This window comes from Lethenteron reissneri, chromosome 23 (assembly GCF_015708825.2).
Source record: "Lethenteron reissneri isolate LAM-NWPU_2019-01 chromosome 23, ASM1570882v1, whole genome shotgun sequence".
In the NCBI taxonomy this organism is placed as follows: Eukaryota; Metazoa; Chordata; class Hyperoartia; order Petromyzontiformes; family Petromyzontidae; genus Lethenteron; species Lethenteron reissneri.
Genome location: NC_083801.1, coordinates 20,938,398 through 21,082,576, shown reverse-complemented (window position 1 = coordinate 21,082,576; position 144,179 = coordinate 20,938,398). Strand labels below are relative to the sequence as shown.

Genomic DNA, 144,179 nt, shown 5'->3' with positions numbered 1-144,179 from the left:
TTCCAGAAATGCCAGAAAGATGAAATGCGGCACAAGTGCAGTTGCGTGCATGCATGTGGACGCACGGACCTTTTGTCAATGCACTTGGTGACAGGCCGAGTGGTGTTTGTTACCAGAAACATAAATACATCCACATCTTAGATTTTGTGGTCACAAAAGTTGTGGGGCAAAAGTTTAGAACTTCGCTTTTTTGTTTGTTTAAACATTGGACGACAAACGGTTTTACCTGAATCCAGTGGCGGCTCCTGCAAAATCTCTCAGGGGGGGCAAATGTCTGGATGATTGATAAGGATAAGGTCCACCCATGCAATGGATAAATTAACAGCTTAAGCATGTAAAGGCAACTTCACTTCTTTAATATTAATGAAAAATAAAGTGACTCTTACAATACATCTTGTTTGTTTCTATACTCACTATTAAAACAAACCACTCAAGTTTATTTTATTAAAGATTCCACTAGGTGGCGATAAATTATATTGTTGGATGAAACGTGCTTACGTATGATGACGTTAGCACGTATGATGACGTAAGCACGTTAGTGCATGCCCTCCTGGAAGCCATAGAGAATGCATTGGAGCGCCCCCCGGTCGAAAAAAAACATCTTTGAATGTAAGTCTATGGGGGCCACTCGGGGCGATTCTCAGCCGGAGTGAAATCGCCCAAAAAGAGGCGGTACTCCACAGAACGTGACATGACGCTGATTGGACTATATCCAGATGCACAATGACGGCTAGCGTGACTCTGTGGTTCAATGACATTGGTGGTGCGTCGCCCAATCGCCCTAATGAAGAAACCGCCCCTGCCTGAATCTTTAGAAGCGTGTTGCATTTAAAATTGAGAATCAGGTTTTAATCAAGAAATCGGAAATATTTTAAAGATACTAGATTTGAAGCTTTCGTGACTGCAGGAATCCATAGTCTTTGGTTCTATCGGTAAAGTCACGTAGGTATTAAAATAAAATAAATCACGACGTTTCGATTGCAACACAAGCAATCATCATCAGCTGGGAAAACCACAGCAAGAAAAACATTGCTGATGATGATTGCTTGTGTTGCAATCGAAACGTCGTGACTTATTTTATTTTTAATACCTACTTGACTTTACCGAAAGAACCAAAGATTATTTTAAAGATACGTTCGATTTTATGGGGGCACCACGGAATTGCAAGCCCATCGTGTAGTGCCTATTTGTTCGTCATCCTACGAAATTCTGCATCTGGAGGTGTTCAAAAAAGCGGCCGATGAATCCCAACACGACATCATTCATAGGTTCAACAATTAACATTCCTCGTTTTTACATGTTTTTTGCGAAGCAGAGTGATGATGAAACTGAGAGGAGGTGGGCGAAGCTATCGACAAAGACTTGACGTTAAATACAAAAAAAAATGTCCCTATCGCCACGTGCGGCCGCTAATTAGCGCGGCGAAGGCGCTCTCACACCGCGGATTCTCTGCTCGTCACACGCGGCGCCAGCCTCTGGCACATTGTCCTTTGGGCCCCTACGGCCCAGACACTTTTGGCTGCCGTCCGAAGCGTCCCGGTCCCAATTAAGCCCTCTTAATACGTTCGGCGGTCGCGAATGATTTTCCAATTAACATTTTGCCGCCGAGCGCCGGCGACAAGCGATCGAGAGAGTCCGGCGCCTAGCGCGTGGAGGTGGGGGTGGGGGTAGTGGTGGGGGGTGGGGGTAGTGGTGGGGGTGGGGGTAGTGGTGGGGGTGGGGGTAGTGGTGGGGGTAGTGGTGGGGGTAGTGGTGGGGGTTGGGGTAGTGGTGGGGGTGGGGGTAGTGGTGGGGGTAGTGGTGGGGGTGGGGGTAGTGGTGGGGGTGGGGGTAGTGGTGGGGGTGGGGGTTAGTGGTGGGGTAGTGGTGGGGTGGGGGTAGTGGTGGGGTGGGGTAGTGGTGGGGGTGGGGTGGGGTAGTGGTGGGGTAGTGGTGGGGGTGGGGTGGGGGTAGTGGTGGGGGTAGTGGTGGGGGGGTGGGGTGGGGGTAGTGGTGGGGTGGGGGAGGGGTGGGGGTGGGGGGTAGTGGTGGGGGTGGGGGTAGTGGTGGAGGTGGGGTGGGGTAGTGGTGGGGGTGGGGGTAGTGGTGGAGGTGGGGTGGGGTGGGGTGGGTGGGGGTGGGGGTCGTGGGTGGGGGTTGGGTGGGGGTAGTGGTGGGGGTGGGGGGTAGTGGTGGGGTGGGGGTAGGGGTGGGGGTGGGGGTAGTGGTGGGGGTAGTGGTGGAGGTGGGGTGGGGGTAGTGGTGGGGTGGGGGTAGTGGTGGAGGTGGGGTGGGGGTGGGGTGGGGGTGGGGTGGGGGTGGGGGTGGGGGTAGTGGTGGGGGTGGGGTGGGGGTAGTGGTGGGGGTAGTGGTGGGGGTGGGGTGGGGGTAGTGGTGGGGTGGGGGTAGTGGTGGGGGTGGGGGTAGTGGTGGGGGGTAGTGGTGGAGGTGGGGTAGGGGTGGGGTGGGGGTGGGGGTGGGGTAGTGGTGGGGGTGGGGGTGGAGTGGGGATGGGGGTAGTGGTGGGGGTGGGGTGGGGTGGGGTGGGGTGGGGTGGGGGTGGGGGTAGTGGTGGGGGTGGGGGTGGAGTGGGGATGGGGTAGTGGTGGGGGTGGAGGTGGGGGGGGTGGGGTGGGTAGTGGTGGGGGTAGTGGTGTGGGTGGGGGTAGTGGTGGGGTTAGTGGCGGGGGTGGGGGTGGGGGCAGTGGTGGGGGTAGTGGTGGGGGTAGGGGTAGTGGTGGGGTGGAGGTGGAGATGGGGGTAGTGGTGGGGGTGGGGGTGGGGTAGTGGTGGAGGTGGGGGTGTGGCTCGGTGGCCGCGCTCCTTTGTCCGCGTGGCTCCTCCCGCACGTGACGAGTCGTCGTCGTCGACGTCGCGAGGTTGTCGGGTTCGTAAGTTCGGTTCCTGTAATTTGTGTCCAAAGTAGCGCGCGGCACGCCAACTTTTATTTTGAAATCCAAAGCCACCACAGCTTGACATCAAACCAAAACGACATCCTGAGCCGCAGAGCTGGAGCGTCTACCTGCTTGGGGTGTCTCCATTCACCTCCCCTCACCCACCACCCATCCCCGCACGCAAAATGTTCATTCCCCGAGATGGCAGTCATTAAGAAGTGACGTCTCCTCCGAGCGAGTGGTGGTGGTGGCGAGTCCGACTCACGCGAAGCAGTTTTAGCGCCTGGACACCGATCAGATGAACCCCACGCAACCCTCTATCGTGGCATGCCGAGTGTGGGGGGGGGGGGGTAGGAGGAGACCTGGCAGAGTGGGGGTCGCACGCGATGGGAAGTCGGTGCCCGACGAGACAGCTGCTCCCTCCATCAGTGGCACGTGGCCGCTCCTCAACCCCTACCACGCATTGACCGTAACAGTGATCGATGTCCTTTATTTAACCTGCTGGGCCGGGTCGATTGAGACTTGTTATAGTTTTTATTTTTTTATTTTGCGAGGCGGAATGCAACCATTATTATGCACAAATAAACAGTACATCGTCGAGTGCTTTTTGTTGTTTTTTTGTAAATTTAAGGACAGTCTTAATTGCCGTGTGGCAAAGTCAGCGCGCTACGAACTCGGCGGTTGATTCCCGGCCACGGCTAACGTCAGCGGTGAGTTGGCGATCTCTGAATTGGTCCTGGGCCTCCCCGAGTTTGACCCAACCACAAATGAGCTCCCGGTGCAGCGTACAAACATCAGCACGGAGGAGACAAAGGCGGCCGGGCGTGGCACTGGCAGCAGCTTGCGACGTGTCGTCTCCAACGGGCGCTCACTACTACGATCAGAATCTTTTTCACGATCAGAATCTTTATCACGATCAGAATCTTTATCTAGACTGCAGGAGGAATCCGATAAGCTATGCAGCTCTTTTTCGCAGACCTCCACAGATGACGCCCACTTGCCCCCCCCCCTCTCCCCCGATCAGTCTGTCTTGGGAGCCGCGTGTGTGCGAACGTGTGCGCTTGTGTGGAGCTGTCGTGGTGTGATTTGTTATTAAAGTACGTAAAAATCCCACTCCCCTGCGTTCAAATCCCAGCCACGCAACGTCCACGTCAGCCTGCGTGTACGTCCCCGAGTGTCTCACCGTCCTGGGTACTCGCATGAGGTTGTGTGTTTTATTGTATGTACGTGGGTGCGTGTGTTGGAGCCCCTTCCATTCTTAAAATCAATGGTAAGTAATACGTTCTACAGATTTCCCTCGCTTTATGCGGGTTCACTTCATGCGATTTCGCGTATATGCGGCTAACCGATTTCTACCCAGGGGGGAGTCAACCATGTTCACAATGGGGGTCACGGGCCCTCTCATTTCCCGACCTAGAACCACCGCCTATGATGACGATATTTCCTTTATTTACTTTCAGAAACGGACGTGGGCCCCGTGATATTGTGCTGGCGTGGCCGCTTCTACCCATCATCACATTCGGTCACTCGCTTGGCGATGTTTGACGAGGCCACTCCTCGCTGATGACGCTCAGCACCGTGATGAACGCTCCAACGACGCCTCGTTTCATTCAACAAATCCAAACCGTGAAGGCCCAGAGGCCGATTGAAATGCTACCCAGTGGCCTTTTGCAACTGTTCACTAGGGTATAATAACGGCCAAGTAGGTTTAATACGATGAAATGAAATTTATGTCAAAATATGAACATCAAAATGAAGATGTATTGGTTGAAGTTAATAAGCGTGCGTTCACGTGTAGCGTAATATAATGCTTAATTAGGGAGAGGCACTGACTCAGGTGTGATGCGTGTGTGTGCATTTGTCCGCGTGCACCTGTACGTGTGTGTGTGTGTGTGGGGAGCAGGTAGTGTAGCGGTTAGGGCGCTGCGCTACTAACCCAGCGTCCCGAGTTCGATCCCCGCTCACGGACAACACCGATGACGATTATATGAACCGGTCCTGAGCCTCCCCTAGGTCGACTCAGGCCTGAAATGAGTACCTGGTGAGGTGTGTAGTAAACATAGCCACTGGGGAGACAAAGGCTGTGGGGCGTGGTGCTGGCCACCCACCCCCTCGTGTGCCGTACCGGTCTTCATAGGCGCTGCTCGCTAACGGCACTTGCCCCAACAGTCTGTTAAGGCTATATGTGGGATCTTTGTCTTTGTGTATATGTGGGGAGCGGTGGTGTAGCGGTTACGGCTGCGCTACTAACCCGGCGAGCCGAGTTCGATTCCCGCAAATATCTGAGCCTGTCCAGGGCCTCCCCTAGATAGACTCAGCCTTAAATCTATACATGGTGTGGTGTGTGAACAATCCAACTGAGGAAACAAAATCTACCAGGCGTAAGATTGGCCACCAACCCTCTCGTGTACGAAGAGCACTTACGTCAAAAGTATGTTGAAGGCTATACGGGGATCTTTGTCTTTGTGTGTTTGTGAGAGGGTACACGATAGAGAGAGAGAGAGACACACACCAGCCCCTTGGGATTGAACCCAGGTTGTCAACGGTGCTGGGCTCCGTTCCTCTTATGCGACCATTATGGGCTCATTAAACCACCCACGACTCCTTTAAATAGGGCAACATTTCATCCCCATAGCGCATTGACGATGATGACATTTCTCATGTCCTGGGTATCAAACCAAGGGTCTCCTTATTAGTAGAGCACGGTGCAGGTGTCAAGTAGAAACGTGAGAATTGGTAACGACAAAAATGGGGAAGATGTGTGTTCGCTATTTATCCATGAGATGACGGGACTAATACACCGGGCTTGTTGACAAGAAGTCAAGAGTCGCATTGCGTTACCAACGTTTTGTGGTATAAAAGCGTTGTCTGTGACTGCGCAGAAGAAAAGCCAGGGCATACGAGCGCATGCGAAGCATTTAGGATGCTGGCAGGCGCCTCGGTGGCGAGATGTTAACGACCTCGCTTGGTCTACAGGAGGTCGTGGGTTCGATCCTGCTGTGTCTCTCTCTCCGTGTTCGCGTGGATTTGTCTCCGGGTCCTCCGGGCTTTCCCGCCACACTGAGAATCAACATCACGCGTTTAGAGTATTTGGCTGCTATAAATGTCCACACGATAAGCCACTTTGTTGAGCTATCATGTGTGGCCAAGTCGCTTTTGAAATAGAGCTATACAGCTCAGTGGACCCTACCTGGTAAAAAAACACATTCCTGCGGAGGGAGCTGGTAGGAACGTTGGGTTGCTCGGTCAATGGCCAGGGTCAACGGCGGCGTGGTGTATTCCGCAAATATGCCCGACTGTGAGGGTGGGCACAAGCCGGCGTGAGTAGGTTAAACGTTGAGTTTTATAAGGGCATCACGGGGTGACCAGCCCCTCCCCACCCAGCCCCACCCCTCCCACCCCCCACCCAGCCCCACCCAACCCCTCCCCACCCAGCCCCTCCCCACCCTCCCCTCCCCACCCAGCCCCTCCCCTCCCCACCCTCCCTTCCCCACCAGCCCCTCCCTCCCCACCAAGCCCCTCCCCACCCTCCCCTCTCCACCCAGCCCCACCCCTCCCACTTTTGGATGCACGATGGACGGACGGACACAATAATACCCTGTGGGCTGGTGGAACCAGGAAGTTCCTAACCAGTATAAATAAAACATTGTCATGGAAGCACGGCGAGGGTTAAGCAACTTGCAGAGTCTGGATACAGAACGCATGAGCCAAGCGTTGTGGATGTGCTGTGGAGGTTGCGGCGAGTGGCTCGGACGCCGTGGAGGATGGCAGGTTGCCAAGACAAGCGTTGACGTGGCACTCGGAGGTCAGAGATCAACGAGAAGACCTAAAGCCATGGTTTAAAGCGATGATAGTGATGATGATGATGCTGGCAATGGCGGTGATGGTAATTATGATATTGCCGATACAGTGACTATGCATGTAAGGTTGGACCTTGGGGGCCAGGCGTTACATTTGACGAGCAGAAAATCCATGGATGTACAGAGCGACTCACCGCCTCAATTAGTGGCTGCGCGTGGCGATGGGGAGACTTGATTTTGGTTGTTTCCGCTAAATCTCCTGGAAGGGATTTGCCCGCATCACTTTTGGTTTCCAGAGAGCATCCGGGGACGTTGACGGTTGAAAATAAAACGTCGCGTTTTATTTTCAAACATTTTAAAGCCTCCAGACGTAGACTTGCCAGGGGCGTCACTGCGAGATCCGACACAAAGGGGGAGGAGGAGGTGGCCAGGTTTGGTGGCCCAAACCGCTTTGCAGTCACCGGTGACCTTGACTCGTTGCCAGCATGACATCGTACGCTGAGGTTTTCCAGCGCTTGGTTTAACGTCTCTCTCTTTCTGGCTCTCTCTCTCTCCGCGTCTCTCTCTCTACGACTCTCTCTCTCTCTCGCTCTCATGGAAGAATTATTCTGCCTGCTCCCTGCGTGCGTCGTATTGTCACGGAGTCGCGCCGGGCGCGCCGAGCCGCGCTCCTAGCGCGCGCGCGCCTGGAACACATCGATCGTGACCTTTCGAGTCACTCTGCTCTTTGATTTCAAAGACAGCGGCTGAGCTGGCGACCAAAGTGTCCCGCAGCACATCTCACGTCGCGACAACAGCGGTTGGAGGCTGCAGCCGCCGCGCTAACACCTCGCCCAGTGCGGCAGGAGAAGTGACTTCTCATTTCTGGGAGCTCATTTGTGGGTTTTCACCTAATTATAGAATTTCATATTTCATATCTATGTTCGTTTTCTTTCCCCCGCCTCGCCCTACCCCCACAACCCCCACCCACCCGCACACCCCCCTTCACTCCTCCTCCACCTCCCCTGTTTAAAAAATAAAAAAAATCTACGTCGGCATGTTCTGAATTGTTATTCCTTCCGAAATGAAATATATTCCAGGCTGCCTGTCACGGGTTTGTACGCGATGTTTCTAAAAGGACTTTTTTTCTCCGTGGGTTATCAAAGAGTGTTTTGACAGATGCGTCGAACAAGCAAGAACATAGATGGGAAATGTGTCTTCCCCTGATGTTCCACCAGCCGTTGCCGTGTTTGTGTCAAGATATAAATAGACATTTTGTACACGCCGAATATAAAATGCCGAGCAAGTTATTTAAAAAATTCTCAACTTCCGTAAGTCGAAACGCTGGGGCTTCGTGACCTCGAGTTTACTAATTGCACCCAGTGCTGCACGGAGGGTGTGTGAGACGTGAGGTGTGAAGTTCTTGGCCGGGGAGTTAAGTGGACGTCTCTACCAAATGCAAGGGACGATAGCATTAATATTACACTTCAGGAACATCATCACTAAAATATGAACCAACGTGTTGTGCGTGGCCGCAGTGGATTGCGATTTGCTGAATAACGCAACGCTTGCTCTATATCGGAAACGGATGGAGCAGTAGTAGAAACACCGAATCCTGGAGTCTGTGGCCACTACACCCGATCCTCCTGCTGCTGTAGCTTTGGATTTCGCGGCGTCTCTTTTCCCCGTGGTCGCGTGGATTTTTCTCCGGTTCCTCCGGTTTTCCCCCTCCACATTTAGAATCAACAACGTGCGTTTAGAGCATTTGACTGCCATACGTTTCCGCATGATGAGCCACTTTGTCGGGCTATCATTTTCGATCGCCAAGTCGCTTCTGAATAAGCGCTATCCAGCTCAGCTGGGCCTTACCTGCTAACATTAAATAATACAAGTTTTTGGGTTAAATCGCGCTATTTATAAATGTGGGTTACGACACATTTATAAATAAACCATCTAACCCAAAAACGTTTATTATGTATAATATTGTTCGCTAAAGCCTACGTGTTAAACTTAAAAAATGTAATAGTTTAAATAGTTTACATCCAGGTGATCGTTTCCTCCGCGCGGTGTAAATCGCCGCGTGTGCCTGCCTCTACGAGCCCCCGAACTCCATGCGTTGCCAGTGGGCGAGGAGAGTGAAAGATCGTCTCCTGACATTCCGACTGCCTCTTGGTGCTGCGGATTTGAGAGCGGTCAGCAGAGCGTGACCGCCGCAGACTCTGCAGCGATCAAACCAGCCCGGACCCTCTCCTGCGTCTCATCCTCCACATCTCTCACCACTTCCTCACCCCCCTCGTCGTCCTTTTCCATCTCGTGTTATCTCCTTCCTATCTTTCCTCCTTTCATTCATAGCCCCCCCCCACCTCCGAGTTACTCGTATCATTCGTATTCCTCCTCCACTTAAATCGTTTCCTCCTCCATCGCTCCTCTCTCCATCCCTGAGATGCATTGTTTAATGGCGCCTTGTGAATCTAACTTATTATATTAAGTATCATATCGTCTCGACTCCTTGTCCTTGTCTCTCCTCTTTGTCCCCCACCCCCCGTCATCCAACCTTGGCTCCTCTCCCCTCCACTCCCCACCTAACTCCCGTTCTCCACGGTTTGTCTCGGCTCCATACTCTTTGGTTCTTTCGGTAAAGTCACGTAGGTGAAAAATAAAAAATAAAATAAAAATAAACTCACGACGTTTCCTCACCTCTCCATCCAGTCCCTTCTCTTTCAATCCCCTCCTGCTATCGTCTCCTCCTCTCCTCTGCTCCTCTTTCCCTCTCCTGCCCCGTCTCCCCGTCCCTTCCCGCTCTCCCTTCTTGGCAATTAGCGCTCGCCTCGCTAAACGCAGACTCGTGCAAGGCGCCTGCCCAACCACCCGCCCGCCCGCTCGCTCGCTCGACGCACGAGCATATGTCTTAATTTTGCACGTCAGCTCTCATATTTATCATCGACATAATAACTTCAATTATTCCGAAAGTAATTTACTCCGCGTCAAATTACATGAAGCCAAACGGAAGCTGTTCTCACTTATTTTGCAATAATTCCGCACGTGTTTTGTAGTGCGCTCCGAAAACACATTTAGATTCCTGGCAGCGGAAATTTAATGAAGTGCGTGGGGGGGGGGGGGAGCTAGGGGGAGGGGGTGGGGGGCGAGGGGTCAAGGGTGGATATTGATAATTGATATCGTCTCTCACTCCAATCCTCGAGGTCTCCCCCGCAGTGTGTCCCTCTGTGTCACCCTGTCCACGTGACCCCCTGTGTCACCCTGTCCACGTGACCCCCTGTGTCACCCTGCCACGTGACCTTCATGTGTCACCCTGTCCACGTGACCTCCTGTGTCACCCTGTCCACGTGACCTCCTGTGTCATCCTGTCCAGTGACCTCCTGTGTCACCCTGTCCACGTGACCTCCTGTGTCATCCTGTCCCAGTGACCTCCTGTGTCACCCTGTCCACGTGACCTCCTGTGTCATCCTGTCCCAGTGACCTCCTGTATCACCCTGCCCACGTGACCTCCTGTGTCATCTTGTCCACGTGACCTCCTGTGTCACCCTGCCACATGACCTCCTGTATCACCCTGTCCACGTGACCTCCTGTGTCATCCTGTCCACGTGACCTCCTGTGTCATCCTGTCCACGTGACCTCCTGTGTCACCTGTCCACGTGACCTCCTGTGTCACCCTGTCCACGTGACCTCCTGTGTCATCCTGTCCCAGTGACCTCCTGTGTCACCCTGTCCACGTGACCTCCTGTGTCATCCTGTCCCAGTGACCTCCTGTATCACCCTGCCCACGTGACCTCCTGTGTCATCTTGTCCACGTGACCTCCTGTGTCACCCTGCCACATGACCTCCTGTGTCACCCTGTCCACGTGACCTCCTGTGTCATCCTGTCCACGTGACCTCCTGTGTCATCCTGTCCACGTGACCTCCTGTGTCACCTGTCCACGTGACCTCCTGTGTCACCCTGTCCACGTGACCTCCTGTGTCATCCTGTCCCAGTGACCTCCTGTATCACCCTGCCTACGTGACCTCCTATGTCACCTGTCCACGTGACCCCCGGTGTCACCATGTCCACGTGACCCCGTGTAACCCTGTCCACGTGACCTCCTGTGTCACCCTGTCCACGTGACCTCCTGTGTCACCCTGTCCACGTGACCTCCTGTGTCACCCTGTCCACGTGACCTCCTGTGTCACCCTGCCACGTGACCTCCTGTGTCACCCTGTCCACGTGACCTCCTGTGTCACCCTGTCCGCGTGACCTCCTGTGTCACCCTGTCCACGTGACTTCCTGTGTCACCCTGTCCACGTGACCTCCTGTGTCACCCTGTCCACCTGACCTCCTGTGTCACCTGTCCACGTGACCTTCTGTGTCACCTGTTCACGTGACCTTCTGTGTCACCCTGTCCACGTGACGTCCTATGTCACACTGTCCACGTGACCTCTTGTGTCACCTGTCCACGTGACCTCCTGTGTCACCCTGTCCACGTGACCTCCTGTGTCACCCTGTCCACGTGACCCCCTGTGTCACCTGTCCACGTGACCCCCTGTGTCACCTGTCCACGTGACCTCCTGCGTCACCCTGTCCACGTGACCTCCTGTGTCACCCTGTCCACGTGACCCCCGGTGTCACCCTGTCCACGTGACCTCCTGTGTCACCCTGTCCACGTGACCTCCTGTGTCACCTGTCCACGTGAACCCCTGTGTAACTGATGCTATGTCGCCAGCAATGTTTCTCCCACGAACAACAACACAACTAATCTCCGTTGTTATTTAGAAGAAGCTGGGAACATCCCCGAGCGAGAGAGCAAAGTTTTATTTTCGTGTGTGTGTCTTCTCCCCATCCTCTCTCTCTCTCTCTCTGTGCAACACGCAGGAGAAGTTGATTAAGGCCACGGCCCGCGCTTGTTTAAAACGCAGCGAGCATCAGCTGTAGTGGCAGCATCGATCGCGAGACGCGGGCGATCCATCACTCTGCATTTGCTCCCCACGCGTGTCGCTCCTCTTCCTCCGTGCGCGCGGCGTCTCTCTCGCCGCTCCCTTCCACCGTCAACCACACCACGTGTCACTGTCAGACCGTACAAACGCGGGGTCTTTATGTGCACCTGTACACGTGGCGCTTGCGCTGTTTATTCTTTTGACTCGGGTGTTTCAACATTTTACGACCGTCAAATGCCTCGGTTGTTAGTTGCGCGCGGTATTCCACAAGAACCCCGTCGTGACGTTTGTATTGCTGTTACTGGATCTCTCCCCTTGTGGATTATCAGGGGAAACGGGCTCAACGGGAATCATCGGCGTAACACACGAAGCACATTTAAACACGTGGGGTGCGTGTGCAAAGACGACAACAAAAAGACACACCTATCCCATATAGCCGAAACAGACTGTTGGGGCAAGTGCTGTTATGGTGAGGTTCAGATACAACTTTGTCACTCACGATTAGTCGGTACCGGTAACCGAATTCCGGTCGCTCTTCTTCTCCTTATCACACAAGTGACACGCGCGCGCACACGTGACTTACACACACCGCACGTAACACACACTCAGCACACACGTGTACACACTACGTACACGTCACACACACACCGCACGTAACACACTCAGCTCACACGTGTACACACTACGTACACGTGACACACACACACCGCACGTAACAGACACTCAGCACACACGCGCGTACACGCGCACATCACACGCAGTTCACGTTTAATCATGAACCGCTTTTACGTGCTACTATGAAGAAAGGCCATTGCCCGAAACGTCGCCCGTGATACATTTGCATTTGGAAGTCACCCTATGATTAAACGAATGTGTAGATGGAAAAAAAAGTGCATATACATTTGGCCTTGGGGTTAATTCTGTTTGCGAGCACCTATTAAGGCCGGTAAGGAAAACGGTGGGGGGTTTGCGGGGTGCCTATTGAATTAAAATCAACAGGCTCCCGACCATTGCACCATTGCCTCCCCAAGTGTTGCTGCTCACTGCATCACTCCATCTCCCCACGCTGGGCTGGGCAAGGGGGGGGGGGGGTGATTGGGAGTGGGGGGGGGGCTCCAACATCAATCGCCTCTGGCGGCGCGCACTCAACACGCTCGCCACTCTCCGTGACACTCCGAGTGACTGCCAATACTCTCTCTCGCTCTCGCTTGAAGTATTGGCGGATTCAGCGTTCGATGTCGCGGGTTGCAATGCCTCGTTCCCCCGTTGAAGGGGGGCAAGACCCGCGACTCGTGACGTCACTGTCAGCGGTCAACAAAGATCGATCCGCTCGGCGCCGCGATGTTGCCTTTCCTCTTCGTGCCGCGCGCTGCCCGCCATTGCGTCCGACGTTTCGCTTCCACGTGCTGGCGAAGTTGGTTGAGGACACAGGCCGCCCGCGCTTTGTGCGGCGTCGGTCAACATTCGGTTGTTGAAGGAGCTTCCCGAGTTGACACGTGGGTGCGATAACACGTGGGGTACAATCAAACCTACAGAGGAGGATCCAGATGATACACATCATTTGGCGATGCTGCTGCTGCATTGGCTTCAGTATACAAATAACAACAACAACAAACAAAACTCAACACAGTCGTCAAGAACACTGTGGCCTTCAAAATAAAAAATAAATAGGAGACGTTCCGGGCAATGGTCCTTCTTCACTGCACATGCGTGATCCAGAGCTTGCTTGTATTGAACCAATGCTGCTGAACCTACGAAGGCCGTGGTGCCGATGGTTTGTGTAAAACAAACTACATTGATATTGTACGTGGAGAGACGGGTTTGCTAAAGAGGCGTTGCCTTCTTGTCTAGTTTGCTGCGGGATGATGGCTCGCTCACGAGGTCTGATTTCTCACACCCCTATTGTCCTGTTGCTTTGCCTGTTACGGCGTTCTTCAGGGACTTGCACTCCTCGAGCGTGCCACCGCAATGCTCTTGTTTGCAAGACGCCCAAATAAATTGTGCCCGGTGCCAATAAAGTTAGACAAATGTACAACAAAAAGACCAACCGTCATTCGCCACTAAGTTGCGGTCACGTCACCACGGCGCTTGTGCCAGTCTACGTGCACTTTAAGGGCCACTTGAAGTGTCCAACTCCCGCTGGCAGGAGATCACGGGACAGACCCAGGTGCCATGGGTTGACTGACTGAGTTGACTGGCCCATGCACCACCTGTGCCCCATATTGTGCCAACTTGCCGTGTTTTAACCACCCGGCGCTCCGCTCGTTGTTGTAAGCGTCGCTCCTCCGTCCTCCGTTGTTGTTGAAGAGCGACTGCCTCCAACTGCCCAGCAGCATCCTTCAAGAGCCTCCTACACAAAATGGTGTCTCACGCACATACCGGATTACGCGACTGAACCCCAATTGGTGATATTTTGCGGTGTAAGGATGGGTTCATTACAGCCCGATGTGTCCTGGAACATGTTTATGCACCCGGCACGCCACATCAAGTATACCTTTCGCTACCTTCTCCCCTCTACGAGCAACTTGAAACATGTTCATTGATAATCAAAGCCCCGGGGGGTGCGAGCATTCGTCATTGTTGGGACCCACCTTCAGGCGATTAGCATGAATGATGTCACGGTTGGGCTAAATTTACGACAAATATCTAAACAACGTCTAAAGTCCAATTATATTCCACCTATACAGCAGGGCACGCGACAAGGTGGTCGTACCATCTTGTGTAGAAAAGAGGCGATTGGAAGGAAACGCTCAGCATTGGTTCTGCGGTGTCATTTTCCGCGTGCTGTTCTCTAATACGTGATGCGGTCACGTGGATTTTTCGTTGTTGCACGGATTGTTAGAATAGAAATTCCTCTGTATCGTGACATCGTGACATCGCCAATGGCACAATTTGAATAGCACTGAGTGCCCTGCTAATTGGACTCGCGGTGAGGAGTGTTGTGCCGTTGTTACGCACGTGGCTGTAGAGTGCGCGACACTCATTAAAGCTAAGCCGTGCAGCTTTATTGTATCGCTGCTGACAACGCCCACTCGTAGAATCCGCCACCAATAGCGTGACGATATCGACTAATAATACGTCGCTGTTCGAGTCAAGAATCGTCGGGGTTTGTGTGTGTGTGTGTGCAACGTCGCGGCCTGCAGCGGCTGTAAGAAATCCACGTAAAAGACACGTGACACGCAACACATGCCACGTGAGTGGGAAACCATCGATTTAAACGCTTTGTGAACAAAGCTTCAAGCAATGCTGCTGGAAAGCATTGGTTCTTGGGGCCCATAGCTGATGGCTCCAATTGTACGCTCCTCGTGGTGCACCAATGCCTTTCCTGCTTTGCTGGTTTTTTTAATGTTACACTTGTGCTGTGCATCTCTCCGATGTCTCTTCCTTCGGGTTGTGCCGCGCGTTGCTCGGCACCGATGTCCGACGTTTCGCTCCACGTGCTGCGAGCGCGTCTCAGCTCAGTAACCTGAAGCAGGGAGATTGGTGCTGGATACAAACCACATTTGCCAATGTGGTTTGTAACTCACCCCACGTATCCATAGTTAAATTTTAATGTGGCATTTTAACGAGGGACTACTGTGCGTTGTCTTGGTGTGGTCTGGGATTGTGTTTGTTGTTGTTTTGCTGCCTTGACCATGCTTGCATTGTGTTGGAATATCGGCAGGAATCTATGTACTTATGCGATTTGAATTTATTTTAAAAAAAAACGTTTTCGTAACTTGCTTACCATCTCTCTATTTTGCACTCGTATCGTGTTTCTTTTGTATTGTTTGCCGTCGCCACTTGCTCGTCCCGTCCCTACTGGACACCTGTGGACAAAAAGAGCTTCATGGCTAATCGGATTCTTCCTCTAGTCTAAATAACGATTCTGATTCCGAGTTCCCTGAATGAAGCTCCCCGGTACTTGGGGCGAAACGTTGGACGTGGAACAGGAGAATGCGCGGTGCAACGCCCAAAACCCCCATCGGAGAGGCAGACTCTTGCCTGTTTAAGTCATTATTTTAATATCTCAGGCAAATGTCGTCCGTAAGGTCTTCACCAATAGAAAAAAAGGTCGCGAAGATGAATTCCGTGTCTCGTGGCCTAATGGGGCTTTGTGGTCAGCCTTGTTCCCGGGCAGCTCTTCCGATTAATAATAATAAAAAAACAACGCCTGAATAACAAAGTCAGGAATTTCTATGAGCCAATTAGGCGAGAATATCGCCCACATTCCAAACGGCGGCGTGCCTCCGAAAAACGTAGCACGCGGTTTTGGTGATCCTGGGATTACACTCATTTATATTGCGGGGCGAGCGAATCCCGCTTGCGAGACAGCTGACGAGCGCTCGAAGAGTAGACCAACCACCCTGCAGAGGGCTCGCTCTTTCTCTAGAGCAGTGGTTCTTATAACCTTCACCGCAGCCTTGCACCCCTTTGCTTCTCAGTTGTTCAGAACAAAATGTATAATGTTAGTAAATACACAGGGTGCGATTAAACAAAGTAGTAGTACTTACGTGCCCGTACTTCATTTGCGTTTCGATCGTTTACCTTCAAAAAATAAATCTGGCAGTGTCTCACACCCCCCAAAAAAGGGCATCTCGCAACCCATGGGGTGCGTGCACCCCAAGTTAAGAGAGGTCACGTAGGTAGAAAAATAATAGATCACGACGTTTCGATCGCAACACAAGCAATCGTCATCAGGTGGGACAACCACAGCAAGAAAAAAACTGCTGAAGAGTATGGATTCCTGCAGTCACGAAAGCTTCAAATCACCACTGCTAGAGAGCTCCTGGTCGTGGAGGCCGGACCCCAAGCCGTGGCTTACCGCACCTCGACATACGGTGGATCGAAGTTCAACATACAGAGGTACAAGTGAATGCAGGTCTGCACCTTTATCTTCTTCAGTAAATTAAATAACCCCCCTCCCCTCGACCTTTGTGCACCCAGCAGTATGACACGCGGGGTACGCCCGTTTAGTAGATCGGCAAGTCGTGCGTGGTGGGGTAAAGTGTGGGGTGTTCTCCGCCCTTTCCAAGACGTCTCGCCGGCGTGGAAGAGTGGAGTTCAAATGCCATCGTCGGTGGCTTCCCCAGAGTCGCCCTCGACTGGATAGACCTTCCGTCAGCAAGTGCAGTGAGCGAGGCAAATTCAAGGGCTGCACCGTTACATTGTCTTGGTCAACCGTCCCACGAAGAGTCCGTGGACTGATTGAGGCTTTCCCAGCGTAAATATTGCGGATTGATTAATTAGCTTTGCTATTATACGGGCCGCGTAATTACGGCGCCGGGTTGTGTAGATGTGTGTGCTTCCCCTGCGCGTGCGTGAGCTGTGCGTGTGCGCGTCCCTCGCTCCCGCTGTCTCTCGCCCTCGCTCGCCTGAAATGAAATTAATTACCAATCGCCGGATTCGCTCGCGGCCTCGAGATGGATTGCGTGCGCTCGGGCCTTCAGGGGAATTCCAGCTGCCAGGGGCTGCTAATTGCAGAATAAATGGCAAATCTTCTGATCCATCACCATAAGCTCTGCTCTTGGGCAGGCTTAACGAGTCATCAATCTTAACCCCTCGACCGCGTGAAACAAAACAAAAAACCTCGGATCGGGCAGGAGCAACAAGGGGGGGGGGCCCAGATGGAAGTGGGGTCGCGGGGTGGGTGTTGGGGAGGGGGCCGGCGGTGTGAGGTTGAGTCGTGTGGCCGATTGCTGTGCTTCTCTTCACGTGCGGTGTGGGCGCGTGGTCACGGCGCATCGAGTCGTGGATACCGACGGACACCCATTTACGCTCACGATCAAGTGACAAAAGTCACGGGACGTTGTTCAACTCTCGATCGGATTCGCTGCTGCACGAAGCCCTCTGCAGCACCTTGCGCTCGCGGAGATTGTTTGACCACGCTGCATGGCGGTGGCCAGTGACGTTTGGCGAGGTCGGTGCGCACGACCGGTGCAAGATATCACGCGCCACTGACGTTAGCCGCGCCCAGACATCGAACTCGGGTGGCTGGGTTCACAGCGACAAGCGCTGCAACGACGGTACAGGGAAGTCGCTGTGCTGAGTGATGGGAGGGGTGCAGGGAGGCGGTGTGCAGGGTGATGGGAGGGGGGCAGGGAGGCGGCGTGCAGGGTGATGGGAGGGGGGTCCAGGGAGGCTGAAGACCACACGAGGCTGAATGTCGCTCGCTCGGGTGAGAGCGCGTGCGGTGAGATTGTCCGCGGCTTGACGCGGATGGGATGGGACAGGCGCCGATGTCTGGAGCTGGAACGAACGAGCCCGCGGCGCTCCAGCCACCTTGTTCATGCGAACGCGGTGGGGGGTTGGGGATGCCGGCTGGTGAGGGTTGGGGGGAGAGTGGGGGGCAGGGGGGAGTCTTGCCGCACGGCCCCCGAAGCGACGGGGGAATGTGCGTGGGGTGATCTACGTGGGGGGCAGGGGGTGACATGTGACCCCCGACACCCCCCTCGTCACCCCAACCCCTCCCGAATGCTAACTCCCCTCGGGGGGCTGATTCTGGGACCTGCGGCTTAAGCAGGCGTGTGTGTGTGTGGTGTGTGTGAGTCAGGGTGTATGACAGTGTGTCAATGCGTGTGCGTCAGAATATGATGCGTCACTGAGCGTGCGTGCATCGAGTGTTGCGCATCAGCGTGTGCAAGTCGTTGCGTACGTCAGCTTTGTATATTTTGAGCATTTGTAAAGCTCACGTGTCTCTGCGTGTGGCGCTGCGCTACGAACCCGGCGATCCGGGTTCGATTCAAGCACGTGCGTGGTGTTGGCTCATGGCCAACACCAGTGACGATTATCTGAACGGGTCCTGGGACCTCCCCGAGGTGGACTCATCCTCAAATGAGTACCTGGTACGGTAAAAAAAATCGCCACTGGGGAGAGAAAGGCGGTCGGGCGTGGTGCTGGCCACCCACCCCCTCGTGTGCCGTTCCGGCCTTCTTAGGTGATTGCTCACAGCACTTTCCCCTACAGTCTGTTAAGGTTATAGGGAGATCTTTGTTTTTGTATATGTGTGTTGGGAGTGGTAGTGTAGTGGTTAGCACGCTGCACTACAAACGTGGCCACTCGAGTTCGATACCTGCTCACGGCCAACATCAGTGACGATTACTTGAACCGGTCCTGGGGCTCCCCTAGGTCGACTCAGCCTCGAGTGAGTATCTGGTGCGGTGTGTAAACATCGCCACTGGGGAGACAAAGGCGGCCGGGCGTGGTACTGCACCCCCACACCCTCGTGTGCCGTGGCGGCCTTCATAGGTGATTACTCACAGCACTTGCCCCAACAGTCTGTTACAGGCTATGGAGGGGAATCAATTGTCTTTTGCGTTGCGTTTAGGGGCCGGGTGTGGTGCTGTCCTCTCGCCAGCCCTGCTGATAGGTTCTCGCTAACAGCGCTTGCCACTCGGCAGCGTGTTGTAGAAGACTATACTATAACAGCGCTTGCCACTCGGCAGCGTGCTGTAGAAGACTCTACGGGGGTGGGTTTGGGGGCGATCTTTGTATGGGTGTGCACGTGCAGTGTCCCGCACTCAAAGGCCCCGCGCATACATCGCCTTGTTCGCTGCCGGCTGTGCGGGGCATGCGTGCGCATTTATATGTCGTTGTTTGCGGGCTGTGTGGGTGGTTGCGGGCTGTGTGTTTGTTACATAAAGGGGCTCCAGAGACCTCATCACTGGGGCCCGGTGTTAAACAAGGCAACGTGGTGCGCCTGGGGTTTGGTTTCTCCCAGGCGGGAGACGCACGCGACTTGTCCATCACGTTGTGACCTCAATTAGGGATCTGCCCGTCAGAGGAAAGTGGAATGGGAGAGACCCATACACAAATTAGACCGCCCTTCCTAAACACTCGCTTTGTTTGAACGAACGCTATGAGTTGTTTTTTCTTTAGAGGGGAAAAACCCCCCACTATATATCTATTTTTTAAGCAGTGCAGATTGTCGACTATGACAAATGTATCGGAGACACGGGCATTAATGCGCGCGCACACACACACGATGGAACAAAAGCTGAAGAGTTCGCAAAGAAGCATGCGTGCTCGTCATTGCACCGAGAAACACGAAGAGGGAAGTCGTGGTTCTAGAGGGCGTACGCAACTTAGACAATTTGCAGTAATGCCACGACTTTACAGATTATCGCACGCACGATTGGGTGCGCGTACCAAATAGCAAACCCGAGTGGTCTATGCGTCGTCGATAATTGCCGAGCTGAATCGCAACAACGAGTCGAATGTCCGTCGACAGCGGGCTACGTGAATAGTGTGCGGTAGTTTAATAGGTGCTCGCTAACAGACCCATATTCCCCACAATCTCCACAGCTATGCAGCGGAGATCTCAGTGTGTGCCACGTCTGTGTCAGGGCACGTGTATGTGTGTTGGTCTTTATCTTGGTGCAATACACTCTCATTGAATTTTCCCCTTCTTCCAGACTTTCTGACTATACCGGTCACACACACACACGCACGCGCGCAGGTGTGCACACGTAAGAATGTTGGGGGAGTGGGTGGTGAGCCTCACGCCCGACCACCTTTGTCTCCCCAGTGCTGATGTTCACACCCAGCACCAAGTATCGTACTCGTTCGAGGCCGAGTCGACCTGGGTGGAGGGAGGCCCTAGAACCTGATCACATATTCGGCCACTGCTCTTTGGTTCCGCGAGCGGGAATCGAACTCGGGGTTTGTCCGCCGCCTTAGGAGCTGCGCAGCGCGCTAACCGCTGCGCCACCGCTCGCCCGCACGCGCGCGCGCACGCGCCCGGCCGATTTCTTCCGCAGCTCACGCCAGGCGCGCGTTCACGTCGCGGCGATGATTTATTATGGGCCAAGCCGCGCTGGCATTTTCCTTTGGCGTGCCGCCTTTGCTTAAGGTGTCACAAGACGGCCGCCCCCCCACCCCCACTTGCCCAGCCCGGTTCAGAAATTGAGATCTCGCCTCGCCGCAGATTTGTTCCATTTATCATCGCCCTGGCAGCCACCGCGGCACCTGAAAGGCACGGGGGCAGGCACCGCCATAGCCAGGGGTTAGAGGATCATACAAAGAGGGGGTGCTGCCGCTGTGGGGCGCGGTGGGGGGTGAGTAAGTCGAGGCGCGCGTTGTGCGTTTGTATCTACTTGCCTCGCGATGACCGGCGAGATGGAGCCATCAGCTGCGATGATTGCGCGGAAGAGTTGGTGGCGATGGTGCAACTGCCCAGATGGCGTGTCGCGCCCGTGTCCGCGTTGTCACTCATTCGGCGCTGGCGGGGGGGGGTACGGGAGAGACTGGGTGACGGTTGCGCGTCGTCGCTTTAAGATGTTCTCTGTTTATTTTTCGATTTAAAGCTTTCGTGACTGCAGGGATTCATCTTCTTGTTTCTTTCGGTAAAGTCACGTAGAAGGGAAGTAATAAAATAATAAAAATAAAACATAATAAAACAATTCTCACGACGTTTCGGCTACAACGCAAGCAGCCGTCTTCAGGTGAAGAATGAGACACTACCAAACTAGGAGCTTATATATAAGCTGCATTGGGGGTTGAAGAGCGCCTTAACAAAAAGAATGTGCATGTGAAGAGGGATTTAGCATATTCATGGAAAATGCGTAGGCGTTGGGCGGGGGGGTGTCAAAGTCATATTATGCCCATGCATTATGCAGGATCAGCAGCAACCAAGGGGGGTGCAGGGATTAGCAGTAACAAAGGAAAGGAATGTTAATGATATGTAGCTGCAGTTACTCAACAACCACGTAGAAAACTAAAGTATAAACTACATAAAAAACTAAAGTATAAACTGCATCGCACCATCAGTATACTTACTATACTCTATAATAAGCTGAGTTACTAACAGCAAGTAATACATTACAATTTTACCTCGTAAAAATTCTATAATATGCTTCCATCTAAACCTTATTCTCTTACATCACACGAGCATATACCGTGCTATATACTGCCATAGATAAACCCAACATTAAATTATATACTGTATTGCTGTAAACCAACCTATATCTTATACATTTAATATCACACTATGTATTATTCTACACACCCTAATGTGTATCGAAATGGTTTATTACGTCCTTCCAATGATTGCTGAGCCAGAATCCATCTTCTCGGTTAAAGTTGTCTCTGTGTTTGTATATGTGGTTCGCCTCATGAACGAATCTCTCATGATAGCCAGATGGCTTGCAGAGAACCTCTGTCTTGGAGAAGTCAATATCATGTGAGCCCACTGAGTTGTAACAGTGATCTGCCACGGCTGAGGTGTTAGTCCTACCGTGTTTCAGGTCAGCTTTATGTTCACGGATGCGGTCCGAGACATGTCGTTTGGTTTCCCCAATGTAACTGCTACCACAGAGGCAACTTAGTTTGTAGACGCCAGGGTACTGTATGTCTGGAACCACATCTTTTACAGACGGTACCAGATCACGGATTTTATGTACTGTGTTGAATCGGACCTGGATCTTGTGTTTAATCAGGATTTTGGAGATCTTTTTTGTGACCCCAGCAATGTAGGGTAAGGTGATGGTCTTGAAAGGCTCCTCAACAGGATCCTTCTTGATGGTTGGAGTGATGGCTTTGCGGATTGTATAGTCGGAGTAACCATTTGCCTTAAGAGCTTGGCGTACGTGTTTGAGTTCACTGGAAATGTGTTCATGGTCGGAGATGCATTGGGCTCTATGATATAGAGTCTTGATGAGGGAATTCTTCTGAGATGGATGGTGGTGGGAATCCGGTTTTAGATAAGCATCCGTGTGGGTGGCTTTCCTGTAGACAGAGTGGCTCATTGAACCATCAGGTCTCCTTTTGATTAGGACATCCAAAAAGGGTAGCTTGCCATCATTTTCGACTTCCATGGTGAATCTGATGGCTGGGTGTATGGAATTGATGTGGTCGAGAAATTGGTCTAGAGCAGGCCGGCCATGTGGCCAGATGACAAAAGTGTCGTCTACGTACCTCTTCCATAAGGTCGGGCGTAGAGTGGCAGTCTGGATGGCGTCCGTCTCAAATTTCTCCATGAAGATGTTGGCTACAACCGGAGATAGGGGGGAGCCCATTGGGGTGCCCTCAATTTGCTTGTAGAAGGTTCCATTCCAGGTGAAGTATGTATTGGTTAAGCAGTGTCTCACCAGGGGGGGTACCCCAGCATTCAGTCCTTGATGAACCAAGTCTTCAATGATTGCGATGGTGTCAGGCACAGGTACCTTGGTGTCAGTTTTGATGTGGGTTTTGATGTGGTTTCCTTGTTCACCAAGGTACCTGTGCCTGACACCATCGCAATCATTGAAGACTTGGTTCATCAAGGACTGAATGCTGGAGTACCCCCCCTGGTGAGACACTGCTTAACCAATACATACTTCACCTGGAATGGAACCTTCTACAAGCAAATTGAGGGCACCCCAATGGGCTCCCCCCTATCTCCGGTTGTAGCCAACATCTTCATGGAGAAATTTGAGACGGACGCCATCCAGACTGCCACTCTACGCCCGACCTTATGGAAGAGGTACGTAGACGACACTTTTGTCATCTGGCCACATGGCCGGCCTGCTCTAGACCAATTTCTCGACCACATCAATTCCATACACCCAGCCATCAGATTCACCATGGAAGTCGAAAATGATGGCAAGCTACCCTTTTTGGATGTCCTAATCAAAAGGAGACCTGATGGTTCAATGAGCCACTCTGTCTACAGGAAAGCCACCCACACGGATGCTTATCTAAAACCGGATTCCCACCACCATCCATCTCAGAAGAATTCCCTCATCAAGACTCTATATCATAGAGCCCAATGCATCTCCGACCATGAACACATTTCCAGTGAACTCAAACACGTACGCCAAGCTCTTAAGGCAAATGGTTACTCCGACTATACAATCCGCAAAGCCATCACTCCAACCATCAAGAAGGATCCTGTTGAGGAGCCTTTCAAGACCATCACCTTACCCTACATTGCTGGGGTCACAAAAAAGATCTCCAAAATCCTGATTAAACACAAGATCCAGGTCCGATTCAACACAGTACATAAAATCCGTGATCTGGTACCGTCTGTAAAAGATGTGGTTCCAGACATACAGTACCCTGGCGTCTACAAACTAAGTTGCCTCTGTGGTAGCAGTTACATTGGGGAAACCAAACGACATGTCTCGGACCGCATCCGTGAACATAAAGCTGACCTGAAACACGGTAGGACTAACACCTCAGCCGTGGCAGATCACTGTTACAACTCAGTGGGCTCACATGATATTGACTTCTCCAAGACAGAGGTTCTCTGCAAGCCATCTGGCTATCATGAGAGATTCGTTCATGAGGCGATCCACATATACAAACACAGAGACAACTTTAACCGAGAAGATGGATTCTGGCTCAGCAATCATTGGAAGGACGTAATAAACCATTTCGATACACATTAGGGTGTGTAGAATAATACATAGTGTGATATTAAATGTATAAGATATAGGTTGGTTTACAGCAATACAGTATATAATTTAATGTTGGGTTTATCTATGGCAGTATATAGCACGGTATATGCTCGTGTGATGTAAGAGAATAAGGTTTAGATGGAAGCATATTATAGAATTTTTACGAGGTAAAATTGTAATGTATTACTTGCTGTTAGTAACTCAGCTTATTATAGAGTATAGTAAGTATACTGATGGTGCGATGCAGTTTATACTTTAGTTTTTTATGTAGTTTATACTTTAGTTTTCTACGTGGTTGTTGAGTAACTGCAGCTACATATCATTAACATTCCTTTCCTTTGTTACTGCTAATCCCTGCACCCCCCTTGGTTGCTGCTGATCCTGCATAATGCATGGGCATAATATGACTTTGACACCCCCCCGCCCAACGCCTACGCATTTTCCATGAATATGCTAAATCCCTCTTCACATGCACATTCTTTTTGTTAAGGCGCTCTTCAACCCCCAATGCAGCTTATATATAAGCTCCTAGTTTGGTAGTGTCTCATTCTTCACCTGAAGACGGCTGCTTGCGTTGTAGCCGAAACGTCGTGAGAATTGTTTTATTATGTTTTATTTTTATTATTTTATTACTTCCCTTCTCTGTTTATATTTTGTTTGTTGCGGTGGCACCCAACTTAAGAGCCGCATGGCTCACAGGGCTATACCTAATAAATGAAACTAGAAACTTGCCGAGGTAGCTGGGTGGTTGGATGTGTGTGTGTGTGTGCGCAAGAGGCTGGGTTGTGCGGTGGGTCAGTGGCTGGCTGAGGAGGCAGCTAGCTGGTGGGTAGTTGGTCTGCCCGGTGGCTGGATTGGTTGGTGGCTGAGGGGTTCAGTAAATGAGTGGTGGGGTGCATGAATTGATTGGTGCCTGGGTAGATGGATGCTGGGGGGTGGGGGCTGAGTAGGTGGGAGGCAGAGTGGCTTGACAGGTGATTAACGGATCAGTTACTGGATATGTGGCTGGGTAACTGGGTAGATGATTGGTTTGTTGTGTGGCGGAGTAGCTGGCCGGGTGGGTGGGTGACTGGCTGGATTGCTGAGTTGGTGGTCGGATTGCTATGTCAGTGGATGAGTGGCTGGGTGGGAGCGTGTCTGAATTGGCTGAGTGGTTGAGTGAGTGGCTGCATGGCTGAAGGATATTGAGATTTCTTTAGCACCGCCGTGACAAATATGAATATCCGGACCATTCCAGCCCATCCCCTGCGATCATCATTCAAGCTCCTATGAAAAGCAGCCTCGGCACCGTCACCTTGTATGCCATAAAGTTTTACTGTGATTGAACGGCGTTGTTGTAAACACGTGTTTTCACCATTGTGTTTGATGTCTTTGTATGTGTGCTCGAATGCGCGTGTGTTGGGAGTGGTGGCGTAGTGGTTAGTGCATCGTGCTGCCAACCCGGTGAGCAGCGTTTGATTCCCAACGGCGGACATCAATGTCGAGTTACGATCTGAACCAGTTATGGGCTTCCCTTAGGTCGACTCAGCCTTAAATGAGTAACTGATATCGGAGACAAAGGCGACCGGGTATGCTTATTGACCACCCTCCTCTCTCTGCCGCCATACCGGCTTTAATAGGATATCGCTAACAGCACTTGCCGCAACAATCCATGTAGGCTACACGGGGTATATTTGTCTTTGTGAGGCTTGGTAGGCTGATTGTCAGATTTTATAACCACCCAGTTAGATTTCCGCTCCATGTTCAGTAAACAAAATTTTATTTTTTTCCCAGATAAGGCCCACTCAGCTGTATATCACAAATGATCGCTCAACGAAGTGGCTTATCATGTAGAAATCGATAGCAGCAAAATTCTCTAAACGCATGTTTCTAAATGTGCAGGGGGAAAAAAACTGGAGGACCCGGAGAAAAATCCACGTGACCATGGGGAGAGAGAGACAAAATATTGAACAGATACCAGGGTCGGGATCGAACCCACGACCTCCTGCATACCAGGCGAGGGAGTTCACATCTCAGAAAGTTGAATAGCCAGGCCAATCGTTTGTCACCCGCACGGCGCATGCATCGCAGGCGCAGAGCGACGAAGTCGGCGTGGCGGAGTGGTTTGCGTCACGGTTGCTCCGATTCGCGATGACGGGGGCCTTCATCCAAAAGTGGATTGACAAATGCCTGAAAAAAATGTATGGACAGTACCATCTTATAAATATATTCTACAAAAAAACCTCGGAAATCACTTATACACCACGTGTTTAGTTTGATATGCTGTGAGCACACAGTGTATGTGTGAGAAGAGTATGATTGTTAAATGTGGGGTCATTTTCATCTCCGTACAATTGCAAACCCGCTTGCATGTGTGTCCAGTCGTGCAGTGGGGGGCGGTAGTGTGGTGGTTCGCGCGCTGCGTTACGAACCCGGCGACCCGAGTTTGATTACCGCTCACGACACAAAATCAGTGAAGATTATCTGACCCGGTTTCTGGGCCTCCCCTAGATCGACTCAGCCGTAAATTAGTACCTAGTGCGGTGTGTAAAAACATTGCAACTGGGGAGACAAAGGCGGCCGGGCGTGGTGCTGGCCACCCACCCCATAGTGTGCCGTTCTGGCCTTCATAGGTGCTCGCTAACAGCACTTGCCACGGCAATCTATTAAGTTTAGGGGCCGTCCATAAATGACGTTACGCGATTTTGGACGATTTTGACCCCCCCCCCCGTCGTCACACGGCGTCAAAAAAAGTCAGACCCCCCTCAAATATGACGTCACAAAGCTCTGCCCCCCCAAAAAAAATAAAACATGCTTCAAATCGCTTTAAACTATTGTCATTGTAGTGCGTATTTAATGTGGCGCTGCACTCTGATATTGTAGTAGAACACATTTATCAAAACGTCTATTTAATTAAGCAGAACGTGTTGTCTATATTTATTTAAAGTTGCGCATTTTTACGTGACGTCACGTTTCTCAACCCCCCCCCCCCTCGTCACACATCGTCACAAATGTCTAACCCCCCCTCCCCCCTAGGTGCGTGACGTCATTTATGGACGGCCCCTTACGGCATTGTGCCGTTGTCCATGTCACGGTGCCCCTTGCCAATTGTTGGTGGGAGTGGGGGGAGGGGGCAGCACTCGCCATTCCATCTGTATATTGTTCAGTCTCTCTGCGTGTCTGTGTCAGTGCCCGTGCTCTTAGCGAGCGCCTATTAAGGCGATGGGGTGTCAGGAGACACGTTCGAGGGGTATTCGGACGAGATCGAATCGAGACGAGCAAATGGGAAATGTGACGATTGCAAGAGATGTGACGGAGAAGAGCGTGCTGATGGAGGCGCTAACGACGAGAAACATTCACGCACGAGCGGCGATTACTTCACAGACTGTCGGGGCAAGGGCTTGTAGCGAGTAGCAGCACCTATGGAGGCCGGCACTGTGACACGGAGGGGGGTGGGTGACCAATACCACGCCCTGGCCGCGTTTGTCTCCCTCGTGGCAACGCTTACACATCGCACCAGGTACTCATTCGAGGCTGAGTTGACCTAGGGGAGGCAGGCCCCGGGACCGGGTCAGATAATCGTCACTGGTGTTGGTCCCTGAGCGGGAATCGAACTCGGGTCGCCGGGTTCGTAAGTGCAGTGCACTGACCACTGAACAGCCGCTTCTTCACACACACACACTGACGCACACACACACTGACACACACTGACACACACACACACACTGACGCACACGAGCACACTGACACACACTGACACACACACACACACTGACACACACTGATGCACACACTGACGCACACACTGACGCACACTAGCACACTGACACACACACACTGACGCACACTAGCACACTGACACACACACTGACACACACTGACACACATACTGACACACACTGACGCACAATAGCACACTGACACACACACACACTGACACACACACTGACACACACATACACACATTGACACACACACTGACACACACTGACAAGAAAAAGATCCCCCATATAGCCTTAGCAGACTGTAGGGGCAAGTGCTGTTAGCGAGCACCTATGAAGGCCGGAACGGCACACGAGGGGGTGGGTGGCCAACACCACGCCCGGCCGCCTTTGTCTCCCTAGCGACGATATTTACACATCACACCAGGTACTCATTTGAGGCCGAGTCGACCTAGGGGAGGCCCAGGACTGGTTCAGATAATCGTCACCGGTGTTGGCCGTGAGCGGGAATCGAACACGGGTCGCCAGTTTCATAGCGCAGCGCGCTAACCGCTACACTGATACACACACAACAACAACCGCCATTTGCCACTAAGTGGCGGTGACGCCACCACAACGCTTGTGCCAGGCCATGTGCACCTTGAAGCCACGTGAAGTGAACTACGATGCAAAGAAAAGCCGACACACACACTGACACACACACACCTTCTGCGATCTCCATCCCCCCACACCCCCCATGAAACATGTAGCAAACATGCTGACGACGACGGCCAACTTTGTGAATTCATTGCAAATTTGTTGAAGGAAATGCGTCGGTTTTTTTTGTTATTTCCTAAAACTTTTATACAGACCGCCGCAGGGCGGATTAAATTAGCTCCCTGGCCGGGTGGGCCCGCGGGCTGGGAGATCGACCGTGGCTCCAGGAACGCATCGCTGCAGCTCTTGTTAAAGGCTGTCTCGGTCTGAGTGGTGGTTGCACGCTGTTGTATTATTACTCCACCTGGGGGGGGGGGGGGGGGGGGAGGTCTCTGTCTCTCTTTGCCCGTGGCTGAGTGAAGAGCAGCGTACTCGTCGACCGCCCTTATTTGCGGGATTGTGAGATGTAAACTCTCAGTAGTGATCAGCCGCGCCGGCTTACATGCCGGGAGATATGGAGGTCGCAGAGCCACAGAGGTGTTGCGAAATACATAACAGAGATGCTTCGTATAATAGGTTACGATTGGGGAGATTGTTTATTACATAATTGTTGCTCAATTATTCACTTCGCAGCAGGCCTCGTGGCCAATGGGTTGTGTAATACGTGTATGTAGAGAGGGGACGTGTCTGTTCTTCTATGTTGGTATTTTCAGATTGGTTAGGCAGGTAAATGGATTCAGTTGATGTGCGTTCAACTGCTCCATTGCCTCCTTTGAATGTCTCGAGTCCACAGTGGTTAGCCACGTGCTCTAAGGTCTGGCCGATGTTGGCGGGGAGGGGCGGAGAGGGATGGGGGGGGGCTCGGTGGGGATGGAAGAGGATGGGGATTCGAGGGTCTGGGAACTGCGCAGAGGTCAGAGACGAAACGACACCGCCATTGGCGGCTCATCACTCGAGGCCGGTGAGGTTGAACGACATTCTCCCCTGACCCCCCCCCCTCCCCCCAATTCCTTCACTACGTCCCCGTCCGGTCTCCCGCGGGCTTCCGTGCCCCTCCACCATGATCGTTACCCACTGGCCGCCACTGGGCACTGCTGAGTGGGAATCTCCCGAGTATCATCCCAGATTCAGTGTTTGGGGCTAAGCCTCTGTGCGAGCAACCATCGGTTCCGTGCATGCAGTGACTGCTCACGGAGTGCCCTGCTGAGAAACGGAGAGACAGGGCTATAAACACTCAGTGTCTGGGAAAGTCTCAACAGATTATGTTACGAATCCTCAGATTTGGAGCCGATCAAATCGTGGGATATTTCTTCTTCCCAAACCGAAGTTCTCTCGCTGAGTCATCCGATCTAATGCGACAAAGGGAACGATGAGAGCAGAGGACAGAGTCCAGTGGATGGAGGAGATGACTGGAGGGCAAAACACGTGATCTAGTTTCGTCTTGCGGGCATTGGTCAGTGCAAGAGTTAATGAATGGTCGGGGTGAGTGCTGGCATCTGGGTAAGGATTGTGGTTTGTGCAAGGGTTATTGGGCTAGCACAGGTATTCAGTTGATGCGTATGTTAGAATGTTAGTTAACCCAAGCTACTTGGCGAAGACATCGGTTTGATCACGAGTTAGGACTTGCCCGAGACTCGGGTAAGTTATAGGCCAGGTCTATGGTCAGGGGTTCACATAAGTAGGACAACATTTGGGTGAGATTCATGGCTCGAGTTGGGAGTTAACCCCAGAGAACAACACGGCTCTCTTTTTTTTGCGCGGTGCGACTTTTCCACAGTTTTATATATATATAAAAAACACACACACACAAATACACACACAGGAATGCGTTGTTTTCATTCCCCTCCGTAGATCCGCTCGCAACGCTTTAATCTCCGCAGCAGGCACAGACCTGGGGGCCAGGAGACCAACGCGGGCAAGGGACTGGAGCAAGAAAGAATCGATCTCGACGACCCCAGAGAGGTGTCCAGGCTGTTACGCACGTGCCTGGCCCTGTCTTCCTGCAGCGCGCCCCGGGGATCAGGAGGAGAGATGTGGACGCCGCCGATAACGAGCAGAGAGGGCACTGCGCGAATTATGTTTCCGCGGGAGGCGATGTCTGTCGGTCTGTCTCTGAGCTAGAGGGGATGCTCCTCCACCCATTAAATTATTAGAAGCAAGGAGCAGGCTTCCTGCCCCCCCCCCAACCACCAATTCTACCCACGACCCCTTTCACCCCCTGAATTTACATCCGGTTGTTGGGATTGGGCTTTAGTGGCGGATGGGTTAGTGCGCTGTGTTATGATTATAGGGATCTGAGTTTGATTAATTCCTGGCCATATGGCCTAAACATCCGATTCGCACGATTCGCTACGTGCGAAAAAAGTTAAACATACGTATATATCCAAACTGGTTTTGGAAAATCCAGCCCCCCCACCGCCTCCCCCTTCTCTAAATGACACTGAGCAGGTGAAATATGGTTAAACAACCCCCATTATCAACACGGATTGGGGAAGCCTTCATCCAGCATTTAATTGACTACAAAGCGTGTATTGTTTGCAATTGTGTTGATATATGTTGCTATATTTAGGCCAATAAAGCGAATGAAACTATACAAACGAGACTGCAAGCAAAAAATAGAAATCTTACAAAAAGAGAGAGTAACATTTAAATGTCTTCTGTGTTTTTTAATCGAATCCGTAACATTCGGATCTTGACAAGTCATCAAATCGCTCTACTAATATCTGGAGTCGAATCAAAAGGACAACGCCCACAATTCCTTCACAACACAAATTATAGACCGTATGGTAAACCACTTTAGTGTGCGCTCCATAAATGTATAGGGGCGAAGATAAGCAACTCAATGCGAACTGCAAACACTCTTTCTCTCTCCTGAAGCAGCACACATGGACATTGGCATCTCGCTCCTGAACCACGCTGCTGCCATCACGCGCAAAAATAAAATCGCAATGGTCTGGCAGGGGTGATGAGCCCTTATATGGCACGAGGCAGTGTTGTTGACAAGTGAATTGAGGTTTTGTTGTTGTTGTAAACTAACCTAATAGGGGGGCATAGAGACAGGTCAGAAAACACACGCGTTACGCCACATTCTCCGCACGTCTCTCTCCCACCAACCTCGACAAACGAATGCCATCTCTTGACAACTCTCCCGAGAGACTCTGTGTTAACAGCCTGCCGTGAGATTTGCTGTACAAGTGTAGTGTGATCTACGGAGGCACACGCTGGAAGTCGGAGGCACCACGTTTATTTAACGACCCTAACAGGGTAACTCCCTAATATAGAACGGAGCTAACTAGACTCCGACAGGGCCACTACATAACGCACACTTTTTCCATTTAACGGGGTAACTAGATGTTGCACACTCGAAATGAAGGACGTGGGCAGGTGCTCCAAATCGGCGGCAAGCACATTTATTGTGGTTAATAGCAATCTTGTGAAGAACAGCACCGTCACTCTGTAAAATGCAACAGCACGTGTTACAACAGCATTTCTTCCGAGTCGCCATTAACCATGTGGCTGGTTTACAAGTGCGGTTATTCATTAACCCTGCCAGCCACTTACAGGCCCAACTCAGTCATCGCATGCTGCTGTACACACATGCATTGATGCACTGCACAGCACATCAGGACTTTCACAGAACCACACTTTACTCCCTTGCTGCACAAGGACATAATTAAAAGAGTGACCCATTCCTAATGTGCCACATAGATAACCGGGTCAGGCCAGCGACGCCTGCCTGACCCACAACGCCGAGCGTGACGACCACCGAAGAGCGACGAGCGGGGGCTGTGGAGTTGATTCCACAAGACAGCCGCGATTGCTCTCCAGCCAGCCCCTTACCCTTCTGGGCGTGGCCTCGCTCCGCCTCTGGCCACGCCCCTGGCCACGCCCCCCTCGGGAACTTTCTCGAAGGATCTGGGGCCAGTGTCACGTGTCCTTCAAGCCCCGTTTTGGGCCCTATTTGATATCCTGTGCCGGTCACGTGCCCTCTCGGGGTCACCCCACGGTCACGTCCTCAGGTGTCCTCTCTCCACCCGTCAACGGCCCGCTTCCCTGCCCTACCTACGCCGGTGCCAGAGACAGTGACACCCAATTCCGGCTTGTGACCCTAGATGGCGCACACGCAATAGTGCCCCTATGACCGTCTCTGCACAAGCATTACATGCCGCCGGCTAAGCGGAGGGTCATTGGAGAGCAGTGTGGTGTGGCTCACACGTTGATCACCCTGTACTTAGTTGTAGTCAGTCTCTAGACTCATATCAGCTGAGCGCGTTTGTGACATGCCGCACCTACCGGACAATCTGTGAGAAAGAGCTTCACAGCTCATCGGATTCCTCGAGGACAAATCGAGATTCTGATTCTGCGCGATGGACATGCGCTCTGGGAAGTTTTAAATGTAAATTTGATGATGATGATGATGATGCCGATAACGATGCCGATTCGATCATATTATTGCGTGTGATGCGCAAATATGTTCAGGAGCTAATTGCCACCAATGTGAAGGTCTGCTCGTCACGACGAAAGGGCTTCAGGAGAGAGTTCATGTAGTTTTGCTAGCAATGGAACGCAGTCTGCTGATGATGTTGCAATTCGAATGTGTGGGGCACGCGTCTGTTTGATGCGTACAATCTGTGCGTGTGCATCTTGCGTGTATGTGTGCGTATGTGTCCGTGCGTACGCGCTGCGCTACGAACCCGGCGACCCAAGTTCGATTCCTGCTGACGGCCACCAACACCAGTGACGATTATCTGAACCGGTCCTGGCCCTCTCCTAGGTCGGCTCAGCCTCAAATGAGTACCTGTTGCGGTGTGGAGTCGACATCGCCACTGGGGAGAGAGGCGGCCGGGTGTGGCACAGGCCACCCACCCCCTCGTGTGCCGTGCCGGCTGTCGTAGGTGCTACTCGCTTGCAGCACTTGCACCCACAAGTCTGTTATGTCTATATGTGGGATCTTTGGTCTCGTTGTGCCAGCGGAGATGTTAATGTAAGCCCCGTTGGAGCCGCAGCGACACGCGGAGAGGTCCCCGGGTGGGTGGAGGATGTGGCGGGGGAGGGAGACTGGAGCCGCTCCCCTAAGCGATCCGTCTAGGACCCGGCTCGCATCCTTCCGCTTGCATTTGTTGATCCGGACCGAGAGGTCGCCTTTGCCATGTGCCGTATCCTCGTCACCATTGCACACAGAGACACAGATTCCTCCACGTGTGTTGCACTCGGCAGTCTGTCGAGGGCAGGTTGTTGTTGGCGAGCTCCTATTGAGGCTGGCACGGCGCACGAGGGCGTGGGTGGGTCCAGAACCACGCCCGGCCGTCTTTGTCTCCCCAGTGTTGAGGCACAGGAACCGGTTCTAATATTTGCCACTGACGGTTAAGCCGTTCAAAGCAGAGTGCGCTAACCACTGCGCCACCACTCCACCGAATTCATGAAGAAAACATTTAATTCGTGAAGAAACAAACTTTTTCGTAGAAAAATCATGCCCAGAGGGGAACCAATATACAGTCCATTAAGCGACGTATTGGGCATTGATCCTTCTTTACAGCACACGCCCAGTATATAATTGACATTACATGAAGGTGCATTGATGAACGCGTCACCTCTCATTCATTTCTCTTCTTTGAAGGCAGAGTGTTATTGACGCGTGTGTTGAGTACTTTACTGGAATTTGGGTTGCGTGTGTGCGTGAGTGCGCGTGTGTTGAGTACTTTACTGGCATTTGGGTTGCGTGTGTGCGTGAGTGCGCGTGTGTTGAGTACTTTACTGGCATTTGGGTTGCGTGTGTGCGTGAGTGCGCGTGTGTTGAGTACTTTACTGGCATTTGGGTTGCGTGTGTGCGTGAGTGCGCGTGTGTTGAGTACTTTACTGGCATTTGGGTTGCGTGTGTGCGTGAGTGCGCGTGTGTTGAGTACTTTACTGGCATTTGGGTTGCGTGTGTGCGTGAGTGCGCGTGTGTTGAGTACTTTACTGGCATTTGGGTTGCGTGTGTGCGTGAGTGCGCGTGTGTTGAGTATTTTACTGGCATTTGGGTTGCGTGTGTGCGTGAGTGCGCGTGTGTTGAGTATTTTACTGGCATTTGGGTTGCGTGTGTGCGTGAGTGCGCGTGTGTTGAGTATTTTACTGGCATTTGGGTTGCGTTTGTGCGTGAGTGCGCGTGTGTGAGTGCGAGTATGAGTGAGTGGATTATGAGTGAGTGGATCATGAGTGAGTGCATTATGAGCGAGTGTTTGAACATGAGTGTGCACGCATCTTCGTGTGCATGCACGTGCACCCGTGCCTGAGCGTGTATGCGTTCATTGCCTTTCCGTGTGGTGCGCCTTTGTCTGTGTGTAGCAGTTCGCGTTAACGTCCTCCGAACCCGGCGACCCGAGTTCAATTCCCGCTCACAACACACCATCGGTCCATCGGTGACGATTGTCTCAACTGGTCCTGGGCACCCCCTCTAGGTCGGCTCAGCCTTAAACGAAACATGAGCACTGGGGAAGAGATGGAGGTGACCGGACGCCACCCACCCACCTTCTCGTGTGCCGTGGCCGGCCCTTCAGAGGGTGCTCGCTTGACAGCACTCGCCCCGACCGCTCCCCCACAGCCCGTGACTCAGCAGCAGCAGCAGCAGACCACGGCTTCCCCCATGAGGCTGTGTTATGGGAGGGTGACACACAACGCCCTACCCCCCCCGTGTTTCTCTCCCGTCTCCTTAAATATAATGCGAATGTTCTGGACGTAGAGATTGTGGGATATTCACGCTCAATCTCGACTCGTGGCCGTGGTTTGTGTCTCTTGTCTCTCTCTCTCCCCTCTCTTTCTCTCTCTCTCAAGTTCGTTGCGAGAGCTGGGAGAAGCGATCCCATTCATTAATTCGTTGAAGATTGATCATCTTTCCAAGTGGGCGCGGGCACATGCGAACATATGTATGAATCTTGATTTAAAGCTTCCGTGACTGCAAAAATTCATATTCTTTGGGTCTTTTGGTAAAGTCACGTAGATAGATTCAAAGAAAATCATTCTGTTTTGTTATTTTTTTTAACCTATCTACGTGACTTTACCGAAGAACATGTGTATAGCTAAAGGGATAATTTTTTTTTGTTTTTGCTTCTCTCTTTCGTACAAGATGTTTCTGCCTTGCGATGATTTTAACAAAACCGGAGAGGAGGAATACGATGTCTCTCTCGAACGCTGCAGCTGTTGCACGTGCAATGCGGATACACGTCTCAATGTCAAAGCAAGATTTAACTTCATGAGCGAAAAAAGTTGCGAGTTATTTTTTTGATGGTCTGCTCGGTTACCCCCCCCCCCCCCCCACACACGTTTTAGACATCGTGATAAAGAATTATAATTACGCACATTGTAGATGTTGCGTTCAATTATAAATACTTTTATTTAAAATCATCAACGTTTTGTGTTTGATCCCATGGCACAGATGAAGAATGCACTGCACTAATAATCCACACACTCCCAGAGTAAGCTCCCAGCGCTCGGCTATCATCTTCAATGGGTTAGCCCCCCCCCACAATATTTGCAAGAAATTATCCACGTCAAAATGTCAAAATTCCAACGAACTCCCTCAAGTATTCGGATCGCCTTCTTCTAAGCACTGTCTTGCACCCTCCGAGGTCAAGGCGATGTTCCTCTGGTGACCGGGCTTTTGCCAGTGCGGCACCCAGACTCTTGAACGTCTAAAGCTTTCGTGACTGCACTTTTTTCAAACATTTTCTTGCTGTGGTTTTCACACCTGATGACGATTGCTTGTGTTGCAATCGAAACGTCGTGAGAATTGTATTGTTTTATCTAGAACGTCTGATAACACGTTTGCTCGCAAGACAGAGTCGTAGCGAGCTATTTAAGTCCGTGTGTTTCGAACACTCGCCTCTATAAATTGGTCGTTTTACCCCACGCCCGAGGTCTGCCCAATTTACCCTGCTCTTAGCCAATCAAACGCCACCTCTCCGCGATTCGACTGTAACTATTCGATTTTCACTATTTGAGTTTCACGATTCCATTGCCGCTATTCGATCATCACAATTCTACTATCTCTTTGGTTCTTTCGGTAAAGTCACGCTGGTTCAGCAGTTCCACTGCTGGATTATATTTTTTTCCGCCTGAGGACGACCGCTTGTGTTGCGATCGAAACGTCGTGATATATATATTTTTATTTTTTAAACCTACGTCATTTTACTAAAAGAACCAAAGGGTATGGATTCCTGCAGTCACGAAAGCTGCAAATCAAGATTGATTCTACAATCACTGTTCGATTGTCACTATTCGATTACCACGATTCTTTTATCACGATTCAGCTTAACGATTAACAAAAACTCATTTAATATTAATAATAATTCCTCGTGCATGCCCCACCCCCACGTGTAATTTAACAGCCGCCCCCCAATCAATCAATCAATCAGCCCCCGGTCAACTTCAAAATCCGTCATTAGCTGCCTTCAATTCCTCCGTGGGCTCCCCCTCTGCCTACCTCTCTCTCGTCTATCATCTCTCATCTCAACTGTGTTACTGACCCTGCAGGGGCAAAATGCATTTCTGTTGTTAAAGCAGCCAGTCAGCTTTCGCTCAGTGGCAGATCACTCTTTCTCCATGAATGCCTCGTTAGTCTGGAACCTCTCTTCCCCCAGCCGCCCGTGCTATATATTGCTATATAATCACTGCCCCCGTTCAAATCCAGGCTCACAACCTTCCTCGTTTCGTCTGCCTGTACCTATCTCTTCGTCTTACCGTAAGTAAATCAATAAACGCGCCTCCTTTCTCCAAGGCTTCCCATATCCCACTGTTTCCGAACAGCGTCCTGACCATGCGGTGGCATTTCGCCTGTGGACAAATCCACAATGTGTGCTGCTGATGACAAACACAGAAGGTGCTTGTAGGGTGACGACGACGACGACGGGTGCTGAGGAAGTGACAATTCCCTGCGCCCTAAGCCGGATCGATGACGCATCCATCAGTCGCGTTGCATTGGCGAGTCTCGACATGTCTCCTGGAGCCAAACCAAAGCTCTTCTCGTCATCCTCGGCATTCAAAGGGCAACATCGTTTTAAGCATCCGAGGCTTAGAAGTCTACCACCAGAGCCATCCTTTGGATTACGTGGAATCCGGGATCCTGTGAATTTTGCACGAGGCTCAGAACTCCTCAACGATCATCACTTCATCACATGTAGGGGAGCGAGGAGGAGAGGGGGGGAGCTGGTGAGCGACTTAGAGCCCAACAATGTCCACGTGTGGGGTTGATCACCGCCGGCTGCGCGTGCTTACCGAGGGAAGGAAGGGGCACACGCGCACACACACACGCACACACACGCACACACACAAGCACACGCACACACGCACACACATACACACACACATACACACACACACACACACGCACACACACACGCACATACACACGCACACGCACACACACACGCACACACACAAGCACACGCACACACGCCCACACGCACGCACACACACACGCGCACACACACGCACACACGCACACGCGCACACAAACACACGCACACACGCACATACACGCACACACACACAAGGACACGCACGCGCACACGCACACACGCACACATACACACGCACACATGCACACATACACACACACACGCACACACACGCACGCACACACAGTTCGGTGGACCGACGGTCCGTGCCGTGTGGCAGCCGCGTTGAAGAGCACGTGGGCAGGAGGGAGCCACTGGCGATGGCCACGAGAGCCCAGCTTGAGACGGGCAGAATCTGCAGACCCGTTTATCATCTGCAAATACGTCGTTTACATTTCTGGAGACACACGGGCGCGTTTCTTTTTTTTTGACAATACCTTTTTTTTAACGTCTCATATTTCCATAGCGCACCGCTCGCCTTCCTTCTAAGGCACCGCGTAAGGAGAGAGACATCGCCAAGACAGCCGTGACAAATCGCAACATTTTCGCTCGCAATCTCCAAATTGCGCCGTCGCCTTTCTTCCCGCACCCCCCTCACCGACACCTTCCACGCCCACTCGGTCCCCATCTCCCCGTTGCGTTGTTGGATAAAGTTTTCCCATTTGGAGAGAACCCGCATCAGCGTCATGAGTGGCGGGCGTGAAACGATGGGAGGACGGGGGCATTCGTCGCAGCCACTCACACAGCGGACACTTGCGGACTTGAAAAACAACATCACTCCCGGCCTGAGCTGATGGCTTCAACGACACAAATTGGATTAACGGAGACAAGCCCATTTTGAAGCAAACATCTATTTTAATATTTTCTTAATAAATTCCTCCCCTTGTTTATTTCCCAATCGTATTCCAATAGTGCTAACAGCATCGTGACAAAGCCGGGGCATAAGAGACTTACATATATATATGAAGAGGACGTATCGTCTGTGTCTATATGTTGTTCAAACGCCATTTCCTCCCACGGGATGATGGACCCTTCCCGACCATGGGAAATGTGGAATTTCCACGCCAGCCTCAGGACCACCGATGCAGATGAGTTTCCGACACATTCGTCGTTTTTTGACGGTGGCCGATTCACACGTTTTGCCAGCCAACTTTCATTGTCGTCCAATGTTTGGCAGAACCCCACCGATGTCTACCATCGCCAGCGGCGGAGACATCGGCGAAGGCGATGCACGGATGCGCTGCAGCCGTTTCATCCACACGTGACTAACCCGTGCTGCGTTTTCAATTGCAATGAGTTTTTCCATCTCCCGAGTTTAGTAATACAGAGAAAATAGACGGAGCTGCCTCGTCAAGGTTTTGGGCTCAATTATTATCGCCGCTCAGTTCTCAGACCCCGAAGGGACATCATGGTTAAGTGAAAGCCGATTGGAATTTGATACCAAAGCAAGCGCTCGCCATTACGAACCCCGGCCGCTGTTTAGCAGCTAAGCTCGCCGGCCTGTCTTGTGCAATAACGGGCAAAGTGGAAGTCTATAATCCCCGCGAGCGGCAGCACCCAAGGTTTTCCGGGAACAGATCAGAGGAAGCGGCTCCCGTGCATTCTTCACGGAAATTGACCAACCTGTAAATTCACACTCGATACCGAGGAGCGATGCGCACGCGCGCGCGTCCGTCAGTGCGTGCGTGCGATAGAATTGACAAAGGCGAGTGTCAATTTAGTGAGACAAATTCCATCACGGTGGCGGTGACTCAACGGAGCATGGGAGACGGGGGTGGGGGGAGTAGGGGGGGGGGCCTTCACGGCGACTGCCTGTGGAGTGAAAAGCTTATCCGAATTTCCTTTCAAATTCATCAAGTTTTGCCGCTGAAGTCTCCGTATCGATGGGGTGGGTGGGGGGGGGGTCCTTTTGCCGCGACAAAGAGTGTGGGGAGACAGTCACTGACTGGCTGGTGGATCACGCCGGATTTTGTGCACGTGGGCAGATGTGGGAGCGAGTGTCGGGGTGATGGCACGGATGCTGCTGACAGCGATGACGATTTTCCAATTTGGTCGTTGGCGTGTGTCCGTGGTCAAACCCAATCTCCGACAGGAATTCGCGCGAACAACGTGATGACCCCTCGCTGTTCGTCTCAGGCACCAGCACGGCCACACGTGACGAGCGCGCTCAATATTAGCCCCGTTTGTAACGGGACAAAAGTTCGATTCCTGGCGCTGGCGCTGAGAGATGTGGAGAGCTGTGATGTCTCATTCCATAAAAGAGTTTGGTGAAAGGGTGGGTGTCTGTTGACGTGCATTCGTTTGTTAATTGCTTTGCGTTAATGTGTTTGTGTGCACGTGTTCGTCTGTTCACGTGTCCCGGCGTGGTGGCTGGTTTACCCATCACCCAGTGTGCCGTGTCTACCTTCCTTGGTGCCACTCGCTAACAGCACTTGCCCCTACAAAGCATGTTAAAGGCTACACGGGGGATCTTTGTCTTTATCTGCTCATGCATATGGGGAGCGTATGTGTAGTATTGGTTCGCGCGCGCACACGACAAGTCCGGCGTCTCGGGTTTGACTCCATGCTCAAGGCCAACATCGGTGACTAATATCTGAACAAGTCCAGGGCCTCTCCTACTTCGACTCGGCTTCAAATCAGTATCGGTTGCGGTGTGTAAACATCAGCACCGGGGAGACAAAGGCGGCCGGGCGTGGTGTTGACAAGCCACGCCGCCATGCGCCGTGTTGGCCTTTACCGGCGCTCGCAAAGTTGCGCTTGTGCCAACAGCGAGTGCGTTAAAACTAACCGCGTGCTGGTGTAATGGTGTGTGTACGTATTTGATGGCTAATGCTTTGGTCCCTGTCTTAGTGACAGCGTCGGATCTCGCTCGGTGAAGATTCCGTTTCTCAGTGCGTCGCCGGAACCCCACGTCTCTGCAGTTGAGAGCGGACAATGTCGATACCGACCAATGCGTGTACACCACTCCACTTTTAGTCGCACACGGTGTTGCAATTAACGAAGCGATTACTGCATCAAGGTCAATAGGTCATCACGACCGGAGTGCCGTTGATGCCACCACACCCACCCCATCGCTTCCTTCACTTTGTTTCTTCCCAGATCCCCGGAGCTCTCCGCGAAGTGAACGCCCGCCCAATCTGCAAGGACCGCTCATGGAGTCTTCCTGTTGTCGTAGACACCACTCTCTGGCTGCCGCTTCGCTCACTGCAAATATGGCATTTAAAAAATGTAAGATTAGAAATACGAAGAAGGGAATTTTTTTTAAAACAATTAAATTCGTCATATGCTGAAGATGCCAAAGAGACTGCGGATGGGTGCTCGTGAAGAGAAATTACACTGCTTGAAACGCACCCTCTGCTCGCAACGAACTAACTTCTCACTGAATATTTTATAGATATTTTATGTCTATATAACCTCGTTTCACGGCAGCTCTCTCGCCTGCTTGAGCAGTTTTCTTGCTGTGGTTGTCTCACCTGATGACGATTGCTCGTGTTGCGATCGAAACGCCGTGATCTATTATTTTTTCTACCTACGTGACTTTACCGAAAGAACCAAAGAGTATGGATTCCTGCAGTCACGAAAGCTTAAAATCAAGATTTTATAGAGGTGTCAGATAGACTGGAGTAGGTACGTGACTTGCAGCCACAGTCGAAGCGAGGGGTATACTGGATGTGGTATGCTGGGTGCCAAAAAATGCCTTCCGCCTGCTGCACGTGGAGAAAGAGCTGTGCAGATGGGGGAAGAGTCTCGAGGCAGACACAGGAAGAGATAGCGACACGACACAGAGAGAGACAGAGGGAGATAGAGAGAGAGAGAGAGACGGACACACAGGGAACGAGACAACGTGACAGATGAAGAGGGACACACAACGATCGAGAAAAATCGTCGCAATGAAAAAATAATTAAGCGACAAGCAAAGAGACACGGCGAGACGTTGAGGGATACAGAGGTAACATATACAGAGATACGGTGAAACACGGAGAGATAGAGAGGGCAATGGAGAGAGAGCATTGCGGAGAGCGAAACGGAATAGATTCAGGCACGGGAGGACACAGGGAGAGACAGACGCAGAGAACAACATACCCAGCGCCACAGGAGATCAGTCGGAGCACACAGACACACACACAGACAAAGATCTCACGTATAGCCTTAGACTTTGGGGGCAAGTGCTGTTAGCGAGCACCTATGAAGGCTGCACGGCACTAAGCCTGGCCGCCAGATACACACACACAAAGTGAAAGGTACACAAACACACAGACACACAAACACACGGACACACAAACACACAGACACACAAACACACAGACACACAAACACACAGACACACAACACACAGACACAACACACGGACACACAAACACACAGACACACAAACACACAGACACACAAACACACAGACACACAAACACACGGACACATCAATATATGCCAATAAAATTAGGTGGGCATGAACAAAATAATGGAGGCAAACACACACGCATATTAATTGAAGGGCCCTTAAAACAATCTGGTCTTGGACGTGCACTCAAACGCACACGCCGAGAGACGAGGCGCTACTCACACACACCCAGACACCCACGCTCTCTCACACCCCATCACACGATCTGACACACGCTCTCATACCCACCCACTCACCCACTCACCCCTTGTCATACCCACTCACACTCACCCACTCACCCGCTCACCCACTCACACTCACCCACTCACCCGTTGTCATACCCACTCACACTCACCCGCTCACCCGGTCACCCACTCACACTCACCCGCTCTCATACTCACCCACTCACCTGCTCTCTTACTCACTCGTACTCACTCTCTTACACACTCACCCTCGCCTGGTATACAGGAGGATCGTGGGTTAGATCACGACCCTGACGCCTGTTGTATATTTGGAGTTTGCTGTGTCTCTTTCCCCGTGTATTTTTCTCCGGGTCCTCCGGTTTTCCCTTCCACATTTAGAAATTTGCGTTTAGAGTATTTGGCTGCTATAAATGTCCACGTGATAAGCCACTTCGTAGAGCTATCATTTGTGGCCAAATCGCACCTGAAGAAAGGAGCTATATATCCCATACCTGGTTAAAATAAAACTAGTAGTTCCTAGTTGTATACTCATACATCTATTTGACTCTCGTTATTGCACGGTGTGGAAATCGTCAAGTGAAATCTGCCAGCGGCGTCATCAATCGCAGCATCGGGTTATCGGGCTTCGGTGCGCTGAGGGACGAGCATGGAGTGCGCAGCAGTGCCTATATTTGGCCGAGGGGAACAGACACGGAGAGCGAGAGAGCGAGAGAGGAGATTGCACGGCAGTCATCGTGAGCCATCCCGTCGATGCGGGCACGGCCGCCGCGGGTTAGCGAGACGTCGCGGACACTTTTTTAATTGCGTTGTAATTTCACATCGCCGGGTTACGCGTCAGGATAAGGCAGTGCGAACAACCTGTCCACGTGTGCCAATCCTTTGCAGAGATTTCTCTCTCTCGCTCCCTCCCTCCCTCCCTCCGCCGCGACACGTTAAAGTGGGGTTCTGATTCTCCCTGTAAACATGGCCATCCCTCCCTCCCTCCCTCCATCCGAGCAGCACGCGAAGCAGCAGGAGGCCTCCCCTCATGCACACCCCTCCACACCTCCCACACACGCGAACAAAGACCCAAACCCATGTAGCGTTTTGCCAGCTGTTGCGCCGAGTAATGTTAGCGAGCAGCCTATCATTATTAAAGGCCGTGACGGGGCGCACCAGGGATGGCGAGTGTAGTGACGGATGAAGCTAGGGCGGGCCCTGTAGAAAAAATGATATAAAGGGGCCCGAAATGAAAAAAACCCACAAATATTAAAACAGCATTTTTGTACTTGCACAGTAAAGTAATTGTATTTTTCCATTTGCTATACAGCCAGATAATACGACAAATCGCTAACCTTGAACACCCAGTCGTTCATAAAAGTTGAAGGCGGTATAGTACTATAGTAATAGAGCAAATGCGAAATCACTGAACCGGAATTGACAGCTTGAACGCATTTAGCGCGGGGCCCTTGAAAGTGCGGGGCCCCTAGCATATGTAGCTACTTTTTCTACGAGGATTATCCGTCACAGGTCGAGTGGCCAGCCACCACGCCCAGTCGCTCTTGTTTCCCACGTGGCGATGTTTACACAGAGCGCATGGTGCTCATTTGAGGCTGAGTCGACGAAGGGGAGGCCCAGGACCGGTTGAGATATTCGCGAGCGGCGTTGGCTGCGAGCGGGGGATCAAACCGGATCGCCGATTTCAAAGCGCAGCGCCGCTGACCGCTACGCTGCCGCTCCCCCCTTACGCACACGTGCACACACAGAGAAACATGAGCTTCGCGAATGCTCATCTGCACACCTGCCATATACGCCATGCGTCGGGTTAGATTAGACAGTGAATGGGAGGGCAATTATTTATGGCTGGTTGGATGGGGTTCGGAGTAGGGCTGGTACTGGTCGATATGGCCAGCACCACGCCCGGCCGCCTTTGTCTTCCCAGTCGCTGATGTGTACGCAGCGCATCAGGTACTACTCATTTAAGGCTGAGTCGACGTATCGAAGGCTCGTGCACGGTTTAGATAATCCACCGCCGATGGTAGCCGTGAGTGGAAATTGAATGCGTGTCGCCGGCTTCGTAGCACAAAGACAAAGACCACCCTATAGCCTTAACAGTGTTGGGGCAAGTGCTGTTAGCGATCACATGAAGGCTGGCACGGCACACGAGGGGGTGGGTGGCCAGCACCACGCCCGGCCGCCTTTGTCTCCCCAGTGGCGATGTTTACACACTCCTCACCAGGTATTCATTTGAGGCTGAGTCGACCTAGGCAAGGCCCAGGACCCGGTCAGATAATCGTCACCGGTGTTGGACGTGAGCGGAAAGCGAACTCGGGTCGCCGGGGTTCGTAGCGCAGCGCGCTGACCGCTACACTCCCGCTCCCCACGAGACACACTCACACTCACTCACACACACTCACTAACACTCACTCACACACTCACTCACACTCACACACACTTACTCACACACACACACTCACTCACACTCACACACACAGTCACTCACATACTCACACACACACTCACACACACACTCACTCACACACTCACACACACACACACTCACTCACACTCACTCACACACACAGTCACTCACACACTCACACACACACTCACACATACACTCACACACACACTCACTCACACACTCACACACACACTCACTCACACACTCACACACAGACACACTCACACACTCACTCACACACTCACACACACACTCACACACACTCACACACACTCACACACACACTCACACACAGACTCACTCACACACTCACACACACACGCAATCACACACTCACACACAGACTCACTCACACACACTCACACACTCACACACACAGACTCACTCACACACTCACACACACTCACACACACAGACTCACTCACACACTCACACACACTCACACACACACTCACTCACACACTCACACACACTCACACACACTCACACACGTTACTCTTTACGCACGCGCGTGCACACTCGACTCGGCCGTCCACGCTCCTCGTTACAGCTTTGCCCGGCGTCGCTTCTTCTTCACGCGCAATCTGTCTCGCCGGGGCTGGCGGCTGAGACAGCTGCCTGCTCCCTTTCCGAACTATCTCCGCGAAATCGTAAACCGTCACCCTCATCGGCGCATGCGGCGCCACTGACGGCTGCTCTGGGTTTCGCGCGTCCGGTTATTGCGGCGGGTTACGCACGGTGGCGAAAGAGGTTCGTGTACGCAGCGCGTGCGAGTTTCGAACGGCGCGCAGGCACGCGCACGGAAAATATTAAAAAAACAAGCCGTCCTCGCGCGCGTTATGCAACAACAACAATAAAAGCAAAAACACCGCCAGCGGTTCCCGAAGAACTGCCTTGTCTGAGGTCATCACCAAACTCAATTTGAACAAATGTGATCGACTGACAAGGAGGCAGCAATGAGACTGCGCGCGCGAGAGAGAGAGAGAGCCGTAGACCGGTGTCGCCATTATTAATTAGCACTAATCTTTATACGGTGAGCGGTGGCGCAGTGGTTTGTGAACTCCGCTATGATCCTCGGCGTGCCCCTAGGTTCTCGCCATTGAGAAAGTCGGTCACAAGTGGTGCCCGGACCCTGTGGTGGGCTCCCCCCTAGGCCGACTCAGCTTTTAAACTGCCGCGGGGTAACACCAGACACAACGGTGGCAAGAGCTGCACCGTGCCTAGCCTCGTGTCAAGATGCAGCTAACGAGGACCAGATAAAAAGCGTTCATTAACACCCCCCTGTTGGATAAAAAAGAGACACGTGCGGCAGTGAGACGTGTGATCAGGGTTGCTGGATTAACGTTGGTTCGGTGAGCTTTCTCAATAAGAGACCAGATGGGCAAGTGCTTGGTTCATTTGCTCGGGGGCTTGTCGGCCAAGGGATTAGATAAGTGACCGGGTGCCAGGTATATGTCTGGCTGAGGAGGTGTCTGGATGAGAGGTCGGCTGTTATCTGGCTGGATGCCTGGATACATTGATACAGGAGTTAAATTGAGTGGGTTTTTTTTTATTTGACTTGCTGGCTATCTGGTGCCTGCATAAGAGCTCGAATCACTGGCAGGCTCGGTGCCTGATTGGGTGGCTGGGCGAGGGATTGGTTGACTGTCTTGGTTGCTGGCTGACTAAATGGCTGACTAAATGGATAACTGTTCTTGAGCAAACGGCGGGTTTGCTGCATGCCTTGCCCGAGTGACTGTGTGTACATCTTCCTGCTTGTCAGATTAGTCGGGCGATCATCTCAGCATCGAATGGGTGGCTGGCTGCAAGGAAGAGACACTAAGTTAGTCGGCTGGTTTGATGGATTTCCGCGTGTATGGCTGGGTGTGTAAATAGCCAGAGACAAGTGCTGTTAGCGAGCGCCTATTACGGCCAGCCGATATGGCACACGAGAGGATGGTGTGACGACCACCACCGCCGCGTCTTGGGCCATCCGAGTTGAGGAGGCCCAAGAAAGGTCCAGACACAGGACTCGTTACCACGAGCGGCGAATCGCACTCGGCTCGCCGAGTTCACAGCGCAGCACTGCTCACCGCTGCACCACCGCTCCCCATACGCACACAGACACACGAGCCTCACAGATGCTCATCTGCGAACCTGACCAATCCAATGTATCGGTTTTGGTTAAGGTTTAGACGGTCAATGCGAGGGTAAGTATTGATGGTGGTTGGATAAGGGTTAGGGGTATAACGGGCTGGTACCAGTGGCTGTGGTGGTCTAGTTGGTTATGGTAAATGGTAGGGCTGGTACCAGTTGGTTCAAGACAATGCCACGCGCCCTTCGGTCTGCAATATTTCGCTGTTTTTTCTTGGATTTTCTGTTTGCACATCGTCACATAGTCACTTGCAGATGTTTTCTTGTTCATGTGTTTTGTTTCATGTTTGTTGCGGTTGCACCCGATTCAAGAGCCGAATGGCTCACAGGGCTATACCAAATAAATGAAACTGAAAAACTGAAACAGGTGAATGGTGAGGTCAGCGAGCCTTCCGCCTGCTTTTTGTCGCCGGTCTCCAAGGCGGTGTTCAGAGCTCCTCATGCCCTCTCGTGGCTCCAGGTGGATACAGCCGGGACGGAATTGGCGATTGCCACCGTCGAAGTTCAATTCCCGGGCCACTGCTTACATCGGTGACGAGGGATTTGAGAACCCGTTCCCGGAGACTCCCCCACTCCCTTCAACAAACCTGGGAAGTATTCTTCTTGGTTCTTTCGGTAAAGTCACGTAGAAGGAAAATAATAAAATAATAAAAATAAAACACAATAAAACAATTCTCACCAAGTTTCGGCCACAACGCAAGCAGCCGTCTTCAGGTGGAGAACAGGTCTGTCGAGAAGACAAGACCTGGGAAGGTTTTTCGTCCAGCAGTGGGTTGACAAAGTGCCGTAATTGACGCGTTACCACGAGTTAACAATGCGTGGAATGTGAGCCAGTTATGCAAGCGCCAATGTGATCATGCAATGCGCGCTGTCATGTCGGCCGCCCATCACCGACAATGATGACGCAAAAATATCCGTCTTCATGTAATTTACAGGGCAGAGAAAAGTTGCTGCTTTATATTGCCAGAGCGTCAAACTGTTACGGATCGTTAATTCGGCAAAGCGAATGATTGGGGCCGTGTTCATCGTGTGACGCATGCTCATTTCTCGTCCGTGATTTTGCGTTGTTGTTGTTGGTGGAGGTGACAATGTGGCGATGCCATCATCACGTCACTGTGAAGGCCCCTCACCAAGGCGAGGAGTCCTCCACCCCTGTTTGTTCACCAGGTGAATCTGGTGCCGACAGTACGCGTTTAGAGTATTTGGCTGCTATAAATTCCCACAATGAGAAGCCACTTCATACTCTTTGGTTCTTTCGGTAAAGTCACGTAGTTAGAAATAAAATAAAATAAAACAAATCACGACGCTTCGATTTTATTTTATGTCTAACTACGTGACTTTACCGAAAGAACCAAAGAGTATGGGATTGCTGCAGTCACGAAAGCTTCAAATCAAGATAGAAGCCACTTCGTTGAGCTATGATTTGTGATAACCAGGTCGTTTCTGAAGAAGAGCTGTACAGCTCAGTGGGCCTTACCTGGTAAAATAAAATAGAGTTTTGTTTATGTGACGTGTGCGTATTCACGCTGCATTGGTGCTCGCCAAACATCGCCGTCAGACCTCTTGGGCGGCAATCATCACGGGGAATCTATGAACTCATCACCCTCCCTTTTTTTGAGGGGGTTGACAACAATGAGTAGCGCTCTTGAGGGACTTTAGTGGCGACTGATGAGGTGGTTGGCTCGCTCAGAAGTCGAATAGCGCTGAGCTGACAAGGCTGGGTTCCAGTCCGGGTTCCAGCCGCCCGTGAAAACATCGGATGCTGAAGTGAGTTGATGGCCTGTCAAATAATCCCTGTCACCAATCACTACACATAGACACACTAATCCCACCCCCACCCCCCATTGTTTTAAATTGGTTTCTCATTTAATTTCGTAAAATTTCAGCTTTGGGAAGAAAACAATAACGGTTTGACTGGAATTTAACAAACTCATAGAAGAGTGTGGAACTGCAACGGTACTGTGTGAGGATAGAGCATAAACCGGTAATTTGGAGGATTTTTCAGGAGAAAATCGCGTGAAATGTCTATTTCACGGCTGACCTGATACACTGAGGCACATTGTTCCGCGAGATTTTCCCAATGGATTCCTTGTCCCTTGGAATGAAAGCAGATACAGTAATAGCAAAAATTGTAATACATTTGTAGAAAATGACAATTAAACGTAGCAAAGTATATTATTAAGAGTCTGGACCCGTCCACGGGAATATGTAATTTCCACTATTGGCGAAGGACGGCACGGCGGTTATGAGCACAACCCAATTTTCCTTTGAGTGATATTTTTTGTTATATTTTATATTCAAATTAACGTTTGAGAAGTCAGCAACCACCATAATGGGCATTTACCTTTATTAGCGCATAACATTACCAATTTTCGTACCAACGTGCACAGTCAAAGTAGCATTTACGAGATTATAATTTCATATCCTTTTGGCCGTATCGGTGTGGCATGGTGTAATTTGGGTGTCGCTTTGGCACACACGCTTCTGAAGCGTGTGACATTCCCACCCTAAGTGAGCATGCACAGCGTGAAACACAAGAGCACAATTAAGGGAACGGAGGCGTTTCGGTTTAACCTCCGACGTGAGATAAAAAAAAAACATCGGTCTCTTACGCGCCCCGCTGTGACAGAATAGCAAGTGGAAGGTGCCAGCGCGTCGTGGGCACGCACGCACAGACACGCAGCGTCAAGATTGTTTTGCGCGCAATCAGTCACAATACGAGACTCGCAATAGCTGCTGCTGCTGATGTGTTGAAGGAAAAGTCCGCAATTATGCCCGCATCATACAAACGCCACCGAGTGCTGAAGTGGTAACTAATCGGCAGGTTTTGTTCATGTGACGATCCCCTACCAATTGGCTGTGTCGGGTGGCGGTGGGTTAACGACACATAAAAACAATACGCTTTTATGAGTCAAGCGGTGAGTTGCAGCCGCGTCTCGAGCTGTACTCAAAGGTGGAGGCGTCGGAATGTAAACTAATTTTAAATCACTATTTGTTGTTGTTGTTGTGTGTGTTGTTGTTGTGTGTGTTGTTGTGTGTGTGTGTGATAGTGCAGCGGTTAGCGCCCTGCGCTATGAACCCGGCGACACGAGTTCGATTCCCGCTCACGGCCAACACCAGTGACGATTATCTATACCGGTCCCGGGCCTCCCCTAGGTCGACTCAGCCTCAAATGAGTACCTGGTGCGGTGTGTAAACATTGCCACTAGGGAGACAAAGGCGGTCGGGCGTGATACTGGCCACCCACCCCCTCGTGTACCGTTCCGGCCTTCATAGGTGCTCGGTAACAGCACTTGCCCCAGCAGTCTGTTAAAGGCTATACGGGGGTTCTTTGCTTTGTGTGTCGCGCAGGCCACCTCTGGCCTGGGTGATGGGCAGTTAGAGGAGATGCAAAGAGCCGGTCTCGCTGATGTCTTCCTACAAATTGTAATCATGCCTCATCGCCGCTCATCTCTGTGCGTGGAGGGATAGGGGGGGGGGGCGGTAGCGATCGTAGTTGGGGTGCGGGGACCGCCGCTGCCATCTGTCGCAGCTGCTCGCGCGAGCGGGTCAACGCGACTACGATGATCGCGCTCGTTCCCTCCTCTCTCGACGCGACTCCGACGGTCGCGCTCGTTCCCTCCTCTCTCGACGCGACTTTCTCTCTGGCTCCACGTGGCGCGAGCCCAATCGCATTATCCCTTCGGCTAGCGAGAGACGTGGCAAGCAAAGTTTTTCGTTGAATGAGGAATGAAAGTGGGGTTTTTGGGGATGGCCCACCGGCATAGTGCTGGTCAACTGTTGCGAACAATGTCACAAGTATGAATGTAATTGCGTTTCAGAATTCATCATCTTAAAATGTAGATTGAGTTTTGTATAGTACTAGCTGTACTACCCGGCTTCGCCCGGGACTTGTATCTACCACGGCCGGCCGCCTTTGTCTCCCCAGTGGCGATGTTAATACGCTACAGCAGTTACTCGTTTGAGGCAGAGTCGACCTAGGGGAGGTTCAAATAATCGTCACCGGTGGTGGCCGTGAGCGGGAATCGAACTCGGTTCGCCGGGTTGGTAGCGCAGCGTAGCGTTAAGCACTACACCCACCGCTCCTCACACACCACACACGCACAGACACACACACAGACACACACACAGACACACGCAGACACACACAGACAGAGACACACAGACACACAGACAGCACGCTAACCACTACACTACCGCTCCCCACACACCACACACGCACACACACAGACACACACACAGACACACACACAGACACACACACACACACAGACACACACACACAGACACAGGCAGCACGCTAAGCACTACGCTACCGTTCCCCCTACACAACACACGCGCGCGTCCATAGGTACACATACACGCGCTTGCTGCAGACACACACGACTTTCAGGGTGCGTACGGCAGTAAACGACTGAAATAATAAAGCGGCAATGCTGTGTAAGGAACGCCTTAGACCCGCATTACACATTTGTGTAATGCGAGCGTAAACACACAAACACACACAAACACATACACAATACACACACACATACATGCAGACACACAGACAGACACATAACACACATACATACACACACATACAAACACAGAAACACATACACACACATACATAGACACACACATACATACACACAAACACATCCACAGACGTACATACACACATACATACAGGCACGCAGACATACACATAAACACATACAAAAAAACCCACATACATACACACACACATACATACACACACATACATACACACATGCATACAGACACACAGACATACACATAAACACATACACACATACACATGACCCGGCTTCGCCCGGGACTTGGATCCACCACGCCCGGCCGCCTTTGTCTCCCCAGTGCCGATGTTAATACGCAACACCAGTTGCTCGTTTGAGGCTGAGTGGACCTAGGGGAGGTTCAAATAATCGTCACCGGTGGTGGCCGTGAGCGGGAATCGAACTCGGTTCGCCGGGTTGGTAGCGCAGCGTAGCGTTAAGCACTACACCCACCGCTCCTCACACACCACACACGCACAGACACACACACAGACACACACACAGACACACGCAGACACACACAGACAGACACAGACAGACACACACACACACAGACACACAGACAGCACGCTAAGCACTACACTATCGCTCCCCACACACCACACACGCACACACACAGACACACACACAGACACACACACACAGACACAGACAGCACGCTAAGCACTACACTACCGTTCCCCCTACACAACACACACGCGCGCGTCCATAGGAACACATACACGCGCTTGCTGCAGACACACACGACTTTCAGGGTGCGCACGGCAGTAAACGACTGCAATAATAAAGCGGCAATGCTGTGCGAGGAACGCCTTAGACCTGCAACACATTTGTGTAATGCGAGCGTAAACACACAAACACATACAAACACATACATACACACACATACACACAAACACATACACACACATACACACACACAGACATACACATACACACAAACACACACATACATGCACACAAACACATACACAATACACACACACATACATGCAGACACACAGACAGACACATAACACACATACATACACACACATACATACACAGAAACACATACACACACATACATACACACACACATACATACACACAAACACATGCACACACGTACATACACACATACATAGAGACACGCAGACATACACATAAAGACATACAAAAAAACCCACATACATACACAAAGACAAAGATCCCCCGTATAGCCTGGAACAGACTGTTGGGGCAAGTGCTGTTAGCGAGCACCTATGAAGGCCGGAACGGCACACGAGGGGGTGGGTGGCCAGCACCACGCCCGACCGCCTTTGTCTCCCTAGTGGCAATGTTTACACACCGCACCAGGTACTCATTTGAGGCTGAGTCGACCTAGGGGAGGCCCGGGACCGGTTCAGATAATCGTCACTGGTGTTGGCCGTGAGCGGGAATCGAACTCGTGTCGCCGGGTTCATAGCGCAGCGCGCTAACCGCTACACTATCGCTCCCCACACATACACACACACATACACACAAACACATACATACACATACATACACACATACATAGAGACACACAGACATACACATAAACACACATACACAAGACCCGGCTTCGCCCGGGACTTGGATCCACGATGCCCGGCCGCCTTTGTCTCCCCAGTGACGATGTTCACACACGACAGCAGTTACGCGTTTGAGGCTGAGTGGACCTAGGGGAGGGCCAGGTCCGTTTCAAATAATCGTCAGCGGTGGTGGGCGTGTTGGAATCGAACTGGGGTCGCTCAAGCAGCTTAATGACTGTTTGTACAAAGAACATATAAAGAATCGATTATAATAACCAGGCAAGAGTCCACATTATAGACTGCCAGTACACGCACTCAGCTTCATAAGCAGGCTAGAGTGTACATAATAGAGTGGCAGTACGCTCACCCAGCTTAATGAGTATTTGTACAGTGAACATTAAAGTAATCGATTGTTGGCGCGTTGGGTTTAAAAGTAATATTAATAGCACACATTGTGGTGGGGGTGTAGTGAAGAGTAGGAAAAACTTTGATGAATTTACCTCAGAGTGGCGTGGTGGGTGTTGAGGCCTAGTAGCGTGCAAAGCCTGCGGCCTCGCCTAAAATTGTCGGCTTGGAAGAGGCAGGGTACGGGTGGCGTGCCTTCCCCCCCCCCCCCTCAGCGCTCCAACAATACTGTGTAATGGCTATTATTTAATTAAATACGGAGCTTATGAAAGTGGCGAAGGCGTGGCTAGCCTGTTGGCAGGGGCAACCGCCGTCCAATGAAACTGCAGCCCTTGGCGAAGGCGTCGCTAGCCGTTGCCAGGTCCAATGAAAGCGGCGAAGGCGTGGCTAGCCGTTGCCAGGGGCAACCGTCGTCCAATGAAAGTGCGTATGGGCCGAAATCCACACACACACACACAGACAGACAGACATGAACGATTTTATATATATAGTCGGGTTGATTAATTTATATTCACTTAGAGTTGTTTGCATTCAAGCAGCATGTTACTGTGCCATTAGATGCATTATTTTGTTAGTTTGCACCCAGACCTGCCTTGAAAGGGAAACATCTGGTCTTGACTCACTCTTACCTTGTTTCAATATAGGCCACGAATCAATCAATCAATCAAAGAGTCGTATCCGTGCTCAGGACAGCAGATTGCACAGCTGTTTAATGTTTATTAATTGTATGCATGTGCACGCGTGCTGAACTTCTTTCGCGCCGTACGTAGCCAACCGTGCAAATCGTCGAGTGATCCATGATGGCCGGTGAAGGGATTCGAACTGCGTGGTCCGTGCGCTCAGCGGCTCAGCGGCTCAGCGGCTGCCGCACTGCGCGCTGGGATAGCGGTGTGTGCGAGCGTCGGGGGGCTTGCAGACAGAGATTGTGGACTCACAGGCCACAGAGTTTGTACAAAAAAAAAAGGAGGGGGGAGGTAGGGATGAGGAATTGTTTTAAAATTCAACACAATCACGATTCTCTTGCGGATTTAATATTTACAGAAAGTATTACACCCTCCTAAAGCTTGCGCCACGTGCAGGGTGGCACGGCTGGGCGTGCCGTGCCCTTGGGAGGAGGTGGCTGCACGTATCGGCACGCACGAACGTGTGCGTGTGTGTGTCGGTGTGTATAGTAGAGGTGGTAAGGTCGGTCTGGGCAGTGGTGATTGCGATGATGATGGTAGTGATCAGAATGGCGTCAGTGGTCTAGTTGAAGATCGTAGTGATGATGGTGGTGCTGGTGATGTTGGTGATGGTGGCGGGGTGGGTTGATGATCGTGATGATGATGGTGGCGGTCGGTGGTTATGATGGTGGTGGTGACGGACGGCGCAAGGGGTGGTGATCGCCGTCGTTGTCATCTCAGGAGCTGGTCCACGTGAGCCGGAACCCTGCCGGCACGGAGGAGCCCTCCGCCTGGAAGCGGACGAAGAGCTGGTAGCCGGACGACGTGAAGTCCGCGATGTTGTCGTTCTGTGGGGACGCCAACGACGGCACGCACCGGTCAAAACACGGTGGCAGACGCGCGCGATGATCGCGTTCACACAGCTCCAAACGAAAAGACGGGCAGACGAGGGCTGTTGTGATGACACGAGATCTCTCTCCCTCTCTCTCTCTCTGTAGGACTCTTTTGAGAGTGACTTTGGAAAGCAAGGCGATGAAATGTGTGAATGCGTGTACGTTTTTTTTTTTGAAACCAACAATGAGACGCTGCGTGCCGGCGCTGGCATTAATGTACACATTTTTCACCGCACGGCGTTTTAATTCGAAAATAGTTTTTCCGAGCTAGTAAGTTTTATATGCAAAAATATTGGCCATTAATGATTGATACTAATTTAGCAATTTATATCCCTGTGATGGGTATTTTTGTCTAATTAACTGAGCAAAGACTATAGAAAAAACAGTCATGTAACAACTGGTTTTTTTCACATCCCCTATAAAAAATATACATTATTTGTTTTATTTCTTTCAGCTACCACCTGCTTAACTAAACGTCAGCGAGACAGTGCCTAAATACGTGGATGAATGAGTGAGCGATTGAGCATTTGACCAGCTGATGAATTAGCTGGCTGATTCATTTACTAGTTTCCGGATAGCCGGTTGGTATATTGACAGTTTGTCTGGTTCTGTGATGCGTCACAGTGATTGGCCGACTTGCAGGTGGGATTGGCTTCTTGGTTAGATGATTGACTCACTGACTTTTTTTTCTCTGGATGGCTGGCTGACCTGTCTGACTGGATAACTGATGCACTGGGCAGTTGGCGAGGTGGCCATTAGTTTGACTCACTGGTTGGGCAACTGGCTGGTGAGTCGGTTGAATAGCTGGCTGGCCAATTAGTTCATTGGTTGACTGTCTGGCTGTCTGACTCATTGGTTGCCTAGTTGGTTCGCTGGTTAGTTGATTGTATTGATGTTGTACTTGTTTTGCACCGTATGTAGCCAAACGTGCTATTGAGTGACCATCCCATCTGGCTGGTTAGTCAGTTGACTAGCTGGCTGTCCAATTAACTAATCGGTTGACCGGCTGGTTGACTCAGTTGACTGGCTGGATGACTTCACCATCTTTGACTTGGCTAACTGCCGCGGTTCGGCTGAGTGGTTCGACCCATCTGGTCGAACCACTCGGCCAGTTTCGTCGGCGTGAACCCGCGGGAAGCGAGAGCTCACCTGACCGCAGAAGGTGCCCACGGGAGGCGAGCTCATGTTGGGCCCGTCGTGCACCATCACGTAGTTGCGCTCGCAGTCGCCCGGGTCGTCGACATGGAACACGGGGAAGCGGAGCGTGGCGCGCCGGTGCACGGCCACCTCCAGGAGCCACTCGCACGTTGAGTTGTTGGGGTAGGTGCCCGGGAAGTCGGGGCTCGTGAACGAGCCGTGGTCTCCGTGCAGGATGCCCCCACAGCCTGCGCGTCAACGGGGCACCTCCGATTAGCACGGTCGGCTATGTGCGGTGCGAAAGAAGTTCAACGTACGCACATGCGACGGGTTTAACCGTTTGTCGCGACAAAAAAACGGCGTCTTTTACGGAGCGTACGAAAGTCACGGCATCGCAGGACGCTGCGCGCGTGGCGTGAGGCAGGCGTGGTGCGTGTGTGCGTGCGTGTGATATTCTAAAACTATGAAACTATAAACTATTTTTATTTTACCAGGCAAGGCCCACTGAGCTTTGTAGCTCTTTTTCAGAAGCGACCTGGCTATCACAAACGGCATCTCAACAAAGTGGCTTATCGTCATGTGGAAATTTATAGCAGGCAAATACTCTCGTTTTTAGAGACGAGGCAGTCTGCCATAGGAGACGAGGGGACGAGGAAGGCCTTGGTGTATGGGACTGGAAGAGGGGCAGGAGGTCGACAGCACGTACGGCTGGAGGGGGTGGAGTTTAAGGCACGGAAGAGCAGCAGCGACCTCAACCGCGTGGCAGCCGCACAATCTGTACAGCGCGTCGGTCGCTGTGGCGGGCTTCAGCGCCATGCGTGGGTGAGTTGTGGTGGTGATAAAGTGTGTCATGGCGGTGTTGCAAGATACCACCCATGTGGCGATACGATGAATTGTCGCATAGCAGTAGGGTTACGATTCAAATCAAGAATCAATTGTTTTACGTTGCATTGAATGGTAGTGTTCACAATGGCTACAGTGGTGACATGAACCCGTTATCAAAATAGATATTTTTTATGCGTGTAATATGATATCATGATTTTTTGATTTAAAGCTTTCGTGACTGCAGGGATTCATCTTCTTGGTTCTTTATTATGTTTTATTTTTATTATTTTATTATTTCCCTTCTACGTGACTTTACCGAAAGAACCAAGAAGATTATATCATGAGTTTGAGAATCAATATTAATGGAGCGATACATCCGTTTTTACTCTCCTAGGAAATAATAAATACGTTATTGGGACGTTCGGCCAATTCAATCAATCAGCATTTGGCTCCCATGTGAGAGGAAACCAGATGTTAGCAGATACCACAGACAGACTCAATCCAGCGAGCCGACCAAATCTACGTTATGAACCTCTCCCATTGCTGTAATACAATAATTATTAATATTAATGATTAACAATATTAATTATTCGTATTATTTACTTATCCAGGTGAGCCATGCTGAGGCCTAGGAGAGTCCAGCGTTGGGTTTCCCCCCCCCCCCCCCATCTCATCCCGTGGCACCTAAGAGCTGTCACGGCAATAGACCTACAGCACACGTACGTACGTACGTTGAACATCTTCCGCACCGTACGTATGCTGACCGCGTTTATCGCGTAACGGCACCTGTTACACGATAGCGGTCACCCATTCCAAGCGCCGAGCAGGTGTATCATGAGATCGTCCGCGTTAAGAGCGAGCGATCCTCGCGCGTCTGGCCTCGCCCACGTGACACGTTCACCTGCGGGCGACGACGTCCAGGTGATCTCGTAGCCGTTGAGCGCCAGCGAAAAGTCGCTGACGAAGTGCAGGAAGAGCACGTCGGCGCGCGGGAACACGGGGTCGGGCAGCCCCGCGCCGCACAGCTTCGCCAGCGAGGGCGCCGTCGCGTCGCTGCCGTTGTGGACCTACGGCGGCCGGTAGCACGACGGTTTAAAAATGTCACAACAATAATAATGGGGGTGAAGAAAAATCATGGATTTGCATGGATTCTGTACCGATCGCGTTGCGACTACGTGGGGTTTGTCCCTGGAAACTATTTTGTTCGCTAGAATAACTTTAGCTTCCGACGAGATGAGAGGTCATGAGTAACAACGTCGTGGTGAGCGGATGTGAGCGCGTGACGTGTGATGTCGGGCAAGGTGAATCCTTTCAGCGCTGTTCTTTTTTTGGTTTTAGGAAGTGCCTTTGATCAGTTTGCCCGACATTCCATTGAGGAATGCGTCTGTGGTTTTCCATTGGGGACTAAGTCGGTTAATAGCAACGCAACTTTAGACTCAAATGTCATTTAAATTGGATCATCTTTTACACTATGAGACCTCCTTTACCAGTGGCAAAATATAGTAGTAGTAGGTTTTTACCCTTTTGGCGTCATTTGGTCCAACACCAATGGAGACTAGGCTCTAAGAAAAGCTGTCTCGGGTGTAGACCAATCAACTTCAAGGACAGTGCATATCATTATCAGAGTTGTTTTCTTTTTGTTTGCATTTTGACTGCTTGTGTTGTGGTTATTGCAAACATGATGCCTTGTATAAAGGTGTCAGTTTTTGTACCAGTTAAAAGGGTAAAAACCTACTACTTGGATCATCTTCACAAGAGTTACAGACAGATGGACAGACAGACATGAAAGCTAGCGGCATTACCATGTTCAATTAACATTTTTTTAAACATTAAAACACTTCACATACCGATCCTTAATTTTAGCCCCCCCTGCCCCCAAAATAATAATAATCAACACGTATCGTTAATAACGGCATCGGGGGGCGCCGTCACCTCGAGGTAGTCGAACTGGCAGTTGGGGTGCGTCTCGAGCGTGAACGCGCTGAAGAAGAGCGAGATGAGGCTGCCCGCCGCCGCCCGCAGCACCGTCGTGCAGTCCATGTTGTGGGGGTAGACGTCCGGCCAGCCGGGGCTCGCCAGGTAGCCGTACGACGCGTTGTACTCGCGGCTGCAGCCTGGCGGGCGCGGCACGTGCAGGGTCACGTGGCACGGAGCGGGAGGTGTCAGGCGCGGGGTAAAGGGGTGCGGGGTACGGAGTGTGGGTTAGGGGCCGTCCATAAATGGCGTCACGCGATTTTGGACGATTTTTGACCCCCCCCTCCCTCGTCACACGGCGTCACAAAAAGTCAGCCCCCCCCTCAAATGTGACGTCGCAAAACTCTGCCCCCACCCCCCAAATCGCTTTAAACTATTGTAATTGTAGTGCGTGTTTAATGTGGCGCTGCACTCTGATGTTGTAGGAGAAAACATTGATAAAAAAAGTATATTTAATTAAGTAGAACGTGTTGTCTATATTTATTTAAAGTTGCGCATTTTGATGTGACGTCACATTTCTCAAACCCTCCCCCCCCTCTCGTCACACATCATCACAAATGTCTGACCCCCCCCCCCCCCTAGGTGCGTGACGTCATTTATAGACGGCCCCTTATGCGCTATGGGGTGGGAGGAACCAGGTACGGGGTACGGAGTATGGGGCACGGGATATGGGCGACGTGGTACAGGGTGAGGGTTGCTGGGAAAGGGGAAAGAGACACACGTTGTGTGATTCGCAAAAATGTTTTGCCATCTTTACCTCGGTCAGATTTAGACTTGCCCATTTAAAAGCGGGTAACGTTGATGGACTCTGTGCAGAGTACCACTGATGACGATTCTACGATAAGGGAGCGATCGGGTGTGTGAGCGCGCGTACGTGTGCGTGAGAATACCTGCGGTCTGGAATGAGAGGCTGAAGCCATTGCCCGGCTCGTAGGTGTCGACTTTAAAGTCGAGGTGCACCGTGCGCCCGATGGAGTAGAATTCAGGGATGCGCATGTCGGTGCCGCAGTAACGGCGGACCTGTCCATAGTCTCCCTGCACGGGGCACGGGGGGCACGGGATAGAGGGAGTGGTAGACACGTGGCATGGTTACACTTGCTGAGCCGCCCACGCTGGACATCTGTGGAAAGGAGCTTCATATTCTTGGTTCTTTCGGAAAAGTCACGTAGAAGGGAAATAATAAAATAATAAAAATAAAACATAATAAAATGTAATAATAAAATAATAAAATAATATTTTAATATAAAATAATATTATAATATAATAAAATAATATATAACTTATTTTATTACTTTATTATTTCCCTTCTACGTGACTTTACCGAAAGAACCATGAAGATGAATCCCTGCAGTCACGAAAGCTTTAAATCGAAATTTAAAGGAGCTTCAAAGCTTATCGGATTCCTCCTGCTCCAATCTAAATAAGGGTTCTGATTCTGACACGAAGCCGTTCCCGCGCGGCGGCACGCTCGCTCGCTCTCACCATGGGCTGGTCGCGGATCTCGAGGTAGTCGTTGGAGCAGGTCTGGTGCGCCGGCAGGCTGAACGCCGTCACGGTGACGCGCACGCTCTCCTGCGCCGGCGCGTCCAGCGTCCAGCGGCACCGCGACTCCGTGGGGTACGCGTCGGGGAAGCCGGGCGAGGTCACGGTCTGCGCCTGCGCCGTCGCGTTGATCACGCCGCCGCACACGCCTGAGAGTTTGAGCCGGTGGCAGGGGGGGTGGTGGTGAAAGAGGTTGGTTAGGGGCGGAGAGACTGCGGGTGAGATCTCTTTCTTTCGTGCGGCCAATGTAGACGCAGAGCAACAATAACTACAACGTCACACCGAGGTGGCCAAGCAAGACAACGGCGGAGGGTCTCGTCGCCGTGATGTCTCCTTCGTATGTTTGGCTCGGGCATCGCGTCGTTCTACGTTGTACGTTCTGTTCTGGATGACCACGGTCGCACACTGCTGAAGAGTTTTAAATGTTACATTTGTGCAGTTGATGCGATTTAGGGTGGACCATGAGCTAAACCGCATCCGCACAAGCCATGGCAGATGCGGATACCTCGTGCGGGCGAGATTGAGACTGCGTAATCGCGTACGTGAGAGTTTGTTGTGAGTGCGTGCGTGCGCGTGCATGTGCGCGTGTGCAAGCGTGCGCACGTGTGGGTGGGCGTGTGGGTGCGCGATGCCGCCGGGGGCTCACTGGCGCTCGTCTGGTAGGTGGCGTGGAAGCCGGCGCGCTGCACCGAGCTGTCGGTGTGGAAGTGGATGTGCAGGAAGTTGCTGAAGGAGGTGATGGGCAGCGGCACGATTGCACCGCAGTAACGGCCGACCATGGGGGACAGCGCGCTCTCTCCGTCGAACACCTGGTGGGGGGTGGTGGGGGGGGAGGACGGAGTGGTCTGGGTGTCTCTCGCACGCCTGTCTCGTCTGCATGTGTTGATCCGTGTTTGTGGTCGTTGGTTTGTTCACCGGTGTGTGTCCCTCTTCGACGTGCATACTCTCTGCTACAGGCCACAAACACCTCCCCGTCCACCGTCATCGTTAACTCTGTCTTATGAAACATTCAGTTGGCACACACGCACACAGATAGGCCGAGGCTTTGGGAGATTACCCTTCTCCCTTCTTCACAGCGCCTGATGCAGAGAGCAATAATCCGGTAGCCATGTCCATCCTATGGATGGGGCGAATCTATTTCGAATCATAAATCATCGACAACACCGCGTTGCATGGGTAACCTGATGCTTGGTTAGGCTTTGATCTCCACCACCAATTGCGGCCAGACTTTTGTTGACCAAGGCCAAAGATAAAAGGGTCATGCACAGCTCATGATCAGTGCCATGGGTACCTGGATGCTATGGTAGCGAATAATGCAACTCCACGCGCCACGTGACAGTGCTGTGGAGCCGGCCGTACACACGTCCGACTTGCTTTGAAACGTTTGCGTTTTTTGACAAGCAGGTAGTTGCCGGTCACATGACCATCTCTTGCGCTGAGCCCGCCCTTGGGTAGGCGCTCGCTATCAGCACTCTCCTCGGTCCGTACGGCTACACTGAGCGTCTTTTGCCTCTGTCGTGTTTACCAGCGGTGCTCGCGCCCCGATCCTCTGCACGCTCGCGCGTGCGTGTTTGTGCGTGGGTCGTGACGTACGGAGACGTAGTCGTAGTGGCAGGTGTCCTGGATAGCCGACTCGAGCTCGAAGGCGCTGAAGGTGAGCGTGATGAGATTGTTCGGCTGCACGGACACGGTCCAGCGGCAGTCCAGGTCATTTTCATAGCGCCCGTCGCCGTTAATGTCCGGTGAGGTGAGCTCTCCGGTGTCGCCCGTGAGCATCCCTCCGCAGCCCTGCGCTGGACCTGCGCATCGCGGGACGGGGGTGTGAAGCATATTGCAGTGTGTAGTGCGCGTGAGTGTGCATGCGGGTGTTGCACGGTGTGGCGTTGTGCATTGAGTTGTGTGTTCAATATGTCGTATTGTGTTTTTGCGGGAAGGCAAGATCGTGCGCGGCAACACATTTGTCTGTTCGCAACGGCAAATAGCGATGGAAGATTGATTTTAAAACAGGTGTGTGTGAGCGCGCGTGCGCGCGCGTGCCTGCGTGTGTGCGCGTGAGCAGCGCCTGCGTGCGCGTGAACGCGCGTGCGTGCGTGCGCCCACCGAGCGTGGTGCGGTACGCCGCCTGCCAGCCGCCGGCGGTGACGGAGGCGTCCGTCACGAAGAGCAGGAACATGTCCCGGGCGGAGCTGTGCAGCTGCAGCGGAACCTGGGTGCCGCAGAAGGTGCCGAGCAGCGGCGCGGAGGTGTCGGCGCCGTCGTACACGGCCACGTAGTCGTAGTGGCACTGCGAGTGCGCCTCCAGGTGCATGTAGTTGAACCTACGTGTTGCGGAGATGAGCAACGATTATGATGAGCAACCGATTTTTGGACGTATGGACGTTGAGCTTCTTTCTCATCGCGCGTGGCCAACCGCGGCAATTGGAGGTGACAAAAGCGGAGGTGTCACGTGGCTACGGGTCGCCGCCGTCGCCATCGTTGGCGGTCGCGGTAGTGCCGTGTGTAGCTCTCCGACGTTCGTTGGTGTCGTGCCGCATGATGTTCCAATGGCACGCAAACACATCGCGCAGCCATCGCCAATACCAAGTTAGACGTTCACCCTCCAACGCCTGTGACTCGATGGATTGTCACAATTCGTGCCCCCCACGTAGATCCGCCGCCTATTATGCTGGTCATGCATCACGTTGGTCGCCAATGCAGGCACTATCCAGGCTGATACCTGCTGAGCTTCTGAGCTCTGACAATCGGGTGCATTCCTGATGATAGGAATGTAAAATGTCTCACGTGTCGTCTTCTGGGCTAGACTGCTTGATACGGACAAAGCTCATGACCTGGTCCCACACTTGGATTACAAATTATTTGATGCTGCTGCTGCTGCTGCAGCTTTGGCAGTGGTGCACTTCTACAAGTAACAAAACACGCTCGGTCAATTCATTGACGAATTTGTTGAGTTCGTTATACACATACACCGTCATACCTCGATGTGCGTATATTCAATAAACAAAGTTTTGGTCGAACAAACGTTGTATTTTTTACCATTATGTTTACCATTATTAACAGTTAAATAATTATTAAGTACACTTATACGAACAAATAAAGAATAAACGGTATTATATAAATCAGAAAAAAGCACGTTACTTCACTTTTTTGTTATTTATGTCAGTTTAAAATTTTAATCCTACTCAATATATGATATTATTTTAAATATCATTTATCGTTGTTTACAATATGAATGCTAAGTTATGACGTGTTTATATGATGAAATGGTATGTTACGAAGGCTGGGAATGCATCCTCATATCACTAATGTTATAAGTTATACAACATACAACGTTTCAAGAAAGGTCCCATATTGTAGCAGATCACTCCGAGCTATAAATGCCCTGATAGAGTACTGTCTCTGTGCTGTTTGCCTTTTGACGTCCTCTGGCCTAACACTGTTTGAGACTCGGCTCTAAAGAAAGCTGTCTCTGGTGTGGACCAATCAGTTTCAAAGACAATGCACATACTTTCAGAGTATGTTTTTGTTTGCATGTTCACCACAGGTACGTGTGGTTAATGCAGACAAGATTCCTTGAAAAAGGATTCTGTTGGGCGTGTTAACATCTTAACACAACTGTTTTATTGGCAGAAAGGGTAAAACCTGTTCTCATACAACGTTTCAATATACGAGCGGAGCTCCAGGAACGCATCCACTCCGTATCTCGAGGTGTTACTTGACTTGGAAATCTCCATTCTAAAAAGTCTCGCTACTCACTGAGAGTTTCCTCCCCCTCCCCGCCCACGTGTAGCTCACTTGAGGTTAACGATGCGATTCTCCTCCACCTGGATGTGGTACGAGCAGTTCATGTTGTTGTGGTAGTTGACCTGCCCGAACGTCGGGCTGCTGATGAATCCCGACGGGTTCGTGAATGACCCTCCACAAGCTGGCGCCCCGGAACGCCGGCAGAGAGAGATAGAGAGAGGGATGGAGCAGACGAGGGGAAGGGGTTGCAGCATAAATTTTTGGTTCGTGAAATTAGCGAGCAAAATGTTCGTCGACGGAGCGGATAAAAAAAGAAAATCAACGATGATTCTGAGTGGACGAAAATCGTCCATCGCTACGATGACCGTGACTGCTTCCCAGCATAAATCTACGGTCAAAGCGGTGAAATGAACTAACCTGGGTGTAGACGCAGACTAAGATAATTTTTGTAACCAAGGAAAGCCACACTTTGTAGTGGTGCGTGCGTGGCTGTGCGCGCGTACGTATGGCCTGGTAGGCGGCGAGGAAGCCGTTGTCCTCGACGAAGGGGTCGGAGTGGAAGTGCAGGAACATGGGACCGTGCGCCGACACCACGCCAGGAATCGTGGAGCCGCACAGCGTGGCGAGCAGCTGCCCGCTCTCCGACGTGCCGCCGTACACCTTCAGGAAGTCGTAGGCGCACGTCGAGTGACCTGCGCCACCGCACGGCCGGACGAGCGGGGACGCACCGGGCGGACAGACGGACGGATTGGATGGATGGAGACGGAGGGACGATGGATGGACAATCAGACGAGACGAGCGGACAGATGGATGAATAGATGGATGGACAAACGGACAGACAGACAGATGGACAGAAGAAAATACAGATGGACAGATGGACGGACGGGACGGTGGGGATTTGGGGAGGTACTGAGCAGAGCATTATCGCACAACACGTCTAATCCCTGCAGCTAGGGATAGAGGCCTATACTGGATGTGGTGTACTGGGCGTGGACATATTTTAGCCAATCGCTGATCCGGACAGATCTAGCGGAAATCAAGTTTTGCTGCTAGCCCAGCTCTTGGGAGGCAAGGCTGGTTGAGTCGTGCGGAGATCGTGATGAAAGTGTTGTGAAGCTCCCAACCTGTGCGGCTTGAAACTCAAAGTGGCATTCAGAAGGACGTACTGTAGAGAGCGGGTGCACAGCTGACTCATCTGTGTGCATGTTTTACGATTGTCCCCTTGGATGTGGGTTTTTTTTCTCACAAACATGCCAATTAAAAATGCAGTTTAGTTTACAGACTTGTTGCCGGCCTATTGCTGGACGAGGGACTCCCCAGGCCATGCGGGTAATTTGGGTTACATTCCATACTTCAGCATGCTGCGTTGCCCTCTGCAGCCAAACGAGTCCCTCCATAGCAGCCTATAACCACCTGGCATGCATCGCAGTCTCTGACGCAAGCATTGTCCAGACTCAACAATGCCTAGCTTCTGACATCGGGGTGCAATCTGGGTGATGTGACTTCGAATAAACTTTGACAGGCCTTGAATCGGCTCACTGGAATAATTAAACACACGACGTTAAAATGGAATAATAGTGATTATGATAATAAAAGTTTATAGGGGTGGAGGGAGGGTTCAGTGAGGGGGAGGGGGGGGGGGGGGTACGGAGGTGGGAGGGGCAGGCGGAGTCCCCGTACCTTCGACCTGGAAAGTCTGGAAAGAGAGGATGATGGTGAAGTCGTTGCCGGGGTTGATGAGGTAGTGGCAGTCGAGGTTGTCGCCGTAGTGCGCCGGGTAGCTCGGCGACAGGATCTGACCCTGTGGCTCGTCGTGGGTCACTCCGCAGCCTGGCGAGGGAGGGGTAGGGGGATGGGGCAGGGTCAGGGTTCGAGCCGTGGTCACGGGCGCGAGTTGGGGACGTGTAGGCAGGCCGGTCGTGGGAGTGCTAGCTATTGCGCTAAACGAAACTACTTTTATTTTACCAGGTAAGGCCCACTGAGCTACATTGCCATTTTTTAAAAGCGAACTGTCCGTAAATGATAGCCCAACGAAGTGGACATTTATAGGGGGCAATACTCTAAACGCATGTTGATTCAAAATGTGGAGGAAAAAACCAGAGGACCAGGAGGAAAATCCACGCGACCACGGGGAGAACACTGAAAACTCCAAATATACAGCCATTAGAGTCAGGATTGAACCTACGACCTTCTGTATACCAGGCGAGGTAGTTAACATCTCGCCACCACGGCACCGCACTGTGAGGCTATCACGTTCACGTTCGGCATCCGGCACGTTCGCGTTTAGCAGATCATCATCATCATCAGCCGTGGCCAATCCACTGCTGGATGAAAGCCTCCCAAAGCGAATGGAACAATCCATCCAGCACCTGCACCCACGCTGGTTTCACCGATCCATCTCCTCGGTCGACGTCCTTGCTATCCATTCCCCGGCCGCCACTCCATCATTAATCTTTATGAAACGGTCGTCATCGCTGTTTGCAAACAGTTTTTTGTTTTTGTTTTAATCCAAGCCCACTTTCGTTTATTAACAGTTTAAATTATAGCCATTAAACTGCACATGTTCGCGGATTCACGCATCCTTGCGAGCTGCCTCTCAGTGTTACTTACCCCAAGCATCTTCTCCGTACTTTTTTGCACACTTTAAAATTTTCGTTCCAACGTTGTTGTTGTTGACTTATTGCTTTCGTGACTGCAGGAATTTATACTCTTTGGGTCTTTCAGTAAAGTCGCGTAGATAGAAAAATATGAAAAAATCACGACGTTTCGATTGCAACATTATTTTTTTTCACCTGAGGACGATTGCTTGTGTTGCGATCGAAACGTCGTGATTTAGAATTATTTTTCTATCTACGTGACTTTACCGAAAGACCCAAAGAGTATAGTTGTTGTTAATCTGGCCGTGTTTCTCGACCGTACGCGATAGCGGGGAGTACGTACAGTGGTTAGCACTACGCTATGAACCCGGCGACCCGAGTTTAATTCCCACTCATGGCCACTAACGCCAGTGACGATGATCTAAACAGGTCCTAGGACTTCCCCCTACGTCGACTCAGCCTCAAATGAGTACCTGGTGCGGTGTGTAAACATCGCCACTGGGGGGGACAAAGGTGGCCAGGCGTGGTGTTGGCCACCCCTCCCCACGTGTGCCGTGCCGGCCTTCATAGGTGCTGCTCGCTAACAGCACTTGCCCCAAAAGTCTGTTCAGGCTGTACAGGGGATCTTTGTCTTTGAAGGCGTGAGCACAATGGGGAGACATCTCCTGCAGCGGACGTCTAGGGAGTATATTTAAAAGCGTGATGTTCATTTAAATCGAATCATGATACGTCTTGAAACAATCTCTCTAACACAGCAGAAATGTACAAGTTTCAAATGTTCTTGTGATACTTTTTTTTTAAATTCATCACTTTATAAATGTCTCCTCGTTCTTGTTTTACATGATTCACACACTTAGAATGTGTGCACCTGACTTCCCGCTGCACTCTCTTCATCTTATCTTACATTTATTTAGCACCTCTGATCGAGGCCCAGATGTCGCTCACACACAAAGGGACTTAAAAAAAAATGATTGCGTTAAATTGGAAAAACGCCAACGAGAACTGGCGCTGGGAATGATTTCCGGATGAGTCCGAGCGTGGCGGTGGTCGGAGCGAGCCACGCAGCCTCTCGGTCCGAAGGTCGTTAGGTCAAAGTCGAGGTCAGCGGCGGTCGCGACTGAGCCAGGCCGGCGCCTGCGCGAGGCTGCCATCCAGCGCCGTGCGAGCGGTGAAGCGTTGATGGACCGCAGACATCGGGCCGAGAGGTCACGTCTCCCGGCTTTGCCGGAGTACGATGGCGGTACAGCGAGCGGGACTGACGGGGATTGAGTCCTGCCCTTCCCTCGCACGTGTGGGCTTTCTCTGGGCACTTTGGTTTCCTCTCACATGCATACAAAAATAATTGCTGGAGTTGACCCAACATAGGACCAGAGAGTTTGGCCAATTGTTGATGCCAGTCGTGGCTGCCTTCCCAAGCGCTTGTCGGTGCAGTGCATTACAAGTCTGTGTATTTACATGAATATAATAATAAAATAATAAAAATTAAACATAATAAAATACAATTCTCACGGCGTCTGAATGTCTTTCCGACAGACCTGTTCTTCACCTGAGGACGGCCGCTTGCGTTGTGGCCGAAACGTCGTGAGAATTGTATTTTATTATGTTTTATTTTTATTATTTTATTATTTACCTTCTACGTGACTTTACTGAAAGAACCAAGAAGATGAATCCCTGCAGTCACGAAAGCTTTAAATCGAAATAAATATAATAATTACATTAATGGAATAAGGAACTTTCACAGCTGTTTTCCTACTCAAATGAGCGTGGGTTGGCACGACTGACGGAAGAGAAAAGATTAAGGTTTGATGATGATGATGACAATAATCATGAGAATGATGATGACAATGATGCTTTATTGATCATGATGTATTCCGTTTTTTCTTTTATCTTTTACCAGGTGAAGCCCACTGTGCTATGATCTCTTGTGCGAAGACGACCTGGCCACACGTGACTGCTCAACGAAGTGGCTTCATCATCGCACGTGGATACGCACAGCAGCAGCCAAACAATATGAACCCACGTTGATTCTGACCGAGGAGACGGACAAAACCGGAGGAACCCGGAGAAAAATCTACACGATCACTGCAGGGAGTGTACATATGAATGTTGAGCTTCTTTGTTATCGTACGTAGCCGACCGTGCTAAATCGGAGAGCAAACGCGCACTCCAAATATACAACAACCGGCATCGCCGGGGGTCTCGGATCGAACCCACGGCCTCCCACCGAAGCAGGCGAGGGAGACGACATCCCTCTGACTTCAATGGCGGAAGATGCCACGACTTGGTGGCGGGGCTCAGACTCACTGCTGGAGAAGGAGGCGGAAAATCCGGCGGCGGTGGTGGCGCCCGTGGCCTGGAAGCGCACCGTGACGCGGTTCGCCAGCGCCACGACGGGGCTGGGCGCCGTCGTGCCACACGCCAGCAGCAGGCGCGACTCGTCCGTCTCACGCCGCCCGTTCCACACCTGTAGGGGGACAACGGGGCGGGAGGGTGACTCGGCCAGGGAAGGATGGCAAAGGAATCCATTCCAGCATCGACCATAAGGAAGCATTGAAACGTACGGCTCATGCAGGTGAAATCCAATATCGATGGCGATGTTTTACGGTTCGTCACGTCAACGAATGGACGCCTCGACCGGTACCGATCGACCGGATCGCCCGCCTCCGCCTCTCGCTACCGCCCACTCCCTGCCCTCGACGCACCTGCACGTGGCTGGAGCTGCATGAGGAGTCGGAGGTGGGGATGTTGAAATTGGGGTCGAAGGTGAGCGTCAGGTGCTGGCTCTCGTGGGACACGAGCGTCCACGTGCACTCCGAGTCGGCAGGGAAGGGGTTCGGCCAGCCCGGGGACTTGATGCTGCCGTCCTCCGCGTGGATGATCCCTCCGCACCCTGGTGAGCGGGCGGGTGGATGGGTTGGTGAAGGGTGAGCGAGTGAGTGAGTGGGTGAGTGTGGGTGAGTGAAGGGTGAGCGAGTGTGTGAGTGTGTGTGAGCGGCTGGGCAGCGTTCTTTTCGACAGATGCTCGTTATTGACATATCTCACTAATTGAGGTTCTAATTTCTCTTCGTTTTGTTTAGGAATAATTTTCAGTAGGATTGGTTCTGCGAGAGATGCCGTCTCATTTTCAGAAAAACATCTTCATCTGAAAATTCATCACCAAGAAATGTGTTAATTGTATTGATTATGGAAATCATAACAATAACAACGCAAAATGGCAAAGTGTTGTGAATGAGATGATGAGATTTGGTTATTGTCAGCTTCACAGTGAGATCGAACGCTTGGGTAAAATTTCTGCAAATATTACAAGGTGGTTGTACACGTACGTGAACGTCATCAAAACAAACTGGAATAAAAAATCAGTACCGCGGCTCCCACAAGGCCATGCGGGAGGGCGTGTGGCACAGTTTGGCACCAAATTACGACGAGCCACTAGCGAGATTCAGTGGTGAAGGGGACACCCACCCTGGCAATTTTCAGTCGTCTCAGCACGGTCGGATATGTACGGTGCGAAAGAAGTTCTACATACATACATGCATTGCCCTCGCGCATCACTGCCACAGCAGCAAGAGCAGCAGCATCACCGCTAAATAATTCGTTTCACCTTCAGATCGGATTGCATTTAGGGCCGACGACGGCAGGGGTGCGTGCGCAGCGCATGCTGGCGGATTACCGGCCGAGTCGGCCTCCCACACGGCGTGGAAGCCCGCGGCCACCACGCTGCTGTCGGAGCTGAAGAGGATGGCGAGCTTGTTGGAGCCGGAGCGGATCGTGCCGGGCCCGGCCATGCCGCAGTAGTGGCCGATGACAGGCGAGCTGGGCGCGCCGCCGTTGAAGATGGAGACGGCGTCCCACAAGCAGGTGGTGTGCGACTCCAGGTGGAACGTCGTGAAGGTGAGCTGTGGTGGGGGCGGCGGCGGCGTGGGGTTGGGGAGGGGGTGTCGGTGGGAGAGAGGTCACGGGGGAAGGGGTCGCTCGCACAAGGAAACTATGAACTACTATGCTTTTCTATTTCACCAGGTAAGTCCCACTGAGCTACGTAGCTATTTTTCAGAAGCGACCTGGCCATCACAAATGATAGCAGCTCAACGAAGTGGCTTATCACGTGGCAACGTATCGCACCCAAATACTCTAAACGCGTGATGTTCATTCTAAAAGCGGAGGGAAGGGGAAGGTCCTGGAGAAAAATCCACGCGACCACGAGGAGACACATACAAACTCCAAATATACAGGCGTCAGGGTTGGGATCAAACCCATGACCTGCGTATCAGATGAGGGATTTAACATCTCTGAACCACTGCGGCGCCCTAAACGATGGATGGAGGAACCCTGGAATGGCGCTTAGCTCGAAGCACACGGCTCACGGTGATGGTGTGGCCCAGCGGAGCCTCCAAGATCCAGGCGCAGCGGTTCTTGTTCCCGTACGGAGCGGGGAAGTTGGGGCTGGAGATCTCGCCACTCTCGGCGATCTGCAGACCTCCGCAGTCTGTACGTGCACGCACACACGCATGGACGCATGTACGAAAAAGTCGTCTAATTAGACAAGGAGTACATATATATGCAGCTGCCGTGCAGTGAAGACCCACACACGCATGCACGTTGTACACAACGCAGGTATGCGCACTCCCCACGAAGCCCAAAGCGTCGGAGCAAAGCACGCCTCGGCTCTCGTGGGAAGACGCTAATCATCTCCGCACGTCTCAAAGGGCAATAATGACGTCCGCGATATTCTCCGCTCCCCCCGTCTGGAGAAGCGCCATCGGTCGGGAATTTTTAGCTTCTAACAAATTTTCAAAGCGGCGCTTGTGAGGATGATGATGATGGTGGTGTCGGAATGCAGCACTCGGCCGCATTGTTAAACGCCGGAAATGCTGGATGATTTAATGGAGGTTGCTGGCCTGCAGACCTTGTCAGTAGGGTCAAGGCCATTAGGCGCAGTTGAGGGGGGAAGGGTCAGCAAATTTGTGTTGGGGCAAATGTGCGAATTGTCAACGGCGAGGAGCGCGTGGCCGCGTTAACGCCAGCGGTTCTCAGCGCAGCAGACAAGAGACGAATGGGGTTCACGAGCCCAGAATGAACTACGTCGTCTAATTTTTGTCCAGGAAAGCCTTGCTGAGACTTACAGACACCTTTTTTGGGTTTGGGTTTGCATTGCATCCCATTCATTTGCATGATTGATTTGTATCGGACCCTATTGATATGTATTAGCTTTGCATTGGGTCCTATTGATTTGTATAGGGTCTCATTGTTTTGTATTGTATGTATGTTGAACTTGTTTCGCACCGTACGTAGCCAACCGTGCTAATTGGAGGCGCGGGAGAAGGACAACAAACTAGACACAAAAAGCAGTTGTAAAGAAATGAGTTTTCAATATAGATTTCAAAATGCATAGCTCCAGTGGCTTCCTAATATTAGAAGAGCATTCCAGACGGCCGCAGAAGCGCATCTGAAAGAGCGCGATGCCGTGATCATCTGCAGTAAGGAAGAGAACGAAGCACAGCACAGGGAGAAGATTTCATGCAGTTGGGGGGTTAGGAGAGAGAAGCCTCCTTGAGCGTGGACTGGCACGGGGGAATGAGACCGGCCGCCCGTGCCCATCCGCCCGCCCGCCCTGGCGCTACCCACCCGTGAAGACGTATCGCGCCGCGAAGCCCCTGTCCTCCACGAAGGGGTCGGACAGGAAGTGGACCCACAGCTGGGGGGCCGCCATGACGAACGGCACGGCGGGCGCCGACTGCCCGCAGAGGCGCGTGAGCAGCTCCCCATTCCCGCTGTCTGCGAGGGCGGCAGAGACAAAACGACCGACCGACTTACTGACCGACTCACTGATAGGCATATTAGCTGAACACCTGACTGGCGTAATCAACAAACAACTGACTTACGGACCGACTGAATGATTGACCGATTGGCTGATGGACCAACTGAATTACCGACCGAATCGTCGACTGACTAACTGACTAACCGACCAAGCGACTGACTGACTGACTGACCGCTGAATAACCGACTGAGCAATCAACTGAACAATTAACTCACTGACGGAGCGACTGACTAACTGAGCAACTGACTGGCTGGCTAGCCGGCCCGTTGACAGACCGGCCAGCGATGCGGGTGGACGGAACAGCTGCTCGTACCGACGCGGAACTCGATGTAGTCCCACTCGCACGTCTGGTGGTGCTCCAGCTTGAAGTCGAAGAACTCGATGTAGATGGAGGAGTTGGCGTGCCGCGGGTTCTCGATCGTCCACTCGCAGTTCAGGTTGGCGACGTAGTTGGTCTGCCCGTCGTAGCCGGGCGACGTGAAGTTCCCGCCGGCGGGGTTGGAGAGGATGCCCCCGCACACTGTCCCGCGGGGGGGGGGGGGGGGGTTGGGGAGAGAACGCCGCCGTCAGACATCGTCGTGAGGGAAGACGGAAAGACTTCAACAGCCTCCAGAGTATGTTTTGGGCCAAGGGCAATCTTGTCGTAGTGAAGGCAGCGCATTTCAAAGAGCTGTCAGACTGACGGATCGAATAATCTGATGGGGTTTTCTCGAAAACAGACTTACAGAGCGGACCCTGGTGGAGTCTGTCGACGATATACTGGCAGACCGGACTCTGATGTGGCCTCTAGGCAACAAACTAACAGATCAACCTCCCCTCAAGAGCAACAACTTAGACCACAAAACCCAGGCATGGCAGACACTCGGCGGCCACCCCCGTGCTCCGCACCCCACCCCCCACCCCATCGCCGTACCGGCCTCCTCGTCCGAGTGGTAGGTGGCGCGGAAGCCGGTGCTGGAGCTGTGGGCGTTGGTGCGGAAGCGCACGCGCATCGTGTTCCCGGATGACTGCACGCGCGTGCCGGAGGCCACGTCCCCGCACAGCTGCGCCACCTTCGGCGAGTTGCTGCGCAGCCCATTGTACACCTGTTGTCTCACACGGGGAGCAGGCAGGTAAGGTGAAGGTGGACACGAAGGCACAGCCCGTCGTACACCTGTTGTCACACACGGGAAGCAGGCAGGTAAGGTGAAGGTAGAGACGAAGGCACAGCCCGTCGTACACCTGTTGTCACACACGTTTGGTTCAACCTCGCGAACAATAGCCTCACGTTGTCCCTTCCACGTTTTGACGGTGGGTTCGTGTGGGTTCCTATGGTGGAGTGGAGCGAATATCCGGCAGGGGGTGTCACGATCTTCTGTGACTAAAGGTCGGACTTACATGTTTGATTAGCGATTTATTCATAATTAGTCACTTGCTCACCTTTTAAATCTCTATTTAGCACTCCTATCGTTTTGCGTATCGTTTGCAGCTGTGGCTTTGCTGACCCCGCCCAAACCGGACACCTGCGAAAAAGAGCTTCACAGCTCATCGGATTCCTGCCTGCAGTCCAAATCCAGATTCCTGGTTTTGATTCTGAGCGCGTCGGCACCTACCGCCAGGTAGTCGATGGCGCAGTTGGGATGGTCCTGGGTGAGGAAGTCGTGGATGGTGAGGGTGACGCGACGACCCAGCGGCACCGTGATGCGCCACTCGCACACGCGGCTGTGCGGGTACAGGTTCGGGTAGTTGGGCGACGTGATGGTGCCCGTCGGGGTCGCCAGGTCTCCTCCGCACTCTGATTGTGGTGGTCGAGGGGGGGGGGGGGCAGTGGAGGGGAGAGGGTTTTGCGGAGAGAGCGGCGAGCAACGGAGGACGTCAAAGACATTTCTGCGACGAGACAGGAAGGGGAGTAGCTCCGCACTTGCGGTGGCATTGACAGACCCGGTGGGCGGCACGCGACTCTTTGAATTTCACGATGGTGGGCCAGAAGCGACGTCGAATTCATCGGATTATTCTCAGCGTTTTCTAGAAATGCGCAAGCAATTGGCAGAAATTCATCGCCTTCGGATTCATGTGTGGATAACAGTCACCCAGAAGTGCGGCTGTACGTCTGTGTGCATGGAGAGCAGTGACATAGCGGTCAGCGCTACGCTGCGCTTCGAACCCGGTGACCCGAGTTCAATTTCCACTCACGGCCACCAACATCAGTGATGATTATGTGAACCAGTCCTGGGCCTCCCCTAGGTCGACTCAGCCGCAAATGTGTAGCTGGTGGGGTTTGTGAACATCGTCACCGGGGAGACAAAGGCAGCCGGTTGTGGTGCTGGCCACTCACCCCATTGTGTGCCGTGCCGGCCTTCATAGGTGCTGCTTGCTAACAGCACCTGCCCAAACAGTCTGTTCAGACTATACGGGGGGGGGGGGGGGGGGGATGGTGGTGGTGGAGGATCTTTATACTTGTCGTGCGTGCGCCCTCCTCACCGTCCACGCTCGACCGGAAGTTAAGGACGAAGCCGTCGCCGCCACCGGCGCCGTCCGTCACGAAGCGGACGTGCGCGAAGCTGTCGGACGTCTCCATCACGACGGTGGGGAGGTCCTGCCCGCAGAAGCGGCCCAGCAGCAGGCCTGGGCGGCACGGCCAGCGCGACAACATCGTCGTCGTCGTCATCGTCGTCACCGCCACTCCTCTGTACGCATCGTCACTGCGTATGTATGTACTGTGTGTTGAACTTCTTTCGCACCGTATGTAGCCAAACGTGCTAATCGGAGGTCCGTCATTCCATGCCACACCTGGACATTCGGTCACGTCACGATGCAGCTGCTCACTCCTTCACAGCTCGACAATCCACCCACACCGCACGTCGTCATCGCACCGCGCTCCACACATCGCACATCGCTCCACACATCGCACATCGCTCCACACATCGCACATCGCTCCACACATCGCACATCGCTCCACACATCGCACCGCGCTCCACACATCGCACATCGCTCCACACATCGCACATCGCTCCACACATCGCACATCGCTCCACACATCGCACCGCGCTCCACACATCGCACATCGCTCCACACATCGCACATCGCTCCACACATCGCACCGCGCCCCACACATCGCACATCGCTCCACACATCGCACCGCGCCCCACACATCGCACATCGCTCCACACATCGCACCGCGCCCCACACATCGCACATCGCTCCACACATCGCACCGCGCCCCACACATCGCACCGCGCCCCACACATCGCACATCGCTCCACACATCGCACCGCGCTCCACACCGTCACCGTGTCATTCCACGCCGTACCTACACGTCGTCCGTCCAGAACATTTTGCCAATCCTTGTCACCCACTCCAAACGTCATCATCCGTTACGGGGTTTGATTTTGTACGGGAAAGGAGTGCTGTGTTCTGGCATGGCATGCAGTGGAGTGGCATAGAGTGGTGTGACATGGGGTGGAGTGGCATGCAGTGGAGTGGAGTGGCATGGAGTGGAGTGGCATGCAGTGGAGTGGAGTGGCATGGAGTGGAGTGGCATGCAGTGGTGTGAAATGACATAGAGCAGAGAGTAACGTAACATTGAGTGAAGATACATGGGTATTGTGTGGTGGCATGGCGCGTAATGCTGCTTATATTGTTGTGGGGTGTGTGTCGTGGCACGGCGTGGTGTGGCTTAGATTGATGTGGTGTGGCACGGCGTGGTGGGGTGGCATGCAGCAAGCCGTCATCACCGGTGGAGTTGTACTCGCGGATCTCCACGTAGTCCTGCGAGCAGCTGGCAGAGCTCTGCAGGGCCATGTGGGTGAAGGTGAGGATGAGGTAGTGGCCCGTGAGCGCCTCCACGTGCCACTCGCAGTTCAGGTTGTTGGGGTACTCGCCCACCGAGTAGTTGGGGCTGGTGACGTGGCCATTCTGGCCCACGACCGTGCCGCCGCACGCCGCTGCACCACCACAAACGGCGGCAACACCGCGTCAGCACGGCGCCGCCCGCGAAACCACGGCGAACATGGTGATGATGACGAGGTTATGATGACGATGATGATAATGATGTTGATGATAACGATAACAAAGAGGTCGGCGACATCATCACCATGGCAATGATAACCACAATGATGGCTATAATTGTGCAGGTGATGATGTTGATATTGAAGATGGTGATGATACTGATGCTGAAGATGATAATGCTGATGGCAACGACGACGCTGATTATCGACAGTTCTGATTATGACAAAGATGACGATAGTGACGATGCTGAGACACGACGATGACAAGGTTAACAAGTGTACTCATGATGATGAAGTTGCCAACGACGACAACAACGACGGGCGGCAAGTACCGAGGGAGTAGCGGACATTGAAGCCGGGGTGGGTGACACTGGAGTCCGTGCGGAAGCGAAGCCGCATGACGTTGCCGGTCGACTTCTGCGTCGAGGGCTTCTGGGAGCCACAGAGGCGGGTGATGAGCGGCGCGTCGTTGCTGCCGCCATCCCTCACCTCCAGGTAGTCGTACACGCAGCTGTGGCATGGAAGGACAAAGGGGGGGAGGGTCACGAGGTCATGGATTCTCACACGTGTGCAAAGACAAAGGTCGCCCCGTGTTGCCTGTGACCCTTTCCCGTTCCGATGATGCACGTGGACGTCTCGGTCACGTAAACTAACACAAAGTGACTTCATCGGTACCGAGGCTCCCGCCAGGCCAGGTGGGAGGGCGTGTGGCACGGTTTGGCTATCGGGGAGTGCGGTCGTGTCGCCACAGTTCTCTGCGGTGAGTACAATGTCTGGAAAAACAACGGCGCTATGCCTCAGTAAATAAAATTAACGCCAAACCGCTTGCTGTGTTCCGAAATTTAGCAGTGAACGGGAAACCCACCAACTTGCAGTTGTCTTGGAACAGGAAAAGGTTAACAGACAAATGCCGTTAGCGAGCACCTATGAAGGCCGGCACTGTGGCACACGAGGGGGGTGGGTGGCCAGCACCACGTACACGGCCGCCTTCGGCTTCCCCAGTGGCGATGTTGACTACTACACACCGCGCCAGGTACCGATTTGAGACTGAGTCGACCTAGGGGAGGCCCAGGACCGTTTCAGATAATCGTCACTGGCGTTGGCCCGTGAACAGGAATCGAACTCGGGTCGTGTCGCCGGGGCCGTCGCTCGCACTTGGGGTGGGGCTCGATGTAGAAGGGCTCCACGAAGTCCAGCTGGATGGCCTCGTCGGACGGCGCCGTGATGATCCAGACGCAGTCCACGTTCTGGGGGTAGTTGTTGGGGTGGTTGGGCGACGTCACCGTGCTGCTCGGGCTCTGGTGCGTGAGGCCGAGGACGCCACCGCAGCCTGCACGACACGGAGGGGAGGGGAGTGGGGGGCGGTGGGGGAGGGGAGTGGGGGGGCGGTGGGGGAGGGGAGTGGGGGGGGGCGCGGGTTTCAATATCCGTTTCGCGTCTTTCGTCCCTCGTTCAGATTGTCTTGCGGTCGAGCTATCGGTGTCGCGTTGTAACGAGATGAAGACGTTTGAACTCTGGAACTGGCTCATGAGCAGTGGAATGGAGACAATTCCTCAAGTAAATGGGGCTGAGATGTAAATATTTGTTTTCTTAATCTAATGATGAATTTATATAGTGTCGTGCATGCACATTGCATCTCGCAATTTCTGATGAATCGCAGACGAGCTGGAACAATACGGGGCAGTTGGTCGCTCGAGACATGTTGGGGGTTTTGTTTCTTAATGGCTTCATGGCTATGAGTCCCACCCATCTGGTTACAGGAGATGTCATTGAGATCCTGATTACAGCAAAGTCCTAAACGAGGTCTCAATCTCTGACCAGAGTGTGCCCCTTTAATCCAGCGTATTAATTTCGCCACGCTAACATTGCACTTTGGCCAAATGACGCCCTGCAGAACAAGGTCATGAATACTATTTGATATTTATTTTACGAGGTAAAGTCCACTGAGCTATATTGATCTTTTTCATAAGCGACCTGGCCACAAATGAGAGCACAACGAAGTGGCTTATCACGTGGAAGTGTATTTAGCAGCCAAATACTCCGAACAATTCAATTGGGGTTCCCGGCTACGCATCTACGTACGTGTGTTGAACTTATTTCGCACTGCATGTTGCCAACCGCGCTAATCGAAGGTGCGGGGAGCAAGGACAGAAAACTAAACACAGAAAGCAGCCGTAAAGAAACGAGTTTTCAATCCGAAGGTTCCCGAACGAGGCTCGCAATCATCGTCCCGTGCACCACCAGCGGCCCTCACCAGCGCCGTGCGCCTGGAAGCGCATCTCGAAGCCGTGGTTCTCCGCGCCGCCGTCCGAGTGGAAGTGCACGTAGAGGTCTCGGTCCGTCGTGCTCAGCGTGGGCGGGGGGCTGTTGCCGCAGTAGCGACCCGTGCCGTCGCCGGACGACGCCAGGGGTGGCGAGGTCGCGTTCGCGCCGTTGCGCAGCTGGGATGGGAAGGGGTGGGGTGGGGGGTGGGTTGTGGGGGAGAGGGGGCGGCGGTGTGAGCGGTGCGTGGAACGGGCTGCACCGTGCCGTCGTCAACAGGCAATCGTACTCGCGGCTCCACCAACATCACGGTCACAATTTCAAAATCGTCATCATGTTGATAGTAATACGTATATGGTGTCATATTGAACTAAGTCGTCTGCTGTTTAAGATAAGGTGGCTTATTTACGGAATAAGGTGATGATTTGGGGCGAGCGTGAAAGCAAGTGCGCCATCCCAGCGTGAATGAAGTGAAGTCAGCCTGTCCGATTTACGTTCGACAACGTGGCAGCTTACGAATGATTTCTACGTGGTCGACATACTGTGCCCAGGTTAGAAGCCACATGGTGAGCCCTCCCCCATGTTCTAACTGCGCCGTGTGTTATTGGGCACGATGTCCGGCAAATTCTCTCCACGTCCTCGGCGAGCCTCTTCAGCAATCGAGACCGACGCCGCTCTGCGATCGGCACCATGCCCCGGCTCTTGCCCGGTTAGAATCCTGGCGCTTGACTCGCTGACCGAGCAACACGAGTCTTGGACGGTCTGAGAGCTCGCGCCATCGACGAATGCCGCGCACCGCAAGCTCGTTGAGTGCACGCGCGTTACTCACTCGCGTAACGGCTAGGGGGCCGTCCATAAATGACGTCACGCGATTTTGGACGATTTTTTACCCCCCCCCATCGTCACACGGCGTCACAAAAAGTCAGACCTCCCCTCAAATATGACGTCACAAAGCTCTGCCCCCCCCCCCAACAAAAAAAACATGCTTCAAATCGCTTTAAACTATCGTCATTGTAGGGCGTATTTAATGTGGCGCTGCACTCTGATGTTTGTAGGAGAAAAAATTGATAAAAAAGTCAATTTAATTAAGTAGAAAGAGTTGTCTATATTTATTTAAAGTTGCGCATTTTGATGTGACGTCACATTTCTCAACCCCCCCCTTGTCACATATCGTTACAAATGTCTGACCCCCCCCCCCTAGGTGCGTGACGTCATTTATGGACGGCCCCTAGGGTGCACGCGTGTGGGGAGCGGTAGTGCAGCAGGTTAGCAAGCTGCGCTACGTAGCCGGCGACCTGAGTTCGATTCCCGCTCTCGGCCAACACCATTGACGATTATCTGAACCGGTCTTGGGCCTCCCCGAGGTCGACTCAGCCTCAAAATGAGTACCTGGTGTGGCGTGTAAACATCGCCACCAGGAAGACACCCTCGCGTGCTGTGCCAGCCTTCAAAGATGCTCATGAACAGCACTTGTCCCAAAAATTCTGTTAAGGCTATACGGGCTGTGTGGGGGGACAATATATTTGTGTGCGTCCTCACCTCCAAGAAGTCTCCGGCGCAGTTGACCCCGGTGCCCTGCACCTGGAAGGGCGGCGTGAAGCTGGTGGAGATGACGTAGCCGGGACTGGCCGTCACGTGCCACACGCAGTCGCTGTTGGGCGGGTAGTTGCTGGGGCGGCCGGGCGACGTGATCACGCCCTGGTCGACGTTGTAGCGGCCCCCGCAGCCTGCGATTTCGGCACGACAACCCAATCGCTTCCTATCAATCAATTGGTCGCTTCTGTTAACCCACTGGCGATAGAACAGATTGGCACGGACTGCCCGAGAGGCGTTTGATGAACCCTGGTAGGTCGTGAAGTGAAAAATCGAATGCAACCCAGTGGATGAAGTGAGCAGCTCGGTTCGTGCGCATGACCACGGGGAGAACATGCAAACTCCAAATATAGAGGCGTCAGGGTCAGAATCGAACCCACGACCTCTTGTATGCCAGGTGAGGTAGTTACATCTCGCTCAGCAATGGGTAGAACGACAAAGAGACCTCACGGATTAAAACCCGGATTGTAACCCCGAGGTCTCAGCGGTGGTGGCTCCGTGATCTCATACACAGCACGAGCCCCCACCCAGAGCGACACGGCCCACTCCAGGGCCACGTGCCCCCCCCCCCCAGGACCACGTGCCTCCCCCCCCCAGGACCACACAGACCCCCCCCCAGGGCTGCCCGGTCGTCACAGCGGGGCGTCGCTCACCGCTGCGGAAGGTGGCGTTGAAGCCCAGGCCGCGTGTGTGAACGTCGCTGTAGAAGTAGAGGTACATGGACCTGCCCGTGGAGTGCAGAGGGCCCGGGGGGTCGCGGCCACACAGCCGGGCGAGCCTGGGGGAGCTGAGACTGTCGCCTGTGGTCGCGAGGGAACGTAAGGGGGAAAGAGCAAGTGCTGTTAAAGACAAACGTTTCCTTCACACCGCTTTCATTGTCGAATTCCAACTCACTGATCCATGCAATATCAATCTTGGCACTCAGTCTTTATTTTACGCGCCAATATCGCCCTCGATAAAGTAGGCATGGGTGCACGTTACAACGGAACGTGAACGGCACGGGGGGCACACGGCAACGGGAATTAAAAAAAGAAAGCCGTCACGCCCTCAGCGGCTAACACGGACAATCGCGTGGACGTTACGCCCGTCCCAAAAGCACATTTCTCGAACACGTACGTTGACATCGCGTGTGGGGTGGTGGCGCAGTGGTCGCACACTGCGCTATGAACCTGGAGGCTTGGGTTCGATTCCTGGCCACGGCTATTGTCAGTGGTTGAGCGATATTCCTGAGCGATTGCCGTCACTGCCCTGCATTGACCAGCGTGGCGAAGTATGGTCGAAAAATCTCCACGGCCGACATAGGGTGAGGAGGCCTTTATTTTGGCAGCGGATTTACAAAGCGAAGTAGAATTAGAAATATAGTTGATTGTCTGTGCAGTCCCATTTCAATTATCACCTTTGGCTGATATGGCTCCACTGGTCTTGTTGGGATAATTATTATTATTATTGTGCATGTTTATCAGGAAAACCTCACTCAAATTTTCGCAGTGAGGGGCGGGAATTGCTATGTTTTTTTTTACAAATGAGTAATTTTCATGTAATTTGGCAAATGTGGTCCATGACTACGGCACGCAAATGGCCTACTCCTCTCATGATTTTACTGTGGAATCTACGACCTCTCCAGGAGTGAAGGCAGCTGAGATAACCCGCACTGTCGGTTTAACAGACCTCCTCCAATTTGCGTAGCAACCCTTGCCCCACCCCCCCACCTCCAATTGCCTCCCGCCCATCCTCACCGTCATGCACGCCCAGGTAGTCGTACAAGCAGGATCCGTGCATCTCGATGTCCATGAAGAGGACGTCAAGCTGGACGCTGTGGCCCTGCGGCGCACGGATGACCCATGCGCAGCCCAGGTTGTCTCCGTACTCCCCGGGCCAGCCCGGCGAGAAGATGGCCCTCGCCGCGTCGCCCGCCACCAGCTCGCCACCGCACGCGCCTGCGGGCAGAGCGGCGGAGCGTCGCAAACCCATCGCGGTGGACGCTGGGTAGGCCGGGCGCTCGGACCCACCGTGACGTCTCCCACCCCGTGGCACGGCACGCACCCTCCGTGGGTTGTAACGCCCCAAGGCAGGCCTCGTACTGTGGCATGGGGCCCGGTGCTGTGTCTAAGTGGCATTGGAGCCCTGTTCGTGTGTCTAAGTGGAACGGGTCTTGTGCTGTGTCTAAATGGCATGGGGTCCTGTACTCTGTGTGACACAGGACCATTTACTGTTTGTCTGTGGCATAAGAAAAAAAAAATATTACGTGATGGTCATTTTTCAAACCTGGCAAATTTGGACGTCGGTGCCGGCATAAGCGGTTTGCTCATTTTGAAATAACGCCACGGGATATTGTAACGTCCACCGCAAAACATACGACGAGTAGTGTGTGTGTGAGCAACGCACCCTTAGTATTAACCAGGGTGGCCGCCTGGCTCGAAGCATGATCCCCTGCAGCAAGCAGCAAACGCCCCTACCTCTCGGCTATTTCTTTCCTTGCTCGACTGTGAAAATCTGTTTTTACTCTGAAACACAGTGGATCGGGCCTAGACACTGAGCACTGACACCTTAACCCTTGAATCTTGACCTGGGCCAGACGGCAAGGACAACCATCGCGCCCCGCTCTCACCAGGGGCGATGGTGGGTGGCACAGAGGGGTCGATGTCGCCCGGGAAGACGCGCCAATCGACCAGGAAGCCTCGCCCGGCGACGGACGAGTCCGTGTGGAAGAAAAGGCTGATGCTGCTGCCCGTGCTGCGCAGGGGGCCCGGTGGCGTTAAGCCGCAGAACGTCCCGAGGAGCGGCGCGCTCGAGTCAAGCCCGTTGTACACCTGTGGCGGGGGGGTCGGAAAGGTCACGCGAGACCTTCATGGTTTTTCTCGCCGTCGCGTTCCCGACGACGACGACGACAACGCCATTGTTTTCCCTCTCGTCGGTTCTCGTCACACCTCCCCTGTGACGCTCCGCACAAGTGGGGCAGCTTCTCCGGGGTTGGTGGGGGGGGGAGTGGGGTGGGCAGTGCTCACCGAGAGCTTGTCGTAGGTGCAGACAGTGGAGTCCTCGATGTCCATCTCCAGGAAGGTGATGTGCACTCGCTCGCTCGCGTCACCCGCGCGGATCGTCCAGCGGTAGTCCACGTTGTGCGGGTACGTGCGCGGCCACAACGGCGACGCCACCTGCCCGCTGGTGCCCGTGATGTCGTTCCCGAACTCTGTGCATCACAAGTGCGGGAGAGGTGCGCGCGTTGGCACAACGGCCGCTGTACGACCGCCCGCTGCAGACATGATGTCCGACGTTTCGCTCCACGTGCTGGGAGCTTCTAAGTGAATCCGAATGGATCCCGAATAAAAGCTCCCAGGAAGGTTAGTGCCAATCGAAATGCTTGTTTTCTCAAGCACACAGTGTTCGGTGTTAAATCTACAAATGGTCAGGCATAAAGTAAGATGTTGAGCATGGCTCTGTGTTCAACTTTGTAACTCTCGTACCTGTCACTCTATAATCCTCTAACGCTAATGACAGAGCTCTGTGGGCAATAGGGTTGCCACTTCTGAGTTACAATAAAAACCAGAAAAATATCTCACAATTCCAGAAGAGGTGGGGAACTGCATGCAAATGTATTGTCTTGAGTGGTGTGCTATTGTCATTATCATTACGACACCGACAAAAAAAACAGGACTTTCAATGGTCCGGGGAAGATTCACAGATTCCCCAGGACAGCAGCGACCTCAAATAGAGGACAGTCCTGGAAAAACCAGGATAGGTGGCAACCGTCATGGCCAGCGTTCACATTTCCTGAGCATGGGCCCTGCACTATGGGTAACAACATCGGGGTGCGGACCTCATGCGCCCCCCCCACCCCTGCCTCCCCCAAACCCCGTGTCATGCGCTCCACTCACGGTGAGAGAATTCGGCCATGAATCCGGCGCCGTTGCCGTGGCCGTTGGACACGAACTTGACCCAGAGCACGTGCCTCGCCACCAGCGTGTAGTCGGGGGGCAGGCTCGCGCCGCAGAACCTCCCGACCAGCGGCCCGGTCGCGTTGTTCTCGCGCACCTCCACGAGGTCCCCGTCGCCCTCGGCCCCGCAGGCCGTCGGGCCGTCCAGCTGGAAGAACCTGCGGCACCGCGGCGCGGCCGGCACGCGCGCCCGTCAGGTAGGGGTCGGAGGGGGGGGGCGGCTTAGCGGGCGGCCTAGCGGGCGGCTTAGCGGGCGCGGGCATCGAGGTCGCACGCCGGGTGCGGCTGTCTCCTGCGTTGGTGGGAGGCCAAGAGTGGCCCACGGTGCGAATGCGGCCACCGGTCTTACGCCGTGGGCCACGCCAGTAATGTCACTCACTGCCCAAAGTCACTCCATGAGTCTGTGTGTGAGTCTATGGGTCTCTACGCAAGTCTACGCATTTTGGGAGTTTGCATGTTCTCTCTCTCGGTGGTTGTGTGGATTTTTCGCGAGGTTCTCCGGTGTTTCCCTCCACAATTAGAATCAACATGCATTCAAAGTATTTGGCTGATATAGATTTCCACATGGTAAGCCACTTTGAGATTGCCAGGTCACTTCTGAAAAAGAGCTATGTCGCTCAGCGGGCCTTAGCTGGTAAAATAAAAGTCGTTTTTAAATAGTTTCATGCGTGTGGTTTCACTCGTGTGTCAGTGTGAAGGAGGGAGATTGAAGGTAAATAGGAGAGCAGTAGAGAGCTGCAGGGAGAGCGCCTCTTGCCTGAAGGTGAGCTGCACGCGGTTTCCGGGAGAGCTCTGCAGGACCCAGGTGCACTCCGTATCGGAGGGGTACGGCTCAGGGTAGTTGGGGCTGTTGAAGGCCCCGGTCTCCCCATGGAACGTCCCTCCGCACGCTGCACGCGCCGACAGAGCCGCCGCCAAACCGACCGGCGCAACGACGTCACGAGGCGTCCGCGACGGCGATCGTGGCGTCAAGATGCTAACCACTTCGCCTGGGATACAGGAGGTCGTGGGTTCGATCCCGACCCTGACGCCTGCTGCTGTATATTCGGAGTTTGCGTGTTCTGCCCGCGGTCGTGTGTATTTATCTCCGGGTCCTCCGGTTTTCCCCTCCACATTTAGAAACGTGCGTTTACAGTATTTGGCTGCTGTACATTTTCACGTGATGAGCCACTTCGTTGAGCTATCGTTTGTGATAGCCAGGACGCTTCTGAAAAATCGCTATGAATCTCAGCGGGCCTTGCCCGATGAAGACCGCTTGTGTTGTGATCGAATCGTCGTGGGTTTTTTGCTTTCATTATTTTACATTTATTTTTATTAAACATTTAATTTAATTATATTTTTATTTTCTATCTACGTGACTTCACTGAAAGAACCAAGAATATGAATTCCTGCAGTCACGAAAGTTTTAAGTCATGATAATAATAATTTCAAATTGTAACGTGCCACATGGTATTCGCTTACTCTGGAAGACAGAGAACCCGACTCAGAGGCGCGAGGAACCAACAGTTGCCCAAGCTCTGCGGTCCTCTTTATGTTATCAGCAAATGAATACATGTTTTGCATGTGGGAGGGAGACGGAGCTCCTGGAGACAACCCACGCGTGCGAGGGAGAATCACTCTGTCCCGTACAGATGGAACATTTTTGCCGCACCTCCTTCTCCTAGCGAGCCAGGGGTATGGCTACTCCTCGATGCTCACGGGAAGGCAGTTTCACACGCGTGTGTGCGGCGATCCACCAACGCTCGCTACCGCCTCCACACACAGCTGGGCCACAGACAGCCAAGTGCTGTACGTGTGGACGTTGAAGCGGTTCTAAAGAAATTAGTTTCTCAATTTAGATGATTTAAAAGTGCGTAGCGCTTCCTAATGTCGGAAACAAGAGCGTTCCAGACGGCCGAAGAGGCGCGTCTGAGAGCGCGCGACGTGGCGACCGTCCTGCGTCCGGCGGCTCGCGGTGCTCTAAGACGCCCTCCGCGGGTCGTCGTGACGGGCGCGAGACGGCGCACGGACCTGAGTAGGAGGCGCCGTAGACGAGGCGGAATCCTGCCCCCTCCAGCACGTTGTCCGACACGAAGTTGAGGTGGAGGGCGTTGCCGTGCGAGGTGATGGGCGCCGGCAGGTCGCGGCCGCACAGCCGCGCCACCGACGGGGCCCACGGGTTGTCGCCGTCCAGCACCTCCAGGTGGTCCGTGCTGCAGTTGGCGCCGCGGTTTTCGATGTCCATCTCCGTGAACGACACGGTCACGTGGCCGACTGCAAGCGGCAGAGGCAGCGGCGGCGGCAGCAAAAGAAGTCAAAGCGGCAGGAGCAGCTGGCGACAGTGCGGACGGCAAACGAGTCGGTTGGCTGCGATGCGCGAGCGTTGAGCACCGGTTGGGGCGGCAGCGCAGAGATTCATGAGGCGCCGTGATGGCTAGGATATGTTGACTACCTCGCCTGGTATACAGGATCCCGACCCTGACGCCTGCTGCTGTGTATTTGGGGTTTGCGTGTTCTCCCCGTGGTCGCGTGGATTTTTCTCTGGGTGCCTCCACATTGAGAATCTACATCATGCGTTGAGAGTATTCGGCTGCTATAAATTTCCACCCGATGAGACACTTCGCTAACATTTGTGATAGCCAGGTCGCTTTTCACAAAGAGCTCTACAGCTCAGTGGGCCTTACCTGGTCAAAATTTTTAAAAATAGTTCATAGTGACTCACAATTCTCATGCGCCTCGATGATCCAGCTGCAGTTCTGGTTGCCGGGGTAGTTGTGTGGGTGCAGCGGGGAGGTGACGGCACCGCCGACGGCGTCCGCGATGATCCTGTACCCGCACCCTGCAGCCCGTGGACAGAGGGGCGGGAGTCGGATGGCGTTCAGCGACAGGAGACACTCACTCGATGATATTAATGGTCATGTTAATGATGTTGACAATTTGATAATTAGTGATGTTGATGATGGTGAAATTATGTTGATGATGACGTTGATAATGGTGTTGATTATAATTTTGATGTTGATGACAGGTGATGACTCTGATTGCCCATGATGTTGATTATGATATTGGTGATGACAATGACGATGGTATTGATAACACAGATATTGACGAGAACAACAATGATGATACCGATGACTGTGTTGATGATGACAATGACGGTGTTGTTGACGACGATAATTGTGTTGATGACAATGACGACGATGATGTTAATGATGACGGTGTTGATGTTGATAACCACGACGACGATGGTGTTGATGACGACAGTGATGACAATGGTGTTGATGACGACGGTGACGATGGTGTTGATGACGACGATGATGTTAATGATGATAGTGACGATGGTGTTGATGTTGATAACCACGACGACGGTGGTGTTGATGATGACGATGGTGTTGACGACGATGGTGACGATGGTGTTGATGACGACGATGATGTTAATGATGATGGTGACGACGATGATGTTAATGATGATGGTGACGATGGTGTTGATGTTGATAACCACGACGACGATGATGTTGATGACGACGGTGACGATGGTGTTGATGACGACGGTGACAATGGTGTTGATGTTCATGACGATAACGACGAGGACGACAACGACGGTGCCGCAGCTCACCGGTGCTGAAGGAGGCGCTGAAGCCGTGCCGCTGCACGCTGCCGTCGGAGCGGAAGCGCACAAACAGCTCGTTCCCCGTGGCCGCGAGCGCCGGCGGCAGCGCCGTGCCGCACAGCTTGGCCAGCAGCGGCGCGTGCTCGTTGCTGCCGTCGTGCACCTGCACGCATCGACGCAGGGGCGCCGCCGCGATCGCGAGATGTCAACTCCCTCGCCCGGTATGCAGGAGGTCGTGGGTTCGATCCTGACCCTGACGCCTGCTGCTGCGTAGCTGGAGTTTGTGCGTCTCTATCTCTCTCTCTCTCCCCGCGTTCGCCTACATTTTTCTCCGGTTCCTCCGGGTTTTCCCTCCACAATTAGAATCGGAGCATTTGCCTGCGATAGATTTTCCACGCGATACGCCACTTCGTAGACCTATCATTTGTGGCCTGGTCGCTTCTGAAAAAGGGCTATATACCTCAGTGGGCCTCACCTGGTAAAATATTTTTTTACAATTATTTTAGCCATGCAGTCGGAGGTGCGGGTGGAGGACAACAAACTAAACACCAAAGCCGTTATAAAGAACCTGTTGAGCCATGCTACCACGACCACCATCATCATCGGTAATCACCATCAACACCAATATGTTCATAATCATCAAAATAATGGACGTCATCATCATCAACATCACTGTTCTCATCAACATCATCGCTGTCGTTGTAATTGCCGTTAATATCAAACATCCTAAGCATCATTAACGTGATCATTGTCATCACTGTCGTTGTCATCGACATTAAACATCATCGAACATTGGTATCGGTGGGCTCTCACTTTGTTACATTGTCCACTGAGAGAGCGATTGATTCATGGTGGAGCCATGGTGGCCTCGCTGGACACACAGAGCCTAACCGGGCATGGACGCGAGAGCGAGTGATCGAGCGAGTGATTAGCGAGAGAGCGAGCGAGCGATTTAGTGAGCGATCAAGCGAGTGATCTAGCGATCGAGCGAGTGATTGAGCGAGCGAGCGAGCGAGCGAGCGAGCGATTGAGCGAGCCTTACAGCGACGTAGTCGTAGTTGCAGTTGCTGTGCGTCTCCAGGTCGAAGGTGTTGAAGGCGAGCTGCACGCGGTGGTTGCGCGCCACCGACACGAGCCACGAGCAGTCAACGTTGGTGCCGTACGGCTGCGGGTAGTTGGGCGAGTGGATCTCTCCGCTCGGGGCGCTCACGTTGCCTCCGCAGCCTGAGGGAGGCAGCGAGGGCATGGGGGACGATAGGTGGGGGCGGGGGAAAGTTGAAAGGAACAAAGTTGAAAGGAACCAGGCGGAGGGGGTGTCTGCGTCGACGCGTGTTCGAGCCGTACCCCGCCTTCGTTCAGAATGACGTGCCAACGTTTTCGCTCCCAAGTGCCGGGGAGGGGGCGAAACGTCGGACGTCGTGCCGGACAGTGAGCGGCAACAGCCCGAGAAAACCCGCGGGGGAGCGGTACAGCGCAAGCGCAAACACCTGGTGCACAGGGGATGCCATCTTCGTTTCTCAAGTTTATTTCAGGCATTTAATGATTCACCACTTCCCCTCGCACCTCTCACCACCGCCGCTTCTTTTCCCACAATGTGACGTCTTGTCGCAATTTTCAGGTCGCGATTTGATCCGAGTAGCAATCATTTTGTCGTCACTGCAGTGCTGCTGAGCGCACCGGACTCCATTGCGGTTGTCGCGTTTCCACGCCAACCACCGACTGAAACTTTTCCGAGGTCCTCTGCTTTCCTCCCGCAAGCCAAACACTAATGACTCAGCACGGGACAAACCACGCCACTGCAGAACCCTCTCGGAATAAGAGTAATGACCCTTTCCTGGGTAAAATAATTGTAATAATAAGGTGTTCTAACGGAATGGACACAAGACAGATAGAGAAAAATCCTGGATACATCTTTAAAAACCTCCATTGCTTCTTCCACATTGAATAGGTTACCCAATCTCTCACAAACACAATCTGAAAAGCGCCATCTCACAAGTGAAATCTCACCGATGCAATCTCACAAACAATATCACAAAGGCACAATCTCAAAAATACAATCAAACGACCACCTCTATGCCCTCTCTCACCACGTCCCTGTATCCCTCCGGCGGGTGGGGAGGGGAGGGGGGCTCACCTCCAGGCCTCTCCTGCCAGGATGCGTGGAATCCCTTCTTGCTGACGGACACGTCGGTCTTGAAGCGCACTATCATGTGGTTGCCCGTGCTGCTCACGTGGTGAGGCTGGCCGGCCGGCTGCGAGTGGCACAGCTGGACCAGCCGCACCGAGCTCAGGTCGGGACCCCCGTACACCTGGCGCAAAGACAAAGGTGCCCCCCACCATCAGGAGAAGACAGCAGAAGGGACGTCATGCGTGAGAGCAGCACCATGCTTGGCTATGTACGGTGGGAAAGAAGTGACGGTGGAATGGCACGGTGATCACGAGCGGAGGGGTAAGAATTTCTAAAAAAATTTTTGTAATAATACATTCATTTTATATCGTGTCATTGATGTTAATAGTATCCCACAACAATGTATACTAATGATATATATCAGGACTTAATCCCATATACAGCCAATACGAAGCCAATGAAAACCCTTCTACCAAGCAAAATCTAAAATGAATAAACTAAATTAATGGCACCAAAGGAAAAAGCACAAACAATTAAAAAGTTATCACAACAATTACAAATATTATATCCACGTTTTCCAACATCATTGGTAAGCAAACCTTCAGTACCGGTGAAAACACCACAAGGAACAATGTGCATCGGCCAAGAGGGGCAGAGAGCGATTTAAACATGGAGAAAAGACGAGCAGCGGAGGGCAGAACAATAATGTACGTATGTTGATGTGTGTGTGTTGATCTTCTTTCGCACCGCACGTAGCCAACCGTGCTAATTTGGAGAATGAACGCTCCAGGGCACGAAGGACGGGAAGGAAATAACGGGAGGAGGCCAGAGTTTGTGGCCGACGTGGCCGCTCGCGAACCGCGACGTGGACGACGGCACGACCTCTCACCTCCAGCACGTCGAAGTTGCAGTCGGGGTGGCTCTCGACCTCGAACACGTCGATGGTGAGCTGCACGCTGCTGCCCTGCGACGTCTCCAGGAACCAGAGGCACTCGCGGTTGTTGGGGTAGTTGTTCGGGTAGCCGGGACTGTTGAACTCTCCGCTCGGTCCCGTGAGGTCTCCCCCGCAGCCTGCGAGGAGTGAGGGGATGAGACGGGGGCGACAGGGCAGGAGGTCAAGGGTCGGAGGCATCTCCGCGCAAGTCACCGAGCCATCGCCTGCGAAGCCCTCGGTCGACCGGCGTGGGTCACGGCGTTCAGAATTACGAAGGTTTGAAGACCGCTCGCGATTCACTCAATTGGGTAAAACCATACAGCGACATCGCCTGGCACTGTGAGATTACTCTGGACTAGAACTGTCTTTGAAGCCTAACACCGTCACGGTAGCCATGCACTCGAAGAACGGCGTGATAACAACATGGACTAATGATTTATTGATTCATCGCTTAAAATCGATTCTTAGGTTCATGATAGGTGCATCAACTATTTTGCTTGGCGTGACCCCTGCAGCCACTGGAGGTGCTACATTCGCGAATGCACTCCTAAAATAACGAATCGAACCTAGAATCCCAAAGCTATCCCGTACCACGAGAATTAATTGACTTGCAAGGGAGCCAAGCAATTACATGCTTCACGTAGATTACATTATTGTGTAGAGGGCAGTTTAACGACACCGCTGTAACACACTGCGCATGCAACTTCTCCCACAGTTCCCCCTTCAAACGGCCCCCCCATCCTTTGCCGCCCCCCCCACCCCACCCCCTCTCTTCCATTTCCCCACCGTTCCCTCCGTCTATCCCGGACTCTCTGCTGCGCCCCCCTTCCCACCCGCACACTCCCTCCCTGCGCGTACCGTTTTGGTACCAGCTCATCTGGAACCCGCTGTAAGCGACGGAGGAGTCGGTGACGAAGGTGGTGTAGAGGTGCTGGCCCGTGGTCTGGCCGGCCGGGGGTCGATCCGTGCCCCCGAACCTGCCAATGAGCGGCGCTGAGGCGTCCGAGCCGTCAAACAGCTGTGGGCGGCGGAGACGCACGGGGGCAGAGGGTGAGCGGTGGAAAAGGCGCGGCCCTGCAATTGCTTGCTTGTTCCACTGCAGGAGGAAGGGCCTCTACTACAGGATGCTCTAGAGCAGTGTGCTTCATTGCAAGGCTCGCAGGCCACTGGCAGCCTCTGGTGGCCTTCAGTCGCGACCCCTGACGTGCGGGCCCCGATGTCACCCCCGTGACATACAAATAATCGATTCGCTCGTACAATTGTGACTGCGAATAGAGACAATTCATAGAGCCGTGAGCGGGGGTGATATATTACATCTATAATGATTGCCACCGACTGAGCATACGAATATTGAAAAGGCTACTTGAACAAATACAAAATCGCACTGTACGTAGTAAACCGTGCTAATCGAAGGACAACACACTAAACACAAAAAATCAGTTCTAAAGAAATGAGTTTGTCAATCTTGATGATTTTAAAGTGCCATAGCTCCAGTGGCTTCCTCATGTATATCGGAAGGAGGAGCGTTCCAGACGGCCGCATAAGCGTATTTGAAAGCACCGCACGATGCGGTGACCATCTTTGTTCGATGGTTCGCCAAAAGCCGCTGCTGTGAGCATGACCGGAGTTCACGTGGTAGTTTAAGTGCGTCTGAAAGCGCGCGATGCGGTGACCGACTTTTTGAATGAAAATACAAGATAAGATAATCGTTTAGAGTTTTTCATGCAAACAAATTATCGAGCGAATCGTCGCCGAACATCGTGCACCGCGTAGAGGCCTCGCGCGCCTCCTGTCACTCGCCTCCACGTAATCGAAGACGACGTGCTCCAGCTGGAAGGTGAGGAAGGTGTAGTTGAGGGTGTTCCCCAGGGTGGCCGATATGAGCCAGTTACAGTTGCTGTTGTGCAGGTAGACGTTGGGGAAGTTGGGGCTCTCCAAATAGCCGCGTGTGCGGTTCACGATCACCGTGCCCTGGCAGACTTTGTTGGGTTGTATGCAGTCGGGGTATCGAGGTGGGTCGGTCGCGGTGAGTGGCGGTCGGGAGTTGTTTGGGTTGGTGTGGAGGTGGAAGTGAGTGGTGGTTGGGAGTTTTGGCGTTTGGGTTTGAGTGTAGAAACAAGGACAAGGCAAGAGACAGTTTCAATTACACGACAGTTTCAGCTGAGCACCGGGCAGGTATCACCTCTGCACGCAGCGCTGAGCCAGTGGTAGACAATTCACGGCTCTGCGTGGCTTCAAAGCATCACAGTGATTGGCAACTCTTGCAATAAGTATGCTTTAAATATTCACCAAATGAGTGCATTATTACCGAGTCTCAAGACTCTCATTCTGCTTAAACAATCCCTTGTCGAGAAATTCCCAAACGAATATTTCTCTACACGTTACAAAGCCAGAGTGGCCAGAGATAGGGTAAAAAAAAATTAAAAAATTCGTACTAGAGATCAGGGGTGGAGCCGTGTTGCAGTGATTAGCGTATTGCGCTACAAACCCGGCTAAACAAGTTCACTTCCTAGCCACGGCTAACATCAGCGGCGGGTGATGTCTGAACGGGTCCCGCATTGCCCCCACTTCGCCAACCCCCACACTGAGCAGCGCGGCAAACCAACCCCCACGTGCGGCCCAGCACGTGGGGAGGCCTTCATCCAGCAGCGGAGCGACAATGGGCCGCGCCGGCAGGGGAACGACAATGGCGGCCGGGCGAGTGCGTCACGCGAGCCGGACGAGCGGGCGGGCGGGCGGGCGGGCGGCGTACTCTGAGTGTAGGTGGCGAAGAATCCTCCGGCGCTGATGGAGCCGTCCGTGCGCAGCTTCACGTACATGTGGTCGCCGCTGCTCTCGATGGGCGGCGGGATGCCGTCGTGGCACAGGTTGGCGAGCTGCGGCGAGTTCGCGCTCGAGCCGTCGAACACCTGACGGGCCAGAGGGGCGCGCCGCTTGAGGCAGCTGCTGCCGGGTTGACGCGGCGCGACAACCGGGTTCGAGTGATACATAGCTGGCGGATTCGCCACGCTCTCAAAAAGCAAATCGGATATAACGCGATGAATGTATTGGGGAACGCATTTTTTATGATGGAGTAGGAATAAGCGGTTGTACGGCTGCCTCGTCGTAGCATCATCGCACGGGGTTTTGAGATGCTGCTGGATCCTTCTAGATGCTACACACGCGCCTCAGTCTTTGTTCAGCCTGGGTACGCATCTCACGTGCTATCACGGACTGTGCTTTACCTTATATATTATTTATTATAACGCGATTTTTCCATAACACGGTGTTCTTCAGCAACGCAGCTACCACGTTGTAGGACATCACGACCGTACGGCGAAAAACATGAAACAAACGTACGGCGAGGTAGTCATAAGCGCAGCTCCCGTGCGACTCCAGGTGGAAGTCGGCGAAGGTCAGGCGCAGGCGACTGCCGGCGGAGGCGCGGATCAGCCAGTAGCACTCCTCGTTGGGCGTATAGGGCAGCGGGTAGTTGGGGGACGTGAAGCTTCCAGTGGCGCCCGTCAGCGTCGCCCCGCAGCCTGGTCAAGAGCACGGGGGATGGTCGTGAACTCGAACGCGAGTTGTATGCGCGCGCGCGTGTGCCCTGGTTCTCGAATGCGTTTTCCCAACGCTGTTCGCTCCGCGTGCTTCACTCCAGTAAAGTGTTCATTTGGTCGGACGCCGTGACGAGCGACGCACGGTAACAATCAGAAGGCTCGTCAGAGAGCCACGCAGCACGAACGGCGGGATCGCTCTCACTTGCCGAACGATAACTTAACCGCGGCTACTGACTTTCGGTGTCTGTTCATGTAATTTTTATTGAGCGAGTGCTATTTCACGCGACTTCCCGCAGTCAAAGCACCGGATGATGTTACAGGTGTGGAGTCGCGTGTCAGCCGGGATCATGTCGATTCAGCCAGCGAGCTGCAGCTTTGGTTTTCCGGACATGGCGAACATGACCGGGTACCTGCGAGGGACACGATGAGGACGTAGCTGCTACACATGTCCCCCCCTGTTAATGTAATATCTGTGGTGGTCTATGTCTTAAGGATTTCAAGTTCTTTGAAGATGTCCCAAAACTACCATATGGATCTTCAATGCTTTTAGAAAAAACTGTAATATTTCGTGAAGAGACTGCGTTATTTGTCGTTGACAATTTTCTCTTTTTTTTCTTTCGAAAAAGCAACTGAAGTGATTGATTTCTTGTCGTTCAAGTTCCCTCGTAGTGTGAGGTAATATTCACTAGAGGGCGTCGTTACCGAGGCATGTGAACGATTGCTTGCTGGACCTGCGTGGAACTCGGTTGTCATTTACCGTGGTTAAGGTTTCTCTAAAGTTACCGCTGCTTCTGTGAGCAAACATTATACGGTGTCAGAAGTAGGTATGCATACTTAATTATTACACGATAAAGCTTCGCCCTTAACCCACCCCTTGCCCACTGAATAAATGCTGTACAATACAAGTTACAGATGTATAATATTTGTATATTTGTCATTTCGTGTTTGCTATGTCGTACTTGTCCATAGACACGATGGGCAGACACAATAGCAAGCGCAATTTTGGCTCTCGAGGCACCAATAAGTACAATAATAAAATAGTGGGATTTCCACTTTTGACGTTGACGGGGCTGCGCGCTACAGACCGCCGCCACTGCCACGAGCCACCGAGCCAGACCACCGAGCCAGACCACCGAGCCAGACCACCGAGCCAGACCACCGAGCCAGACCACCGAGCCAGACCATCGAGCCAGACCATCGAGCCAGGCCACCGAGCCAGGCCACCGAGCCAGACCATCGAGCCAGACCATCGAGCCAGACCACCGAGCCAGGCCACCGAGCCAGGCCAACGAGCCAGACCATCGAGCCAGACCACCGAGCCAGACCACCGAGCCAGACCTGTCCGGATCCCGCGTCGCTACGCCCGCTCACCGGTGGCCGTGCCGTCCCAGTGAGCCGAGAATCCTCGAGCCTCCACGGAGCCGTCCGTCCTGAACTTGAACCACAGCTTGTTGCCGTGCGACAGGAGGAGGGGCGGTGCGCTCGTGCCGCAGTACTTCCCCACCAGCGGAGACGTCTCGTAGCCGCCGTTCCTGTAAACGGCGCACGGACCGTGAGTCCCGTATGTACGTACGCATGTTGAACTTCTTTCGCACCGTAGGTCGCCAAGCCGTGCTCAGCTGAGGTTACGAGGGAAGGACACCAAACTAAAGACAAAAAGCAGTTCTAAAGAAATGAGTATTCAATCTTCATTTAAACGTGCATAGCTCCAGTGCCTTCCTAATATCGGAAGAGCATTCCAGACGGCCGCAGAAGCGCATCTGAAAGCGCGCGATGCAGGTGACCGTCTTTGTTCGATGGCTATATAAAATCTGCTGCGAGGATGACCGGAGTTTGGATTCCTTTGACGAGATCAGCAAGGTACTGTGGTTCATTTGCGGCAAGCACTTAGTGTTTAATGACTGCATATAAAATATATATACCTATATGCAAATATTATTCTGACGCGTCACTAAAATGAAGAACCCATTTAGGATTCTCCTAAAGTGGTGCTCCACTCCATTGAGAGAAAACGGGCCAGCAAAAGCAGGTATCACATCACGAGTGCGATGAGTTTGTAGCTAACTATTGTACTTCTGAGTTGCCTTCAAGTGACCTGTCATCTGCACGACTTGTTGCGTGACGGTCAAACTGAAATTGTAGGCAAATTCAAAGTTTACGTCACGCTTGTTTTTCCTGCAGCAATTGGTGATTGGGCCAAGCCCATCAACCTGCTACGCCTGAGAACTCGTGGTTGCAACTATGCGTGGCTACCGAGATTTGAACCCAAGATCTCAGTGGTGCCAAATTGATGCTCTGACCCCCCAGCCCCATGAAAACCTCTCAACATCATCATTTTCGTGATGAGCAGACACCAGCGGCCATCATCATCAGTCAAATGAGCACCGCGTGGCGAGGCTGCATTTGCACTCTGTGGGAAGTCAAAATTTGTTGTCCTGTGGGTAGAAAAGCTCCTGCCGCAGCAATGTGGAATTTCCACCACCGACTCTGGACTGCAATCGGAGAGGAACACCGTCCATCGCCTTGGCCGTGTGTTCGCTTGCAATTGAAATGTCTCACCTGATTTCGAGGTAGTCAAAAGGACAGTTTCCGTTGCCAGGCCCCTCGAGCAGGAAGTCGGTGAAGTTGAGGGCGATCTGGCGGCCAGCCCCCACCGTGATGGTGTAGATGCACTCCCGGTAGCCGGGGTAGTTTGCCGGGTAGTTGGGCGACGTCATCACGCCGGACGGGTCGGTGAACACCTGTCCGCACGCTGCATGTGGCACGGAGATGCACGCTTAGTCGGAGGGGGGGGGGCACAGCCGATTTCGCCTGCCTGGCCTGACGTCCTCCTCCCTGCTGAGACCGTGCTGCTTATACCCCTACGTGTGCGATTCATTTTTGTTAAGCACTAGCTGTACTACCCGGCTTCGCCCGGGACTTGGATTCACCACGCCCGGCCGCCTTTGTTTCCACAGTGGCGATGTTCACACACCACACCAGTTACTCGTTTGAGGCTGAGTCGACCTAGGGGAGGCCCAGGAGCGGTTAAAATAATCGTCACTGGTGGTGGCCGTGGGCGGGAATCGATCTCTGGTCGCCGGGTTCGTAGCACTAACCACGCCACGACAATGCGTTACGCTTCCACATGCGCGGGTCACGTGACAGATTTGACGTCACATCTCACTTGCCGTGCAAAAAATATATGCATTATTAGAGCCCCCCCCCCCCCCCCCCAAAAAGTGTATTTTTATCATGTTTGCATGGTGTACAGTCAGGAAAGTACCCACATGGCAAATTTCAAATTTGTTGCATGTCAGGAAGTACGCTAAACATTTTGAACAGACACACATACTCTCAACTTTGCTTTTTATATATATGGAGATGGAGATAAGGTGGTGCCACAAATGAACCACAGTAGCTTGCTGGAAGGAACCGGAAAGAGAGGGAGACCTAACAAAGAATGGCTTTACGACGACATTGGAGATTGCTGCCAGAAAGATGTGGCACTACTTGAGCATAGTGGCACAAGACAGAGGAAAGTTGAAACAAATGACGAAATGTGCAGTGGTCACCTCCAGGCTATCTGCCCATTGATCGTGATGGTGACCTTGCTAATCTCGTCAAGGAGCACGAACCATCATGCAAACTCTGGTCATCCTCGCAGCCGCTTTCGGCTCACCATCGAACAAAGACGGTCACCGTATCGCGCACTTTCAGAAGCGCGCTTCTGCAGGTGTCTGGAACGCTCTTCCTCCCGATATTAGGACGCCACTGGACCTACGCACTTTAAAATAATCTACATTGTAAATTCATTTCTTTAGAACTGCTGTTTATGTAAAATTTGTTGTCCTTCCCCCGCACCTCCGATCAGCACGGTTGGCTACGTGCGGTGCGAAAGAAGATCAACATACGTCAACACACGTTATTCCCCCATAGCCATTGTATGACTCGTCATGATTCTGGGGTCAGGAATTGATTCAAGAATGCAATACTTTCATTGCCGATGTTTCCGTTCCGTTTGTCTTGTTGCTTATTTGTACAGTTTTGTCCAATGTCTTCGCCACCATGTAACAGGACATCAGTTGCGGACGTTTACATAAAGGTTCAACGAGAAAACTCTCGCAAGCTGGATTATCTGACGCGGGCATGGTGAGCGCGATCATCATTATGGCTGATAACTGCAATGAAGGCAGAAGTACAAGGTGACATCATTCACAACGGCAGATCGTTGCGTGCCTTCTCCGTCAATGCCAAAAAACCCCAACGTATGTAAACCACCGACACTATAAATAATGCATTGCGCTCGTTCAAAAAGGGGGGCAATTGACTTGACTCAATAAGTCCTGCACACACTGTCAAACCCCCTTAAAGCCGGGCAGTGCATATCAGTGGCCCGTCGATGGCTTGAGAGTGAAAGGTGGCACCGTGAGAGTGGAGAGGTTGAGACGGGGGGGGGGTATTGTGTTTGCTTTCTAGAAAATAAAAAAGCTATAGATTTTTTTTCACATCACACTCAAGAAATATCTGGTGCAGCTCCCGTGAGCAATACGTGTGTGAAATACGTGCCACTCTACAAGTCCGCGCGTTACACAACGCACACAAAAGGAAAACATACCCTGAAGAGATCAGGAAGTTAACTAAGAAGGTCGCTTATAGAGTTTTTGCAGCGAGGTGACTCTGACGGCTGTGGTTATACCAGCTTCGCCGTCATTAGGAATCATCGACACGATTTGGCCGGGTGGCTCAGGGGGGTCAGAGAGCCGAGCCGCTGCTCCCTAGATCCCGCGTTCGAACTCGCGCGGAGCGGCACCGCTCGCGGCTCACTTGTGGAGGCGTTGAGTGCCACGTAGGAGGCCGAGAAGCCCTCGGTGCTGATGCTGGCGTCGGCCACGAAGAGGATGGTGAGCACGTTGGTGGTGGTGGTGATGGAGGGAGGCACCGAGCGGCCACAGAACCTGCGATGGGCGCACGCCACGCGACACCGCACACGCGACATGCCACCAACACACACCACGCATCACCACACACACAACATGCCACCACACACGTGGTGCGGGTGACAGGTCACAGCGGGCCCTCGAACTTGGCGATCGCTGGTCAGCTGTCGGTGCAGTCATCTCTGCAGGTGTGAAGTTTTCTCCTGATTTGTATCAGGGAATTCTAGCTTGCTCCTACAATACAGAGCCACAGCAAGGAAGAGGCCGAATATCCCAAATAAAACCCGATCTGAAAAAGTTATGGGGTTTGCTGAAGCTTGCTTGTGTACATAATACATATATTATTGTTTAATAAATGAGATGGTGATGATGACCAGCATTTATTTTGCTGCTGTGATTATGTTGCTGTTGCTCACGACGATGATAATTACGCACGTGGTAATCAATAGAGAGCGCTGAGGTGATTATGATGATCATGCGGATGGTCGCGATGATTGCAGCCGATAACGATGATTAAGCCTGACGATGACGCATTCATTTTATTTCTGGTTCTGTTTGGTTACATTATTCTTCCCCCCCCCCCCCCCCCCCATTTCGCTTTCTCCAATTTTCTTCCCCTCCCTCTTGAATACACCGCTCCTGATCGTTACCCCTTCTGCGAAAGGTCAGCAAACCTAGACGCCCCCAATGAATCCCTAATTTTGAGAGTATATTACGTTCAAGTTTGTTACACACGTTATCTGCAGTTTCGTTCCCCCTCTTTTTAAAATCTACTTTATATTCTGGGTTCTTTGATGCCAATAACAAATGTATATAACAAGACACAGCAACGCCAACGCCGACGACGATGATGTCTCCGACGATGATACCGCTACCGATGACGCCGATGACAATGACGACAATGACGCGGGCGCAAGGCTCCGCATCGCCGGATGGAACTCCGTCCCCCCCATCCCTCCCCAGCCCCCCACCCCCGCCGCACCTTCCGATGAGGCTCTCGCTGGCCGTGGTGCTGTTGTCGTAGAGCTCCACGTAGTCGTAGGCGCAGTTCTGGTGGTACTCGAGCGTGAAGGTGGTGAAGGTGAGGCGCACAATGAAGCCGGGCTGCACCGCCACGTGCCACGTGCAGTTGGCGCCGTGCGGGTACGGGGTCGGGTGGCCGGGACTCGACACGGTGCCCTGCTGCGCCGTGTAGGTGGCACCGCACGCTGATGTCGCGGCAAAGGCGAGAGGACGGGGGTGGTCGACGGAGAGAGAGGGGGAGGGTGAGCGGTGGTGGTGAGCAGTTGACAGGAGGTTGTTATCTTCTTGGTTCTTTCGGTAAAGTCACGTAGAAGGGAAATGATAAAATAATAATAAAACATAATAAAATAATTCTCACGACGTTTCGGCCACAACGCAAGCAGCCGTCCTCAGGTGAAGAACAGGTCTGTCGGAAAGACAGCGTCTGAATGGGCACCACCAGGCTTGGCAGCGTATAGGAGGTAGTTAGTTTGCGAATGTCAAACATCTGGGGGGAGCGAGCGACCGCTGAACATTAACGCTGAGAGTTCCAGTGCAGCGCTGGGTTCACGGAAAATTACGGGGGCTTCAAATGTCGCGTCACGGCAAAGAGTAGCACAGAGCGTCAGGATACAAAGCCACAAAACGATGTAATGTACAACCGCTGACTGATCTTCTTTTCATAAACATTCCGTGCAAAGTTTGGACCCAAATGCTACATTTTAATTACGCGAATTTAACTGAGCTACGAGATGATTCCGAACCACGAAGAGAGTGGATCCTAATGACGGAGTGTCCCTGTTATAGAAGGCAAATATAATCTCTACGGCGTCCTTCGCTCATGGTTTGAGAGACAGCTTGGCTGTTTGGACGTAACGTGAAGTAGATCACAACTTGCAATGATTATCAAAGTGGCCGTGATGGTGGTGGTGGTGTTGATAATTGGTTTTTTACCCTTATATCTGTTGCCAGATAGAAGGGTAAAAAACCAATTATCATATTTTTACTGGCAAATGAGGTTCCCATAGTGGTGGTGTTGATGTTACATTTTTTGGTATGACGATGATGATAAGGACTGATTGTATTCGAAGAAGTATCTTTAATCACAACTTTCTTGAAAATAAAAACAGAACCACGGAAGCATTACCTCATTGTTGGCGATTCCCCGTGATGCGAGCAAATACTGCGCGGTGCATTACTCGTTGAAATCATGATTATTACTATTATTATTCGAACGATGACGACGTCGATGCTGACGGACTCACGGGACTCGTCGTACTGTGCCGTGAAGCCATTGTTGGCCACCGAAGCGTCGGTCACGAACTTGACGTAGAGCAGGCTCTGCGTGGACTGGGCCGGTGGAGGCAGCCCCGTGCCACAGTAGCGGCCGATGAGGGTGGCGTCCTCGCTGCCTCCATCCCGAATCTGATCCCGGGAAGACGCAGACAGCAGTGAGCCACGCGCAGCAACGCACCGTTGAGACGGAGGAGAAGTGGTCACGGGGTTTTGGGGGTGGTCAGAGTTAGGCCTTGTGACGAGCCACACACAAGAAGGGGTCATCGAGTTGAAGGCGAAGTAATTGTGGGCAAGAGATGGGTTCGGCCAAATTCTAAAAAGAGCATTTGTCAATGGGGCAGGTGAACCACTGTAACGTTTAAACAGAGCTTGGAGTATAACTTGAGATGCAAAAAGAAAATGAACAAACGAGTGAGCGAGCGAGTGAGCAAACAAGCGAGAGGGGCAATCGAGTGATCGAGCGAGCAAGGGAGTGAGTGAGTGAGTGAGCGCGCACCTCGACATAGTCGTATCTGCAGTCGCTGGCGTTCTCGATGTCGAAGGTGAGGAAGTTGAGCGTCACCGACTTGCCCTGCGGCTGCGAGATGACGTACTCGCAGGTGCGCCCGTGCGGGTACGCGTTGGGGTGGTACGGGGTGCGGATCTCGCCCATTCCGCTGAACTGGCCTCCGCACGCTGCCGTTGGGGGTCAGGAGTTGGGTGTGCAGAGGTCACGGGTCACCAGGAGTGCGGAAGTGTACAAGGACTCGTGAAGTTCACATTGTACGTTATAATAGACAGTGTGCCCTTAATCCAAGAAATCCGGAGTCTCAATAATTTTTCAGGAGGGTCCTGCATTGGGATGGTTGGCCAATGCCATGAATGAGCGGTTGCCGTGTGGACGCGATCCCCGCACCTCCTATAGCACGGTCGGGTACGTACGGTGCGAAAGAAGTGCAACATACGTACATATATGCATACGTGAAATCCATTGCTCTACCGTGATCTCATTGCTTCTTTCCTTCGAAACGGGAAAGAGCAGCTGCTGCTTGGACCATGCGAGCGGAACCAGGACAGGGGTGCGAACCGGGGGGGGGGGGGCTCGTACCGACTTGGTAGAGGGCGCGGAAGCCGGCGCGGGACACGGAGTGGTCGGACTTGAAGCGGAGCCACAGGCTGTACGAGGACGAGGTGATGGGTGCCGGGATGTCGCTGCTGCAGTACTTCCCGATCAGGAGCGCCGACTCGGAGCTTCCATCTCTCACCTGGCTCACAGCACAGTGGGTTCCAGTGGGCACGGTGGGCACGGTGGGGTACAATGGGCATGGTGGGCATAGCGGAATGAAGAGGGTGGAGGGTCGAAGAAAATTTCCGTTGATTAATGGGTCAGAGAGCTGAGCCAGCACTCTTGAGATCCGGGGTTCGACGCTGGATTTCATCCGCACGTGAAAAAAACTGGGTTCTTAAGAGTGTAGTGAGTTGATGGTCTTGGCATGGTCAATGATGACTTCGCATAAATTAAAGAAGTTGAACTAAATTTGGTTTTCACTTAATTTGGCGAAATCCCGATTTGAATGCCAGGTGACAAACATTTATAATTGGTGGATATAAAAGGGTCACCGAAGAGACTCGATTAAATTGACATGCGACGAAAGATCTTTGCAGGCCATTGACATATCTGCCCTGGGGGTGTAAACGTGGGCCTTGTGGTGAATTGACTTCAGTGGTCGTTCTGCGGCATCATGTTTCAGGGCCGTTCTTGAACAGAAGGTGATAGCACTGCTGGCCGCAACTGTGAGTGGAACGGTATCCACATCACGGCGGGACCCCGTATAGCACGACCTTCAAAGCTGCGACGTTTCAGACCACGCCGATCGTGAGAATGTATTTATACTGACGAATTCGTGAATCGCCGCACCCCTCGTTACCGCGAGGGCTTCATTGTCCACAGAGCACATGCCTCACGTCAAAAATTGTCTCCGCTCAGGTGCCTCCACGGATTAACTGCTCGTTTTTATGGGCCCACGCTACCGCCAGCTGACCCGTGTTGGCTCTTCTGTGAAGTTTACCGCCTTCGACAGGGGGGCAGGGTTTTTTTAATGTTCGACTTCGCACGAGCAGGCGGACTTTAGCTTCTGCCCATAAAGAAACGCCACGTGATGTGCGTGCACCTTAAAGATTATCGTTTCATTTTTTTGGTCCGTTTCCTTTGCCAGCAGATTTCTTTATGTGCCTGTGGTTAAAGTTGGCAATACTGCATTGCAATTACAAAGATGTGTTGCACCCTGCGTGCCCTGTTAATGTGTCACGGTACGGCTGGGTGCTCCCTAGGCCACAAAGCGGTGTCACTTTTTGACTATCCATGTGACCCTTTTGCCAGAATCAATCAGTTTCAAGGGCAATGCATCCTTTAGCACCAGCATATTCGTTTGCATGTGTTTTTTACCACAAGTTTGTGCGGTTACTGCGATTGGCTGCCTTGTAATAGGTGTGTATTGGGTGTTTTAACATCTTAACACCTGTATTATACCAGAAAGGGTGAAGCATTTTTTAAAAATCATTAACCTTTTCCCATTCCGAGACGTCTGCAAGTTGCAGGGTGGGTGTCCCATTCACCGCTGAATCTCGGAACGCGCAAGCGGTTCGCGTTAATTTAATTTAGAGAGGCACAGCGCCACTGTTTTTAAAGACATTGAACTCACCACAGAGAATTGTAGCGACATGACTGCACTCTATGATAGCTGGCGCCAAACCGTGCCACACTCCCACATTACTTCCGATTCGTACGCGTACATCATCGGAACGGAATCGGCAGAAAAACTGAGGACGTACACAAACGTCAACTTTGAACATTTACCAAACACCCTCATTTAAAATTGCACTCGGTTTGCGTGTGAAACGCGCGCTAAGTCGGGCAGAGGGAATTGAGCCAGGTCAGAGGTCACGCCGAACTGCAGAGTAACTTGAGACAGTGCACAGGCATCGACCACCCTGGCTCCGCTCCGTTCTCATCGAGACGAGGCTTGGCGGTCTCGATATCCCGCGGGGGAATTTATGGACGTCACTTTTAATGTTTCACCTTTCAGGCCCTGCCACTATGCAGCACGGCGCTCCTGGTAATCTCTGACTGGCCACGTGACGCTACTCACCCAGAGCAACCGCATGTTATGGTTGCGCGGTTGTCTGTACACGAGGCTTCGCAGGTGTACGCCGAACTGATTTCGCACCGTGCGTAGCCAATCGTGCTAGTCAGAGGTGCGGGGGGAAGGACAACAAAACTAAACACAAAAACGCAGTTCTAAAAAAATTAGTTGTTTATATAGTTTAAAGTGCATAGCTCCAGTAGCTTCTTCCTAATATCGGAAGGAAGAGCGTTCCAGACGGCTGCAGGTCGGCTGTCTGTAGACTGAGCTGCATGGTGTATCTGTGGCTGCTTGTGTCTGTACACCAAGCTGCAAGACTGGAGAGCCTGCCTACTCGCCCATGCTGCTCTCCCGTATCGCGCGTACATACATACATACGTGCACACACACGCACACATATCCACGTGTGTGTGTTCAGTGCACCGCGTGGGCCCCGCACCTCCACAAAGTCGAAGGCGCAGCTGCTGTGCCCCTCGAGCTGCATGTCGGTGAAGGTGAGCGCCACCGTCTCCCCCACGGGCTGCCGCACCAGGTAGATGCACTGCCGGTTGTGTGGGTAGGGGTTGGGCCAGTTGGGCGAGATGAGCACCCCGTCGCTGTCCGTGTACGTCCCTCCGCAGCCGGGGTCCGCTGTGGGGGGCGAACGACGGGCAGAGCAGCGGCAACGACGACGACGAGGTTAGAGAAGGGTCAGGGAGAGTGGGTGGACGAGGCGCGTACGTTGCGGGCACGTAACGATCCACGGTTGAAGTGTATTGGTGTGCGCATGGTCCACGCAATCGAATCGTGTGTGCGTGTGAAAGAATCTATTTTTATCTTCTTGGTTCTTTCGGTAAAGTCTACGTGACTTTACCGAAAGAACCAAGAAGATGAATCCCTGCAGTCACGAAAGCTTTAAATCGAAATCTATTTTTAGTTACGCAAATGATAAGCTAGTGTTAATTCGAGGTCAATGGAGCCAAACGTTACTGTGTAAAAGAGATGTCGATGCAGATGGGACGGTAAAAATTAGACGGAAACTGCCGATGCCTGCGTTGTGACTCCCAAACTGACAAATGTTGACTGGCAGCATCATTACCTCTTATCAGTAACATCGCCACCATCATCATCATCACCATAATCGTACAAACGATGACCACTGCCTCATGGCACTGTTGGCCAATAAGAAATCGAATTTCAAAAGTAATTGGAAAAATCAAAGGTCGTTTAGTAAAACAAAAAACACGTAGGATTGATATTTTTGGAGCATTACTGTTTGTTGATATGTACACATATGATGATGCTGCGATGAAATTGACATCCTGTTTTTAATGGATGTTGATTATTGAATTTATTTTGTGACTTAAACTGTGCTGTAGTTGTTACCCATGACATTTAGTGGAAGTATATATTTAAATTACGTACTATTTCTACTCAATCTTTATTAACTGGAACGTTCCCTTACTTCTTAACTTTTTTTTATCCATGTAAACCAAATTAATTCATCCCAAATATTTTAGACGATATTTATTGTATCCACAGATTAGTTACTAAAATTCCCCACCTCCCAGTAGCCACAGGGTGGAGCCATGGGCTTGCTGTTCAGTTTGTGTTTTAAAATCGGCTTGTCCTGGTAGAGCAGTTATCGACATCAGGTGGACATTATTTCGTCTGCTTTCTGAACACGATTGAATAAATCTTGGCCTTAAAGCTTTCGTGACTGCAGGAATTCATATTCTTTGGGTCTTTCGGTAAAGTCACGTAGATAGGTTCAAAGAAAAAATAATATAAATAACAAAAAACTACGACGTTTCGATCACGATGACGATCGCTTGTGTCGTGATCGAAACGTCGTAGTTTTTTGTTATTTTGTCTTTGAACCTATCTACGTGACTTTACCGAAAGACCCAAAGAATACGATAAAATAAAGCCTATTCTACAAAAAAAAACAGACGTGCTTGGTAAATTTGAATAAACAACCTGGGTTTGATTCCTTGCCATGCACATGAGTGGTAACTAATCAGACATGTCTATGACCTGCTCTAGGCGAGCTCCGCGTTGAATGACAATTGATGCAGTGTGTGAATAGATATGTTGAATCGCTATTTTAAGATGCCATTTAAAACCCCATCTCTTCCAACAGGCTTTCCCAGACTAATATTCACTTCTTATATAATACGTTGTATTTTGAGCTCATCTTCGCGACCACACCACCTACTTGTGTGCTGCTGTGCCAACCTTGTTCGATCCTTGCTAGCAACACTCGCTCCCGATAATCTGTGAGACTGAATTGGAGATCTTTTCTTCAATTATATGTGCATGTTGCGTGTCTGCATGTGTGTGAGTGTGTGCACACGCGTGTGTGTGTAATTGTGTGGGTGTATTCGTGTGTGAATACGTGATTTCGCGTGCATGTGGACTCGTGTGTGCTTGCACACGTGTGTGCGTATTTGCGCACGTATGTGTATGTGCTAGCACAGCAGGCGGAAGTAAAAGCGGTGCAATTACCATCTCGGGCAGTCAACCCAAAACACCTGGGCCTGCCACGTGACCTCCTGCCAGCGAGCCTTCGCCTCAGAGTGCACCTAGCTTAGCACAAGCGCCGCGCTGACACTACCGTCAATTTAGCGGGGCGAACAACGCCTGTTGTTGCGCGCTTGCGCGTGCACACGCGCGCTGCCTGCGTACACGGCGAGGTGGTGTAGGTGACGTGGAAGCCGCGGTCGCTGACGCTGGCGTCCGAGTGGAAGTGCACGAGGGCGCTGGGCCCCGTGCTCTGCACAGGGCGGCGGGTTCCCCGAGCTGCAGAAGCGGCCCAGCACGGGGTCCAACTCCAGGAGGCCGTCTCGGATCTACGCGGGGAGCGCCGGGCAGCGGGGAGACGCACAGGGACACGGGGACATGAGACACGGGAGCAGGGTGTCCGAGTCGATCTAACACAAGGCGGAGTGCACAAGCACAGTGGTGATAATGTATAGGGTAGTGGTAGTAGTAGAATTACATGTAGAGCTCTTTTGTCAATCCACTGCTGGATGGGGCCTCCCCACGCCGCATTCTTCACTTTCCATTCAGCAACACAACCCCAGCAACGCAACCCCAGCAACGCAACCCCAGCAACGCAACCCCAGCAACGCAACCCCAGCAACGCAACCCCAGCAACGCAATCCCAGCAACGCAACCCCAGCAACGCAACCCCAGCAACGCAACCCCAGCAACGCAACCCCAGCAACGCAACCCCAGCAACGCAACCCCAGCAACACAACCCCCAAATGGCCGTGCACGGTACGTGTGTGTGTGTGTGTGACGGCTGTTGTGTGGTCCTGCCAGTCATCTCAGTCAGTCATTCCACGGCACATGCGTCTGTCCCGTGACCTGTCGCCAGCGAGCGTTCGACATTTCACGTGGCCTCAAAGCGCACATAGCTTGGCACAAGCGCCGTGGTGACGTCAGTGCCACTGAGTGGCGAACGGCGGTTGTTGTTGTTTGTTTGTTGTTGTTGTTTTTCTTGCGGTGGTCCTGCTCGGTCTGATGTCGCGAGATGCTCGACCGCGCGTGCCGTGAGACCACGGCGACAACGCGGGCGAGGTGCGTGAGCGCTTTGCTCACCTCCAGGAAGTCGTAGTTGCAGTCGGGGTGGGTCTCCAGGTGCAGCGCGCCGAACGCGAAGGTGATGAGGCGTCCGGGAGAGACGGACACCGTCCAGAAGCAGTCGCGGTTCGGCGGGTAGTTCCCGGGGTAACCCGGCGATGAGAAGTCCCCGTAGTCGTTCGAAAGTTCGCCGCCGCAAACTGTGGCGGACGCACGGCGCCGTCACTTTGGTATCCCAAGCGCTCACGGGGGCCTTTATGGGCATGCCCGTGAAAGCGTGGGTTACGTGCGTGCGTGTGAACGTGCGTGCGTGTGAACGTGCGTGTGAACGTGCGTGTGAACGTGCGTGCGTGTGAACGTGCGTGTGTGTGAACATGCGTGTGAACGTGCGTGCGTGTGAACGTGCGTGCGTGTGAACGTGCGTGTGAACGTGCGTGTGAACGTGCGTGCGTGTGAACGTGCGTGCGTGTGAATGTGCGTGTGAACGTGCGTGCGTGTGAACCGGCGTGCGTGCGATTCATACGGGGCAGCGCGGGACTCCCATACGACAGGTGAATCCGCCAGCGTTGACGGAGTGATCGGAGCGGAACCAGAAGTAGAGGGTGTTGTGCGAGCTGATGAGCTCGCTGGGCACCGTCGTCCCGCAGAACTTCCCCAGCATGTGGGTCGACGCGGAGCTGCCGTCGTGGATCTGCAGCCAGTCGAACTGGCAGGTGGAGCCCCCCTCCAGGTGGAAGAACGGGAACGTGATGCGCACCACCTGCAAAGACGGAGAAGTGCAGGGGGCCGTGAGCGCCGCAGTTGAGCGCTACCGCCGTGCTCGCTGCGCGGGTCGTCCGCTCGTCGCACGCAGGGGAGTTGGTGTCCCCCGGTCAGCGTGAAAAAGGGCAGAGGGATTGCCGTCGTCGACGGTGCGCGCGAGTGTGTATCGAAATGAACAAAACATTCGGATAGCAGGGTCGTCAAGATTGCCTCCAGGACGACCTGATTCCCTGCAAGGTTGGTCGTCGTTCGAGTGAATGCCACGGGATGAATGGCTGAGTGGTCATCACCATTATTGTACACTTTTTAATTAATCAGGCACTCTAAATCTGTCAATGGTCTCAAAGTACCAATTTATTTCGCAGGACTGGCGAAACATGATACACAGTAGCTCTAGAAGAAAACATCAATAAATGTATTATTATTATTAAATCACAAGCCATCTCATTTCCCGACCACTGTGTATGTACCAAGCGAGGAATTTGGGCGATTTTTCCAGAGCGTGGCGAGATTAAAATGTTCCCACTTTGTTGTTGTTGTTGTTTACATTTGCCTTTCGCACGCGCGCACGCGTGCACAGGTGCCCCGGCGCCTTCACCTGATTGGATGCCACCTCGATGACCCAGGCGCAGCTGACCTGGTGGTCGTAGGTCTCGGAGCCCGGAGTGTTGGGGTAGCTGAACGAGCCGGCGGGGCCCGACAGCCACCCCCCGCACACTGCACACACAGCGCAGGCGTCGCCACGCGCACGTCAAACCTCTCCCACCGTCAGCACTCGCCTCTGCGGCTCGCTATTATTACTAGTATTACTATGATTGCACCCGTTAACCTATTTTTCGGCAGGGTCCTGCCAAGGTTTTCGCAGGAGAGGGCGATGGTTTGCTGTGTTGACAGTAATTCCAACTGGGCACCACTGTGGCGAGATGTTAACTCTCTCGCCTGCGATACAGGAGTTTCGTGGGTTCAATCCCGACGCCTGTTGTATATTTGGAGTTTGCGGTGTCTCTCTCCACGTGATTGTGTGGATTTTTCTCTGGGTCCTCCGGCTTTTCCCTCCACATTTGGAATCAACGTGCATTTAGGGTGGTTGGCTGCTATCAATTGCCACGTCATCAGCCACTTTGTTGAGCCATCATTTGTGGCCAGCTCGCTTTGAAAAAGAGCTGTTTCTTTATTTAACCAGGTAAAAAAACTTGAGGTTAAAATCTCTTTTGCGAGGGGTACCTGGCAAGAAGTCAGCAAAAATAGATCACCACACACATACACACACACATACACACATATACACAATACTAAATAGTGCAATATAGAACGCTAAAAACAATTGCAATGGTCAATGCCATTTTCTTCTATCAGAGCTTTGAAATCAGACAGTGATACCCATCTTCTCCAGTTTTAAATATCGTTTGTAATTCATTCCAGGGCCAACGAGGATGATTAGGGCCTTACCTGGTAAAATAAAATAAAAATTTAGTTGAGTTACTTTCTAAAGGCACGTGAGAAGCAGATAGCGAACCAGTGAGTATCGCACTGCACTACGGACCTCGTGAACCGAGTCTGATTCCCAACCGCTGCTACGATACATTTCCACGAGTGATGCTACAGCCACTTCGATCAGCAATCATGTGTGGATAGGTGACTTCTTCAAAAAGATATGCATATAACTCAGTGGGCTTTACCTGGTAAAATAAAATGAAAAAAATAGCTTAGATTTGAAGTTTTCGTGACTGCAGGGATCCATATTCTTTGGTTCTTTCGGTAAAGTCACGTGGGTATAAAATAAAATAAATTAAATTGTTGCGCCCGAAACGTCGTGATTTAATTAATTTTATTTTATACCTACGTGACTTTACCGAAAGAACCAAAGAGTATGAAAAAATAGCTTGATTTATAGTCTTAGGTTTTTTCGGTAAAGTCACGTAGGTAAAACATCAAAATTAATGAAAATAAAATAAAAATCACGACGTTTCGGAGGCAACACAAGTCTCCGTCATCAGGTGGGACCGTCACAGCCGAATTAGCTGCATCAAGTGAGGCAATGATTCAAGATGTAATCCCTTATAAGCAAGTTGGAGGGGGGAGGAGAGGGGGGGGCTCATCAGAATGTGGTAGCCAATGAATGGAAACGTATCGGGAGGGAGGGGGGCGGAGCTCAAAGACAGCACGGAGTGCTCAACACATTGGGCAGAGAGGGGGAGGGGAGGCCTGATACACATGAAAGACAAAAGAACGAAAATGCCCATGTTGATACCAATGCTGGCTGAACAATGAAGAGAGTACTGTTAAAAAATAACTGGGAATGTTAACACTCGGTAAAGTAAAGTACTTTACTTTACCGAGTACGTTTCCATTCATTGGCTACCACATTCTGATGAGCCCCCCCCCCCTCTCTCTCCCCCCTCCAACTTGCTTATAAGGGATTACATCTTGAATCATTGCCTCACTTGATGCAGCTAATTCGGCTGTGACGGTCCCACCTGATGACGGAGACTTGTGTTGCCTCCGAAACGTCGTGATTTTTGTTTTATTTTATTTTCATTAATTTTGATGTTTTACCTACGTGACTTTACCGAAAAAAACCTAAGAATATGAATCCTTGCAGTCACGAAAGCTTCAAATCTAGAATTGATTTATAGTTTTTAAAGCTCCACAGTCAGCCTCACCGGGGCCACCCCGACCCCGACCCCCCCCCCCCCCCCGTACCTTGCGTGGGCGTCTGGCAGTTGGTGCCGGTCCAGCTGCTGGTGCAGGTGCAGCTGTAGGAGTCGGTGCCGTCCACGCAGGTCCCCCCGTTGAGGCAGGGGCTGCTGGCACACTCGTTGATGTTCTGGTTACAGATGGTGCCGCTCCAGCCCGCTTCGCACGCGCACACGAACCCCGTGGTCTGCTCCTGTGTGCGCGAGAGGGGCGGCGACGCACCGCACGCGTGTCGGCACGATGGGTTTTTTTGATTGGGTCGTCGTCGTCATCGTCAGTGAGCCGTGGTCAATCCGCTGCTGGGTGAAGGCCTTGCCCGAAGACGTCGCTGTCTCTCACGGTCACGCGATGGAACGATCCATCGCGTGAGCTGAATTCGTCGCTTCATATCGCTCGGTGAACGTGCACACCCTTTGGAAGTGTTCTGATACACCAATGAAATAGAGGAGAAACTGGTAGTGGGTCGCGCCATAGGAATGTGGAATTTATACTACGTGAGATCATTAGCAGATCTGTATAAGAATGATGAAAATGATTTACTCAAGACTCCTTTAATAAGGGTGCTGTTTTCGGATGTTTATTTAAAGCTCTAAATGTAATTGGAATCGCTATGGCAAACACATGGATATGTGGGGTTAATCGTCAATACTGTTATCACGTGACCACGTCGCAGGCCCAGAGTACCCTTGGCAAGCCCTGGGGGTCACCCATCCAAGTACTAACCAGGCTCACCACTGCTTAGCTTCCAAGATCCGACGAGATTGGGCCACATTTAGTATGACTTGGTTGCAGTCTGCTGTGTAGCAGCCGTATCTAAACTTCAGGTATGCCGAGTACGCATAATTATATAAATAATTGAGTAATATTTCAGAAGTAAAAAATACTTTCAAAGAACATCGGGTGGCTGGTAAAGAAGAAAAGTTTAACATTTTATGCCGAGCAATCATTCAATTTGCCACGGAGAGAACATATCTGATAAACCGCTGTGCGGGAGTCTGAAGGCTTGGGCTATCTGTGTGTAAGCTATTAAAAATAATTCACTCATGGCTCCGGGCAAGGCTGGCACTAAACTCCGGACGAAAACTGCAGCTTCACACCCACACGTGAGCCCACGTATGTCGGCAACTTTCGGCACGCCGCTTATGATCTGGCGAAAATAACGCTGTAATGCCTAAAGAAGAGGTGGGACGCAGCGAGCCCGATCTCTTTCTCTTCTAAACTCAGGAGCACAGCGTTTGAATGTGTGCTCTGTACTCGGCTCCTACTGAAATATTAAAAAAATGTTTTTAAAAACAAATGTGGTGGAACGCCCGTGTGTCGTCGCACCTGCCTTATAAACTCAAACTCCTCGCACATGTTCCCGCACGTCCCGGTCTCCCGTACGCGTCTCGAAAGCGGTCGGATCTGTGCGCTGTTTTTATTGGCAACTTATTCTGTCCGGTGTCACAGATACCGAGGTGCTAATCCGTCCCATGTATGACACGGGGAATTCAACATGCATGCGCCCACATCGGGCAGCTCAATGCCTCCGCTTGAGACGCAATATTAAATCAAACTTCTCGTCGACTGCAATCCAGTGACTCAGGCAATGATGAAGCCATTAAGGTGAGTTCACCCACGCTGCAGGGCCAGGATGGAGCACTTCATCAAGTAGGTTTTAGACTGGATAATTGTCAACCGTAAAGGGAGGTGTACACTGCATGAGCATTCTGCCAGGTGAATGTGCAGCTTCCGCTATTGTCTTAGTCCAGTAAAGATTAACACTGCCCGATGTGTGTGTGTTTTTAACAGGAAGCCTGACCACACTTTATTTACCCAGCAGAACATCGCTGATCTTCAAGATTAATTTTCAGGAGCTGTATCTTAACATTGGAATGATTGTCCACTGTGAAAGGAAACTGGAATTCCTCAAGAAATCCACTCACGTGAAGGGTGCAACACTCAAAGCTACGCACACATTCAGGAATCTGTTATCATACTGACATCTCATGGCCACGTACAAAAAAGGAATATCTGAAATGCTGTGGGCAAAACGTTTCAGCCGGAGTGTGTCGGAAAGGCCCGATCCCTCACTCGATTCTGCGATGGGAATCACTCAAGCGCTCGCTGCGACACGGACGCTTTCAAACACCACTCAAAAACGTGTCGATCGCACTCAGCCTTTGTGCATTACGCAGAAAATAAAACATCAGCAGGTCCCACAGGAGTGCATCGTGCTCCACACGTCTTATAGATCGCCTTCAAATTAAACTCGAGCAAATGTGTCCGACTCACAGGCAGCAGTGAGACAGACGTGGACAACTGTGGACCGTCTTCTTGTTTCTTTCGGTAAAGTCATGTAGAAGGGAAGTAATAAAATAATAAAAATAAAACATAATAAAACAATTCTCACGACGTTTCGGCTACAACGCAAGCAGCCGTCTTCAGGTGAAGAATGAGACACTACCAAACTAGGAGCTTATATATAAGCTGCATTGGGGGTTGAAGAGCGCCTTAACAAAAAGAATGTGCATGTGAAGAGGGATTTAGCATATTCATGGAAAATGCGTAGGCGTTGGGCGGGGGGGTGTCAAAGTCATATTATGCCCATGCATTATGCAGGATCAGCAGCAACCAAGGGGGGTGCAGGGATTAGCAGTAACAAAGGAAAGGAATGTTAATGATATGTAGCTGCAGTTACTCAACAACCACGTAGAAAACTAAAGTATAAACTACATAAAAAACTAAAGTATAAACTGCATCGCACCATCAGTATACTTACTATACTCTATAATAAGCTGAGTTACTTACAGCAAGTAATACATTACAATTTTACCTCGTAAAAATTCTATAATTAGCTTCCATATAAACCTTATTCTCTTACATCACACGAGCATATACCGTACTATATACTGCCATAGATAAACCCAACATTAAATTATATACTGTATTGCTGTAAACCAACCTATATCTTATACATTTAATATCACACTATGTATTATTCTACACACCCTAATGTGTATCGAAATGGTTTATTACGTCCTTCCAATGATTGCTGAGCCAGAATCCATCTTCTCGGTTAAAGTTGTCTCTGTGTTTGTATATGTGGATCGCCTCATGAACGAATCTCTCATGATAGCCAGATGGCTTGCAGAGAACCTCTGTCTTGGAGAAGTCAATATCATGTGAGCCCACTGAGTTGTAACAGTGATCTGCCACGGCTGAGGTGTTAGTCCTACCGTGTTTCAGGTCAGCTTTATGTTCACGGATGCGGTCCGAGACATGTCGTTTGGTTTCCCCAATGTAACTGCTACCACAGAGGAAACTTAGTTTGTAGACGCCAGGGTACTGTATGTCTGGAACCACATCTTTTACAGACGGTACCAGATCACGGATTTTATGTACTGTGTTGAATCGGACCTGGATCTTGTGTTTAATCAGGATTTTGGAGATCTTTTTTGTGACCCCAGCAATGTAGGGTAAGGTGATGGTCTTGAAAGGCTCCTCAACAGGATCCTTCTTGATGTAAGAGAATAAGGTTTATATGGAAGCATATTATAGAATTTTTACGAGGTAAAATTGTAATGTATTACTTGCTGTAAGTAACTCAGCTTATTATAGAGTATAGTAAGTATACTGATGGTGCGATGCAGTTTATACTTTAGTTTTTTATGTAGTTTATACTTTAGTTTTCTACGTGGTTGTTGAGTAACTGCAGCTACATATCATTAACATTCCTTTCCTTTGTTACTGCTAATCCCTGCACCCCCCTTGGTTGCTGCTGATCCTGCATAATGCATGGGCATAATATGACTTTGACACCCCCCCGCCCAACGCCTACGCATTTTCCATGAATATGCTAAATCCCTCTTCACATGCACATTCTTTTTGTTAAGGCGCTCTTCAACCCCCAATGCAGCTTATATATAAGCTCCTAGTTTGGTAGTGTCTCATTCTTCACCTGAAGACGGCTGCTTGCGTTGTAGCCGAAACGTCGTGAGAATTGTTTTATTATGTTTTATTTTTATTATTTTATTACTTCCCTTCTACGTGACTTTACCGAAAGAAACAAGAAGATGAATCCCTGCAGTCACGAAAGCTTTAAATCGAAATTTAACTGTGGACCGGTTTCGTCCTCATTAGGACTCATCAGTACACTAGAGGCACTAATGCTCACAGCTGCAAAGTTGGCCTCTGGGAACCATATATGTGGAGTTCCAACTTCCACACTACGGAGCCCATTGGCGAGGCTAATACCGACATAATTCTCACAACCTGAACGTGCCGTGCGTCGTGCCGTGCGTCGTGCCGTGCGTCGCGAGCGCCACGGTCGAGACGGAACTCACAATGCAGTGGCCGTGCACGCAGGGGTTGGGGTTGCAGTTGCCAGCGCTCGCCACGCAGCCGTTGGGGCCGTAGCCGTTCCCAAGGTAGCCGGGCGGACACGTGCAGATGGGCAGAGAGCTGCCTGTAACGGCATCGTGATGGGGACAGCGCATGGGGAGGTGGGGGGGGTGACACGCGAGATGCAGGATCGAGGTGCGTCGAGTTGAAGCGTAGTTGGTTTAAGCCACGGAAGCGAGTAGCGCGCGCGTTCTCGATTGCGTGAACGGTTCTGAACGGGGTCGACATAGGGTGCCCGATTAGCATGGCTGGCTACGTACGGTGCGAAAAAAGTTCAACATCCATCCATACAAAACGTGTTGTAATCACAGCGGTCATCGGCGGTGCAGGGGTCGCGTTCTCTATCCCCACGTCTCTGTCTCTCTGCGTCTCTCTAAACTTTCTCGCGCTCTCTCTCTGCGTGTGTTTGTTCGTGTATTTTTAGTGATCTGAAAAGTTGCAGCCCTCATTTAGTTTTGCCCCCACCCTTACAGCTGTGCATCGTTGGCACTCGTCTCAATCGCCCACCGCTCGCGTTCACGCCGAGCTGCGGCTGAGCTGCAGTTTTGTATGAACCGCGAGTGGCGCTCACGAAACGCTGCATTAAACCTCTCAACATCAAGGGGACAGCTTCACACCCCCCGTCCCCCCGTATTATGCTGAGTCACAATAAACAAAACATCGGAACCCCTCGGCACAAGCGTTACACTGGCTCAAAGTGTCCGATGCTTTGCAAATCTTTAACCAACGTGGAATCCAACATTCTTCTCCCCGTGCAAGCGCCATGCAAATGACCAAGCACCAAAATGAACGTTACGAATGGAAAAAAGGGCACGTTAAACCCTTTTTACCCGTTCTCATTTGGAATTCCATGGCACGGTCTTCACCGGGGTGGTGCGTGCGTGTCAGTGAGCGCTGATCGCGTTGTTGTCGTCGGCATTAGCCAAGATCGCGTCGCTCCCGTCAATAATGTCGCGTTCTGTGCGGGCGCCTGAGAATGTTTTGAAAGCGCTCAGATGGCCCGTATCCAAGGGGCCTGTGTTTGTGGGTCTGTGTGTGTCCGTTTCTGTGCGTCCGTGTCTGTGTGTTCGTGTGTGTGTGTCCGTGTCTGTGTGTCCGTGTGTGTGTGCGTATTTGTATATCTGTGTTTGTGTGTCGTCCGAGTGTCCGTCTTTGTGTGCGTTTTGTAACGCACCGGGCTCGTAGCATGAACGACACTATATACAATGAAAGTATGATTATTCTTACCGAGCACATTGGGCTATAAACCTGGTGACCTGACTTCAATTCTCGGCCGTGGCTAACATCGGTGGCGAGGGACATCCCACGTGATAACTGAACCGATAGTGGGCTCCCCCCACCGAGGCTGACTCGGCCTTGGTAATCGCTGACGAGAGAGACAAAGGCAGCCGGGGTTACTGCTGACCACATCAGCACCTCGTAGGCCGTGCAAGCCTTGACAAGCTTCTCGCTCGCAGCACTTGCCCCAACGTTCGATGGGGCTACATGAGACGTCTTTGCCTTTGCAATGCATTCTGGGCTTAATTTGAACACAGCGAATGGTCTACGAGCATTTCCCTCCCTGCGGCACGCTCACCAGGGCAGACATGCGATGTTCTGTATTCGCCCGAGAGCGTGCGACACTTGGGCATAGGCCCAGGTGACCCAAGTTTTTAGCCAAAAGTTGACTCATGCCAGCCACTGAGTGGGAACACGAGACACATTCCATTTGCTAGACCAGGGGTCAGCAACAAACTTGACAAGAGCCATTTTTTTTCAAATTCGGTGCGAGACCAATTTCAATCTAGATTTGAAGTTTTCGTGACTGCAGGGATCCAATTTCAGTTTCCAGGTGATATATTTGTACATTTCACACAGACTGTGCTCTCATTAAGCAAATGGCACACATGTAATGTGCTGCTACTTTTGCAACGTGAAGGAATACCAATTTATATTTAAATCCTTACATGTCTTCTTCATTTGTGCGATTGTCAAATCAGTCGGTGGATTGGCTGCTTTTAAAAATGCACGGCTCAGTTTTTTTTTCCAGTTACCCGCTCATCATCTATTCAGGATTTTTTCAAAGTCCGCAGCAATAGCTGACATCAGACGGATTCATGAGTAACCCTATTGTGGTAAATCATCTCCCACGGCGAAGCTCATCACCAGCGAACAAACATTTTGGGGGGTCGTAAAATGCAAAGCCATTTTGATGAAAACTCCTGCACCCCCCCCCACCACCCCCTCCCAACGCCCGACAGGGTGTCTACGATTCTGCCATCAACCTGCTCATGAGAAATGGAGACAAGATCGCAAGTAACGTCTCCGCTGGGCTCTTGGTTGCATAAGTGAGCAATCTTTTTTCGTCGTCGGCGGTGTTTTTGTTCAAGCTGATTTACACACACGCGGCTACCTATTGATGCGCCGCTGACTCAAGCGACACTCTGCTGACTGAGAGTCACACTGACCTGGCAGCGGTGACCGGCTGTTCCTGACGAGATCCAAATTCGCGTATCGGTACGTCCGAGGAACAGATAATGTGCTCTTAAGCGCATGCGTGCCACTCGAAAGCGCTTTAATGAGAGCCGCTTTTTGTTAATCGCCGGACTTTTGGTGTTTGATTGAAAGTAAAGCGATCCGCTCGAGTGCTCGCACTCTGTCGCCGGAATGAATCGGGCATCGATCCCTCGATTGGCGTCGACTCTTTAGGCGCGCGAGAACTGCGTCAAATTGCACGCGGAAGAATCAATGCGTTGTTTAGTCGTACGCGGCCGATCGATTCCGGAACGAAATCGAAAAAAAAACGCGATCCTGTTTAACGACAATCAATCACACTCCGGTGGGCGCGATGATCCACCAATCGCTGCCACGGAAGGCGCCAGACCACAGGCGCAACCCATCGCACGCGGCTCAAAGTGCACTTCTAAATCCTCCGTTATTTTTTAAATGGCCTTTGCAGCTTAATCACGTGCGCTTCTTGGCTTAATTTCAGTGCCAGCGCACGCTTGCGACCGCTTCAGACTCTAGGTTCCCCCGCGGCCGCTTGTAATTCTAAGTGTGCGGGCCATCTTCAGACGCCGGCGAGTCGCGTGCGGCGAGACAACTCGGCGGGAGAAACGATGAACGCGCGAGATGAACTCAGAAGACCGCGTGTCTCCTCTCCGTCGCCTCGCGCCGGCGAGAGCGGCTCACCTGGCACGGCGGTGCAGGTGGCGAGCGAGTGGCAGCCGCCGTTGTTGATGGAGCACACCTCCACGGCCGTGCACGTCCTCCCGTCGCCCTCGTAGCCTGCGCCCCCGCGCGAGCGCGCACACACACGCGCGCACACACAGACGCGCGCACACACGCACACACACGCGCACACACGCACACACACGCGCGCACACGCACACGCGCACACACACACGCGCACACACGCACACACGCGCGCACACACACACGCGCACACACGCACACACGCGCGCACACACTCACACACACGCGCGCGCGCACACACACACACGCGGCCGCTCCGTCGCGTCGTGCCGCAAGGACCCCGAGAAACGCTGCCCCCAGCTGTCTTGCGCTCCCGTTGCTACCGTTTAAATCGTCGTAATTAAGTATCGATTAACGCGAAGTGGCTTTGTGTGCGCGAGCAGTGGTTTTCGGCAACTCGGTTTGAATTCCTCGCCACGGCTAACACCAGTTGCACCTCCTCTAAGTTGGCTCAACCTTCAATGAAAATTCGGCAAGGTGTGCAAATAGGCACACTTAGGACACAAAGGCTGCCGGGTCCGGTTTGCGGCCACACAAATTATTGCGTATTATGCCACCCTGAGTACGTACAATAGTCGGCGATGGCACTTTTCGCCGGGCGTTCGCGCGACACTCTATGGGGATTGTGTGTGTGTGTGTGTTGCCGCTGTGGTGTGTACCTACCGGAGGGGCAGGGCCCACAGTGGTACGAGCCCATGGTGTTGAGACACTGCACGGGCGGCACAGTGGAGCACCCACCGTTTCCCATCGCGCACTCATTCACATCCGTGCAGCTGTAGCCGTTTCCCTGCCAGCCTGCATCCTCGCACCACGAGGCAAATGACCGTCACGTTTCAAACAAATCAACACACATGATAACGATGGCACCCTAACGACTTTTTTTTATCTTGTTTCCATTTTTATTCCAATCGTGCCGTGGGCGTCACGTGGTGAGATGGAGACTCCCGTTGGGAAGGATCTCAGAGCAGCAGCGCGCTCACTGCCGCGGTGGTGAGATGTTAACTACCTCGCCTGGTGTACAGGAGGCCGTGGGTTTGATCTCAACCCTGACGCCTGCTGCTGTATATTTGCAGTTTGCATGTTCTCCCCGTGGTCGCGTGGATTTTTCCGCGGGTTCTCCGGTTTTTCCCCTGGAGTCTTTGGATGCTACTAATTTCTACGTTGAGCTGTCATTTGTGGCCAGCTTGCTTCTGAAAAAGATTTCTATTGCTCAGTGGGCCTTAACTGGTAAAATAAACAAAACGCTTAGTTTAGCTTCAGTGCGAAGTAAATATCTCGGAATAAAATGAGAACAAATGTTCCTTGCCTCTCATCAACACGAGAAGGGGCTCACTGTGTCACTGGGCCTGCTGCAGTGAATTGATAAATTACTGTTTTGTGTAACCTATTGGGATGTGTCGGGATGTACTTTTGTATGAAAGTCAAAATATCTATGTTTTTACTGAGTAAAACATATATAAAGTGCTGTGTGAATGACTCCATCTCATCACAATATAAATATCCGGGAGAGGTGCAGGCCGAAATGTTTAAGAACGCTGTGCGGTGTTGATGATTGATGTTGCTATAATTGTAACTTTCCCCTTGCAAATTAATGAATTAAGCACTTCATTTGCAACCATTAAGTAGTAACCTACTTAGATGTGTCTATCATCATCATAGTTCAATACTGTAACGCATTGTATTGTCCTACAAGGTACTGTGGGGGTGGTAGGGTAGCGCTACGCTGCTCTACGAACCTAGCGACCCGGGTTCGATTCTCGATCACGGCCAACACCAGTAACGATTATCTGAACCGGTCCTGGGCCTCCCCTAGGTCTACTCAGCCTCAAATTATTACCTGGTGTGGTGTGTAAACATCGCCACTGGGGAGACAAAGGCGGTCGAGCGTGGTGTTGGCCACCCACCCCCTCGTGTGCCGTTCCGGCCTTCATAGGTGCTCGCTAACAGCACTTGCCCCTACAGTCTGTTAAGGCTACACGGGGGGATCTTTATTTGTGTGTGTGTCAGGACCTCAACGTGCACCTAGCCTGGCACAAGCCCCGAGGCGACGTCACTGCCACTTAGTGGGCGAACGGCGGCTGTTGTTGTTGTGTTGTTGTTGCTGGTGTGTTGTTGTTGTTGTTGGTGTGCGTGCGCGCCAGGTTTTGTCGCACACCGCTGGGGCAGGCGCCGCAGTAGTAGGAGCCCACGGTGTTGAAGCAGCTGACGGGAGGGTTGGCGGAGCAGGGCGGGATGGGCTGCGCGCACTCGTCCAGGTCGGCGCTGCACGCGGGACTCCCCCCCGCGCCGGGCTGCGTGTAGCCGCCCTCGCAGATGCACTCGAATCGGGGCTGGGGGGGGGGGTCGCCAGGGGTTGGTGGGGGACGTGGGGAGGGGGGGGGTAAGAGGCGCGTGAACAGAGCCGGAGCGGTTTGGGGGGCGGGGGGGCAAGTTCGACCTTGCCGCTCACAGCACTTGCCCCAAACAGTCTGGTAAGGCTAGACGGGGGATCTTTGTCTGTGTACGGTCAGCGAGCTGCGCGGGGGACCTGGCGACCCGAGTTGGGTTCCCCGACGCCAGTGACGAATATTTGAAGCGGTACCTGGGCCTACCCTAGGTCGACTCAGCCTCAAAATGAGTAACCGGTGCGGTGTGTAAACATCGCCACTGGGGAGACAAATGCGGCCGGGCGTGGTGTCGGCCACCAACCCCCTCGTGTGCTGTGCCGGCTTTTATAGGCGCTCGCTAACAGCACTTGCCCCTACAGCCTGTTAAGGCTACACGGGGGGATCTTTGTCTGTGTGCGTGTGTGAGTCTGTGTGTGTGAGTCTGTGTGTGTGAGTCTGAGTCTGTGTGTGTGTGTGTCTGTGTGTGTGTGAGTCTGTGTGTGTGTGATCTGTGCGTGTGTGAGTCTGTGTGTCTGTGTGTGAGTCTGTCTGTGTGTGAGTCTGTGTGTGTGTGAGTCTGAGGGGAGCGGTAGTGTAGCGGTTAGCGCGCTGCGCTATGAACCTGGCGACCCGGGTTCGATTCCCGCTCACGGCTAACACCAGTGACGATTATCTGAACCGGTCCTGGGCCTCCCCTAGGTCGACTCAGCCTTAAATGAGTACCTGGTGCGGTGTGTAAACATCGCCACTAGGGAGACAAAGGCGGTCGGGCGTGGTGCTGGCCACCAACCCCCTCGTGTACCGTTCCGGCCTTCATAGGTGCTCGCTAACAGCACTTGCCCCTACAGTCTGTTCAGGCTATACGGGGGATCTTTGATCTTTGTGTGAGTCTGTGTGTGTGAGTCTGTGCGTGTGTGAGTCTGTGTGTGTGAGTCTGTGCGTGTGTGAGTCTGTGCGTGTGTGTCCGTGTGGCACAAGCGTCGTGGTGACGTCACCGCCACTTAGTGGCGAATGGCGGTTGTTGTTGTGTGTGTCCGTGTGGCTACCTCGTTGGGGTTGATCCTGACGCCATCCACACACACGCCGTGCACACACAGCGCCTGCGAGCCGGCCTGGCAGTCGTCGAACTTGGTGACGCAGTGAGGACCCGTGAACTCGGGCGTGCAGGAACAGCTGCGGTGAGGGTTCCAGGTGAGGTGAGTGTAGAGCAAGGGGGGGTGGGGTGAGTGTAGAGCAGGTTTAGGTTTGAACGCACACCACGAAGCAGTGATGGGGCTTTAGAGCAGACAATGGGTAATGGGGGTGTTACCTCTCGACTCGTGGCAGGGGTTATTCTTAATCTGAATAGAAATATATATTTTTTCAGAATCGGCATATTTGTTTTTACTGGAGGAATCCGATCAGCGATGAAGCTCTCTTTTTGACAGATGTCCAGTAGTTTTCAGCATGGCGTTGGCTTATGTGCTTAAGCAACTCATAATGACATCACATATCAAACATTCAAAGGGCACTCCCAGTGGCAGCTGATCCCTGTGTGACACAAGGTAACTCAGCACTGACATTAGTCTGCCAGTAGTTTGGGGAAGATTTTTACGCTTAATCCAAATCCATTCATTTTCGGTTGCATTTTGAAACCTGATAAATTTGGACCACCACGCCGTTGCGCAATGAAGATGTCTAACATCTTCAATCAAGAGTATTTGTGGTGAGCACACCCGCAGTATTAACCAGGGCGGCCTGCCGTATTCGAACCCGCGAACGTCTGCAACAAACGGCATCACCCCGATTGCACTCCAATCGTACCACGAATCTCTCTGCACTGCCATACATTCGTCTGCCTCGGTTTGGAGGAGATACGAGCCCTGGAGAGGCTGCGAGGCACGGATTATAATCGAGTGGCGTGAGACATCACCTGTAGGTCCCGGGGGTGTTGTGACAGGTGCCTCCGTTCTGACACCCCATGGGCGTGCCGGCGTAGATCTGACACTCGTTCACGTCCTCATTGCACCGCGTGCCCTGCGGCGAGAACGCAATTGGTAAGCGCCTTCACAGCCTGCTTATACCATCGTATGTAGGCATGTATTCGATGTATGTTGAACTTCTTTCGCACCGTACGTAGCCAACCTTGCTAATCGGAGGTGCGGGGAAAGGACAACAAACTAGACACGAAAATCGGTTCTGAAGAGATATATTTTCTATCTGGATTTAAAAGTGCGTAGCTCCAGTGGCTTCTCTAATATCGGAAGGAAGAGCATTCCAGACGGCCGCAGAAACGCATCGCAGGAAGTGCTGTCAGTCGTTCGCGAGAAGCTCTCTGGCTGGAATGTGAACATGACAGCATGGTTCGGGGCAGAGCCAGAAGCATCGCCATCATTATTAGCGTTTTTGTCGTTTTTGAAAAAATATCTTCTTCATTTTTAATAACAAGTTTCCCTTGAAAATGGAAGAAATGTGCGACTGAGCCACCACTTACAGCGATGTTAATAATTACAATTAAAGTGTAGCGTAGTTCCTGTTTGTATTATTAATAATTAATTACATCGTCTCCACGCTCTCTGTGCAACTTACGTATATGATACACACCATTATAGAGTCTCTCTCTCAACTCAATTGAGCAATGGGTTATTTCTCATCCCGATTGGTGGCCATAAGCCAATTGTGGTAATTCCACATTAATATGGCAGGGCCCAGTAGACTGTATCTAGAAAACAACCACTGTTGATATTGCACCAATTGATATTAATTGTATAGACCCGAGGCAGTGTCGACTCGTGACTCGCATTTGAACTTGTTTAATTATAAGTAAAGCACCGTAACCAAGTTCCACCAGCCATTACACAATCACATTCACGCGTGTAACATGGCACGTTTGGCGCAACGGATTGTGGCTCTCATTAAACGGATTGTGGCTCTCATAAAAACTAAAATTCGCTGGGCTGTCAGGTGACCAGCAGATGGCACTGCAGCAAAAAGGGTTCATGAACCCAAATGTGCGGACCTTTGAGTGTAATCCTCTCGTACGCATGGTGGGGTTTTTCCACATACTCTCATTTTGAATCTAGCAGGAAGCCACTCTTTAAACAAAACGAAACCCAAACAGTCGCAATGCATGACCTTTCTGAAAGAGAGTGTGGATTGACTAAAAAGTCCATCATCACTGTTACTCCTAAATCACACAGTATCGCGATATCGCGTGCGCTCGATAGCCAAGCGAGCACTCCACGATCCCACCTTCCAGTTGCTGGGGCACACGCAGTAGAAGGACTTGTACAGGTTGACGCAGTGCGCCCCGTTCAAGCAGGGGCTGGAGGCGCACGCCGTGAGGCCCATGTCCTGCGGGGTTGAGTGGGGCACAGCACAGGGTGAGGGACTCGTGCCACGGGCGACTAGCCCATTGGCCAGAGCGGATATTGGGCAATCGTCATGGAGGATTCGTTTGTGCGGCTAATATGAGCGAATCGCTTGATGACCCCAAATAGATTCAAACGGTTAACACGTAATAATTCACCGTTAATGGCCACACCTAGGCCACCTATTGCGGTACTGGCGAAGTGAAATACTTGGTCTGGGCTCATGAAGCAGAGTAGCATCAGTTAATCTCTAACACCATTCTGCAATCGGCAGCCAGAGTAGATCAGCCGCGTGCCAGGTCTCCGACGAGCGAGGGACTGAACTCTCACCTGCTCAATCGTGGTCACCTTGCCATCCAGGGTTTGTATCTGTGGGTTAAAGACAGAGAGGAGAAGGTTGCTACTGGATACGACCACATTTGCCAATGTGATTTGTAATTAATAGTTAAATTTGAACGCGTGTTGTCTTGGTGTGATCTGCGACTGTTTTTGTTGTTGTTGATTTGCTGCCTTGCCCAAGCTTGCATTTAGTGTTGAAAAATCTACATGAATTGATGTACTTATGCAATGGGAACTTATAAAATAATGTATGTTTATGTATTCGTGCATCGTGATTTGATTACTTTTCCTGTATTTTGCACTCATAGGGTTTTTTGTAATGTTTGTTGTAATTTTCTGACCGGCCCCTATTGAACATCTATGAATAAGAACTTCATAGCTCATCGGATTTTTCCAGGATAAATGAAGATTCTGATTCTGTTGTGTTATTTGTATGCCTTCTCTGTGTTATATTTCAGCTGTGTTCACCTTGATATGAATGCGTTTGGTTAGATCAATGGGCAAATATGTATTCGGTCAAATGTATTATTTAACACGTAGGATTTCGCGACCAATATCATCCATAAAACAAGTGTTTTGGGTTAGATCGCGTAAATATATAAATCTGTCGTTAAACCCGTCACCACTCGACACAGCCAATTAGTAAGGTTTGTCACACAAAAAGATACGTGCCAATTGAATACTAGCACAGCACACCGGTGTGTTGGAGAGCAAAGCCACAACATTTACAATCAGAGTACAATCTGGTACTCAGACTGCAAATGTTCTGTTTACGTGACGAGCCTTACTAATTGGTGTCGTGGCGGGTTTAACGACACTTTTGTATATATACACGATCTCACCCAAAGAAAACTGATTATCAATGTATTATTGTTTAACTACGGTACTTTAATATTTCCTGCTATCAGATGAACACGTATTTTTCAATTCTGCTAACGTTATACGTGTCACAATAATTGAGGATCAATCCCATCGTGAATTTGGTATTATTGTATTGAAAAATAAAGATGATTACAACTCATAACATTCAAATTTTTTTAAACGTAACCAAATACATTCGAAAATATAAATCGTATACGCACAGATTGTGTGGTGCTCCTATTTACAGCTCTGAGCCAGTGAAGGAAATTCCACACTCCTCTGGTGTGTATGAATCTATCCATGAGGTAATCACTGTTGACTTTCATTTTTTTACCAATTCATCAGGGACGAACGTCTAAGTTGACCCCCAAATCGAGATTAAGATGTGAACTCGAATATAAATTCAAGCGTCGTGAGCACTCCGTCGCCCGAGTCGGATGTAACTGAATACACCGGGGCAACGTGATCCCTGTCAATGATTGACGTGTGTGCCACGTGCTCCGTCGGTGGTCACGTGTGGGCGCGTGGCTACCTCTCTCTCTCACTCACCTTGACATCCAGCTGGTGGATCGCTGCCGTCACATTAACGCCCGTCGCTCCGGCCTTCAGGTCGACGATGTCTTTCTGGTTGGTCCGCACCTGCCAGAACGGGCGACGAGGAGTGGGGAGATGCGTCATTGAAGGCGCCACGGTGGTGAGATGTTGACTGCCTCGCCTATATACAGGAGGTCGTGCGTTCAATCCCAACCCTGGGCGCTTGCTGTATATTTGGAGTTTGCGTGGTCGCGTGGATTTTTCTCCGGGTCCTCCGGTTTTTCCCTCCACATTGAGAATCGAGGTGCTTTTAGAGTATATGGCTGCTCTAAATGGCCACGTGAATAGCCACTTCGTTGAGCTATCATTTGTGGCCAGGTCGCTTCTGGGAAAAAAGCTATATAACTCAGTGGGTGTTATTACCTGGTAAAAAAAAATAAAGGTTTTAGTTTCGTTTAGTGTGTCCTATTGCGGCTGCTTTAAAGTAAACATTCCATCGAGATCTCCTTCTCTCTTGCTGCATGTAGTTTGCATGGTCAGCGAGACGGGGGATTGAGAGGATCGAGAACACTGCGGGAAGTAAGGAGGGCATGCGGGGTCCCCGCGATGTTCGTCGTGAGCTTTCATCTAAAACATCTGGCGAGCCTGAAATAAAGTGTTTAACATGCTCACCATCTGCGGATGAGACTCCGAAAGTCAAAACCCGCCCATGATGAAATATCTGAAAATATTGAGCTCAAAAGCTATAGGGTCCTTAAGGCCGATAGACTAAATTTGTATTTTATTTTATACACGGTGGAACAGATGCTCGTACGTTTATTTACTCTATAAACATTATAGGTGTACAGTATATATTCTATGTGCCAACATTGTACACACATACATTTATTTGTAACACAATTGTCAATGCAGATATGATTACGGGATGCCACGTGGGTTTAAGGCAGCTGTCCCACCACCGTGGTTTGAATCTCAATTCAATCAGGAGCAGCTCCGATCTGCGTAACGCGCGGATTCTATAATATCGATGGCGAGTGGCATGACAAAAGAGCTCGTTGAGCATGAAGCTCATTATTTCCCCATGGCTTCGCGAGGTCTACCGGCTTCCCTGAGTCGCTCCGCATTACGCCCACACGGCGCGCGGCTGATGAAACCTCACTGGTTTGCGTTGCAAGTGACCCCTTCAGCATACGGGATTTGTAAAATCTCAGAAGCCACGCGGGGGATCAACCTGCATGGTACTCGGCTGGGCAACCACCATGCACGATCAGGTTGCCATGGGGGCTGCGGGTACACGTGGCCGGCGACAGTGGGCAGTGCAGAAGCATAAATTGGTGTACCGTACTTCTATGCTCTGTGGCATCTGCACCCCTACTTTCACCAACCTGCACTGACCAACGTAATGGTCCTTCCCCCGCACCTCCAATTAGCACGGTTGGCTACGTACGGCGCGAAAGAAGTTCCGCATACGTGCAAACAACCGCCGACACTATGTCGTTAGGCCCTCATTCAGCAGTGTATTGACAAGCGGCTGAGGGCAAGGGCCCGCAAAAAACCCTGCTCCCTTCCCCACCCCCACCGCTGAGCCCAGCCCTTGACCCAAGTCGCGTCGTCACCTGAGCCAGAGACTCGGAGAGGCTGATATCCCCGATCCGCACTTCTCCTCCGGTCCCCGTGCGGAACTCGATGGCTTTGCCATTGCCCGTGTGGAACACGAGCTGCCCACTCTCCGTCGAAACGCGAGGCCTACGCATTGCACGTTCATCATCGTCAGCATCATCATCATCACTGGCATCATCCTACAACACCGTCAGAAGCGGTATAATCGGCAGGTTTCATCAGCATCAGCCGGATCAGCATTGCGTCATCTGCACCATCATTTGAATCATCGTCATCATCAGCAGTAGCAACAGAAGCTGCATCACCAGCATCTTTATCATCACATGTACCACTAGTATCTGCATTATCACAATCATCACCTTCAAGACCACTATTTTCATTCACACGGACATAATTTAAACCACTGCCACTGGTATTCATGTTAATTTCTGGCATCACCATTCCTAATATCATCATCATCATGATCATTGCCATTTACACTAATATCATCAAAATTATCATGATCATCACGAGCATCACAACCATCATCAATGGTATTACCACTACCATCACTAACGTAATCATCAATTTCATCACCACCACCATGTTGATTGCCACCATCAATATTATGTCGTAACTATATCCACGATCAGCACCATCATCAATGTGATTACTGCCATCATTGCCACTGTTATAATTACAATCATCATCATCATCAATATCACCTCCATAATGATGACGATTATCCAAGCTTCATCCTCCAATTCACAATTTTCATTTCCACCATCAACAGCGGACATCATTGCCAGCATTACAACCTCCATCACTGCAGTTATCACTGCTATCGTTATTTCCACTGTCATCGCCATTTTCACTGCTTTAACCATCACTGTGACTCCTGTAATCATCATTGTCGTAGTTGATGTTTGTTTAAATACCGTGTACAATGCATCTGTTGCCACTGGGGCTATCAGCTGATCCTGACATTGACCTTTTAACCCGTTCCAGTCTAGCTATGACCTGTTGTTCTTATCCGCGCCGACAACGGTATTGCGAATAACATTTGATTTGTTTTAGTTTGCAAACGTTTTTTTGTTTATTCTGCCGACCAGAATGTTTAACCCAATTATTTTCACCAGGCACTGCTCCTGGATATCCTTGATAAATCATGATAGGGCTCTCCTTGATCCACCAGAAGTCGATAATACAATAATATACAACCCCACAAATCACGAAATGTGTAAAAGGAACTCTAGAATGTAGACATAAAACAAAGCACCGCGAAGATACTGACTGTCTCCCTGCTCAAATGAGACGTCAGGAGGCGTTCACCTGCATCTGCCACTCTGAGCCAGTGAGGAGAATTCTATCTACGTGACTTTACCGAAAGTCACGTAGAATATGAGAATTCCACATTCCCATGGCGGAGGACAACGATGACTGCTGAATTCCCACAATGCAGTGACTGTTTTATCGATATCAGAAAGGAAACTCACATTTGTTCGATTCGGAGTCAATTGCTCTGACTTAGTGAAGAAGCAAATGAAGCCTTCTTATCAGCTATTTCCACTTACACTATCACGGTACATGCAAATAATTGAGTAGTCACGAATCTCTTATTTTCAAGTTATGTAAATTATTAATGACATGCTAATGTTCACTGAGGATAATCAAACAAATTGGACAACGGAAGCAGTATGATCAAACAGAGCAAACAAAGCAATCGGCTCATCGATACAATAATATCCTGAATCTAATAATGTCAAAATAATCAAACAATGTCAAAATAATCTAATAATGTCAAAATAGTCTAATAATATCAAAATAAATATTAAAATTCGTCGAGTCCGCTGTGTCGGGGGTGAATCATGTCACGGCTAATGTATTGCACAGGACACACGAATGTTCACAGTTTATACATCACAGCACTATCGAATACAATTTAGATTCATAGGCGTTCAAAATGCGCCTGCATCTCAAGACGATTTGCGCATAGTTCTCAAGGAAGTGTTGCTTTATGATTGGAAATACGACAGTGGAGATAGCAACATCTGCAACGTACGGCGCGAAATAAGTTCAACATGCGTACAAGTGCGTATGAAGACATTTCGTCGACAGAGAGAGAGAGAGAGAGTCGTATGCAGAAATGAAGAGGAAAGAATAATTGAGAGGCTGGACGTGAAGAGAGGGAGAGTCTCAGCAGCACAGAGGGCCACAGAGAGAGAGAGAGAAAGACTCCAGGCGACGCAGCAGCAGTAGCTGTAGCAGCGATAGCGCAAGCACTGAGCACGTTCATCTCCCCTCCACCCCCCTCGTGGTCCCATCAGCTGGTGCCCTCACTGGTCGCTGGAGATGTCTCTCCTCTGCCGACTCTTCTCTGCCGAGGTGGTCCCTTGAGCCAGGGCCGCGCACAGCAGCAGGAGGACGCACAGAGAGGCCCGGAGTCCCAGGGGGCCGCCACAGCCTTCTGCTCTCGCCATCGTGTGCAACGACAGGGCAGGTTTCCAATCACGGGCTATTTATTAGATTTTGGTAGAATCAACCTTTGTATCCCACCTTGTTCATACCCCCCACCATCCCTGCCAGCGCCACGAGTTCAACCCCCCTAGCAAAAGTATAATGGTTGAGTTAAACATAAGGCGAGGGGGGGAGGGGGTTATCAATTCGTTTCTGTCTTCCTCCACCCACATGCCCGCTCCTACCCGACTTCACGAGGGCTTTGGTGGCCTCTCGTTTCTCTCCTGTCGCCGCCGCCGCCTTCACCAACTCCGCTGACTCGGTAGCGCTAAAGGTCACGGGGGTGAACAACGCGGCACGTGTCCGACGTTCTGGCACGCGCCGTCCGTAAACGCCGGGGCGGGCTCTGATCTGTAATCTCCTTTTAATATTCCACCACGTTACTACCACCTTTACGGCTCTTAAAAGATGACACCGGTCACGTACACACATCATGCGCCACGGGCTCGATTTATCCCCCATTTTGGGCCGTCGCTCTTCTTGTTTTACGACGCTGGAGTTACGTGGCAGCGGGAAATTAAATATTGGTGAGCACATTGGCGGACAATCATTTACAATGAGATGTGCGATTAACGGAGGCAGCCCGTGGCCGGGAACCTTTGACACCAGCGGCTGTGTGAACTATCTGCGGCTCGCTCTTCAAGACTAAAGCCCTGACTGCCACGCACAAGCCTCGTCTTTAAAAGAACCAAATGCATTCGGCCCAAGCCGATTACTACGTTAAACTCCTCTGTAAAATATTACCGGAGTCTCAACTGGATTGAATAGCAGTCGTAGCTGTGTGCGTCTCTGCTGCGTGGAGCGGTGGCAGAGTGGTTAGCGCACTGCTCTACGAACGTAAGAGACCAGAGGTCGTTTCTCACGGCCTACATCAGTGACGATTACTTATCTGAACCGACATTGGATCCACCTAGGTTGACTCAGCCTCCAATGAGTATCTGGTGCGTTGTATAAACCTCAACACTGGGGAGACAAAGGCGGTTGTGCGTTGTTCTGGCCACCCACCCCCTCGTGTGCCATTCCTGCCGTCATATGTGCTCGCTAACAGCACTTGCCCCTATAGTCTGTTAAAGGTTATACGGGGAACTTTGTTATGCAAGCTTCACTGGGCGCTGTCCGTGGTCCTGACTGTGATGATTCAAGTTGTACTCATTGTAGCTCTTTCATTGAAAATTAATGTCGTTTATGAGAATAAAATAAACACGTCATTTAGAAAGTATGCAGGACAGATACGAAAGCGTATGTCCTTCCAAAAAAGGTATCCTGTACTCGAACAGGATTAATTAAACACGAATATGGATGAATGCGTTGAGGACGCAACCAAGAGGTTTGACGTTGAAATAAGCCACACGTGATCAATGGCGTCTTACTCTATCGACAGTCATGATAAGTAGGCAACTGTAAAATGAAAATATGATTCTCTACATTCACTGAAGCTAGTCGAGGCAACAAGTACGTTGTGGAAAATGGAAGAGTTACTCATGAACATAACGATTTTGGTTTAAATAAGTTGTTTTTTTCATATTCTTTATTGAAACGTAATGTATGAAATTTTAAATCCAAGGCGTGTGTTGGCTTGACAATGGTAAAGATGCATACGATGACGCTTCTGAGAGCAGAATCGCATTAATCGGCCACGTTAAGGCAGACAATGATAGGCCTTAGAATAATTTCGAGTTTTTACCCCCCCGCCCCCCCCCCCACGTTTAACAATCTTTATAAATGTAACAATCTTCCATTGGTCATATCCACAATGCTTAACTAAGTTCATGCGCATGCTTGCGGATTAAATATACAGCACAAATCACTCTGATCTTGGAGCTACACACCCAAGCTGTGTCTCCCGGGTTGCCAGTCACAAGTTTGAAGCTGATAATAGATTTCCCCCTTTTTTCTGGCAACAAAACAGCTGTTAAGATCTTAAAACACCAAACTGAAACCTTTTACAAGGAATCATCTCTGCATTAACCACAATGCTTTTAGTCAGAATGCAGACAAAAACATACTCTGATAATATATGCATTGTCCTGCATATATTAGGACTGACTTGCCAATATTAGCTAGTTGTAATAATTAAAAGTATTTTTTAACAATGTACAGAACAATATACATAAAATCGCAATTGATATTTGAACAGATGAAACAATATTCCTGGTTATACATTTAAACTTCCGCTAATTGTTGATAAAAAAAAATCACTATTACTTGATGGAAACGTTCACACTTCTTGAGTTAAACCGGAGAGGATCTGCTTTGTTGGCAGGCAGTTCTCATCTCTCCATCACAGCTACATTTTATCGTATTACTGCACCAGCAATTATTGGGCCCACGCATCCGAATGTTCCATGCGTTCAGAACAACATGCGCAACACCCAGCCAAAGGACTTCTTTCCCTGTTAGTGTTGGAGGTGGCCAGGATGGGGATTGCAGTGAGTCGATTAGACTTCAAATTCAGGTCACGGGGTTTTCGGGTTGTTACGTTCAGTTATAGATTAGCGCAGGTGCTTAGAGTTAATATGTAGGCCCAGTTCTGCTTTGAAATATGGTGGCAATTGTGGAGCTATATATATCTCCATGTGATTATGTGTGTCTGTTCAAAATGTTTAGCGTACTTCACGACATGCAACAAACTGGAAATTTGCCATGTGGGAACTTTCCAGACGGTACACCATGCAAAAATTATAAAAATACACTTTTGGGGTTTTTTGGGGGGGGGAGGGGGGAGCTCAATAATACATATATTTTTTGCACGGCAAGTGAGCTGTGACGTCAGATCTGTCACGTGACCCGCGCATGTGGAAGCGTAACGCATTGTAGCGTAGTGGTTACCGCTCGTCTTTATATAAAAAAAAACCTTAAAGTCGATTCCCAGTCATGGCTCACATCAGTGGCGTGCGACACCTCAACCAATCCGACCCACATTCGCAAACCACAGTGGCCAGTGTGGTGAGGTTTGGTCAAACAACCCCGATGACTGACTTGAGATACAGAGGCCCTCATTTGACGACAAAGGGCTGTAGATTACACCACGTGTTGCAGTGACACCACACGTATTGTAATTGACACAAGTCTAGACGCAACGCGAAGTGCAATGATTAATTCACTGTGTAACACAATTTTTGTCCCTGGCTACTAAGCGTTATTATTTCATTTCTTATGCCTAAAAAGTATAGAAAATGGCTATTATTCCCCACAAACTTTGCTTCTGTGACGAGGACTTTGGGTGAACGAAAGACACAAATGCACACCACGTTTTCTCATTGAAAATATGTACATTTCATAATATCACTATCCTGGTCACAAAAGCAAAGTTTGTGGGGAATAATAGCCATTTTGTGTACTTTTGAGGCATAAGCATTTAGGAAATACCACTTACTACCCAGGGACAAAAAATGGTTACACAGTGTTATTGGGTTAATTATTCATTAAACCTAGGCGAGAGCCCAAATCAACTAACATGGGTTATTTTTTTCCCCCAAAGACAAACTTGGGTCAGAAGTAAGACCAGTGAGGTCATCATCATCCATTGTCCATCCACAGCTGGATGAAGGCCTCAGTGCGCCATGTCCATACCTGTCAACCCCTTATAAGTGCCCTACCTTATAACAGACCAATTAGGACCTTAATGGTCATCCCGTGCCCCTTATACATCTTAACGTTCGTCCTACAAAGTCCCATCACGTGGGACAACCACAAACAAAGAGACAAAAATAAATGTTGCCCGTATTGAAACGGTTTTACGCCGTATGGACCTGAAAACTCAATTTCCCTGTACACGAATACGGGCTAAACCGTGTGGGTTGACAGCTTTGCATGTCAAGCGTAGGGGTGGTTTGGCCGCACAGTCGTCATTCCGCCGTGTCTCACGACCATTCCAAAACAGCAACTAAATCGCAGATCGCACGGCTGTGCGGTTGTTTCCGCACGGGGCTTTGCTCGGAGCTTTTGTTGGGATTCGGAAACACAGGGGGCGTCTCAGCCAAGAGGTCAAGAAAATATCGTCTGCACTCGGGAGCCGACACGTGCGGGCACTGGGACTCTGCGTCAACATTTGTCTGCCAGCTCTGGGTCGTAACTCACGCAATAAAAAAGCCGCCGCCGCTGCCCCTACCGAAGCTACTTCACCTGTGAAAACAAAAATAAAACAACATGCGATTTTTGTTGATGCCTTGAAATCGTTTTGTCTGCCATCTCGCTGGGAGGCTGCAGTCGGCGCGTGATTTAGCGGTATCCAGAGCCAGAGAGATAGGTATACTGGATGTGGTATCCCGGGTGCGAAACAATGTTGCCTGTGTGTACTTGTATACGCATGTACAAGAGAGTATCCGTCCACGACCTCTTGCAATTGTGTTGCCCTTTCATCAGGCGACAAGCCCACCGCTCGCTGCCGAGGCAGCCACGTGGCGTCATTGGCGATGAACGGGGCGCTCCGTGTCCCTTCCAACGCCGCCCGTGGCGTGTTTGCAGCAGCTGAGCCTCGTTCATCGGCCGAAGATCGACGTCTGTCGCTGACGACAACAACAACAAATCATGGGAATCCCGAAGATCGACGTCTGTCGCTGACGACAACAACAACAACAAAATCATTGCGGGGCCGAAATGATTCCTGAGCGAATTCATGTTACATGAGGTCTATACATGAGGTCTCTCCCGAGAATCTTTGTTCTGCAGCGTTCAGGGCAAGCGAAGGCGTGTAAGTAATAAACGGAGCGAGACAACTAAACGTCGCTTCGTGACCCTGGAAATGCCCGCTTCTAACAACACTCGCGCTCTGCCAACATTGCTCATGCTGTTCCGATAAAAAAAAATGTAGCTTCCCTTTTTTAATGACATCTTAATCCGACAGCACACGTGGTCCGTCCCAACAAAACTCATCCCTGTTCAGACAGTCATCGCCCATGCTCCAACATCACTCGTTCTGATCTAACAATGATATCCTACTCTTGACAAAACTTATTCTGTTTCAACAGCTCATTCTGGTAAACAGGATCCTCGGCATAAAATAAGTCTAAAGACCCGATCATCGTGTATTTTTTTTTTAAGCCGGAGAAATAAAACCCTGCTAATTAGATTTAAAATTGCCCAGTTTCCATTGGAATATGATGAGTAATTTATCGGGTTTCCAAAATGAATCTGTATCTCTTTAGGAGCCACTACTGTTGTCGTGTTCTGTGATTAACTTGCAAATTTAACAATGGCGTCCTGATTATTACTGTCCGTGGTTTGATGCAATTTGCCACGTTTAGAATATGTATGTAAAATGTGCTCACTACATCATGAATGCATATATTGGAGCAAGTATAATGGACGTTCCAAGTTTCCTATTTTTATGAGGAGGACAGGTTATTTGGAAGGGCACGTCCACACTTGTAACCATTCAATTGATCTTCAACATTGATAGAACGTATTAATTGCAGCATCGCACACATGAAATGGCTACAAGTCTTACGTGCACTGAAGGAGCAACACGCATTCGGTATTGCTTAGAATGTAAAAAAAACGATGCTCGTGGCACCAATAAATTGCCCATCTTAATAGCGTCATTAGATTAGCTGCACGCGATATTCACGTTCCTGTTTAACAAGGTGTGTGCTGGGATAGAGGGCGCGTTTTTTGTCGTAAAGTATGTCGACGTATTTAAGTGCCTCTGATATCTCAAAGCCCCACATTAAAGTCTGCCACTGCTTTGTGTTCTCTTGGTTTGACCCTTGTTGGAAACAAATTGTGATGTTCTTACTTCGGGTTTAAGGATTTTCCACGAGTGGCATGTGGCACCACACATGTAACACACATGTAACACACATGTAACAGGGTACATATGAAGACGGTGGTCACCGCATCGCGCGACCCTTTCAGATGCGCTTCTGCGGCCGTCTGGAACGCTCTTCCTTCCGATATTAGGAAGCCACTGGGCGCTATGGCACTTTTCAAATCATCATCTAGATTGTAAATGTATTTCCTTAGAACTGCTTTTTGTGTTTAGTTTGTTATACGGTATAAACTAAGTTCAACATATACGCAAATAAGGACATGCTTTGCATTCTGGGGGAGCGGTGACACATTGGTTTAGTGCATTGCGCTGCAAACCCGCTTACCTAAGTTCAATTCCTGGTCGTGGTTACATCGGTGGCAATTATTATCTAAATAGGTCCTTGGCCCCTCCGTGCCGGGTGACGTATGGTCAAACAACCCACATTACCAACACGGCATGGTGAGCAGTGAATGACAAAGGGCCGTAAATTCATTCGTTATTTATGTGAATATCTAATGAACTGCTGCAAATGCAAGATGACATTTCACTCAGCTTCCACGAATGGGACCTCGTTTAATGGTAAAAAGAGGGCAGTGGATATCACGTGAGCAATAAGCGATCTTTTAAGAAAGATGTACCGAGGAAAGATGTACCACTCAGTCATAAGAGATATCGTTTGTCCGGGATTCTTTAACGCAGGTGCCTTTGATATCACACCCGTATTCGGCCAGGACATTTGGCTTCTTACGTAAATATACTTTCACTGTTGGCATTACGAGGTCATAAATAACTATGCAGTTCATGTGAATGCAGAACCTGCTAATTTAGCGAAGGAATTTACATACATCTTGAAAATATGCTGCCAGATTTCAATGCACATGTGTCACATGCTTTGGCTTCTGTGCCAATGTTGGTGTGAAACATTATGAATGAGTCAACTCCTATCGTTGTTATGCTATTTTGTACCGGACATATTTGCCCTTGGCTAATGAAGACCTACAATTTGAGAAACCTTCCCAGCAGCAGCAACAGCAGCACAGCCGTGTTTGTGAAGAGTCTCTCTCAGTTCTTTAGTTTTTTGAGCATTCACACCACCTGGCGATGCCCTGAGATGCCCCAATAAACTTCACATTCGCCGTGTCGTGAATTCACTGCTTTAGACATGGGGTTGGCGGATCACGCAGGAGTGTGTGTCTCCCTTCGTGTATGAATGTATGTTGGACTTCTATGGGACCAAATTTCGATTTAAAGCTTTCGTGATTGCAGGGATTCATCTTCTTGGTTCTTTCGGTAAAGTCACGTAGAATGGAAATAATAAAATAATAAAAATAAAGCATAATAAAATAATTCTCACGACGTTTCGGCCACAACGCAAGCAGCCGTCCTCAGATGAAGAACAGGTCTGTCAGAAAGACCTGTTCTTCACCTGAGGACGGTATTTCTGACAGACGTGTTCTTCACCTGAGGACGGCTGCTTGCGTTGTGGCCGAAACGTCGTGAGAATTATTTTATTATGCTTTATTTTTATTATTTTATTATTTCCATTCTACGTGACTTTACCGAAAGAACCAAGAAGATTATATGGGACCATTTTGCCTGTATTAAAAATAAGAATAGGTTTTAATAAAGAAAGATGTTCAAACACAAAACAGATACACTTTGCAAGGCATAACGGTTGCATCAACCACACATACTTGCGGCAAAACATGCATGATGTTTTCAACATCGTAACACCCGTTGAACTTCTTTCGCACCTCACGTTGCCAACCGTGCTAATCGGAGGTGCGAAACTTGATGTCTGGTTGAGGTTACCACGTGATGACAAGAGGCTTGCGAGACCCATCCGTGCGGATTTGTATTTTAGAAGTGTCATCCCTAGCAGTGCAACGGTACGTATCGATTCGTGAGGCTCGCGATACGCGCGTGCATACTAACCTCACGTTTAACGGTTGATATAAACTACGTGCAATTTATATTTATATTCTTACATTTTGACCAACGGAGTGAAGCAATATGATTTTAAAAAAAGATCGAGAAAATATATATATGCTATCCAAACAGCACAATAAAAAGTTCTACACAAAACGACGAAATTCTCGAATTGAGGAGTCACCTTGAAATCGTGATAGCTAATCGAATGTGTGCACGGCGAATCACCACCGCTCGCTCTCTCCCAGAATGCACGGCTTTCCTCCAGCCACTCGGGTGTCCTGCCTCATGCAAAACACTCATTGGTTCAGGGAACTGGTCAAACGTCCCAATACAATGCGGTAGGTGTTAATACGTTTTAAAAGCGAGTGGGATTTCTCCCGGGGTGAAGTGGCGTTATATTTCACGAGCCTTTCTCCACACTCTCACCATGGCCCAATGCGCGTTGTTGCGCATTAGTTAACTGTTAGACTCGCTTACCACACCATCAGCATGATTCCATCACTCTCCGTCTCCTCCTGGAGCGTCCTCTTTATCATACTCGTTCCTACTCACGGCTACCTGGCTTCCATTCCATTCCAACACAAAGTGTTCATATACAACGATTACAAGAGAAGGAGCATTATACACAGCTGCAGGCATATATGCATATAAAACATCCTGAAAGAAAGCGACATTTCTTTCAATCCCACGACAGCATGCCGGCAATTTAATGCCTTCGTCCACAACTTGATGCCATGCAGATGTAGCCCGCACCCACGAAACTTCGCCAAGTCACAAGGGCGTTTGAAGGTGACCCGCTGGGTGCGTATGGATGGGTGACTGACGGCTCGCCCACTGACGGTGGCCAAGGCTCAGTGCCCGCGGCAGGCTGCGAGGAGTTCACTCCGTGCCAGCTGATCTTGGAGGGGCATGCGGTGCTGCAATGTCCCCTTGCTGCAGTATCCCAATCGCTCCCTCCGATGCCGAGGGCTCACGCATGTCTGCACGGCTGAGACGTGTCCGGCGCGGGTGCGTGTGGAGCTGTCAAGATCGGTCTCTGTGGAGGATGGAGGCTCGTGAAGGACGCTGCTGCCGCTGGGCAGTTGGAGGCAGTCGCCCTCCAGCGACGACGGAAGGCGGAGGATCGACTGCTCGCGGCAACGAGCGGAGCGCGGACCGGGCGGCTAAAACGCAAGCGCGTTGGCACAGTGTGGAGCACAGGTGGTGCGTCTGCCACTCATCTCGGTGAGTCAACCCATGGCACCTCCTGCCAGCAGTCTTCAACTCTTCACGTGGCCTCAAGGTACACCTAGCCTGGCACAAGTGCCTCGGTGACGTTACCGCCACTTGATGGTGAACGGTGGTTGTTGTTGTTGTGTGGAACTGCGGTACAGTGATTAGCGCACTGCGATATTAACAAAGCTACCTGATTTCGAGTCCCACTCATGGCCATTATCAATGATGAATATCCGGTCCTGGTCCTGGGTCTCCCTAAGGTCGACTCAGCCTTAAATTTGAGTAGCTGATACAGTGTGTACATACTGAATCGCCACTTGGAAGACTAAAGCCGGCTGGGCCGTGATATCCGAATCAGTGTCGTTGTTTAGACTGGAGGAATTAGAATAGCTATGATGTTAGTTTTCACAGATGTCTATCATAGGCGGGTCAAATTGTCCATTCCATCCCCTGCTGGGTTGACCTTCATAGGTGCTTGCTAACAGCACGCCTGGCCGCCTTTGTCTCCCAAGTGAAAACGTCACACCGCACCAGGTACTCGTTTAAGGTTGAGTCGACCTATGGGAGGCATAGCATCGGTTTGAATAGACGCCACTGTTATTGGTGGTGTGCGGAAATCGAACTCAGATCACCGGGTTAGTAGCGCAGTGTGCTAACCGCTTCACTACCGCGATCCCCATACACGCACAAAGTATTTTCTATTAAAGTCAGTCAATTGCCACATGTATACACAGAACTCAGTATCGATTAGTCACGGAACCGTATAACTCATTCTGATTTTCCAGCTTTTTACGGCAAAATACTTTTGAATGCAATTCATTAATTAGTTGCATAAAAAAACATGTTCGTGGAAATACAACATCTTTGATGCAGACCTCAGACAAAAAGTGCATTCACTTCATTCTACAAGACACAAGTCCACCTCAAGGAAGGATCTGGGGATTCTAAAGTAAACGTAAAACTCGGCACAGTCAGCTGCCTTGCAAGACAGAAAATTAGAGCCATGATCATTGCCACATATTTTGCAAACGGCTGTGAATTGTTCTCACCCATGTTCCGAACGCAGCGTAATCCTAACAAGTCTCATCCTCTTATTTGAGCTCTAATCTTCCTTCAGCCCAGTGCAGTTACCATATGTTTATAGCCAAGGAGCATTGCCACATATTTGCCAGAGATGAGGATCTCGCTGCGTTTCTTCACAATTTACTGAAATCACAGCAAGAACAGACGCTTCTTTACTATTGCAATTTGTTTACTAATATTACACCCATAGCTGGCTGTCTGATGCAGTGGTTAGGAGTGTGTAGCTCGCATTCAGATCACAAAGACAAATCGTGTCTGGGAGTTGACAGCCCGTCATCCCTCCGTGGTTCATAAAATAATAACAGACGATGTTGTGACATGTGGCTTGTCCGATAGATGGACTTGCCTCTGCACAGCAATGTAGAATTCCCACCACTGGCTCGGAGCTTGCAACGGAGACGATCGCTGCCCTTCACTTCAGCCCAAATAAAGTAATTGACGTGTTCGACACCTGGGCACCCAAATGGGGTTGTGGGTGATGCCTGCCCAGACTTCCTTCCGGCTCGTATTTCATGTTCATTTCTCCCGGTCGTTCGGGCAATCTCACACGTCATTGCACGCTTGCTTGTCTTTCGTCACTGTTGAATATTATTCCACAAAAAACACATTTGAAGCCCCCCCATTGCTTGCGTGGGCGTCTTCGTCCCGTTTGCCTTGCAGGGTGCTGAAGTGGACAGCAGAGGGCATCTCCGGTACGGTGAACGAATGGATCGTGACGGCATGGAGAGAGAAAGAGTCGCCAGTGTGAGAAAGCCATGGTGTGAGTTCCAACTGAGAAGCACAAGTAATCGTCGTCATCATCGAGTCACTTATGATTCACACAACTGTGTGAATAAAATAATAATAACAATAACGTAATAATCGCAATGTAAGCCCATTGTCAATCTATTGCATATCGGGCCTCCACGCCCAAAGGCGTGACGGTCATGGGGGTTCGATTAACACGTAGGATTTCGCGAGCAATATTATCCACGATAGGTTATTTTGGGAGTTAGATCGCGTAAATATAGATGTGTCGGTAAACCCACCACCACCCGACACAGCCAATTAATACAATTGTAAATGTGGGTTTATTCTCCAACACACCGGTGTACTGAACAAGTAACGAATTGGAATATTTTGTTACGTGACAAACCTTACTGATTCGCTGCGTCGGGTGGTGGCGGATTTAACGACACATCTATTTACGCGATCTAAACCAAAAAACCCTCTATTATGGGCATGTGGCTTGTTTCAATATACATTCACAAACGCGTGTCAGTTTTATGAAGAAGCAATAACTATTTCACAGGTGTTACACATCTGCAGTTATCACAATCAAAGTGTTCCCATGTTACCTGGACAATACGAATGCCCTTTTCCAGCCTTGAGCTAGTGGTTGGGACATCCGATGTTGGGGCCAGATCTCATCAAACGGACAACCACAGATGACTCCCTGCCAAGTGATTTCGCTTCACCATGTGGTTCTCATTTTATCAACCCCAGAGGAATGATGAGCTGGGGTAAGGCTGACCGGACTTCGAACTCGTGACCTTGTGATCGGGAGCCTTGTGTTTCTTTGCCCCCACCTCCCCGTCCCCCCATCATTGCCCCCACCTCCCTGTCCCCCCATCGCCCACCCACAAGTGCATCAGAGGCTGGGGAGATATCCATTGCCATATGCCGTGCTATACATATTTAATGGCCCTTCCAGAAAGAAAGAAAAAAACTCACATGAACATAACACACGCAAAAAAAACGCAACCTCTATTCACGGAGAAAGTCGGGAAAAGCTGCTCGGTGGAAGCTTGGGCTGGAAGGAGAGTAACTGGGAGCCCAGTGGAAATATGCCTCGATAAGCCAGGGATCAAACCACTCCCTGCAATGTTGCTGGCAAAGCAGCGCTGGGAATGTCCCCGGCACACATACGCAAAGCGTGCACACGCACACGTGGTAGATTCGATGCCAGGATTCTTCCTGGCCGTGTATATATAGTCGTATTGGCAGGGATGTGAGCACCGCAAATTGAACAATAACTTGGCTGGGCTGACCGGTGTGAACGTGTCAAGAACGTGTCAAATTCAAGACTAGTTTTCAATCAAACTCGCTTGGCCGTAACTTTGACTGATGTGCGTGTGTAAGTGTCTGTGCGTCTGTGCGTGTGTGCGTTTTACGGGGAGCGGCAGTGTAGTGGTTAGTGCGCCGCGCTACGAGCCCGGCGACCCGAGTTTGATTGCCGCTCACGGCCGCCAACACCGATGACGATTATCTAAACCGGTCCCGGGTCTCCCCTAGGTCGACTCAGCCTAGAATTAGTACCTGGTGCGGTGTCTAAACATCGTCACTGGGGAGACAAAAGCGGCAGGGCGTGGTGCTGGCCACACCACCCTCTCGTGTGCCGTCCCGGCCTTCCCAGCATAATTGGCCCCAACAGTCTGTGAAGCCTCTACGGGGAATCTTTGTCTTGGTGTGTGTTTTTTATTTTGAACATGATAGTTTGGCTTTGACTTTTGGGTTTGATTCAGCTGAGGTAAAGTCATTTTAAAGATGTGCAGGCGTGCGTGTTTATGCGTGTGGTGCGATGGTTTAGCACACTGCGCTATGAGTGATATCAGGACCGAGTCCTGTATTCCTACCATTTCACCAACTCACACTGCCCAGCGTGATGAATTATGGTTAAAACCACCCATTGAGCGACATGGCGGAGGGGAGACCTTCATACATTGGCGGATTGAGAATGGCTGTAATTTGTTTTATTGATTTAATGTCGATCCACTGCTGGCTGAAGGCCTCCCGTCGCTCTGGCAGTCACGTGGGGTTGTTCTTATATCCCGACAAAGCTATTAAAACAACCAAAAAAACTACAAACAGCACACCACATTTGACAAGGGAGAAATCCTGAAACTAATTGCGATCGCAAATTGTGACAATCGCCGAGGGTGGTGAGTGACTTGTTGTAAGGCTGGCAATCACGATCTGATCGATTCCGTCTTCAGATTAGCGGCGCTAAACGCCATTCCTCACACCCTCCAATCACCCAAACCCCTTAATTGAATCAATGGACGTCTGTAGTCCACGTCACGGGCTGGTTGCTCTGCAGGATGGAGAATGCGGGGAGTAGAACTGAACTTTGGGTGGGTCTCGATTTAAAGCTTTCGTGACTGCTGGGATTCATCTTCTTGGTTCTTTCGGTAAAGTCACGTAGAAGGGAAATAATAAA

General features: G+C 51.3%; 2 protein-coding genes across 2 annotated transcripts; both read right to left on the bottom strand.

Annotated features, from left to right (window-relative positions):
* Nucleotides 1-53,980: 53,980 nt before the first annotated feature.
* Nucleotides 53,981-108,877, bottom strand: CUBN (cubilin). Its single transcript, XM_061557778.1, has 53 exons — nt 108,859-108,877; nt 108,375-108,609; nt 107,457-107,620; nt 105,229-105,419; nt 102,755-102,911; nt 102,164-102,342; nt 101,637-101,796; nt 100,352-100,577; nt 99,257-99,387; nt 97,010-97,202; nt 95,822-95,982; nt 94,251-94,432; nt 93,664-93,820; nt 92,712-92,890; nt 91,770-91,929; nt 90,867-91,048; nt 89,984-90,158; nt 88,892-89,073; nt 87,856-88,012; nt 86,965-87,081; nt 86,274-86,516; nt 85,021-85,153; nt 84,204-84,421; nt 83,334-83,518; nt 82,937-83,138; nt 82,065-82,265; nt 80,982-81,128; nt 80,275-80,462; nt 78,728-78,914; nt 77,629-77,803; nt 76,806-76,984; nt 76,201-76,410; nt 74,948-75,091; nt 74,080-74,261; nt 73,401-73,572; nt 72,801-73,007; nt 72,295-72,444; nt 71,034-71,155; nt 70,343-70,568; nt 69,375-69,562; nt 68,977-69,136; nt 65,756-65,905; nt 64,579-64,767; nt 64,127-64,256; nt 62,435-62,652; nt 61,928-62,133; nt 60,981-61,143; nt 60,275-60,483; nt 59,683-59,827; nt 58,751-58,932; nt 57,720-57,885; nt 56,006-56,241; nt 53,981-54,811 (listed from the first exon to the last, which is right to left on the bottom strand). The coding sequence occupies exons 1-53, from the start codon at nt 108,875-108,877 to the stop codon at nt 54,701-54,703; spliced, it is 9,231 nt and encodes a 3,076-aa protein (XP_061413762.1). The 3' UTR covers nt 53,981-54,700.
* On the bottom strand, nt 108,874-130,986 carry LOC133346237 (cubilin-like). Its single transcript, XM_061557777.1, has 14 exons — nt 130,822-130,986; nt 128,499-128,628; nt 126,898-126,987; nt 125,479-125,517; nt 125,030-125,131; nt 123,711-123,814; nt 122,845-122,971; nt 121,588-121,762; nt 120,096-120,227; nt 119,370-119,465; nt 116,141-116,262; nt 111,822-112,008; nt 109,717-109,835; nt 108,874-109,116 (listed from the first exon to the last, which is right to left on the bottom strand). The coding sequence occupies exons 1-14, from the start codon at nt 130,959-130,961 to the stop codon at nt 108,874-108,876; spliced, it is 1,806 nt and encodes a 601-aa protein (XP_061413761.1). The 5' UTR covers nt 130,962-130,986.
* Nucleotides 130,987-144,179: the final 13,193 nt, after the last annotated feature.

What these genes read in the sequence shown, in the direction of transcription:
- LOC133346237 (XM_061557777.1), bottom strand. Translation starts at nt 130,961, where the DNA reads ATGGCGAGAGCAGAAGGCTGTGGCGGCCCCCTGGGACTCCGGGCCTCT. An exon ending in TCTCCGAGTCTCTGGCTCAG is followed by an intron (nt 126,988 to 128,498) that starts GTGACGACGCGA and finishes CCGTTCTGGCAG; the next exon opens with GTGCGGACCAACCAGAAAGA. An exon ending in AACACCCCCGGGACCTACAG is followed by an intron (nt 122,972 to 123,710) that starts GTGATGTCTCAC and finishes CCCTCACCGCAG; the next exon opens with CTGTTCCTGCACGCCCGAGT.
- CUBN (XM_061557778.1), bottom strand. An exon ending in CTGGGACGGCACGGCCACCG is followed by an intron (nt 94,433 to 95,821) that starts GTGAGCGGGCGT and finishes GCTCTTGACCAG; the next exon opens with GCTGCGGGGCGACGCTGACG. An exon ending in GGCGTACCGCACCACGCTCG is followed by an intron (nt 62,134 to 62,434) that starts GTGGGCGCACGC and finishes CGCGATGCGCAG; the next exon opens with GTCCAGCGCAGGGCTGCGGA.